Raw genomic sequence first — 116,798 nt, forward strand, 5'->3', positions numbered from 1 at the left:
TTGTGACACAGGTGAACCTGGAGGACATTATGCTAAGGGAAATAAACCAGACACAGAAAGACAAATACTTTATAATCTTGCTTTTATGTGGAATCTAAAAGTCAAACCCATAGAAACAAAGAGTAGAACATTAGTTGCTAGGACCTGAAAAGAGAGGAAAATGGGAAGGTGATGGTCAAATGGTACCAATTTACAGCTGTGCGAGATAAATAAGTTCTGAAGATCTACTATACAACATTGTACATCTAGCTAACAATAATGTATTGTAAACTTAAAATTTACTAAGAAGGTAGTTCTTATGTTAAGTGCTCTTACTACACATACACACAAGTAATGATAATAAAGGGGGCAGGAGGAAATGTTGGGATGTGATGGATATATTTATTTCCTTGATGGTGGTGATGGTTTCGTAAGTGTACACTTTTCTCCAAATTCATCAAGTTGTATACAATAAATATGCACATCCTTTTTTTTTTCAGCTTTATTTGGGTATAATTGACTGGCCTGCAAAGTTTCTGCTGAAAAGTCTGTTCATAATCTTATGGGGGTTCCCTTGTACATAAAAAGTTGCTTTTCTTTTGCTGCTTTTAAGATTCTCTTTTTGGAGAGCACAGGGAGACGACTGGGGTTGGCAGCGTGAACACAGCCTGCAGGGGGCTAGTGCACCACAGGTAGCCCGGAGGGAGTCCAGGGAAAAGTCTGGAGCTGCCGAAGAGGCAAGAGACTTTTTCTTCCCTCTTTGGTTCCTGGTGCTCGAGGAGAGGGGATTAAGAGCGCCGCTTAAAGGAGCTCCAGAGACGTGCGCGAGCCACGGCTATCAGCGTGGACCCCAGTGATGGGCATGAGACTAAGGTCGCCACCAAGAAGCCTGTGTGTGAGCACAGGTCACTCTCCACACCGCCCCTCCCGGGAGCCTGAGCCTGTGCAGCCCACCACTGCCAGGGTCCCGCGATCCAGGGACAACTTCCCCGGGAGAACGCACGGCGTGCCTCAGGCTGGTGCAACGTCACACCGCCTCTGACGCTGCAGGCTCGCTCCGCATCGTGCCCCTCCCTCCCCCTCGACCTGAGTGAGCCAGAGACCCTGAAGCAGCTGCTCCTTTAACCCGTCCTGTCTGAGCTAAGAACAGACGCCCTCAGACGACCTACACACGCAGAGGTGGGGCCAAATCCAAAGCTGAGCCCTGGGAGCTGTGAGAACAAAGAAGAGAAAGGGAAATCTCTCCCAGCAGCCTCAGGAGCAGCGGATTAAACCTCCACAATCAACTTGATGTACCCTGTATCTGTGGAATACCTGAAGAGACAACAAATCATTCCAAATTGAGGAGGTGGACTTTGAGAACAAGATTTATTATTTTTTCCCCTTTTCCTCTTTTTGTAAGTGTGTATGTGTATGCTTCTGTGTGAGATTTTGTCTGTATATCTTTGCTTTCACCATTTGTCCTAGGATTCTATCCAACTTTTTTTTTTTACTTAAAAATTTTTTTATTAATTATTTTTTATTTTAATAACTTTTTTATTTTATCTTACTTTATTTTCTTTTATCTTCTTTCTTTCTTTCTTTCTTTCTTTCTTTCTTTCTTTCTTTCTTTCTTTCTTTCTTTCTTTCTTTCTTTCTTTCTTTCTACTTTTTCTCCCTTTTATTCTGAGCCGTGTGGATGAAAGGCTCTTGAAGCTACAGCCAGGAGTCAGTGCTGTGCCTCTGAGGTGGGAGAGACAACTTCAGGACACTGGTCCACAAGAGACCTCCCAGATCCATGTAATATCAAACAGCAAAAATATCCCAGAGATCTCCATCTCAACACCAACACCCAGCTTCACTCAACGACCAGCAAGCTACAGTACTGAACACCCTATGCCAAACAACTAGCAACACAGGAACACAACCCCACCCATTAGCACAGAGGCTGCCTAAAATCATAATAAGTCCACAGACACCCCCAAACACACCACCAGACATGGACCTGCTCACCAGAAAGACAAGATCCAGCCTCATCCACCAGAACACAGGCACTAGTCCCCTCCACCAGGAAGCCTACACAACCCACTGAACCAAATTTAGCCACTGGGGAACAGACATCAAAAAAAACGGGAACTACAAACCTGCAGCCTGCAAAAAGGAGACCCCAAACACAGTAATATAAGCAAAATGAGAAGACAGAAAAACACACAGCAGATGAAGGAGCAAGATAAAAACCCACCAGACCTAACAAATGAAGAGGAAATAGGCAGTCTACCTGAAAAAGAATTCAGAATAATGATAGTAAAGATGATCCAAAATCTTGGAAATAGAATAGGGAAAATGCAAGAAACATTTACCAAGGACCTAGAAGAACTAAAGATGAAACAAACAATGATGAACAACACAATAAATGAAATGAAAAATACTCTAGATGGGATCAATAGCAGAATAACTGAGGCAGAAGGACGGGTAAGTGACATGGAAGATAAAATAGTGGAAATAACTAATGCAGAGCAGAATAAAGAAAAAAGAATGAAGAGAACTGAGGACAGTCTCAGAGACCTCTGGGACAACATTAAATGCACCAACATTCAAATTATAGGGGTTCCAGAAGAAGAAGAGAAAAAGAAAGGGACTGAGAAAATATTTGAAGAGATTATAGTTGAAAACTTCCTTAATATGGTAAAGGAAATAGTTAATCAAGTCCAGGAAGCACAGAGAGTCCCATACAGGATAAATGCAAGGAGAAACACACCAAGACACATATTAATCAAACTGTCAAAAATTAAATACAAAGAAAACATATTAAAAGCAGCAAGGGAAAAACAACAAATAACACACAAGGGAATCCCCATAAGGTTAACAGCTGATCTTTCAGCAGAAACTCTGCAAGCCAGAAGGGACTGGCAGGACATATATAAAGTGATGAAAGAGAAAAACCTACAACCAAGATTACTCTACCCAGCAAGTCTCATTCAGATTTTTTTTTTTTTTTGCAGTACACAGTCCTCTCACTGTTGTGGCCTCTCCATTGTGGAGCACAGGCTTCAGATGCGCAGGCTCAGTGGTCATGGCTCACGGGCCCAGCTGCTCCAGAGCATGTGGGATCTTCCCAGACCGGGTCACAAACCCATGTCCCCTGCATTGGCAGGCAGACTCTCAGCCACTGTGCCACTAGGGAAGCCCTCTCATTCAGATTTCATGGAGAAATTAAAACCTTGACAGAAAAGCAAAAGCTGAGAGAGGTCAACACCACCAAACCAGCTTTACAACAAATGCTAAAGGAACTTCTCTAGGCAAGAAACAAAACAGAAGGAAAAGACCTACAATAAAAACCCAAAACAATTAAGAAAATGGGAATAGGAACATACATATCGATAATTGCCTTAAATGTAAATGGATTAAATGCTCCCACCAAAAGACACAGACTGGCTGAATGGATACTAAAACAAGACTCATATATATGTTGTCTACAAGAGACCCACTTCAGACCTACAGACACATACAGACTGAAAGTGAGGGGATGGAAAAAGATATTCCATGCAAATGGAAACCAAAAGAAAGCTGGAGTAGCAATTCTCATATCAGACAAAATAGACTTTAAAATAAAGACTATTACAAGAGACAAGAAGGACACTACATAATGATCAAGGGATAAATCCAAGAAGAAGATATAACAATTGTAAATATTTATGCACCCAACATAGGAGCACCTCAATATATAAGGCAATTACTAATAGCCATAAAAGGGGAAATCAACAGTAACACATTCATAGTAGGGGACTTTAACACCCCACTTTCACCAATGGACAGATCATCCAAAATGAAAATGCATAACGAAACACAAGCTTTATACACATCCTGTATATTAAACAGGATGGACTTAATTGATATTTATAGGACATTCCATCCAAAAACAACAGATACACATTTTTCCCAAGTGCTCATGGAATATTCTCCAGGACAGATCATATCTTGGGTCACAAATCAAGCCTTGGTAAATTTAAGAAAATTGAAATTGTATCAGGTATCTTTTCCGACTACAACACTATGAGACTAGATATCAATTACAGGAAAAAATCTGTAAAAAATACAAACACATGGAGACTAAAATATACACTACTTAATAACGAAGTAATCACTGAAGAAAACAAAGAGGAAATAAAGAAATATCTAGAAACAAACGACAATGGAGACATGATGACCCAAAACCTATGGGATGCAGCAAAAGCAGTTCAAAGAGGGAAGTTTATAGCAATACAATCCTACCTTAAGAAACAGGAAACATCTCGAATAAACAACCTAACCTTGCACCTAAAACAATTAGAGAAAGAAGAACAAAAAACCCCCAAAGTTAGCAGAAGAAAAGAAATCATAAAGATCAGATCAGAAATAAATGAAAAAGAAATGAAGGAAATGATAGCAAAGATCAGTAAAAATAAAAGCTTGTTCTTCGAGAAGATAAACAAAATTGATAAACTATTAGCCAGACTCATCAAGAAAAAAAGAGAGAAGACTCAAATCAATAGAATTAGAAAGGAAAAAGGAGAAGTAACAACTGTCACTGCAGAAATACAAAAGATCATGAGAGATTACTACAAGCAGCTCTATGCCAATAAAATGGACAACCTGGAAGAAATGGACAAATTCTTAGAAAAGCACAACCTGCCAAGACTGAACCAGGAAGAAATAGAAAATATGAACAGACCAATCACAAGCACTGAAATTGAAACTGTGATTAAAAATCTTCCAACAAGAGGCTTCCCTGGTGGCACAATGGTTGAGAGTCCGCCTGCCGATGCAGGGGACACGGGTTCGTGTCCCAGCCCAGGATGATCCTGTGTGCCGCGGAGTGGCTGGGCCCATAAGCCATGGCGGCTGAGCCTGCGTGTCCGGAGCCTGTGCTCTGCAATGGGAGAGGTCACAACAGTGAGAGGCTCGCGTACTGCAACAACAACAACAAAAAATCTTCCAACAACAAAAGCCCAGGACCAGATAGCTTCAAAGGCAAATTCTACCCAACATTTAGAGAAGAGCTAACAATTATCCTTCTTAAACTCTTCCAAAAGATAGCAGAGGGAGGAACACTCCCAAATTCATTCTGCGAGGCCACTATCACACTTATACCAAAACCAGACAAAGATGTCACAAAGAAAGAAAACTAGAGGCCAATATCATTGATGAACATAGATGCAAAAATCTTCAACAAAATACTAGCAAACAGAATCTAACAGCACATTAAAAGGATCATACACCATGATCGAGAGGGACTTATTCCAGGAATGCAAGGATTCTTCAGTATATGCAAGTCAATCAATGTGATACACCATATTAACAAATTGAAGGAGAAAAACCATATGGTCATCTCAATAGATGCAGAGAAAATTTCGACAAAATTCATCACCCATTTATGATAAAAAACCCTCCAGAAAGCAGGCATAGAGGGAACTTACCTCAACATAATAAAGGCCATATATGACAAACCCACAGCCAACATCATCCTCAATGGTGAACAACTGAAAGAATTTCCACTAAGATCAGGAACAAGACAAGGTTGCCCACTCTCACCACTGTTATTCAACATAGTTCTAGAAGTTTTAGCCACAGCAATCAGAGAAGAAAAGGAAATAAATGGAATCCAAATCAGAAAAGAGGAAGTAAACCTGTCACTGTTTGCAGATGACATGATACTATACATAGAGAATCCTAAAGATGCTGCTAGAAAACTACTAGAGCTAATCAATGAATTTGGTAAAGTAGCAGGATACAAAATTAATGCACAGAAATCTCTGGCATTCCTATACACTAATGATGAAAAATCTGAAAGTGAAATCAAGAAAACACTCCCATTTACCACTGCAACAAAAAGAATAAAATATCTAGGAATAAACCTACCTAAGGAGACAAAAGTCCTGTATGCAGAAAATTATAAGACACTGATGAAAGAAATTAAAGATGATACAAAGAGATGGAGAGATATACCATGTTCTTGGATTGGAAGAATCAACATTGTGAAAATGACTCTACTACCCAAAGCAATCTACAGATTCAATGCAATCCCTATCAAACTACCACTGGCATTTTTCACACAACTAGAACAAAAAATTTCACAATTTATATGGAAACACAAAAGACCCCAAATAGCCAAAGCAATCTTGAGAACGAAAAACGGAGCTGGAGGAATCAGGCTCCCAGACTTCAGACTATACTACAAAGCTACAGCAATCAAGACAGTATTGTACTGGCACAAAAACAGAAAGATAGATCAATAGAACAGGATAGAAAGCCCAGAGAAAAACCCATGCACATATGGTCACCTTATCTTTGATAAAGGAAGCAGGAATATACAGTGGAGAAAGGACAGCCTCTTCAATAAGTGGTGCTGGGAAAACTGGACAGGTACATGTAAAAGTATGAGATTAGAACACTCCCTAACACCATACACAAAAATAAGCTCAAAATGGATTAAAGACCTAAATGTAAGGCCAGACACTCTCAAACTCTTAGAGGAAAACATAGAACACTCTATGACATAAATCACAGCAAGATCCTTTTTGACCCACCTCCTAGAGAAATGGAAATAAAAACAAAAATAAACAAATGGGACCTCATGAAACTTCAAAGCTTTTGCACAGCAAAGGAAGCCATAAACAAGACCAAAAGACAGCTGTCAGAATGGGAGAAAATATTTGCAAATGGAGCAACTGACAAAGGATTAATCTCCAAAATTTACAAGCAGCTCATGCAGCTCAATAACAGAAAAACGAACAATCCAATCCAAAAATGGGCAGAACACCTAAATAGACATTTCTCTAAAGAAGATATACAGATTGTCAACAAACACATGAAAGAATGCTCAACATCATTAATCATTAGAGAAATGCAACTCAAAACTACAGTGAGATATTATCTCACACCAGTCAGAATGGCCATCATCAAAAAATCTAGAAACAATAAATGATGGAGAGGGTGTGGAGAAAAGGGAACCCTCTTGCACTGCTGGTGGGAATGTAAATTGGTACAGCCACTATGGAGAACAGTATGGAGGTTCCTTAAAAAACTAAAATTAGAACTACCATACGACCCAGCAATCCCATTACTGGGCATATATCCTGAGAAAACCATAATTCAAAAAGAGTCATGTACCAAAATATTCATTGCAGTTCTATTTACAATAGCCAGAAGTTGGAAACAACCTATGTGTCCATCATTGGATGAATGGATAAAGAAGATGTGGCACATATATACAATGGAATATTACTCAGCCATAAAAAGAAATGAAATTGAGTTATTTGTAGTGAGGTGGATATACCTAGAGTCTGTCATACAGAGTGAAGTAAGTCAGAAAGAGAAAGACAAATACCATATGCTAACACATATATATGGAATCTAAGGGGGAAAAAATGTCATGAAGAACCTAGGGGTGAGACAGGAATAAAAACACAGACCTACTACAGAATCGACTTGAGGATATGGGGAGGGGGAAGGGTAAGCTGTGACAAAGTGAGAGAGTGGCATGGACATATATACACTACCAAATGTAAAATAGATGTTAGTGGGAAGCAGCCACATAGCACAGGGTGATAGCTCGGTGTTTTGTGAGCACCTAGAGGGGTGGGATAGGGAGGCTGGGAGGGAGGGAGATGCAAGAGGGAAGAGATATGGGAACATATGTATATGTATAACTGATTCACTTTGCTATAAAGCAGAAACTAACACACCATTGTAAAGCAATTATACTCCAATAAAGGTGTAAAAAAAAAAGAAGAAGACTCTCTTTTTTTCTTAACTTTAACAATTCAATTAGAATGTCTGGGTGGAGCCTCTTTCGTTCATTTTTTATGGAAGTTTCTGAGCTTCCTGGATCTGGATGTCTGTTTCTTTTCCCATGTTTAGGATAGCTTTCAGCCATTATTTCTTTAAATAAACTGCCCCTTTCTTTCTCTCTCTTCTCCTTCTCGGACCCTTAAAATATGTATATATATAATTGTCCTCTTGCTGTTATCCCATAAGTTCCTTAAGCACTCTTCACTCTTTTTTCACCCTTTATTTTCTTTTTGCTTCTCTCATTGAATGAATTCCACTGCCCTGTCCTTGAGTTTGCTGATCTTCTCCTTCACTTGATCTTGTCTGCTGTTGGACCCTTCTATTGAATTTTTTTAGTTCAATTACTGTATTCTTCAGCTTTGTGACTTTTGTTTGATACTTTCTCATATTTTCTATCTCTTTGTTGAAATTCTCACTTTGTTCATATATTGTTCTTCTGACCTCTATGAGCATCTTTATGACCTTATTTTGAATTCCCTATCAGTTAAATCACGTATCTCCATTTCATTAAGATCTATTTCTAGAAATTTTCATGTACTTTTGTTTGGAACATATTCCTATTTCTTCATTTTCCTTGATTTTTGTGCTAGTTTTTGCACATTAGTTAAAATAGCCATCTTTCACAGTTTTGACAGAGTAGTCTTTTGGAGGAGATTGGACTTGCCAATCAGCTGAGCCCAACCCCTGTCCAGACTGCCTTCTTTGTTCTTAGTATCTCCCAATAGTTTAAGGTGTGCCAAGACATGTCCATGTCCCAACAGGTAGGATTGCAGTCAGCACCCAGATGCAGGCTGATTAGAAACCAGACTCCCTGGAACTAACCGGGAAAGTCTGTAGTTAAGCCCTTTCCAAGGACAAACTGAGAGATGGGTGGTTTTGCCTGCTTCTTCTATGCTGAGCCCAGGTATATAGCTGTCAGGGGCCGGTGGGGGGGATCGCTCCCATACCTTTCTAGAACTGTTTCTTTGTTTCCTATAGTCCTGTGAGATTCATGAATGTAAGCCCTATTGGCTTTAGAGCCAACTGATCTGGAAACTTGTCCCTCGAATGGTAGCCACAGATGCTGGGGTGCCAGATGTGTGTACTAGCTCCTTCTAGAGAGATACTAGAAACTTGGACTTATTGTTGGAGACAGCCAGAAGGAGAATGCAGAGGAAGTGTCTGCCAGCTTCTCTGGTCTCCAGGGAGGTCACAGCCAGGTCCTAGACACATGTTAAATTTAGAAGCCAGACTCTCAGACCGCAGCTTATACAGTATGCAGTTAGACCCCTTTCAGAGAAAGCCTGGGAGATGGGCTGCTTCATCTGCACTGAGTCTTGGGGGAATAACCATGGTGACTGCTAGTGTGCCCATCACTGCTTCTTTGTTTGCTATAGACTGTGGGTCTTGTGGATGCACACCCCATTTGTTTTCAGAGTTCAGTGTTTTGGGGGCTCAGCCTCAGGTCAGAGTCTTGAAAGTTGGGCACCACATGTGTGGTCCAAACCCTCTGCTCCTCAAGGAGAACCTGGGAGTTGGGGGTTCCCCCCAGATTGTATGGCTCTGTACTGAGTGGGGTCTATGACAAGAGTGTATCTCAGCCTTTCCTAATTCATTTCACTGTGAATATTTTCTTGTTTATCCAATGTGTAGGAATCACTCAGCTAGTTTTTGAATTTCTTTCAAAAGGAATTGCTCCCTGTGTAGCTGTGCATTTTGTACATCCAAGTGGAGAAGGGAAGTTAGGAGCCTCTTGTCTCACCATCTTACTCAATTCCATGTACAGCTTTTTACTTGACAATCATCTCTCAATAAAGTGATATTTTTCTAAAGTATATGTAGGACTATGAAATATATAAAGGCAGATGAGGAAAGGAGTGTGACCGGTATATGTGGGATGAATTACACGTGGGAGAGAAATATTAGAATAGTCAGAAACATTGAGTTTTAAAGGTGTTCTGACAAAATTATAATTCTAGATTTTGAGTATTAATAATCAACTTTCTTTCCCCTCATTAATTTTATGGTAGGAGCATTTGTCTTTTAAAGCCATTAAAATTATCTCATTGGTGTATAGGAAACTTTTTTATTATATAAGGGGGAGAAAATGAGAGATAGAGGCAGTGGTGGAGGATTCATATGTTTAGCTCATTTCAAGGCCACCATAAAAAATGAGAGACATAGGTGGACTCATTTCTGCATTCTTCCCCTATTCAATTCTCAGGCTTGAATGTTACAAAAAATTGATCCGTCTTAGAGAATGATGCTAAATTTCCTTAAGCAATGCAGAATCAGTTCCCTAGGATCAGACTCTGAGATGGATATTAACAAAGAGTAGGTTTATTAGGGAATGCTCTTGGAATCCAAAACTGTGGAAGAGAAGGAAGGAATCAAGACTGGATGGAGGGAGAAGTCAAGCCATTATGTGTCTTCAATGGAAGGCTCAGTCAACATTTCAGGGCATTCTTATGATGCAAATTGTGATGAGAGGGCCAAACCTTTCTACTGTCCATCAGTCATTGGATGCTCCTCTTTTCTCCAGAAAGGGGATAGGACATTGAGGGTTGTGGCTTTCTTTAGCTGAGGCAATCCCTGAAGGAGGCAGACAGCTGAGAGCAATCTTCTGGCAGCACTCTCAAAAGCTGGGAAAATAAATCCTTTATTTTGGAAGGGGAATCTGGGCAGTGCCTCACAGTATCCCTCACAATAAGCTTAGTTTGGTGATGACTGAATTGCAGCTGCTCTTCTAGATGTTTCTGTAACCAAATGAAACAATATGGGCTCCAGAACTTTGTTTCCAAATATTGGTTTGGAATCAATATAAATATTGATTCCAATTTAGTACCTGCTTTCTAATCTACTGAATTGGAATCTCTTGGATGAAGTTCATCAATCTATATTTTTGCAAAGATCCCGAATGCTTATGCTATAGACAATCCATAGGCCTTCATTTTAGAATCATTTGTGGCTCCATAGGCAGTTGTGGCTCTGTAATTCTGGCAAATAGTATATTAATAAAAGTATATGTACAACTTCTGGGTCTTGCCTTTAAAAGGAAGGCACATACATTCCCCTTCTCCCATTCCCCTTTTTTTGCTGATTTGAATGAGGCTGAAATGCTAGGGTCTGAAGGGAACCATCATGAGCTACAGATGGAAAATAAAAGATGCATGTTGAGAATGTCAGAGAAACAAGATAGGAGATACTAGGTGAGTCATACCTGTTCCAGATCACATACCCAGTCTTGTGCATGAGGGAGAAACTTCTGTTTATTTGTGTCACTTATTTTGGGTTTTCTGTAATCAGTTGAATTCCTAATAATACAGAGATGGTGGGCCATCACTTCCAAAGTGAAGGACATGCTGTTGTAAATTGTTCCCCTATACTAGGAGATAGACCCATTAGATTTTGGAAATATAAAACCTATATGGATGTCTTTCTTAAGTCTTTTTACTGGATGACCTAAGAGCTTCTAACTCTAGAGGGACTTTGACCAAATAAACAGCTGTTTGGGTTATCAAGTTTTTGGTGAAAACTGCCTTGATTTTAACTATTACAACTTGTGCTGATCTAATGGTTCTAGAAGAATCTTTAGCAGAAGAACAAAACTTCGGGAAACCAATGACAGGTTTTAATATAATCATAGCAATTGCTTTGGAAGCAAGGCCACATCAGTATCTGGAGTACCTATGCTATTTTCAACAAATACAAGCTTTTTACTGGTATCTAGCAATAACAGGTAACCATGACCAAAGCCCCTAATCCTGGACTGGACATTTTCTTGTCTATATAGCTATGAAGTTAGGTATTCCCAGCAGAAGTCATATATGTAAGATGGGTGCCCCATGACCCATTCAGATCTCAAAGGCAAAAGTCAGATCCATGAAATGGTTTCTTAGTACCTACAATATGATACCACTTATCTGGCTGTCACCTTTGTCTGAATTTATGCCTATTGCTTGGAGGGGAGGACTAGCTTATGACCAGTTGGCACAGGGTGAAAACACTCAAGGCTGGATTACCAAATGACCCCAGTATCAATGAAAAGTAAGCTCTATGTGGTATTATAGTCTATCTCAAGCAATGGCATGGATGACAACTGGAAAGGATATTTCTCATTGGCTATTGTGCTTAGTAGAAGGTTGGCTCAAAGTAAGGATTTACACTGATTTCAGGGAAGTAGCAGATTATTGATAGAAATAACCAAGGACTCAAAAGAAGCAAAATTGGAGGATGACACAAAGAAGATTTAGAGAAATCATTTGGGTCACCAGAATAGATCCAAGTCTGAACATAAGTAAGCATATATTTACCAGAGATTCCTTACCAGAATTTTCATGCAAGAATCAGGTAATAAACAGTATGTGTTAACTATGGTTATCACAGTTTATGGTTGTCAGTAAGTCTTCTTTCTCATCTTGGCCAGTAGTTGCTAAATGAGTGTTGGTTTATAAATTGGCCCCTGTACACAGAGGGCAAGGAAAGACTGAAGAGGCAGACCACTACAGATTGGTAGGTGGTAGGTTTTGATTAACAAAGGAACTTACTTACAAGACTTGTCTTGGGCACCACAAGACAAGTGGATCTCTGCACCCACCTGCCAGAATCTTAAAAGATTATATAGAGGCCTTAATTGAATTCAGTCACATATCCCATTCAGATGGTCTCAGTAACACCTCACTATCTCAAGGCTATGTCCTTGGGGTAGCTGCTAGTGAGGGGAAGGTAAGTAGAACACGCATTCAAAGGACAGGGAAGTGGGTAAGGAGCCTCCAACTGCCTCAGCACATCCACAGATCAACTGGCCGTCACGTACTCTTGATGACCTCCTTCAACAAAGAGGTTCATGAATAAGGTAGAAATTGTGGCAGGGAAGAGGTGATCTATGGGCTCAAGAGCCTAAGTTTCTACCACTAAAGCCAGTATGAATACCACAATGTCAACAATAAAGTGATCTTCTTTTTTGGCCTCATCATGGAGTGCCAGTCAGCCACCTGGTAACAAGTGGACAACTTTGATCCTTTTCAGTTGGGAAGAGATCAGTACTTCTTTTCTCCAATATAACCAATTGTTGATTTGAATTTTCTTTTTGTGTTTAATATGCTTCAGGAAGTACTGCTATCCATAGCTTATTGAATATTTTATTCACTACCATGAAATGATGCACAGCACTCCTTTCAACTGAAAAACATTTGTTTCAAAATGAAAAAAAGGAAAGGAAATAGGTGCATACAGTATCAATGAAATTATCTTGCCTATTATTCATAGATGGTAAACCTTAAAGACTGGCCTATTGAGAACTCCTCTCTAACACCAGCTGAGGGATACTAACTTGTGAGATTGATATGCTGATTGCACTATGTGACATAACAGATGAACTAGAAATCAAGATTTACATTCTCTCCCATTTGTTCAAAGTCCCTGCTAGCCATTTTGTGTCTTTTGTGACTTGAGAACAGCCTTTCTAAGCAGAAAATCCATCTCTGTCATTATATTGTCTGGGATGATCAATTCTGACTACCAAAGGAGAATAGAGTTACTGTCATGCAGTAAAGGCTGAGATGTAGGTGTATAGTTGATTCTGTGTTTAATATTCTCTAAGGTAAAAGGTATGGAACAACTCTTACAACCTCATCCATTTGGATTTTTAAAGGCTCAAATTTGCAATATTTTGCCAAATGACCAACTCGGATATAGACTGAGAGGAAGAAAAACCTGGAACCAGTGACAAGACACGGAGGAAAGCCGAAGGCCTTGGGACCAAATTTAAAAGTACCTGTAATATCCACCTGTATTTAGTTATTATTCACCTTTTGTTGGCAGTTACCAAGATCCTAGTTACCAAGAAACCTAGTTTCTTCACCCACCATTGGACATACAGTGTTTGATGATAGTTAAATGTACCAATAATCCAAGTCATATAAAAAGGTGAGTAGTACAGAAGTGGATTATGATAAATTGGGTTTGGGAAGGGAATAAGAGTGCTAGTAACTATGCATGTTTTGCATATGTAAACAATGTTGTGCAAGACACATTTGGAAATATACGTATAGGAAGAAGGGTATGAGTGTGAGGCAGCAAAGTGTAAAATGTACTGAAGATGACAGTCATGATATTATTGAACCTCAACTTCTTCTAGCTAACTACCTCAATGATATGCAAAATACAAGTAAAAGAGTGAATTGGGGGAGTGACATTAATTTAGTTTTGGTCTTGCTTAATTTGTGGTACCTACAGAATGTCCAGTTAAAGATGTAAATTCAGAGTTCTATTAATGTAGTTCTATCAATGTAATTCAAAGAAGAGTTTGGGGTTGGAGATATAGATTAGAGGTCCTCCATGTATAAACACATCTGCCTATGTTAGTGAAATTGTCTAAGAAGCCTCAGTAAAATGAGAAGAGGAACAGGATACAACTTTGGAGAACTGAGATTTAAAAGACTGGAAAAAGTGAAGGTGTCCACAGAATGTAGAAGTACTAATTTAAAATGATGTCACAGAAACAGCAAGGAAAATGTTTCAAGAAAGGAAGAGTGAAAATGATATCAGATCCTACAGAAAAAAATCATAAGAAGGCCATGGGTGTTCTCAGCAGAGGGAGTTGTCATAGAATGAAAGGGGTGATGAACAAAATTTACATTTTCATAAGTTTAGCTGTGAAGAGAAGGAACAAAACAGGAAAATGGCCTCATCCAGATGAAGAGTAGAAGGTGAGTACACTGGAGAGCCATGATATGACTCAGTTTCTCCTTGACTTCTAGAATTCTCATTGCTACCAAATAAATACATATGTTCCCTAATTGCTTGAAAAGTTGTATTTATTTTTCAGATCCAGTCAATAAAAGAACAAAATGACTCATAATGGCAACTCACATTTTGAGTGACATAAAATGTTTAGTTATTCTCATTATTAAAGTCATTATTTTTGTTCACTTACAAAATAAATACCTGGTCTGTTACAACTGGAAAGGTAATGCTATTTACTATTAACTGACTGTTGAGGTCATAGATTGTTGGCACATGTCTAAGCAGGAACACGTCGTGATGTGCCTGTATCTGTAAGGTATTGTATCGCCATCAGGACAGTCAAGAACAATTTCTCTGAACTCGTAGTTTTCTTCTTGGCAGCAAAGGCATGAATTTTTCAACTGAAATTTATTATAATCATACCTAAAAAAAAAGAAAATTAGGTAATAAATAATTTCAGAATGTCTTCTGAAATAAATTGACATCAATGCTCAAATTCTAATTGTCTAAGTGATTTAGCAAGTCTTCCAACCAACTTATTCTTTCCCTACACCTTGCATTTTCCCCTTTACTGTAAACTTCTGGTATGGATTCATTAAAATTGGTATGTAAGACCAAAAAAAAAAGAAAATGAAAAAAGTCCAAAATGGAGAGATTTACCATTTCATAATTAGAGCATTATGGTGCAAAAAATATAAACAAAACAGTTTTTAAATATACAATTAATATCAAATTATTATTCTCCATATATTAATCTACATGCAAAAGTGTACAAAAGGAAAAATATGTAATATATGTTATGTCTAAAATGTAAGCAACTTTTTAAAAACTCACTTTTTAGCAAGAGTATTTGCTTAAGTAATCTCTGTAATCACTATATGAAAATAAATACATTTGTCATAAATGTATTATGTTTGACTTATTTAGAAAACTACTTCAAAATGAATTAATTACTATTTAAAATGTTTATTTTGATTTGCAGATATTAATATTTTCATTTTAATCAGGTCCTGATCATTAGCTCTCATGTAAACATTTGTCCATGTAATGTTTTAAACGCTTAATTTTCTCCACAGTGTTCCAAAATTAATGCACAGTATACATTCAAGGAGAAACTTACCTGAGAGTCTTTTTGCATTCCCCTGTGCATCTTGCCATCTCAACTTTTTTCTTGCAACCATTGTAGTTAACAGTCACATTCACAGGTGAAGATCTGCAATTAGTTTTACCTAGGATAACAGAGTCAAAAATGAGGTTCAACATTAACAATTGCTAAGTCTCAGTTTTCTTAACCATAAAGTAGAGAATAATAACAACAAATACTTCACAATGTTATTGAAAGGGATTAACTGTCTCAGCATCCAGAACAAGGTACCTCGTTAATACTCAATAAATGTTATTATTATTCTATTATTACTATCATAGGAGAAGAAAGAATAAAAGAAGGAGGAGGAAGGGAAGAAGGTAGAAGGAGGAAGGAAGAAAGAGGGAAGGAAGAAAAGACAGAGAGATGGTTGTTTCTGATATCCATTTTCTCATTGCTGATCATCCTTATGATCTAATACAACAATTTACAACATAACCTACTGATGTTAGGAGAGCAAACTAATTTTTTTCCATGAAAATTAAATTTTCTCCCTTGTAAACATCACTGGTTTTTACCGGGAAGAATGCTGCAACCAACATGCGTGAGAAAATATAATACTTTGTATTAATTGTTTGTGTAATTAATTGTATGCATATGGTTAGATTACCTGTTGTGTTAAAAACACAGGAGACTTTCTATTAATGATCTGCCATTTTGTTTTAAAGAAACACTAAATTTTTGTCAACAGTTTACATTTCCTCCATATGTGGAACTTGATTTTACTTACATGTATAGCAGCAGTTATTTGAATCATAGACTCTGGCTTCCTATAGGGGTATGAGAAAAAGAAACAGGCTGAAAAACCTCTGTATTTTCCTATAAATAATATAACATTGTTAACATATTGAAATAGCATCACAAAGGGGGAAATGGAACAGATAGACCCGCTGATCTCAGATCCAGTCAGCACAGACGGGAGAGTATAGCAATAAAAATGAGACTACTGACACCAAATTTTTTCAACAGTAGTCAGAAAGGGAAAAACAATGTTTAAGTTCTTCTTTAAAATAAAATACCAAAAAATAAAAAGTTACTCCTCCCTATTTGAATTGAAAAAAAATACTTTCACAATAACATTACTACTTGACACTAAGTTTCTCACGGGCAGGATTTTCGTCTTATAAATTATTATACCCTCAAACTTATCAATGTCTCAAAGTAAAAATTCAGTAAATGTTGAAAGCCAACACTGGAGTTCTAAAATAAAACTTTAAACTATATTATCAATTATAGCTTCAGAAAGAAAAAATAGTTAAATTTAAACCTTCCTTAGTAATTTAAACTTAAGCATTCATTAATAAAAAACCCTCACCATATTTTCGGGGGATAAAAATTGTGGCACAAAGAGAGATCTGAACAGTACGCATTTATGTGATTATATTAAAAAAATATGTTCTTTTACAGAAAATGATTAAGCTGAATCCATGAACCTTGAAAAAAACAGTTTTTTGTTTGTTTCAAAAGCAGCAACATGCTTTCTACAGTAACTTACTTCTAGACTAGCACTAGATTAAGTTTTATAGAACCTGAAAATATATATTTGATATGAAAAGTATACTTGGCAATAAAATGTGTATGACATAACTGGAATGGAATCTACAGGAGATGTATAACTATTGTCCAGGCACAAACTTTTCCAAATAAGGAAGAAGACAGGTTGCGTTTATATTTAACATGAGAAGTGAACCTTGTTGTTCACTGCTTAAGAAGATGACTTACTTCTGCACACCAAGTCTGCTTTGGGCAGTCTTGTACCACCGCAACGAAACCTGTGCTGTGGCAGAAGTAGGAGACACATGGGTTGCTGGGGTCACCAAATGAAGCACCAACCTGGGAGGTAGGGAGGGGGACAGAATAAATGAGTATTCATCTTGATTTATTTTTCAGGTTGACAATAAAACCTGTAATTCTTTTTTCAAATTTATAATGTTTAGTGAATTTCCAGAGGCAATTTCAGCCATTAAATTAATATTTAAGAAAAGGTGATTAAAGTCTTCTACTTCCATGAATAAATCAAAGGTCTTCACTGAGAGCACAGAATGTGTCAAGATTCTCAATCCTCAAATTAAGATTCATCTATAGTAGCTCTATTATATTTTTCAAGGATTTTAAAGAAAAGTCCCAAAAGATATTTTCTATCTTTCCTTGTGTTCCTGTGTTTTTAAATCTCTCTAGATTGCTTTATAATTACTTTATGTTTAAAATTCAAACATCAGTTTGGGGAAATTCCATTTATATCAGGCCCTCAAACCACAAGTAAACTTTCTGGTAAACTGAAATTTTATTATTTCAACTCTTTTGCATAAAAATGATTAGAGGTAAAACTTTTCTTTGTTCTTTAAACATAGTCTCATTTTATATTTCAAAACTGTCATAGATTCTCAAGTCAGATAACTTTTGGAAACTAAAATTTAAGAAACCCAGGTAGAAATGTGAGTGTAATAAATGAGTTATATCAAATTAAATTATTATTAAATTATAGGCTCTGTTTTATGTATTTCCTAACATACCACATATTTTATTTTATATTTAGATTGTTGTAATATTTAGTATCACCAGTTCAAATTTATTAATATCAGTTTGAGAATCATCTGGTTTTTATGGCTTTGTGATACTTTTCCTAGAAAGTTAAATTACTTTTCAATATGTCAAATCAATTGTCAAATCCAGCTCTGAATATACTGTGTTGCTATATCCCTATAGTAGAGCTCTAGTCTTTTGGGTTTTCGTATTTGATCTCTGACTGTTCCGCCATCTGATCTTTCTGATTATAATTACAGTTTAACTCTCTTCACTGATTTGAACATTGTATGTCTTCTCCATTTGGTGAGACCCATGGGAAATTTTGTTCAGAAGCTCCATTGCTAGATTAGTGATCAAGTATATTGCCCCCTTTTGAAGCAAGTTATGGTGGATATTGCATTTGACTTTTCTTTTGAAAGGAATATGGGAAAGAAATAAATTCCACTCCACCATTATCTATGATTTTTTCATATTAGCCGAAAGAGCCTGCATTTATTCATAATTATATTAATAAAAGTATTTTAAAGTAGAAATGACCTTACCGCATAGTCAATATTCTTAAATAAACATGTTCTTGGTTCTGAAAAATAAGTACATATTTTACCCTAAGATAAATATTATAATTTTTTATTTACAAAACAGAAATTGTATATGAGATCATATTTACCAACCAATAAGGAAACATTATAATGTTTCTTCCCATAACACCATCATCTCCTTTTAACCTACTGATTACATTCTTAACTGGGTTTCCCCTGTTCCAAAGATAGTAAGCTTTAAGAGGACAAGTATTGATTCTGCTTTATTTATCACACCCATCAAGCATTTGACTCATATTAGTAGCTCAATAAATATCTCTTGAATGTGTGAATAAGTAAACAACTATTCAATTCAAGTAATGTATTATGAATACATACCACAGTACCCGATTTCACAACAGGTATCATTAGCTTTGAACTTTACAAGCCTCTCTTCAGTTTTGCATGTGGGTGGAGAAGGACACTCCTTGGGTTTACAGTCTATGGTCTTTGCATTTGTACAGGTGCATCTGTGGCAATTGGCAGTCCATATGTCTCCAGGCTACAAAAACAAACGAAGTTTAGACTTCTATTTGAATACAGGAATGACAGCAAATTTGGATTAAAGTAGAGACAAACTGTGTACTTACAGACTTCTTTTCTCCCAGTGGACCATGACAAACTGTTAACATGAAATGACAAATGCTAATTAAATTCGGCAAACTATAACAGTCAATTATCTGTAATAACCACCAGGTTGACCAATACTGAATTGGCACTAGTATTTCAGAGATACAGAATTATGAAGGATTGTAAGGTGCTTTAAGGTGGATAAATCACCTCCCCCTACTCTGAGCAAACTGTCTTTAGCAAGCATATATATAGTTCTTATTTTTACAATCCTCAGAAAGGATAATTCTTGACCTCTCCTGTCAGTGGTCAATAAATCTTATGGATACTGTTTTACTTATTGTTTCACTTTCTGACTTCTGTCTCCACAATCCTAAAAGTCACCAAGACCTCATAATTACCAGTCCCAAGCACTCTTTCTCAGCTTTTCAAGTTCCCTACAATAGCTGACATTTTTTTACCTCTCACCTTCTTGGAAACATTCTTCCTTCAGATTGAACACTCTGAAATTCCTGTTAGCAGCACTTCCTCCTCCCTCTCATTTTGTCTCTATTCTTCCCACTGGTACCTTCCTCCATCTTTACAGTATCTACTGTAACATCAAGTGGATGACTCTCAAACTTCTAGCTCCTGTATAAACATCTCTTGTGAGCTACGGACCCAGATCTCCCTTGGCCTAATAAACAGCACCTCGGCAGATTTAAAAGAAACTCAGACACGTGCACAAAATGTGCACAAAATAGATTGAATCATTTTTCCCCTAAAACCAGTTTTTCATCTAAGCTGGCCACCTCCTGTTACGGGCTGAACTATGCTTTCAAATACTTAAGCTTAAAACTTAGAAGTCATCTTGATTATTTCCTTTCCATCATTTGGCATTGAACAAATTGCAAAATCTTGTATCTTTATCCTCACTTGAATCCCTTCCTTTCCTGATTTTACTTGTTACAATACTACTCCAGGACCTTAGTATCTTTTTTTTTTTAACATCTTTACTGGAGTATAATTGCTTTACAATGGTGTGTTAGTTTCTGCTTTATAACAAAGTGAATCAGTTATACATATACATATATCCCCATATCTCTTCCCTCTTGCATCTCCCTCCCCCCCACCCTCCCTATCCCACCACTCTAGGTGGTCACAAAGCACTGAGCTGATCTCCCTGTGCTATGCGACTGCTTCCCACTAGCTCTCTATTTTATGTTTGGTAGTGTATATATGTCCATGCCACTCTCTCACTTTGTCCCAGCTTATCCTTCCCCCACCCCGTATCCTTAAGCAGGATCTTAGTATCTTTGACCTAGCAGAATCTGGCTTTTTTGGGGAAGTCTGACTCAGTCTTCTTTCTGATCCAGTCAATTGTCTGTGTCATAGGTAGAACAGTTTTTCTAAAGCCTACTTTTCATCTCATCATTGCTTCAATTAAGAACTTCTGATACCCCTTACAGTCTTGTAAACTAAATACTTTATTTTAGCATTCTGCCTTCTGAGGTTGCCATAACATGTCTCCAATCTATCATCTCGACCTTGTCTCACTTCTTTCATTTACATACCCTGAAATAGCCTACTTATTGTTCTCAAATTCCAATTCTCTAATGAAATACACGAGAATCCTTCCAAAGTATACAATATATGTAATATGTGTGACACATAACATGTGCTCTCTATATAATACATAGGTCACATATTTCACTGTGAAATTTATTTTCAGCCTTATATGAAAATTACCTATGTTTCTTTGAAAATCTCCCTTCTCCCACTATATCCTAAGATCAGAGAATGATTTTTTTGGTAACTTTTGCCACTTTGTACAAAGCACATCACATTGGCTTGATAATTTTAGAGGAACTCAAAGTCCTCTAAAAGTATTGAACTCTGGTTATGCCTAATTTTTCTTGCTAAAATTCAGTCCTCAATAAAAGCTGGAATTATTTAGCTTCAAAACTACTATCGAGTAGCAATATTTTGATCAAGGTATCATATAGTTACATGAAACACTTTATTTAGTAAACTCTATTTTGACTAAGTGACAAGATGCATTTGTTTGGTTTGGCTTTATTAGTTTGTGTGTGACAAAACAAACTATCACTCACTATTTATTTGGTGAATAAAAGCTAAATTCATACACTTCAAGTTTTCCTATTTTATCACACTTCCATAGCTAGTGACTTTCATTGGCATGACCTCTGAAATTTGATTTACAAGAAAAACCATTAATGTAGGATGATTGATTTTCAAGTGGAGGTAAGCTTACCTGGAGGCGGTGGAAGTGATACTGGACATCCTGTGTAAAAACAGACACCTCATATTAATCTCTAAAGTTACTGGAATAGGTTTGGAATAAATATAGTTTTCTAATCACTGAAAGCACTTGACCACATTGCTAGTTTTACAAACAGACATATTGCCATCAATCTTCCCTTTCTACTCCTCGTGGCATTTGATATTCCACCATTAGAAAGTGTTTCCTTTAGATTTCAAATTTTAATGGGAGGAAAATATGAGAATCAAAAGGCAGAATGAGAATCAAGGTAAACTTCTCTTCAAAATTTCTCAGAAGACAGTTCTGATAAATAGGACAATAAAATGTATAATCAAACAAGGAAAAGGATAACTCAGATATAGAAAAGATATAAGTATTATTAGTTGCCTGGTTTTAATCCTTTAAGAATTTTTATCCTCTTTTTGTCTTACAATATTTTAATCTTGTTCTGTCTCCACTCCCACAAAATGCTTTAAACTGCTTACTATTTTTTGTGAGGCTTCACTTATCACAAAGTTTCATCAACCTAACAATCCACTCCAATTGCAAATTCTATTTCCAAACTGCTAAAATTCAGATTAATATTTTTATTCTCTCTACCAAGCAGAAGGCTGAACTAGAAATAACAGAATATTTGAGAAGAACTTAAAGTTTCTTTATGTTTGAGTAAAAGGACCCCAACAAATAATAGGTACAGAAAAACAGAAAATAAATTAATTAAAGATGTGCAAGTTTGGGGCATAAAATATTTCTCTTTACTAAGGGGACACTAGGCTAATTCTCAATTATAAATGCTTAACAGATTACCAGAAACCAGCAACAGCAGAGAGAAATTGTGTTTAGGCATAAATATAGCAGAAAATTTTCCCTACCCAGAATTCCCAGTTCATTGAAAAAATTTGTAACGGGAGGAATAAGATACAATCTCATACGCTCCACATTGCTATCAGCAATTTTTCTAAGACCTATCTGATCATATCATTCTCTTAACAAAATCTTTAAGGAGACCCCATTTATTGTAAGGATAAAGTCTCATTTAAGTTTGGAAATAAGGTCCTTCATAAACATTCCTTTGCTTACCTATCTAATCTCATTTCTTCCCTGAACCTCATACAAATATTACCAATACCTGGTTGATTCCTGAAGTCACTCATGCTGTCTCAAGTCGCTGTCTTTTTAAGTGCCATTTAACAGGAATTCCCTCCTCACCCTAGCCAATATTGAAATCAATGATCTCTTCCCTAATGCCTTCATTCAACCCTACCAACTAATAAACAGAAATTAACAGTCTCAGTGCACTCCCAGGACCATAATTGCTGTGCATGTGTTTGAGAAGCATTAAATACACTATAACGATAGTATCTGTGTAGATAATAATCTCTTCCAGGCTTCCCTGGTGGCACAGTGGTTAAGAACCTGCCTGCCAATGAAGGGGACAGGGGTTTGAACCCTGGTCTTGGAAGATCCCACATGCTGCAGAGCAGCTAAGCCCATGTGCCACAACTACTGAGACTTCATGCTGCAACTACTGAAGCCCACGCACCTAGAGCCCGTGCTCCGCAACAAGAGAAGCCACGGCAATGAGACGCCCATGCACCACAACACAGAGTAGGCCCTGCTTGCCGCAACTAGAGAAAGCCTGCACTCAGCAACGAAGACCCAAGACAGCCAAAAATAAAAACAAATAAATAAATAAATTTATATTAAAAAAAAAATCTCTTCCCCCCACACACACACAAAATAATAAAATGGCAAGGGCTGCTACAGAGTCTAGCACATGTAAGGTATTAAAGAAGTGTTAGTTGAATAACAAAAAAATCAGTACTTTTCCCATACTGACCTGTTTTATTTTCATTTTCTTGATCTCCTGTTGCTACTACAGTGGTTTCTGTAAAAGGATAATGCTGTCATTTTATTTATTAGATATCATGTACACATATCAAGTTTCTGTGTGTATGCATGCACGCACAAATGATCACACACATTCACGATTAACGAAAGCTTCGTGTGGAAGAGACAATTCATTCCAGTGCATTTGGGTCATTTCATTTTACCTGGGTAGGACACTTTGGGGCTTGTTGTGATTCCATTTGACACTGAGGTGGAGCCTGCGGAGGGAAATATTTAAAATTTCAGGAATGCAATTTCATAATCCCATTCTCAGAGATTTCAAGGTCATAACTAAGTCTTCCAGTGAGGTGTTCTGCTAAAAGCCTAACCCAAAAAAATCCTGGAGGAAAAAACAAATCCCTAGTTGAACTTCAAAGTCATACTCCAAAAGGAAATGTAGGATAATCTTCCTGGCCTTTCTTTGCTGTTTCTTTCCCACCACTCCTCTCCTCCAAACTCAACTCCTCATATATAATCACAGGCACACTGATCATTGAAGGGTCTGTATTGCTAGCATTCATCTGTTTGCATTCCAGTTCCAGAGGTTTCCTTGACTCCTGTGGAAGCAGTGACTGCTAAGAGAGGCACAAACGTGGTGAGTAGAGGGACTAAAAAAGCTAGAGTTTAACTTCAGGTAAGCTGCCCTGTCTTCTAAGATGCCACCAAGCAAAGTTCATTTATTATTATTTGACCTACCTGTGGTAGAAATTACAGGAGCACTGGTTGTTTCAGATGTTTCCTTGGAGGTAACTAAAATGAATAGGGAAAGAGCAGTGAACTTTTTCTGGTCTCAGAAGAGTGTGTCTGAAGACATCTTCACAAAGAATAAGAGTCTCAAAGCACCTGGAGTGTACTAGTACACCTACTAATGCTGGTTCATGCTCCTGCCATTGAAACAGGCCCTAACATAGCAACTCCTGGCTCAAAGAAGAATTGAGTGTTTTCCTATGACCCTGGTAGCCTTATCATTTAAGGGCCCCCTTCTCTTAATGACAAAAACTATTTTCACACTTAACTGTTTTGCTTCCTATATCCTGGTTTCCTGGTTCTCCCATATTAGTTTTTTGGGGAGGGTTGTAGGAGTTGTTTATATATTTTGGATATTAACCCCTTGTCAGTCATATCATTTGTAAATATTGTCTCTTATTCAGGAGGTTGTCTTTTGTTTGTTGATGGTTTCCTTTGCTGTGCAAAAGCTTTTAAATTTAATTAGGTCTCATTTGTTTATTTTTTTTATTGCTGTGTAGTTGCTTCACAATATTATTTTAGTTTATACTGTACAGCAAAGTGAATCAGCTATATGTGTATATATATATATCCCCCTCTTTTCTGGATTTCCTTCTCATTTAGGTCACCACAGAGCATTGAGTAGAGTTCCCTGTGCTATACAGTAAGTTCTCATTAGTTATCTATTTTATACATAGTATCAATAGTGTATATATGTCAACCCCAATCTCCCAGTTCATCCCACCACCACCCCTTTCCCCTTGGTATCCATACTTTTGTTCTCTACACCTGTGTGTCTATTTCTGCTTTGTAAATAAGATCATCTATACCGATTTTTTCAGATTCCACATATATGCGATAATATACGACACTTGTTTTTCTCTTTTTGACTCTTTCATGGTCCATCTATGTCTCTACAAATGACCCAATTTTGTTCCTTTTTATGGCTGAGTAATATTCCATTGTATATATGTACCACATCTTTATTCATTCATCTGTCGATGGACACTTAGGTTGTTTCCATGTCCTGGCTATTGTAAATAGTGCTGCAGTGAACATTGGGGTGCGTGAGTCTTTTTGAATTATGGTTTTCTCTGGGTATACGCCCAGTAGTGGGATTGCTGGGTCATATGGTAGTTCTATTTTTAGCTTTTTAAGCAACCTCCATACTGTTCTCCATAGTGGCTGTATCAATTTGCATTCCCACCAACAATGCGTGAGGGTTCCCTTTTCTCCACACCATCCCGAGCATTTATTGTTTGTAGATTTTTTGATGATGGCCATTCTGACCAAGATGGTGGGGGAATAGGAGGATGGAGAGTTCATCTCTCTCCACAAATGCATCAATAGTATATCTACAGATGGAACAATTCTCACAGAACACCAGCTGAACACTAGCAGAAGACCTTGGACACCGGAAAGGACAAGAAAGATCCCCGCATAACAGGGTAGGATGAAAGAAAGAAGGGAAAAAGAAAAGGAGAGGAAGCAGGATGGGATCTGTGCCCCTGGTGGGGAGCTGAAGCACAGGAGAGGCTCCCACATCTGGGGAAGACCCCTCACTGACAGGGAAATCAGTTGGGACAGAAAGGGAGCATCTGAGGCTGTTGAAGGAGGGTGTGTGGCAGACAGGACACAGTGACACCTACACAGACAGTCCGCACCATAACCCTGCATGGCCCAATCTGGGACGTGTGTCTGACAGTGCACATGGGGGCTGAGAGCTGAACGTGGGGATTGGAGAGCAAACCTGGGGGGAGGACTGCTGTTGGCTGCAAGGAGACAGCCTGAGGGGATAGGAGGGAGGTAATTTGTAACCGGGAATGCTTCTGGAGAAAATCATTTGCCTATTTTTGTTTTTATTTCCTTTGCTTTTGGAGACAGATCCAAAAAAATATTGCTATGATTTATGTCAAAGAGTGTTCTGCCTATGTTCTCTTATAGGAATTTTATGGTTTTAGGTCTTACATTTAGGTCTTTAATCTATTAGAACTACCATATGGCCCCACAATTCTGCTCCTGGATATATATTCAAACAAAATAAAAACACAAATTCAAAAAGATACATGCACCCTAATGTACAAAGCAGTACTATTTACAATAGCCAACATAGGGAAGCAACCCAAGTGTCCATCAACAGATGAATGGATAAAGAAGATGTAGTAAGTATATATGTGTGCATGCGTATATAATGGAATATTACTCTGCCATAAAAAAGAATGAAATTCTGCCATTTGCAACAATGTGAATGGACCTAGAGAGTATTATGCTTAGTGAAATGTCATACAAAGACAGAAACTGTATGTTATCACTTACATGTGGAACCTAAAAAATAAAACAAACAAATGTATATAGCAAAATAGAAACAAACTCACAGATATAGAGAACAAACTAGTGGATACTAGTGGGGAGAGAGAAGAAGGAAAGGGCAAGATAGAGGTAGGGATTAAGAGATACAAACTACTGTATATAATATAGGTAAACAACAAGTATATATTATACTTTCAGGGAATATAGTCATTATTTTGTAATAATTTTAAATGGAGTATAATCTATGAAAATATTGAAGCACTATGCTGTATACCTGAAACTAATATAATATTGTAAATCAACTATACTTCAATAAAAACAGAAAAGAAACATAGTGCCCCTATCTCCCTGTCACTGTGGGAAGGTAGGAGCCTAACTTCATTCTATAAGCACCAATTAGCAAACACAGATCACCAAATCACAGAAACCAATCTCTCCCCTAACGCTGTCTAGTACTTTCCCACTAGCTAACCCCAGCACTTAAACACTCTCCCACCTTTTATTTCAGCAAAGTTAAGTTCAAAATCTCAACCTATTGCAATGTTCTTGACTCCTATTTAATAATCTTAAAGTCTTTTTTGCCCATTTAACTCCATTTGGTACAATTTTTCTTTTACAGTTCAAGTTTAATATTCATAGAGATAAATATCCATTTTCTGAAACAATTGGGTGTTAAAGGGAAGAAGAATATTGAACATGTTAACTTCACTCTGTCAGTCATTTCCATTACCTTGGCTGGAACTTTCTGAGACACCAGTAATTTTGCTTGATATCACAGCAGTGCCTGCAAAGTCAAATGAAGGACATTTCACATCAGACATACCTTCTATAGGTAGCCTCAAAGATCAAAAGCAGGAAGAGAAAGTAAATCAGATGAAAGTCTAGGCCAATGCTGCAGCTAGCCCATAGAGCAACTTTATGAAGTAAAAACAAACTAACAGAAAAAAAACCCTCTGGGCAGATGAAACCCCATGGATTTATAACTTGTTGAAGAAATGCTGGCTGGATTTCAGCCTCTACTCCTCCCTTTAGTAGTGTGCCCTTGTGCACTTTTACACACTTTCCTCGGGGCTCTGGTTGGAGCCCAGAAACTCAGAGAAAGAAGACAACCTTAGATGGCTGGAAGAGGACATTCTCTACTGAGATTCTGCCCTATTTCCTGGCCCTTTATCTTTACCTTCAACATTCCCCTAGGTTGAAGCAAAGGCATAGGAGTCAGTAACTGAGAACTCAACAGATATGAACCACTGACACTTACTTTTTTGCATTCCAACTCCAGTGCTAGTTCCTAAGAAAGGCAAAGAAGACTAAAGTCAGGACTGCTGTGTTGATGTTACAACAGTCAGTAAATTCCAGAGAAAGGCTCTTATTTTTCTAGGCTTAGCTACTTAGAGCCACATATTAAATATTTACTTGCCTCTTTTGGAACTTCCAGGAATACCTGTTGTGCCAGAGGCTATCCCAGTGGTACCTGTAGTAAGAGAGAAGGATAAGCCTCACAAAGCCTTTCTCACCCTAAGAAGAGTGTGGTATTGACAAGTGTTCCTGTTTCTCTGAAGCAGTAGAAAACTGTTTAAAATTTTTTCTTGCACAAAATGTTAAGCCTAGCATATTTTCCTGTGCACTTTCTCATAACTGCTTGGTCAAATAAAATATAGGAGGAAAAGTCATGCTCCATAGATCTTATTTCTCTAGATCTAGAATCATCTAGAATCTGATATTAAATGAGAGAATATCTGTCCTCTATTTACATGATTTACTTCTAGTGACTTAACTCCCTGGTTTTCCAGCATCAAAAAAAAAAAAAAAAACAGAAAAAAATTGTCTAAACTTGTGATCAAGGGTTAGGCATCTCAACCAACGCCTTAATTAACAAATTTAGTTGTGTCTATTATAGTGATCTCCATTCACCTTCTTGGCTACTGGTGACTCCTACTGATTCCAGGCTATTGCCTGGCAAAACAAAAGCAGTGAAATTTCAAATAAAGAATGTGCTTAGAGAATTAAATTACATCTATAGTATGTTCTCTAGAAAAAACCAGGGAGCTAATCTAGGCTGGCCTTATGATATGCTATTAAATTAAAAGAAACCATTTTTAAGTCATGCTAATTTTCATTCACAACCTGTATGTAGTAAATTCAAATGAAAAAATCATTGAGAATCCAAAATCTGGCAAAACTCACCTGATGAAATTCCTGCTTCAGTGTTTCCAACATATTCTTTAAAAGTTGTGGCTTCTGTAAGAGCAAAGGAGGAAAAATTGAGAAGCTTGAGGGGTTGAAAATATGAAAATTATATAGCAGTGTATGATCTTCTCCCTATGACCACTTAAAGGAGAATTCCTTTTACTATTTGACTTACCTGTTTTGAAACTTCCAGGTGAGGATGTCCTAGAGCCTGTCCCAGTGATACCTGGGATGGGAGAGAATATAAAGAGGAGGAAATGTGCAGGGATGTCTTTCTTATTAGATGGAGATAATGGTTTAGGACAAATCATGTGTTTCTGTAAAAGAATGCATTCCTTCTCTAAGATTCCTTGTTCCAAAAGGTGAAATAAACATTTTTTTATTGATCTGTTTCATTTCTTGTGGTAAACTCCAGTCTTCTGGGATCCTTCTTTTCTAGAACTAGTATCATGGAGTTGGGTGCCTCTCCCATCTTCACATTTTTAACTTCCCCAACTTCACCCATTTTACTTCTAGTAGATTGGCTCCCTGAAATTATGCTAGTGACTCCTGAAGTTTAAAAAATGGAAAGGATCAAGAATCTTGAAATTTTAATTAATTATTTCAAGACAGTTCTCCCTTTTAATCTCAAAGTTTTATAATTGTAAGGCTAGGCTCTCCGAAAAACAAAATATTAAAAACACATATGTCCCCTGCAAATTCTGGTTGATCCTGTTTGATTTGACATTCTGAATCCCAAAATTAGAAGCAATCTAGTCTCCAGCACTCCAAAACTTTGCCTTATGGATCTGACTTAACCATACTGGCAATTGTTGAGCCCCAACTCCTCCCTTTTTCAGGTCCCTTTGCCTTTGCCCACCTTTGTAGCTCAAGGAATCATGTTTCTGTTTATTTGTCTTCTCTTCTCACTCTATATGCCCATCATAAGGAAACCCACCAGCATCCACAGTTTCAAATATCATTTGTAAGTGAATGACTTGACAAATCTCTATCTCCAATGCAAGCTTCTCTTCTGTGTTCTGGTTGCATTTATCACTCCTGCTGAGCATACTAACTGGACACCTCAGAGCATCTTAAACTCAAACTGTCAACATTTGACCTCACTATATCTTCTATCAGTTATAAATTTTTTCCTTCCTCCTGTATATTCCCAGGTGCGATAGTTGTGCCAGTAGTCACCCTCATGGTAACTGAAATCACAAGAGGAGAGAATCAATTTATGATTCTCTTTTACTAGGGTTTCAAAGTAGTATTTGGTTTAACACAAATTATATCAGAAACTTTCTTGCCTTAAGTGTGGCTTCTATTATGCCATTTTATTACAAATGTATGAAAAAGGCAATTCACACGGGGTAAAATATAGGGCAGTTAACATCCTAACAATTTGTACCCAAAGAGAGATTCAGGTAGAATAGAATTCCCCCTAATATTATTATAGCCAATGTGATATACTTTAAGATGAAGAGAAAAATAATTTTTGACTGTTATTACTCACCTATTTTAATTCTACCCTGGGTGGTTTCACCACTTCCCAAAGAAGTTGTGGCCCCTAAGTGAAACAAAGAAATACTAAATACTGAAGACTCATGTACTCAGAAAAGTTGGGTGGTATCCACTGGGTATGGTAGGGAATGTGTGTTTTTGGGTGCAAGAGTTGAAGGGAGGAGGCTATCTCATTACTGAAGTTCTTTATACTCCCCATTAGGTTATTGCTTTACCTGTGTTAGAGTTTCCAGATGCAACTGTTGTGTCAGAGACTACACTAGTGGTACCTGAAGTAGAAGAGAGAAACAGAGAATCCCAATAGTGATGCATTTAACATCCCGAGAAGAGCATGGCCAACAAGATCTCTGGGACTTGAAAGTAGAAGACTCTTCTTGGGGCTATCCTGTCAAAATGAGGTGCATTCTCCATTTTTAAATTCAAGGCAACAATAAAAACATTGGCTCATGTCCAGGCCTTGATGATTTGCTTCTTAAGATTAAATATCAGCGGTCACTGGGCCTCTCCCATATTTACCTATTTCACTTCCAGGACTTGGCCTCTCAGATGTGCCAGTGGTGGCTCCTAATGACAAGAAATAAAAACAATATTTGTCTAAATGCATTTAATTGTATAAAGTGAATAAATTCATAACATCCAAAATCAAAAATTTAATAGAACTAAACTTCTAGAGTTACTTCCATCATCTCTGCTTCCCTACTTATAATTATATGGACATATAATGCCTCCATCTCACACCCAGGTAATAGCTTGAATGTCAAAAAGGGAATCCTTTCTGGACTTCTCTCTTAAGAATTACAGTATAAGGTTTATCCCAGAAGAAATGATATAATTTTCATAAATACAAGCTTCCTCCTTTTCTTTGGTTATGCTTCCTTCTCTGAAAGTTGTAGCTTCTAAGAATGAAAAGGTAGAGAGTAGTGAAATCTAATAGAAAGTCATAAAAAGGCATCATGTGCTATTGCTCCAGAACTTGCCCCAAGAAAGAAATTATAGCACCTGTTTCCCCATTGATTCACCTGTGTTGGAACTCCAAGGTGAAATGGTACTACCACGATACACTCCAGTAGTACCTGAAAACAAAATTGAATGGTATTTGAGAGATTACTACAAGCAACTATATGCCAATAAAATGGACAACCTGGAAGAAATGGACAAATTCTTAGAAATGAACAACCTTCCAAGACTGAACCAGGAAGAAATAGAAAATATAAACAGAACAATCACAGGCACTAAAATTGAAACTGTGATTAAAAATCTTCCAACAAACAAAAGGCTATAACCAGATGGCTTCACAGGGGAATTCTATCAAACATTGAGAGAAGAGCTAAAACCTATGCTTCTCAAAGTCTTCCAAAATATAGCAGATGGAGGAACACTCCCAAATTCATTCTACGAGGCCACCATCACCCTGATACCAAAACCAGACAAAGATGTCACAAAAAAAGAAAACTACAGGCCAACATCACTGATGAACATAGACACAAAATTCCCCAACAAAATACTAGCAAGCAGAATCCAACAGCACATTAAAATGATCATACACCATGATCAAATGGGGTTTATCCCAGGAATGCAAGGATTCTCCAATATATGCAAATCAATCAATGTGATACACCATATTAACAAATTGAAGGAGAAAAACCATATGGTCATCTCAATACATGCAGAGAAAATTTTGACAAAATTCATCACCCACATATGATAAAAACCCTCCAGAAAGCAGGCATAGAGGGAACTTACCTCAACATAATAAAGCCATATATGACAAACCCACAGCCAACATCATCCTCAATGGCGAACAACTGAAACCATTTCCACTAAGATAAGGAACAAGACAAGTTTGCCCACTCTCACCACTACTATTCAACATAGTTTTGGAGGTTTTAGCCACAGCAATTAGAGAAGAAAAGGTAGTAAATGGAATCCAAATCAGAAAAGAAGAAGTAAAACTGTCACTGTTTGCAGATGATGTGATACTATACATACAGAATCCTAAACATGCTACCAGAAAACTACTAGAGCTAATCAATGAATTTGGTAAAGTAGCAGGATACAAAATTAATGCACAGAAATCTCTTGCATTCCTATACATTAATGATGAAAAATCTGAAAGAGAAATTAAGAAAACACTGCCATTTACCATTGCAACATAAAGAATAAAATACCTAGGAATAAGCCTACCTAAGGAGAAAAAAGACCTGTATGCAGAGAACTATAAGACACTGGTGAAAGAAATTAAAGATGATACAAACAGATGGAGAGATATACCATGTTCTTGGACTGGAAGAATCAACATTGTGAAAAAGACCATACTGCCCAAAACAATCTACAGATACAGTGTAATCCCTATCAAACTACCAATGCGATTTTTCACAGAACTAGAACAAAAAATTGCACAGTTTGTATGAAAACACAAAAGACCGTGAAGAACAAAAGCAATCTTGAGAAAGAAAAATGGAGGTGGAGGAATTAGGCTCCCTGACTTCAGAATATACTACAGTAATCAAAACAGTATGGTACTGGCACAAAAATAAACATATAGATCAATGGAACAGGACAGAAAGCCCAGAGATAAAGGAGTCAAGAATACAGAATTCAGAAACGACAGCCTCTTCAATAAGTGGTGCTGGGAAAACTGGACAACTACATGTAAAAGAATAAAATTGGAACACTGCCTAACACCATGCACAAAAATAAACTCAAAATGGATTAAAGACCTAAATGTAAGGCCAGAAACTATCAAATTCATAGAGGAAAACATAGGCAGAACACTCTATGACATAAATCACAGCAAGATCCTTTTTGACCCACCTCCTAGAGAAATGGAAATAAAAACAAAAATAAACAAATGAGACCTAATAAAACTTCAAAGTTTTTGCACAGCAAAGGAAAGCATAAACAAGACCAAAATACAACCCTCAGAATGGGAGAAAATATTTGCAAATGAAGCAACCGACAAAGGATTAATCTCCAAAATATACAAGCAGCTCATGAAGCTCAATATCAAAAAAAAAAAAAAACAACCCAGTCCAAAATTGGGCAAAATAACTAAATAGACGTTTCTCCAAAGAAGATATACAGATTGCCAACAAACACATGAAATGATGCTCAAAATCACTAATCATTAGAGAAATGCAAATCAAAACTGCAATGAGGTATCACCTCACACCAGTCAAAATGGCCATCATCAAAAAATCTACAAACCATAAATGCTGGAAAGGGTATGGAGAAAAGGGAACCCTCTTGCACTGTTGGTGGGAATGTTAATTTATACAGCCACTATGGAGAACAGTATGGAGGTTCCTGAAAAAACTAAAAATAGAACTACCATACAACCCAGCAATCCCACTACTGGGCATATACCCTGAGAAAACCATAATTCAAAAAGAGTCATGTACAACAATGTTCATTGCAGCTCTATTTACAAGAGCCAGGACATGGAAGCAACCTAAGTGTCCACTGACAGATGATGGATAAAGAAGATGTGGCACATATATACAATGGAATATTACTCAGCCATAAAAAAGAAGTGAAATTGAGTTATTTGTAGTGAAGTGGATGGACCTAGAGTCTTTCATACAGAGTGAAGTAAGTCAGAAAGAAGAAAACATTTGCCATATGCTAACACATATATATGGAATATATAAAGGTTCTGAAGAACCTTGGGGCAGGACAGGAATAAAGATGCAGATGTAGAGAACGGACTTGAGGACATGGGGAGGGGGAAGGGTAATCTGGGGTGAAGTGAGAGAGTGGCATGGACATATATACATTACCAAATGTAAAATAGATAGCTAGTGGGAAGCAGCTGCATAGCACAGGGAGATCAGCTCAGTGCTTTGTGACCACCTAGAGGGGTGGGATAGGGAGGTTGGGAGGGAGACACAAGAGGGAGGGGATATAGGGATATATGTATACATATAGCTGATTCACTTTGTTGTACAGCAGAAACTAACACAACATTGTAAAGCAATTATACTCCAATAAAGATGTTTTTTAAAAAAATTGAATGGTATCATTATGTCAATTTTATTCCTACAATAAGAAGAACGTATTCTAGAATAGAATGGGGAAACTACAGAATTCTTTATTACGTTAAAATGTTGTTTTCAGGGATAGCTTTTTCCAGAGTTTTTAATATTTTTTTCTAATGTAATATTTCATCCCAATAAAAATTTGGTGGGGGGAAGGTGCAATGTTGGGTGGTTGTGGGAGTCTCAATGATAACTATTCCTTTCTCTGGGATCAATGTCAGTGAAACAAATGTAGTTTCCTTTACTTATCTGTTTGAATGCCAGTGACTTCACTACTAGATCCCCCTAGAAGAATGAACAGTGAAGGGTTGATTGCCCATTGAATTTTCATCTGGGTAAAGTATTGATGTTACTGAAATTTTAATGTGCAAGAAAAGTTTAGACATGTGACAAAGAAATCTAGTGAAATAGTGTGGTAGTAGTAACAGAGGAGCATAGCTAAGTGGATGGACCTTGAAGCCAGATGGCCTGAGTTGAAATCTGCTGTTTATTTGCTGTGTGACCTTGCACATTTTAGTTAATATCTCTGAGCCATAGCTTTTCTTATCTGTGAAAACAGTAGTACTTACCTCACAGTTTGGTGTGAGGGAAAAGAAATAATAATAAGTTGTAGAATAGTTCCTGGCACATAGTTAGTGTTCAAAAGAGTTAGCTATTATTGCTATTGTAAGTGAAAAATGGAGAGGTTATGAAGCTTGTGTGCTGACATGTATATATTCCAGTTTCTGTGGTCCCACTGTCTCCAGAGGGTGTACTAGCTTCTAAGAGAGAAGAAAAGTAAAAAAAAAAAAAGTAAGATGAAGAGGATTTAGCATTCTGAGAAAAGTTAAGCATTCAGGAAAGTTAAGCATTCTAAGAAAAAACTTTCTTGATAACAGCACCATGAAAGATACTTTACTAGTAGAGATTTTCCTGTGGAGAATTCTCTCCAGTTGGTTGGCTCACCTGTGTTTGAACTCCTAGGTTCAAGTGTAGTGCCAGAAGCTACCCTTGTGGTACCTGCAACAAAAAGAGAAGTGGTGACTTTTCATCCCATGGGGGACTCTGATCATCTTTTGGGCTTTTTCAAATGCTTGTGAATTATTTGTGTTTTCTTATGCATAGTTTTAATTCCCAAATCAAACAAAGATGCAAATTCCTCAGCATAGGAGACCCCTCTTCTGGAATTTAATGGTAGTAAGATAGGGGTTATTCATGCTCTGCTTTCTTGTTCTTCTGGCCCCCTTCCCACCATAGTCACCTAATGTGTTTCCAGTTTCTTCATTTATTGATACTCCAGTGGTAGCTCCTAAGAGGATGAAAATAGGAAAACTTTTGAATGTAACATAGACAGTTATTGGGATAAGCACTGCACATTTCAGCCACTTTTGTACTCAAGGAAGAATCTAATGAACAGAGGTCAATTTTCTGTGTTCATTGTAGCCTTCTGTTTACCTGAAATAGAACCCTCTGGGACTGTCTTTCCATCATTTAATTTCGTGGTGATACCTAAAATGGCAAATAGAAAAAACTTTCTAGACATTTATCGCTTCTACTTTCATTTGCAGGGATCTACATGTATGAGGCTGGACAACGGAAAGAGAGGGACTTCAAAAATCTGCCCAAATTGATTCAAAATCAAGTAACAAAAGAAAACATTGTTGATCTGAGATGAGAGTTCCTAAAAAGTTCCTCCACAAGAAACTGTCCTGCAAGAAACAAAAAGCACGGTTGACCATTGAACAAGGTGGGGGTTAGGAGTGCCGACTCTCTTCATAGTCAAAAAATCCATGCATAATTTACAGTTGGCCCTCTGTATCCACAGATACTTCATATCCATGATTCCACATCCGTGGATTCAACCAACCACAGACTATGTGGTAACAATAATATTTACTATTGAAAATAATCCACATATAAATAGACCTGTGCAGTTCAAACCCACGTTGTTCAGGGTCAACTGTAATTTATCAACCAAAATTCTCACACACACATACACAATAATTCTCATCTATTTTCCATTCCACTACAGAAGTTCTAATGACTCCAGTGGAAGTTGTGGCTTCTGTAAATAAAAAAAGAAGAAATGGATAAAAGAGGATTTAGGAAGAAGGGAAAATAGGCTATGATGTTCTTATGTGAGAAGATCAGTGTGAAAGACATTTTTGCCACCTTATTTCTAGAAAGGATGCTTTCTTTACAGCTTGTTAGCCTACCGATATTGGAACTTCCAGGTTCAACAGTGGTACCTGAGGCCATACCCTTGGTACCTGAAATGAGAAGGACATGGGATTATCATACAGAATCTTCCACATCGAGGCAATCTGAGTATCAAATCAATGTATAAAAATAAATGTATATTTCCAGGGCTATATCATTCAGTGTTACATTGTGCATGGCAGCTTCCAGAAACACTGTTCACAGAGACCGTTTTGTCCAGATGGCAGACCTGTAAGCACGCCCTTTCACTGGCCTTTCTACTCCTGGATTGAATCACGTGTGTTTTTCTCGTATATCAATTACTTCATTCATTCAACAAATATTTACTGAGCTCTGTTGAATACTAGAGATTCATCACTGAATAAATGAAGACTTTTTACTCAAGAAGCCTATTTTCTAGTCGGCCTACTTAGCAAATATAACACAAAATCTTCAGCTAAAAACAGAGGAAGTTTTTCCACATCTACCTGCTTTACTTTCAGTGACTTGATTGTCTGATGTTCCAGAGAGAGTTACTAATGGTTGAAAGCAGGAAAAAGATTCTGTGTATGTTATGACCTTTAATCATTCATGGAGGCAACCAACCATTAGGCAATTTAGAATTTAAAGCTCAAGATACAAGTCAAATGGGAGGCAAAGTTTTCTAAGTTCATTTTAGTCATCCTTTTACCTGAGACAGAACCTTCTTGGACAGTGTTGACTCCTACAGTAATGCCTGTAATATCCAGTGGGTTAGTCTTCCAGGGAATTACTACTCCTACTGCCCTCTTCAGAAATCCACACCACAGTGCCAGGCGTGGGAAAAGGCTGGTCCAGAAACCAGCTGGGGGTTGTGAATCAACAGTATTTTAGGCCCTGCATATTGGCTGGAGGGCCTGCCCTTCCTGTACAATCTCTCTGATCCAGAGGCAAACTCATGATGGTTCTCAACAGCAATGCTAACATCTGGGAATCCTAGTTCTCACTAATTTCATCACAATGACTCTGAGGCTTTCTAAGGAAGTTTTAGACTCTGGAAAAAAGAAATAAGGAAAGTGGAAAGTATGTTTGGGGATACATATTTCTCCCTGAGGTTAGACAAGGGATGATTGCCTTTGTATCTATTCCATTACCAGTGCTGGAACTTCCAGATGTAATAGCTGGGCTGGAGACTACACCACTGGTACCTGAAATCACAAAGGAAAAGGGATTATGTGTCATTTCCTTTACGTTCAAAGAAGAGCTAAGAAGAAAATCATTATGTTTCTTTTCAGTCATTGAGGTCCTATTCTAGGATTCCTCACATATCTTTCCACAAGTACATTTCTTTCGGAAAAAAATTAAGTAAAACTATATTTTCACAATAGAAGTCCTCTTATTCTGAGTATTGGTAAATACCAGGGAGATATTTATATTTTCTCATGTTCACCTGTTTGACTCTCAGAGACCTGGCTCCCTGGTAGAGCAGTCTGAAGAGAAGACAAGACAAAGAGATTGAGTGAGAGACAGAGAGAGATTTAGAGAGAGAGAGAGAGAGAGAGAGAGAGAGAGTATTCTGCTGTATATGAATTCAGGGATTTGGGACAATATTAACACTCTGGAATTTGGAAGCTCAGACAAAGATTTCCATAGGGCAGAAATCACTCTGCACTCTGTATTATTTCAGCTAGAAGGAATTGACAAAAAAAAGAGAATTCTTTTTGGATTCTGGCTAATATGCTGGTGATATTTGTAATACCAATGGAGAAATCCCATCCCTTCTTTAGACTTGAAGCAGTGAAGCTCAATTCTGTATTTAATGGATTTTCAAAAAGATTTTATCTCTAATAGCAAACCTATTTTGACTCACTTGCAGTGTCCCTAAATTACACACAAACTTTCTCAAGGAAAGCCTAGAGAGTCCTAAAACTGATGGCCTCAAATCACAGGCTCTTTGTTTTCACCTGTTTGAGCTCCAGTTCTAGTCTCTTCTGTGGAAATTGTGGCCCCTGAGGGAAGAAATAGGATAATGATGAAGTCTGGGAATTTGGAATACTGGGAAGAGATATTGGAGTATTTTTTATTATAGAAGCCCTAAAAGTGAGATCATGACATCTGAGATTAAATATGGGGAATTTCCTTCTTGCTAACCTACCTGTGTTAGAAATTTCAGATGCAATGGTTGTTCCAGACAATTCTCCAGTGATACCTAAAATGCAAAAAGTAAATGTTGCAGTACAGCATTTCCTCCTCAGTTCATCTTGGAATCATCAGTGTGGCCCTAAAGCAGTGGTATCCTTTTCTGAAGACTGTCTATGAAAAAAATGGAAAATAAACAATTTTACAGCATTTCATTTCTCAAGTCAGCTTTGGATGGATGTGTTGCACCTGGGGTTCCCTTTTACTATGTAGTAAGAGGAAGCAGCAGTAAAAATCACCCTTACCTGTTTTACTTCCAGGGACATATCCACCTGGTGTGCCAGAGGTGCCTAAGTGAGGGAATAAAGTATGGTTTAATCTTTGTAAGAAAGAATCTTTGATATAACTTGGAACATTTTGATAATCAGTTGCCTTCATGAACTTTTCCATTGAGGGGAGATAGAAAATAAATAATAAACATCATGCATAAGTATGGGAGAGGTGATAGACAGCAGGCTATGGCAGGAAGGCAAGCTGGGTAAGAAGGATTGGAAGTACTGGGGGAAGGGGTTGGGATATATGCAATATGTATGCATACCTTTTTACAGGAAAAAAAAATCTTTGTAAACCAGAACACTGAGGATAGCTTGATTGAGACATCTGTGGTCTTGGAATTCCCAGGAAGAATAATTACCCGGGTTCATATGGTACAGTATTGTTGAAGAAGAGGACTGTCATGGAGAGGATGTACAACTAGTTGACCCTAAAGCTAGACCCAGGCAATCAGTGACACCTCGCCCCATTCCCTGGCCTTGGAACTTACGTTCTGACCACAGTTCCCATAGTGGGAGTCATTTTCAAGGATGCAGCCTGGAGAGAGCAATGTGTCATTGAAACCTTCAGGATGGTATATGTGACTGAACCCAGTTAAGGCCTCTACATAAACTTTTAAGATTCTGGCAGGCAGATGCAGAGATCTACTTGTCTTATGGCTGCCCAACACAAGCTTTGCATGTAAGTTCTCTTGTTTGTTAAACCTGCTACCCACCAACATGGAGTGGTTTGCCTCTTTCTTCAGTCTCACCTTGCCCTTTGTGGATGGAGTCAAGTTTCAGATTTCACCCAGGAAGCTCCTGAGTTTTTGAACCAACAAATATGGCAAGTCCTTCCATCATACTCCTTACCATTCATTTGCTCATTGAAGTGATCCAAATAAAGAAATAATGAGAACCTAGGCCTTGGACTGAAAAACTCACCTCCTGGTAGTCCTCCTTGGGAGGTCTCACTGCCTCTTGTGGAACTTGTGGCTTCTGAGAGAAGAAAAGAAGAAAGGAGTAAAGATTTGGGGTGTGGACAGGACATTCTGGGCTTCCACAGTCTATATCTCCTGAAAGTCCACGTTTAGGACTCCTGACCTGTGTTGGCACTTCCAGGTCCCAGAGTTTTGCCAGAGATGCTCTCAATTGTGCCTGAAATAAAAAAAAGAAAAAAAAAAAGGCTGTGGTCAACTTGTTGCACATCATGAAATGGGCATAGGCTTTTAAAAAAAACTGTTTCTCCCATATACCAGTGAATCTATATTTCTCTGGACTTCTTAGTTTCAAGAGATCCTCCAGGTATTTCCTTCAAAACATATCATTCCCTTCTCAAATTTATGGAGAAAGTCCTCCAACACTGAGACCCCCTTTTAAGGTCTAGTTAAAGGAAGATAGATTTGAGGGCAAATCACCTGTATAACTATCAGGAATGGGCCCCGTGATGCCCTGATGAAGGCTCGTTAGAACACAAGCAAGAAAAGTTGAAGTGTCTGAACTGAATTTATTGACGTCAAATATTGAACATCTGCTAAAATTTTGCCCAATATGCTGAATATGGAAATTCAAAGAGTTTTGATATATTTCAGACAAGACTTTTTATTAGGAAGACATTAGAAAGTACAAGTAGTGACTCAGCAGTGCTCACCCATGATTATTCCAACTCTTGATGTTCTACTTTCTTCTACAGAAGTTGTGGCCTCTGAGAGAGGGGAAAACAAAAGAGAGATGATTAGAAACCATGCAAGGACCATGGAAAATATGTGGTAGTTCTCCTACACAGGATAGCACTGGAGTAAACTCATCATAGCTGGATCCATGGAAGATTTCCTGCCATTTTGTCGACTCACCTGTGTTGGAACTGCCAAGGGCAACAGTTGTGCCAGGAATTACCTCAGTGGTGCCTGAAACACAAAGGGTCTAAAGTCATCACAGTGACTTGTGTTTGTCTCCTAAAGACCTGCCTCTAGAAGAAATGTGCTATATCAAAGGGTCCTTTCACTGCTTCCTGATGAGGTGAGAGTCATAAACCTTTTCTATGACAAATGCCATTAAAAAAGCAATCAAAATGTTCCCAAGTTGAGGCAACTTTCTCAGACAACCCATTTATTCCAAGACAGGAAAACAAGGTGGTTTTTTCCCAGGTTCACCTGTCACACTCCCAGTTGCTTGACCTCCTGGTACTGCAGTGCTATCTACTGTGGGCCAAAAACCAGAAGAATATTTGAATGCGCCAAGGAAAATACTGAATATCATTATTGATTATTTGAGCAAGAAAACCTTTATATAGATAGGCCTGTTCACATTGCTTTCTCTTCTTCCTAGGTGTGTAATATTCCTTGGTCCCCCTGATGTGTATGCCATCCCAAGGAGAAACCCCTCACACGGATTACACACCAGCCCATCTTTAGAAAGTTACATCTGTGAGGCTAGATGCTAGTATTGAAAGTTCTTCCATAACATGTTAAATCTAAGAAAATCCTAAAAGCCAATGAAAACTACTCTGCAGGAGATCACAACTCCCAACAGGCAAACCTATGGAGAATCATAATTCATGCTAAACCCCAAACTATGAGCAACCCATTTGTACCAGGTCTGAGTCCAGTTCCAGGTGTGCCACTGCCTCCTATTAATCTTGTGGCCTCTGAGGAAATAAAGTGATGAATGATGAGTTCTGAGGATTTGGAATATTAAGAAAAGAATGATGCTGATATTTTATCAGAACAGGTCTACTAACTATATTATGAGGTTAATTAGCAAGATTTCCTTCTTGTTAACCTACCTGTGTGGGAACTTCCAGATATGGTTGTCTTAGAGAATTCTCCTGAAGTACCTAAAGTGAGAAAAATAAAGGGATCAACACAGCATTAACTCCCCAGTGAATACTGAAGTAGCTATGCAGCCTTGAATCACTAGAGACCTGTCCTGCAGATCTTTGATTCTGTAGGAAATGAACCATCAATTACTCCCACAGTTTCCTTTCCTGACCCACCTATTGATCATTATTGTTATTAGAGTTCCCTTTCCATAGAGTCACTGAAAGTGAAAGGAGACCTTATGTCACCCTCACCTGTTTCACTTCCAGACCCTGGGCTCCCTAGAGTGGTGATAGAGCTGCCTGAAGGAGGAAAAAGGCAGATGAAGGGTTCGTCTTTCTAAGTTTACTCATCAATTACTTGAGCTAATTTGATATTCAGATATTTAAAATAGATCTCCTTGACTCTAATATTCTGATAAGGTTAACTTATTTAGTCCATCTTACCTGACATGGAACTCTGTGAACTGCTGCTGGCTCCAGGTAAAACCATGGTGATACCTATTAAAGCAAATAGAGTGAAGCCTCAAAATAAGTATACATTTCATCATTCCACTAGTATGTATTAATCATCTCTTCTGTGCAATATTGTTTTAGGCCCTTGCATATATCAGCAAGCAGAATATTCAAAGATCCCTACCCTAATGCAAGTTACATTCTAGCAACTGGAGACCAACAGTGAACAATAAACATAATAAATAGGTCGATGTGATAGATGTAAGTGTTATGAGAACATGGTAAACCATATAAAAGGATTGGGGACTTGGTAGGCAGGGGCTGGCTAGCAGTCACCCTCATTCATGCCATTCAACAACTAGCTCGGCAAGCCCATGCCTCTGGAAATCCAGATGGAGATATCTGAGGTCATGGAATTCTTAGGCAGACCCAGGTTTGTGACTCTGGCATATTGTGTTCCCAGAGGAAATTCAGGCCCCTTTCCTTTGCCCACTTTCAAACTAATGTGTTCACTGTATTCCCACAAACAGAGATTTGATGAAAGTCCCAAAGCCTCAGATTAAAAGAGCTCACCTCCTGGAAGTTCTGGTTGGGTGGTCCCACTTCTTCTCGTGGAAATGGTGACCTCTGACAGAGAAAAGAAAGAAAGGAGTAAAGACTAGGGTGTGGGAAAGTACACACTGTGCTTTTGTCAGAATATATCACCCAAGGTGCCACTGTCCAGATACCTGTGTTGTAACTTCCAGGTTCCAGAGTTTTTCCAGAGACTCTACCTGTAGTACCTAAAACAAGAAAGGGTCAGTGGTCACTAGCTCAATTGCTGTTCACCACGTGATTTAAATAGGAATCTAAAGTCTCCGTGCAATAGCAAACTATAACCCTGAGACTTTTAGTACAAGTAAGTGATCCATATATGTCCCTTGTAACATGTCTTTCTACAATTTTACTGAGAAAGTGCTCAACTATCAGGTCCCTTTTTTTGGAGGGGAGATAGGAAATTTCTCTCTACATTACCAGTTTATCTATCCTAGTTTGACTTCACAATAGTCTAGTGAAGGCACTTATAAGCTCAGGAAATAAGGAAACTGTCTTGTCTTGTTTTTCTGAATTTGCTCAATATAACATATATAAACAGTGCAGATATATTTTCATAAGATTGTTTTTGTGAAGGTATCATAAAGTTCAGGTATTAGCTTAGCAGGGCTCACCTTTGGCTATTCCAACTCTGGTTGTTTCACTTTCTCCTTCTGTGGGAGAGAAGGAGGAAAGAGTTAACTGGAGAATATTTAAGGATCATGGAAAGGATATGGCAGGAGGTCTGCAAAAGATAGTAACAGAGGAGACATCTAATTTGTGGGAGGACTGTGGAAGGTTATATGTCACCTTGTTGACTCACCTGTGTTGAAATTGCCAGGGGCAACAGTTGTGCCAGGGACTACCTCAGTGGTGCCTGAAACACAAAATGAAATGTAGTCACCATGGTGCTCATGTTTCTTCCCTAAAAGCATGCTTCTAGAAAGAACCTAGGTATATCTTCATAGTATCCAACTGGACTGCTCACTGACTCTTCTCTGTTGATGAGCTCTGTGTAGTTTTTCATTAACCATTTTATTACCAAAGCAATAATAGTGACAATGTTCTCAACCAGAAATACACTTCCTGGCATTCTACATCGAGGAAACAGGGTGGGTTTCTCCCACCCTCTCCTGTCTTACTCCCTATGACTTGGCTTTCTGATGCTACATTGGTTTCAAAACAGAAACTATGAGTGTGCTGAGAACTTGAGACACTGGGAAAATACTGTGCTCTTCATCACTTCCTTGTGAAAAGCATACATCTACGTGGGACAGACATGTTTCCTAGGTTCCTGTAACTCTTCTCAGTTTCTCAGGAATACAAAGTTTTCTCACTCTTCCCTTGTCAAAGCTTATGATATATGTAAATCCACAGGAGAAGTGTTTCATAACAATTACTACAATCCCAACTTCAGGATTACAGCTACGACTTTAGACTGTTATTAGCAACTTTTCAGAAAAAAAATTCAAAACTGAAAAATAATTAATTTGCCTAAAATGCAGTATTGGTAGAGTAAATATGAACTGTTCTCCAGAAATTCTCTCTAGGATATCCTGTGTCATAATTAGTGATAATAACAAGACAGGAGCTGCTCCTTCTCACCTGTCTGGAATCCAATTCCAGCAGTACCAGTATCTTCTCTGGATGTTGTAGCCTCTGAGGTAGAAAATAGGAGAACAGTAAATTCTGGGCATTTGGGATATGGGGAAGAGGCATTTAGTATTATTTTTTCACAGCAGCCCTACAAAAAGCTTCATGTCCTGAGTGCCTATAGTGGTGTTCTTCTTATTATTTCAGCCTTACCTGTGTTGGAAATGCCTGTCTTAAAGGATCTCTCAGGTTTCTGGTAGTAGGTAATGAGTGACAACAGAGTGATGCATATTGAATGGTCCCCATTCCACAAAGGTAGAATCTAGTGGATCAGGTGGGCAAGTATCAAAATCAAACACCTTATCAGATAAGGACCAGAAAGGGATTTTATACCAGTGAACAAAATAAGAAAAAAATGTCTGTCCTCATGGAGGTTATACTCAAATGTAAATGTTAAAAGAATGCAGAGGGGGAACAATTAAGAAAAAGTGGAACATTCTAAAAAATAAATTTCTTTTGCATATCTTTTAAAACTGTTAAATTTAAAAGAGACACCAGGATGCAATAAAAGCTAAAAAATTTAATGGAAATGATAGGTGACAAATAATATGCTGAGAAATATGGAACTGCCTTTTTATTTAATAAAGAGTGTATTTCTAGAGTCATTTTTGTTTATTTGATTGATTCTGTAAGTTTGTACACAACCAGTGCAGAATTTAACAATTATATATAAGATTCAATGTCTTTGGTATGATTCAAGAAGGTATAAAAATAGAAAAAGCAAGAGCCCTATGCTACCAAAATCTAATTTGAAGTTTATGTTTTATTAATCTGATAAATTAAGACTTCTACTATCATATTTTTGATTCTAGTTACTGTAACACCATTTTTTTTCAAATCCACATTTATAATGTGACATTTTTTCATCTGTTACTTCAGGCTGCTTAAATGGCACTAAATTTAAAAATACAAATATATTTATAAATGTACATTTTTATTTAACTCAATTCATACAGATTAATTTGTATTAGGTTAAAATTTGAGAGGAATATAACAGTCCCTTAGATATTTTTCAGTGTTCAAGTAGAAAAATTAGAAATATTATTTCAAGGCACATTGTGAAAAAGCATAATTTTGTCATTTTAATATCAACTTACCTACAACAGGTTCTGGTGGAATTGCATTATCGGAGCCTAATAAAGAAAAATTAAATTCATGTTTCAATTAAATAATATATTTGAATTTTATTTTTAAAATTCACCACAATGGGGCTTCTCTGGTGGCGCAGTGGTTGAGAGTCCGCCTGCCAATGCAGGGGACACGGGTTCGTGTCCCGGTCCGGGAAGATCCCACATGCCGCGGAGCGGCTGGGCTCACGAGCCATGTGCTCCACAACAGGAGAGGCCACAACAGTGAGAGGCCCGTGTACCAAAAAAAAAAAAATTCACCACGATGTTTCAAATGCCATGATATATAAATTTTTTTATTAAAAAACAGAAATATATTATTTCCACAAAGGCTCATCTTAGAAATTCTATTCAGGGTGAGAGATCTCTTGGGAGATAAATTGTAAAGTGCTCTTTTAAGAAATCATCTATGAGTTACAAATTATCAAACTAAAAACAAAGGCATTGCCATTTTCCCAAATAAAATGTTTACACATATGTAATTCTTCTTTGGTTCCATTTAAAGACTAAAGTCTTGAACTTGGAAAATGCAAAAAAAAAAAAAAAAAGATAAAATACATACAGTGCCCAGGAGTCACATATTAGTAACTATGGAATTAATTTATAATTATTATGTTCAATATATAATATGAAGCATGGCAATTCATTTAGGTTAGCATAACCATAGATTAAACAGATAATATTATACATTTAGTCTGAATCAAATTATCAAATTAATTATTTTCTAGTGATTAGTTTGTAAAATAATTTTACATAAGGGGAGTTTGTAAGAGTAGTTAGAATAAACATAGGATAAATCTTTACCAGAAAAAGAAAGAATAAGCAAGCTATTCTTTAAATATTGGACAATTTATTCACTAAAACCTAGGTTCTATTAGATAACCTGCAAATTGAGAAATAAAGTTTTTCCCACTATATTCGATATGATTATATTGGGTTGGCCAAAAAGTTCATTCGGGTTTTTCCATATACGATGCTACAGAAAAACCCGAATGAACTTTTTGGCCGACCCAGTGTTACTAGTCTAGAAACTCGATAATATATTATAGGCTTGAATAAATAGTCCATTTATTGTTAAGAAAAAATTGTCTTATAAGTATTTGTGAATTTTATGTCATGTTGTAATAACTGTAAAAAGAAATAAAGAGATAAAATTTTGATTTGCAAAACAATAGTATTATAGTTTTCATAAATGCCTCAAATCTTGTGATTTCAGAATGGCAAAATGCCAAAGTTTCTCAACATATTAAAAATGTTATACTTCTTTTTATTATCTGCTGCTGTAGTTTTTATAGTTAGAAACGGGGAAAATTTAATCTATGTAAATATTAAATGCAAGCTTTTATTAATGGGTCACTAAGGATCATTGTATATTTCCTTACTGAAGGATGCCCTTGTGGTAAAGAGCACACTGTGGAGTCAGTAAACAATGGATAAAAATATTGTCTCCACATGTAAATTGATACAGCCACTATGGGGAACAGTATGGAGGTTCCTTAAAAAACTAAAAATTGGGCTTCCCTCGTGGTGCAGTGGTTGGGAGTCCGCCTGCCGATGCAGGGGACACGGGTTCGTACCCCGGTCTGGGAGGGTCCCGCATGCTGCAGAGCAGCTGCGCCTGTGGGCCATGGCTGCTGAGCCTGCGTGTCTGGAGCCTGGGCTCCACGACGGGAGAGGCCACAGCAGTGAGAGGCCCACGTACAGCAAAAAGAAAAAAAAAAAAAAAACTAAAAATAGAACTACCATATGACCCAGCAATCCCACTACTGGGCATATACCCTGAGAAAACCATAATTCAAAAAGAGTCATGTACCACAATGTTCATTGCAGCTCTATTTACAAGAGCCAGGACATGGAAGCAACCTAAGTGTCCATCAACAGATGAATGGATAAAGAAGATGCGGCATATATATACAATGGAATATTACTCAGCCATAAAAAGAAACAAAATTGAGTTATTTGTAGTGAGGTGGATGGACATAGAGTCTGTCATACAGAATGAAGTAAGTCAGAAAGAGAAAAACAAATACCATATGCTAACACATGTATATGGAATCTAAAAGAAAAAAAAAAGGTTCTGAAGAACCTAGGGGCAGGACAGAATAAAGACACAGAAGTAGAGAATGGACTTGAGGACACAGGGAGGGGGAAGGGTAAGCTGGGATGAAGTGAGAGAGTAACATTGACATATATACACTACCAAATGTAAAATAGCTAGCTAGTGGGAAGCAGCCACATAGCACAGGGAGATCAGCTCGGTGCTTTGTGACCACCTAGAGGAGTGGGATAAGGAGGGTGGGAGGGAGATGCAAGAGGAAGGAGATATGAGGATATATGTATATGTATAGCTGGTTCACTTTGTTATAAAGCAGAAGCTAACACACCATTGTAAAGCAATTATACTCCAATAAAGATGTTAAAAAATATATATTGTCTCCACTATTTGTTTTGCTGTAGAACCTGGACCAAGTTATGTAATATCTTTTCTAAGTTCTTCATGAGTAAAATGAGATAACAATATTTATTTAAATAGTTAAATAACATAATAGATTTTAGGGCATTGTATTATTTAACTGGAATTATTATTAATTATTTTGCCATGTTTAATTAGCCAGTGAGCATGAAAACAAGTCAAAAAATACATCTCACATCTCCTGCTTACTTACCAGTAGTAGTGGATCTTTCTGGTGCAATTGTTGAGCCAGGGGTGGCTCCTAAGGAATGTGAGATTAAAAGAAGAAAGTCATGAGCAATGTTCTTATTTTATTGGGACACTAACTGGACATTTAACAATTTAACTACTTTGAGTCCAGATGTTGCAGTTGCAGTACTGGTCTGAAAACACCTAACAAAATATCCAAGGTCCTCAATACCAGATAATTTGGATCAGATTTTCTGATTTCTAAACTTATAATACACTAATATCCAATAACGGATATTTATGAGATTTATCAAAAAAACTTATGTTGGGTTGTAACTGGGGCCAATAGCTTCCCTTCCCACTCGCCTGATTTTCTGGGTGTAGTTGATCTGGTCATGCTTTCACCCACTTCAGTAGTTTCTCCATATGGTTCTTTAGTTGTGTCTAGTTAAAAGGATAACTGACTATTATCTTCACATGGTTCATTTTGTAAAAATTATAAACTTACTGCCATTTAAGTAAATTTCAAATTTAGATGTTAATAAAAACCTAGAACACCTCTTAATCATTTCTCAAAAAATGTGGTCCTTGCTTAAATTAACTTAAATCATTATTGTAATTTGGGCCTAAGACATGCTCATATTGGACCACCAAAAGAGCACCCTGGTGAGTCTTGCCTGCTTGGTTCCCAGCAGAAGTGGTTCCAAAGCTTGATGCTCCAACTGGGCCTCCACTACCAGCACCTCTGGTAGCTCCTACTGATCTACTGATTCCACCTGGTCACAAAAGAAGTAATAGGGATGAAAACATAACCTTCTTAAGGGGCCTGAGGAATCAATTTAAAACAATAATATTCTACAAAGTTCCCATCTTTGAGTTCTAAATAGTATAATTCTGATAAAGTAATATAGTTCAAAATTAGATCTCTATTAAATTAAAATTATTGTCTAAATATAGCTAACTTGTCTTACCTTCATATGTGGTAACCTCACTTCCTGGCCCCCAAGTTGTCCTCCTGGCCCCTGTGGTTGTAAAAGTTGATGATCCAGTTGTTCCAGATCCTTCAACTGGTGTCCCAGTTGTCCATGATCTTCCAGTTGATGGTCTAGTTGTCTTCGATCCTTCAGCTGATGTATCAATTGTCTCTAATACTCCAGTTGATGATCCAGTTGTCCCTGAACCTACAATAGATGTTTGTGTTTTCCACAGCACTCCAGTTGATGGTCCAGTAGTCCCTAAACTTACAACAGAGATTTTAGTTGTTCTTGTCAATCCATCTGGTGATGCAGTTGTCCCTGATCCTTCACCTGAGGATCCACTTGTTCCTGATTCAACAACAGTGGTCCCTGTTTCTCCAGATGATGATCCAGTTGTCCCTAAACCTACACTGGATGTTATTGTTGTCCTTGTCACTCCAGATGATAGTGCACTTGCCCCTGAACCTATATCAGATGTTCTAGTGGTTATTGTTAGTCCACCTGCTGATCCAGTTGTCCGTGATGCTTCAGCTGATGATCCCCTTGCTCTTGATTCAATAACAGTGGTCCCTCTTTCTCCAGATGGTGGCCCAGTTGTCCCTGAACCTACACCAGATATTATTTTTGTCCCTGTCACTCCAGATGACGGTCCAGTTGTCCCTGAACCTACAACAGATGTCCTAGTGGTTATAGTCAGTCCAGCTGTTGATCCAGTTGTCTCTGATCCTTCAGCTGATGATCCACTTGACCCTGATCCTATAATAGTTACCCCTGTTTCTCCAGATGACGGACTAGCTGTCTCTGAACCTACAACAGATGGTCTACTTGTCCTTGTTACTCCAGGTCTAGTTGTTCCTGAAGCACCAGCTGACAATACAATGGTTGATGAAGTTACATCTCCTGGGCTTGTTGTCCATGATTCTCTAGTTGATGCTTCCATTGTCCCTGAGCCTACGACAGAGAAGCTAGTTGTGGCAGTCAGGCCAAGTGATGATCCAGTTGTCCCTGATGCTCCAGATAATGGTGCAGTTGTCTCTGAACCTACAATGAATGTTCCAGTGGTTCTTGTCATTCCAGGTGTTGATCCACTTGTCTGTGATCCTTCAGCTGATGATCCACTTGCTCCTGATCCTATAACAGTGGTCTCTGTTTCTCCAGATGGTGGTCCTATTGTCCCTGAAACTACACCAGATGTTATTGTTGTCCTTGTCACTTCAGATGATGGTTCAGTTGTCCCTGAAACTACAACAGATGTCCTAGTGGTTATAGTCAGTCCAGCTGTTGATCCAGTTGTCCCTGATCCTTCAACTGCAGGTCTGGTTGTCTCAGATCCTATAACAGATGATCGAGTGGTCTCTGAAACTCCCGCTGTCCTTGTGACTCCAGGTGATGGTACAGTTGTCCCTGAACCTACAGCAGAAATACCACCTGACACTGATTCTCCAGGTGTTGATCCAGTGGTTCCTGTTTTCCCAGTTGATGGTCCAGTTCTCCATAAATCTCCACCTGATGATCCCGTTGTCCCTGACCCTACAACATTTGTTCCAGTTGATGCTGATCCTCCTGGTGATAATACAGGAGTCCTAGTCACCCCAGATAATGGTTCAGCTGTCCCTGAAATTTCAGCATAGATTATAGTTGTTCCTGTAACTCCAGCTAATGAACCAGTTGTTCCAAATCCTTTAATTGATGTTCTAGTTGTCCTTGATCCTCCAGATGATGGTCCAGCTGTCCCTGATACTTCAACTGCTGGTCCTGTTGTTCCTGAACCTACAATAGATGTTCGTGTTTTCCACAGCACTCCAGTTGATGGTCCAGTAGTCCCTAAACTTACAACAGAGATTTTAGTTGTTCTTGTCAATCCATCTGGTGATGCAGTTGTCCCTGATCCTTCACCTGAGGGTCCACTTGTTCCTGATTCAACAACAGTGGTCCCTGTTTCTCCAGATGATGATCCAGTTGTCCCTAAACCTACACTGGATGTTATTGTTGTCCTTGTCACTCCAGATGATAGTGCACTTGTCCCTGAACCTATACCAGATGTTCTAGTGGTTATTGTTAGTCCACCTGCTGATCCAGTTGTCCGTGATGCTTCAGCTGATGATCCCCTTGCTCTTGATTCAATAACAGTGGTCCCTCTTTCTCCAGATGGTGGCCCAGTTGTCCCTGAACTTCCAGCTGATAATCCAGTTGTCCTGGTACCTGCAAAAAAAGTTCCAGTTTTGCCTGATTCTTCAGCTGATGTTTCAGTTGTCGATGATGCTTCAGCTAATGATCCAGTTGTCCCTAAACCTACATCAGGTGATTCAGTTGATACAGATCCTCCAGACGATGATTCAGGGGTCAGTGTTGCTCTAGATGATAGTGTAGTTATACCTGAATTTACAACAGAGATTCTATTGGTTCCTGTCACTCCAGATACTGAACTAGTTGTTCCTGATCTTTCAATTGATGTTCCAGTTGTCTCTGAGGGTCCAGATAATGATTCAATTGTCCCTGAACTTACAATAGAGGTTCTAGTTGTTCCTAACAGTACAACTGTGGATCCAGTTATCCCTGATCCTACAACTGATTGTAAACTTGTCCCTGATCCCATAACAGTCGTCCCTATTTCTCCAGATAATGGTGTAGCTGTCTCTGAACCTACAAAAGATGACCCAGCTGTTCCTGATCCTCCAGGTATTGATCTAGTGGTGACTGATCCTTCAACTGATGGTAAACTAGTTCCTCTTCCTATAACCGTGGTCCTTTTTGCTCCAGATAATGGTGCAGTTGTCTCTGAACTTACACCAGGTGGCCCAGTTGGTGCTGATCCTACAGGCAATGATCCAGGAGTCCCTGATGCTCCAGATGAGGGTACACTGGTTCCTGATCCTATAACAGTGGTACCTGTTGTTGCAGATAATGGTGCACTTGTCTCTGAACCTACAACATATGGTTGACTTGTCCCTGACTCTCCAGGTGTTGAACTAGTGGTGGCTGATGCTTCAACTGATGACAAACTGGTTCTTGACACAATAACAGTTGTCCCTATAGCTCCAGATAATGGTGCAGTTGTCTCTGAACCTACAACAGATGGTCCACTTGTCTCTGATCCTCCAAATATTGATCTAGTGGTCGCTGATCCTTCAACTAATGGTAAACTTGTTACTAATCCTATAACAGTGGTTGCTCTTGCTCCAGATGATGGTGCAGTTTTCTCTGAACTTGAACCAGGTGATCCAGAGGTTGGTGATCCACCAGGTAATGATCCAGGGTTCGCCGATGTTACTGACGAGGGTAAAATGGTCCCTAATCCATAAATAGTAGTCTTTTTTCCTACAGATAATGGTGCAGTTGTCTCTGAACCTACGCCAGGTGGTTCAGGTGCTGCTGATTCTCCAGGCAATGATCTAGGGGTCCCTGATGCTCCAGATGAGGGTAAACTAGTTCCTGATTCTATAACATTAGTCTCTGTTGCTCCAGATAAAGATGCAATTGTCTTTGAACTTACACCACGTGGTCCACTTGTCCTTGATCCTCCATGTACTGATCTAGTGGTCCCTGACCCTTCAACTGATGGTAAACCAGTTCCTGATCCTATAGCAGTGGTCCCTGTTGCTCTAGATAATGGTGCACTTGTGTCTGAACCTACAATATATGGTCCGCTTGTCCCTGACCCTGCATGTATTGAACTACTGGTGGCAGATCTTTCAGCTGATGGCAAGCTGGCTCTTGATGCAATAACAGTGGTCCCTGTTGCTTCAAATAGAGACACAGTTGTCTCTGAACCTACAACTGATAGTCCAGTTCTCCCTGATCCTCCAGGAATTGATCTAGTAGAGGCTGTTCTTTCAAATGATGTTAAACTGTCTCCAGATCCTGTAAGAGTGGTGCCTATTGCTCCAGATTCTGGTCTAAACGTCTCTGAACCTACAACAGCTGGTCCAGTTGCTGCTGATCTTCCAGGTGATATTGCAGGGTTCCCTGATGCTCCAGATGAGGGTAAACTAGTTCCTGATCTTATAACATTACTCCCTGTTGTTCCAGATAATTGCTGAGTTATCTGTGAACTTAAATCAGTCAGTCCACTTGTCCCTGATCCTCCAGGTAGTGATCTAGTGGCCCCTGATCCCTCAACTGATGGTAAACTGGTTCCTGAACCTATAACTGCAGTTCCTTTTGCTCCAGATAATACCGCATCTGTCTCCCAAAAAATAACATGTGATCCAGTTACTGCTGATCTTCCAGGTGATGGTCCAGTGGTCCCTGATGCTCCAGATGAGGGTAAACTTGTTCCTGATCCTAAAGCAGCGGTCTCTGATGCTCCAGAAAATGGTGCCATTGTCTCTGAAACAACACCAGGTGATCCAGTTGCTGATGATCCTCCAGGTGATGATCCAGGGTTCACTGATGCTCCAGATGAGGGTAAACTGCTTGCTGATTCTATAACACTAGACCCTGTTGTTCCAGACAATGACACAGTTATGTCTGAACTTACGCCAGGTTGTCCATTTGTCTGTGATCCTCTAAGTAGTGATCTAGTGGTCCCTGATCCCTCAACTGATGATAAACTGGTTCCTGATCCTATAGTTGCAGCTCCTGTTGCTCCAGATAATGGTTCAGTGGTCTCTGAACCAATACCAGGTGGTCCACTTGTTGCTGATCCTCCAGGAGATGATAAAGGGGTCCCTGACGTTCCAGATGAGTGTAAACCGGTTCCTGGTCTTATAGTGGTAATTCTTGTTTCTCCAGATAATGGTGCAGTTGTCTCTGAACCAAGGCCAGGTGGTCCAGCAGCTGATGACCCTCCAGGTGATGATCCAGGGGTTTCTGATACTCCAGATGAAGGCAAACTGGTTCCTAATTCTATAGCAGTAGCCCCTGCTGCTCCAGATAATAGGGCAGTTGTGTCTGAAACAATACCAGGTGATCCAGTTGCCGATCCTCCAATAGATGATCCAGGTGTCTCTGATGTTCCAGATGAGGAAAAATTGGTTCCTGATCCTATAGGAGCGGTCTCTGTTGCTCCAGAAAATGGTGCTGTTGTCTGCAAACCAATACCAGGTGGTTCACTTGCTGCTGATCCTCCAGTTGACAATCCACATGTCCCTGATGTTCTGGATGAGGTTAAAGTGGTTTCTGATCCTATAACATTAGTCCCTATTGTTCCAGATAATGGCACAGTTATCTCTGAACCTACTCCAGTTGGTCCACTTCTCTCTGATCCTCCAGGTAGTGATCTAGTGATCCCTGATACCTCAACTGATGGTAAACTGGTTGCTGATCCTATAGCTGCAGTTATTGTTTTTCCAGATAATGCTGCAGTTGTCTGTGAACTTACACGAGGTAGTGCATTTGTCCCTGATCCTTGAGGAATTGATCTAGTGGTCCCTGTTTCTTCAGCTGAAAGTAAACTTGTTCCTGCTCCTATAGCAGCAGTCCCTGTTGCTCCAGATAGTGTTGCTGTTGTCTCCAAACCAACACCAGGTGATGAAGTTGCTGCTGATCCTCCAGTTGATGATCGAAGGGTCCCTGATGCTCTAGATACTGGTAAACTGGTTCCTGATCCTGTAACACTAGTCCCTGTTGCTCCAGATAATGGTGCAGTTATCTCTGAACTTACACTAGGTGGTCCACTTGTCCCTGATCCTCCAGGTAGTGATCTAGTGTTCCCTGATCCTTCAACTGATGGTAAACTGGGACCTGATCCTATAGTTGCAGTTCCTCTTGTTCCAGATATTGGTGCAGTTGTCTCTGAACTTACAGCAGGTGGTCCAGTTGTCCCTGATCTTCCTGGTATTGATCTAGTGGTCGCTGATTTTAAAACCGATGTTAAACCTGTTCCTGATCTTATAGCAGCGGTCCCTGTTGCTCCAGATAATGGTGCCGTTGTCTCTGAACCAATTCCATGTGGTCCAGTTGCTGCTGATCCTGCAGGTGATGATCCTGGGGTCCCTGATGCTCCAGATGAGGGTAAACCTGTTCCTGATCCTATAACATTAGTTCCTGTTGTTGCAGATAATGGCACAGATATCTCTGAACTTAGACTAGTTGGTCCACTTGTCCCTGATATTCCAGGTAGTGATCTAGTGGTCCCTGATCTCTCAACTGATGATAAGCTTGTTCCTGATGATATAGCTGCAGTTCCTGTTGTTCCAGATAATGCTGCAGTTGTCTCTGGACCAATACCAGGTGGTCCAGTTGCTGCTGATCCTCCAGGTGATGATCCAGGTTTCCTTGATGCTCCAGGTAAGGGTAAACCCATTCCTGATTCTGTAACTATGTTTCCTGTTGCTCTAGATAATGGTACATTTGTCTCTGAACCTACACCAGATTGTCCTGTTGTTGCTGATCCTCCAGTTGATGGTCCTGGGGTCCAAGATGCTCCAGATGAGGGTGATCTGGTTCCCGATCTTATAACAGTGGTCCTTGTTGCTCCAGATAATGGTGCACTTGTCTCTGAACCTACAACATTTGGTCCAGTTTCTATTGAATTTCTACGTGTTGATCCAGTGATCCCTGATCCTCCAGATGACCATAAACTGGTTCCTTTTCCAATAATAGTAGTTCCTGTTGCTCCAAATAGTGGAGTGGTTGTCTCTGACCCTAAAACAGATGGTCCAATTGACCTAGATTTTCCAGTTGTCCCTGATGTTCTCATTGATGGTTCATATGTTCCTGCCACTGCATCTGATATCTCAGTGGTTCTTGATCCTCTAACCGATCGTTCACTTGTCTTTGAACCTAAAGCTGATGATGCAGTCGCCCCAGAATCACCAGTTGATGGTCCAGTAGCCCCTGATACTCCAATTGATGATCCAGTTGTTCCTGATCCTCCAGTTGATGTTTCAGTAGTCCCTGTCACTCCAGTTGATGGTACTGTTGTCTCTGATTCTTCAGCTGATGATCCAGTAGTCCCTGTAACTCCAATTGATTGCACAGTTGTCCTTGATCCTTCAGTTAATGGTACTGTTTTTCCTGAGACTTCATTTGATCGTTTAGTGGTTGCTGATTCTTCTGTTGATGGTCTAGTTGTCTCTGTCACTCCAGCTGTATAAGAGAGACATGAAGACACATAAATGAAATTACTTTCCAACCAATCAAATTCACAAACAAGAAATGCATCGAAGCACTAAGATGAAGTGAGGTGATATCCAGCATCTGGGGTTCTAATTTTAGACTCCCTGGTTAGCAAATGCCTCTCTGAAAAGATGTCATTAATTTTGAGCTCTGACAAGAAGCAGACAACTATGTGAAACTCTAGGGGAAATATCCTTACAGGCAGTGGGATCAGACAGTGCAAAAGACTGAAATGAGCTGTTTATGCTAGAGAAGCAGAACTAGATGAATGTATATGGATCATGGGAGGTTAGGAGGAGAACACTAGAAGGTGAGGACATGTACATAGGATTGGGCAAGTTATTGTGAATCAGGGGAGGGAAATTGGACATTTTTCTAAATGCAATGGAATATAATGTTATGCCTTGGAGTGATAGATTTACATATATTTAAAAATTTCTCTTTCCACTCTGTAGAGAATGTATGGTAAAGGGTGTATAATAGAAGTTGGAAGACCAGTATGAGGTTATTTCAGGAATCCAAATGATATATAAGTGCCTAGGGCCAGAGTGGTGACAAAGGAGATTGAGAACAGTGGATGGATTCAGGATATGTTCTAGAACTAGCATTAACAGGCCTTGTTTGTATTGGGAAGTGCAAAATTAAAAGAGAGGCATCAAGGAAAACTTTAAGATTTTTTCCTGAGTAAAACGAGTCAGTTATGGTACCATTTAGTGATATGGGAAAGACTGATAGAACAGGTGAGAGTATGAAAGAAAATCAAGAATTCTGTTTAGCTCATGCTAAATCTGCGATTTCTATTAGACATAAATGTGGAAATATCGAGTTATCGATTACTCAATCTAGAGATTACTCAATCTAGAGATCCAGAGAAGCCAAGACTGGGGATATATATTTGGATATCTAAATCTAAAATGTCTTCGAAAGTTTCTTATAGCTGACTTCCTATGGATTATGCAACCATGCCCACTAGGCCTGTCTTGTCTCTGATTACCAGAAGCTTCTTTCTGAGCTCAATTTAAGGGAACTTCCCACCCGCCAAGTCATGCTCTTGCATTTTTCTACAGACTAGTTTGCTATCTACCAGCTAAAACTGTGATTGCCTCTGAAAACTTAACTTTATTCTCATTCATGCAACTTTGAATTAGTATTCTGTTTGAGTTCTTGAAGCAATTAATTCCACCATACCTCATACCCTGTCATTCTTTGACACTGAGTAAAGCCTACATTTCAGTTTCCTCTATCATCTGTGGCATTCTAAAGTCATGCTGGGCTTTGTCTCTTTTATTCTAAACTCTTACTTCTTCCACAGCCTGTTCTCTATCACAATTACTTTTACCCTGTCCTCTGGAATCCACATTCAATGATTTTAAAAATTCTTCTATATGCTTAACTGTTTTACAAAATGCTTCTACTTCCTCCTGGGCTTAACCTAATGGACTTAATTCTGCAACAACCTGTCATAACTCAGAATGCTCCAAATCTTTATCTGAAGAATTCTAAAGGACCAAATGAGGATGGAGGCCTTGGATTTGTAGAGATATGGATCTACACAGTGGTGTACGTGTGTGGATGCAAAGCTCCACTACTTGAGTATAGCAACAAGTAGCCTACTCCCTCCCACATCTCCAGTTCTTCTGGAAGGTGCTCTTTCACATAACCTGTTATTTTTACTTCATTTATAAGAATAAAGCTCTTAATCCTTTACCAGACTGTGAGTTCCTATTCATCTATTTACTTATTCACCAGATATCCACCAGACACTTATCAAGTCAGTCATTCAGGTAAGTACTGGGAATACAGCTGAAAATAAGAAAAGGCAAGTTGACAAGATCTTTCTATACTTTTGACAGAAATTCACCATGTTGGTGGCCTATGTAGTAATGGTGAATAACTGGATGAAGAATCAACAGTGTAGGCCCTGTTTTGGCCTCACAACATACTCATCCTGTGACTGAAGTAAACACATTAATTTTTTCATAAATAAAATGTAAATAATTCTGAATATACTGTCAATTGCTCAGGGCAGTTGTATAATTCAAGTAAGTAAATGTATGTGACAACACTTTGTCCATTTTACACTTAGTGCATTTTTTTCTGCTCATCATTTTTTATTTTTGCTAAAACAGATTAAGGTGACTCACAAATGATATTATACAATGGTTAATGATTGCCTCATATCTTTATTTTTATCCATTAAGTTGTATCAATATATTGGGTAAAAATCAAGGTATAAAAACAGTATTATTTTATTCTACCAATTATATTTCTCAAACACTTTTTTTTGCCTATTTCATGAGAAATATTCATCAATCCTATTTATTTGTTTGTTTTTAGTCTCTATCTTTAGTCCTTCGAAACATGTTAAGTATTATGAAGCACAAACGTTGTTTAGTATGGGTTGAGCTTTGAGCAAGTGAGGTATTGTCATGTCCCATTTGCAAATTCTAGAAAATAAGGCATTTTTAAACCAATGTGTAGAGATTTTAGGGAGCAAATTGTTTTCTGAATTTTTAGACAATTCAGAAGCCAATGTTATTTATTAAATTACTCTCAGAAATTGGGAAAGCTGTTCATCATGGTTCTAGATCACTTTTCTGTTCAATAAAGAACTTATGGAAAAATATATTAATATTTTAAACTACACTTTCTAATATTAATGAACCGTGAAATTTTTCTAATACTAAAGATAGTGGATTTTTGCAAAAGACTGCAAAATGAAAGACTCTAACTTTAAATTTGAATATCCTTGTTAATGCCTGATAACTTTTAATATCCAACAGTCTATTATTCAAGAAAGAAATGAATTTATTGAACTCAAATATTTCTGTAATGGGAAAATTATATTAACAATCAATAAAATGCAAAAATAACTAATATTGTTTTATAATTATTTAGTACTTTCAATCCATATTTATTTTTGCTTGTTGTTGAAGTGATTTTATGTAGTGTAATGCAGATCTTAGATAAAGAAATGGAAATAACTGCATGGGAAATACATCCTAAGAAGTCCCTAACTCAAAGACAACATTTAAGGACCAAACAGAAGATGGTCACTATTACTTTTTTACTTAAATCCACTATGATTGTATCAAGTAACATTCCAGTGATTTCTAAATTGGCCATATAAGAATATCAGATTTTAAATGCCACATTAGTCTTGTTTAGTAATGGAGAACACCTGAACTGTCAGATCACTGTCACACTCTGTGACACTAGTTGTACCACCTGACGTTCCAAGTGTACCTGTTATAAAGGGAAAAAAATGGAAAAGTCTCATTCACAGAATTTCTTAAAATATGAGATAACCGATTCTGATTTAAATTAACTTCCAACTAAAGATTACAGAAGCGTCTACTTTTCCATATCAATAATAATTATTACCCTTTATACATTTCAAAAAAATGTGCTTTGACATACATTTATTCATTATTTCATTTGATCCTCATCACAATGCTACTCAATAGATTGCATTACTCAGTTTTTACAGATAAGAAAACTAAGGTAATAGAGGTTAAATGATTCACTCACTTAATTACATGATATTGATTCTAGGAGTAGTGTTTGCATATGGACACTGCTTGGGCAAGTTGTTTATTTATTTTTCTTTTTTCACATCAGAAATGATTATTGAATGTTTATCAAATGGCTTTTTTAGCCTCTTTGTAGAAAACTACTTGTTTTTATTTCTCTTAGAGCTATTAGTACAATGAACTATTTTAATGATTTTGTAATTTTGAAAAGCTTTCATTGAAAGTTAATAAGAATTATTATTAAACATTATTTTAATACACTTTTGGATTCTAATTTTAGCCACTTGTCTTTTGCTATGCAAACTCTTTAGATGCTCATTTTTTTTTTTTTTGCTTTTTGCTTTTTTATTTCTCTTTTGATAGTTAGAAAGGTGTTTTCTGGTTTTCTGCGGTACGCGGGCCTCTCACCGTTGTGGCCTCTCCCGTTGCACAGCACAGGCTCCGGACGCGCAGGCTCAGCGGCCATGGCTCACGGGCCCAGCCACTCCGCGGCATGTGGGATCCTCCCAGACCGGGGCACGAACCCGTGTCCCCTGCATCAGCAGGTGGACTCTCAACAACTGCGCCACCAGGGAAGCCCAGAAAGGTTATATTTTATAGTGTTTTTTTAATATAATCCCATTAGCATCCTCCCAATTTTCTTTCAGATAGTGTCTATTGGTTGTCCCCTGTGGGCAGCAATAAAATTAACTCATAATCTCTTTTTTCCTTGTTCTCTTTCTCTTCTGTAGTTTCCAATTTAAGTAAATACCATTTTCTTTCTTAATGCTCATGTTTTTACTTGGTCATTTATACTTGGACGTTTTTACTTGGTCAAATATGTAACACTTATCTTCCACCTTTCTTTCAAACTTTGTTATAGTTTTAGAGCTACAGTTAAAAATAGCGTTACAATCTTTTTGCTTGTTTTCAAGGCATCTTTTTGCTGCTTAACACTCCTCCAGTGATTTCATTATGAAGGGCTCATGGCTATCTAATTCCCTGAATTCTTTCATATTCCTATAGCTTTAATACTTGAATTACATTTAGTTAGCTATGAAAACCTTGGCCCACATTCTCTTTCCTTAGGTATCTAAATGCTACTCTACTCTTGTCTAATGTTAACCTGATTTTCTTTCTCTTTTAATAGCTGCCTTTTCCCTCAACATCCAGAACATTTCTTTATCTTTCAAGCTTAACATTTTTCTAAAATAAGCACAGAATTGAATGTTCATGAATGATTCTTCCAGGTAGGTCCTTTCAACGTGTAGATTTGAAATTTTTTTTTATTACAGGAAACTTAATCTGATTTACAATTTTAAATATTAGTTCTATTTCATTGCCTTTTCTTCTCCAGAAACTGCAATTATATATATATATATATATATATATATACACACACACATATATATATACATATATATAATATTTTTGTCTGTTTCCTATAACTATGTCCTACTCTGATCCACTTTACCTTTTTTAAAAGTGTCTGCAATTTTTTTGGGGGGGTGATATTTCCAATTCTACTCTCTAATCCCTTTCCCATACTTTCAGTCATTTATTCTCTGTTGGGTACCTTGTTATTTGGTCTTTACTTTCAAGAAAAATTTTCTTTTTTTTCAATATCTCTCCTTAGTTTTCATCAATTCCAATTTAACATCTTCCTATTATTTATCCGTTTTTACCCTGAGTTTTTTAGTTTATAATTTTGATGTCTCTTTATATCTTCAGTTGTTTATTTTAAGTTTGTGTTAATGTTATGTTTTTCAAACTGAGCAGAACCCAGATGGCTCCCCCAAGTACAAAGGCCCTTCCATGTCCCCTGCCTCTTGTTTGTAGAAAAGCTGAACTCTCCCAGGCCTCCCTGAGTCACAAAAGAACAAGTTCAAGCAGTTAATGATTAGGGAATAGAGTCACAGAATCTTTCAGTGTCCGGTGCACATTCCTGAGTTGTTTTACAGATAACTATGACTGCCACCAGAGGGAAAAAGCTAACTTCATGATGACCAGAATGTACCCATGACATAGGCTGGCCTATGTCAGCCATCTATGGCTAGCACAATTCCAAGAACTGGCCTCAGGAGAATGGGATTAACATTGTTGCTCATAATAATCTATATCTTTGAGGGTATCAAAATAATTATAACTTGCTCTGCCTGCATATGTAAGCAGGCAATTAAAACTTTCAGCAAAGAGATGCTACAGACCCATGTCAACATCTTCCACTCTAAGAATATGGTGTCATATGTCAACATGAAGAAGTTACAGAACATGGACCTTCACCCCTAATCCCAGAGAAATAGAATGATGTCTGACAGTGGGGATTTGTAAGAAGCTCCTTTGCCCCTTTCCTGTTGCCTGTTTCTGTTCCTCTCAAACCTTATAGAAATGAGATCACTCGGCAACATTTAACTTAACTCCTGACTTATGCCCTAATGAATGCACATAATACCTTGCCTAACCTGTTGATTCTTTCCCTAGATTAAAAGCAGTAGGAATGAGGGCTTCCCTGGTGGCGCAGTGGTTGAGAGTCCACCTGCCGATGCAGGGGACATGGGTTCGTGCTCTGGTCAGGGAAGATCCTACATGCTGCAGAGCGGCTGGGCCCATGAGCCTGTGCGTCCGGAGCCTGTGCTCCGCAACAGGAGAGGCCACAAGAGTGAGAGGACCACGTACCACAAAAAAAAAAAAAAAGCAGTAGGAATGAAGAATTCTGTAGTTAAAGAGTGACTAGCTTTCTACCCCCAGACTCCCCCTTAGCAATTCTGCAGGCAGACAATGCAAGCAAGAAAACATCTGAAGAAAGATCATGAGGAGTCAGGCATTCTGCATGCAATGGAGAATGACACAGAACCTAACATTTTGCCTCAACGATTCACTGAGATTCTTTCCCTGTTTTCCCTTTAAAAACTGTCATGGCCAAGTAGAATCTTTGGAATTGGTTCTGGGACATGAGTCCACCTTCTCCTCAGATTGCTGGACTTCTGATTAAAACAACTTTTCCTTTCTACCAACACTTGCCTCTCAATATTGGCTTTCAAGCAGTGAACAGCCAAACCTGAATTTGGTAACATTTTAGTGTTCCTCTGCTTTATGACCAGATTTTTAGAATTTGCTTGCTATTGCTGAAAATTTCTGAAAATGTATACAAAAGAATAGTTTAAAATAGATATTGGAATTTAATTTTTTTCATGCCTTTTTATTTTTGCATTGTGTTTTCCTAAAACAGCAATAGCAGGAGATCCTATGCAGTGAGGGCACAGAGGCTTCTGTGAGGTTCATCAGATTTCTAAGATCAAGGGCTTCCTCTTGTTACATTGAAGGGAAGATTCTTTTATAAGTGGAGCTTTTCCTTTTTCTGTCTTCTAATTTTTAATTATTATACTGTTTTCTTGAGACCCTGAGCATTTTTTTTTCTTTTTCCATTGACATTCATTCTCCAAGGATTCCTTCACCTTCCAATATGCCTCCTTCCCCTTTACAAGCAGTTGCATGCCTTCCCAAGACTGCCAGTTCTCATTCCATGAACTCTCCAATCCTTTCTTTCAAACTCGCATTCACAAATTCTCTGACTTGCCAGATCCCAGATCTCTCAGTGTTCTCTAATCAAGGTGAGGACCTTTCCTTTTGGAGGTGAACCCAGTTGATGCTACCTACATTCTACCACTATTAAAGACCTCTCTATACTTCCCTCTGTTCTGATGCTCTGACCTGAATCTTGATTCCTCTATGAGCCCCAGAGCGCTCTTTTCCAGTCTCGAGATTTTAGTCTTCTCTAAATATTCTAGATATGGGCTCTGTGTTGATATTTCTGGTTGGTGAAAGGAGGTATGTGTAGCTTCTAATGTATGCAGCCACCATTTTCCTCTTTTTTAAAAAAATTTTTTTCACAGGTTCCTTGAGTTTAAATGCTACTCAATCCTAAGAGCATCAGTGCACATTAAGGATCAGATCCTTAGTCCAGATCAGACACTGATGAGGGAGGTGTGGTTGGGAACTGTTAAAAAATCAGGTCCAAACTTGCCTGATTTCCCGGGACTTGTGGCTCCAGTGCCTGGTTCCCCATGGGTGTTGCCACCTCCAGCTCTGGGGATTGCTCCAGGCAATACCCTAGGCAAGGCTTAATTTTATAATGGGAGAAAAAAGCTAGCTAATTAAAATATAAAATTGATCATTTTATGAAGATGGCCTGTGTAAGAACAAATAAAAATTTTGAATAAGAGGTTTAATTCTCTCTATTGAAAATAAGGGAAGAGACTTCCCCTTTCCTTTTCTTAGAGTATTTACTTTAGAATATCTGTAAATGCAAGTTCTTTTCAGTGTCTTTGAAATGTATGTAAATCTTTCAAAAAAACTAAATAAGCCTCTTGTCAGCTTAATGACCCAGAAATGTCTTTCTCAAGGGCTTGAGCACTATCTCTTTGAAATGTAAACATCTAAGAAGACAGTGGTTCTTCCCCCTCCAGATACAAAACTTCCTCCTATCATCAAGATAGAAGTTTATTTTTCTGTTGTATAAAACCAGTTATTAAACAACCAGATGGTCACCCAATTGCCAGGTGAATTTAGAATGAACTATGTGTAATAAATGGTGCTGTCAAGTTCTCTTACTTACGGACTATTTTTCTGGAGAACATGCATGTAGCAGATTGTATTGGCTTGGTGAGATTTCTTTCTGTCTTTATAGATCTTTAGTGAATTGGCTATAATTTGCATCACATTCTGGTTTAATGCTTATTCAATAATAAAACTGTTTTCTTTGTCTTCTACCTTTGTGGACAGGGTCTCTGGGTTGGGAGATTTTGTTTTCAATTCTATTTCCCCAACACCTGAAATATGATTGATGTTTATTCCCCTGAAATTGAATACATCCCTAAAATTTCACTCAGTTTACTTATGTTTTGAGTGTATTTGCTCAAGTTAAAGTGTATAGTTATAGACAAAGAATGTCTCCTGCCATTCCAGTAAACAAAGAATGTTGCCTGCCATCACGCCATCAGCTACTGCGGCCTCCCCCACCAACAGTGCGCCCTCAGGGGAATTCAAGATGGAGAAAAAGAGGATACTGGCCCTACATAGTTAAGATGAACACCTAAGGAATAATTTCAATGAGCCTAGACTCTTGTATCTTCCCATACACAGAAGAGCACTAAAATCATTAACTTGAGATGTCTGATTTTTTTATGATTAGCTGTAATCTTTTGATGTAAGACTACATGTATTGTATTCAGCAAAAATCCTATATATCTTGGCTCCTCCCTTACCTCTTCAGAACAGTTCCTCAGAGCTATCTGAGAGGCTGTATCATGGGCTATAGTCCTCAATAAGGTCCCTAAATAAAACATAACTCACAACTTTTAGGTTGTGTGCTTTTCTTCAGTCAACACAGTCATAGTGTACTGATCATAATGTCATATTCTTTTCAAAATAGAATAATTCTTTTGCCTTTAACCCCAACAAATCAGTTCTCTTACTAGAAGGTCCTCTTGAGTTCCCACTTCAACAATTGTCACTGAACATTTCCTCGATTTAGATTATCTTCTATTGGACATGGTTTTTGCCTTTGTGTGTATATAAATATTCATTTCTCCTGATCAAAAATCAAGTTCTAAGAGAATAAGTATCTTACTCTTCTCCTCTCCTACTTTCTCTAGGGCACCCAGTGTGATGTGGGCACACATCAATAAATAACTCTTGATTTATTTCTGATCTTCATCAGTTTTGACATCACACAAATAATAATAATTAAATTTTCCAGAAAACCTTGCCTCTGACAAAATTTTAAGTAAAGAACTCACATTTCCATTGTCTGGTTTTATTCTGATTATGTTCATTCAGTACCTGCTGCTCCAGAAGTGTTTTCACCAGCAGCTCCAGTGATGGCAGCATTTTCCCCTCCAGTTGTTCCTAATTGAAAAGAACAATGGTTCTCAGTGGACATTGGGGTTGCCAGATATAGCGTATCAAAATAGATGACACCCAGTTACACTTGAATTCTAGATAAACAACAATCACATCCCAATTATTGCATGGGGCATACTTATACCAAAAAAATTTCTTATTTATGTGAAATTCAAATTTAAATGGCATCCTGTGTTTTATCTGGCAACTCTACTCTACGTAGATGGTTGTAATGAAAATGCTCAAACTACCCATATTCATTTGTCCTAAAATTATAACTGTTAAATCCATAGCCATTGCTCAATTCACCTAAATTCCTCATGAGAACTTGGAGTCTCAGCTCCTGATGGAGCACCACCAAAGTGTCCTGGTGACCTGCACCTTGACTCTGAGCTACCAGTTGGGCTGGAACCATGGAAAGGTGGTCTAGCTGTGATGCCACTGCCAGGTCCAGTGGTAGTTCCAACAAATTCTCCTGTTACACCTCATAAACAGTATTGGGAGAGTATATATATTATTATGACAATCCAGTACTGTAGTACTTTTGAAGGGAAGATTTGGAGAAACCAGAAAAAAGACTTCTTGAAAATGTTAATCATGTTTATACTATTCTACATCCTACATCTTTTGTTGGATGGTATGTTATCAACTAATACTAAGTGCAATCAATGGTATTCTGATGAAAGACTGCCCTTTTTGACAAAAGTCGTGGCCTCAGTGAGATCCTCTACTCACCTAACTTACCTTCAGATTGTGTCACTTCACTTCTTGGTGCTCTAGTTGTTTCACCAGCTGATGATCTGGTAGTCTCTTTCAAAATAAACAATATATATCAAATTACATATATATATATATATAAAGATCTTTAGTTAAGCGAACAGAATATGCTGTTCTCTGTTTTCAAAAGACTTGTCACACTTATACATTCCCAGTTCAGTCTTTCCAAAAATTGATCATAAGAACCATCTGGGTTGCTTATTAAATATACAGATACACTAGCCCAGTGATTCTCAGCTCCAGCCTATACATTGGAACCAACTGTAAGGCTTTTAAAAATTACTTATGCCTGGGTCTTTCTACCAGGAGTTCTGATTCAATTACTCTGTAAAAGCCTCTTCAGTATGTATTTTCAAAAATCTTTCTAGTCAATTCTTATTTGTAGCCAAGATTGCAAACCATGACTTTAGCCCCACTTCACATTCACAGCCTCAGAAGTCCAAAGGCAGGAGTCTTAGAATCTGAAACATAACATGCTTTGCTATAAATCACCTCTGAGTTAATGTTAGAGAAACACTGCCATTAATCCCATAAATTCAGGGATAGTGAGGTCATGAATATGTGCATTTACTAGTAACTAATAACTCAGAAGTGCTGGCTACTTCCCTACGGTCAGTAAGAAGATGCCTCAGACTTCCCATTTCAATACCTGCTTGGCCTCCCGGGGTTGTGCCTGGGGTAAGTGAGTCTCCACTTGTGCTCTTGCTTCCATGCGTGGTTGTGAAACCCTCTGATACTCCTGGGGTCCCTGACACAACAGCAGGGAATGAGTATTACTTCCACTGTTGCCGGATTCTACATACCACTCTTCTCTAATGTGACAGAATTGAGGTTTCTCACATAAAAGACAACTTTAAATGATCCCTATGATTTCTGTGACTAGATGGTCTTATACCACATAGAGCTTAATCTTTAGTTCAACCTGCAATATGTTCAGTGCCATTTAACAGGGGTTAAGGAGCACATCCTGAACTGCCTAATTTCCCTGGGCTTATTGCTCCTGTGCTTGGTTTGCTGGGTGTGCCGTCTTCCTCATCTCCTGTTGTTGGTGCAGTAGGACCCCTGTTCCTGCTCATAAAGAATAGCAGTTTGAAAAATAACCTAGACATAAATCAACTCATGTAATCCTATAAAAATCCTCTGAGGCAGGTAATATTACTATTCTCACTTAACAGATATGGTTAAGTGACTTGCTCCAGGTCACCCAGGCAATCTAGACCTAAGTTCATACTCTAACACGTGCTTCTCAGAAGATCTGTGGTAAAAGATCAATTCTGTAAAATTTTCAGTCTTCCATATTGATGCTTTGGAAAAATGCCATGAAAGGAGAGAAATAAAATTTAAAAAAAATAAATCCATACACAACATAAGCTTTTATTCAACAAATATAAAAATTGCTGTGTCAAATTGCCATGTTTCTAAATACTTGTTTTCTGTTTCTGTTCTTATCACTTCATGGACCAGTAACAAACAGTTCTGAATTGCACTCATTGGCAGAGCAAACTTTGAGAAGCCCTGGACTGACTTGTCATTATCACCCAAATAATTCCCATTCAAATTCTAGAAAATATATACTAAATAGTCATCACCCTCAAATTTCAGTCAATTCACTGATCTAGTTGGAATTAAATAGTTTCTTAATTTGTGCTACTGTAGCTTACATCTTTCAACACATTATTTTTTATGCAAACAATATCTTATTCCAAAAAGTTTTTGACAAAGATTTTAAATTGAGAAATTTACTAAGGGAAAATAAATGTAAGAAAAATAAAGTCAGGCCATCGATTAGTTAATAAATGCATAAAGAGAAATTCCATGGAAACACTATAGAAATGGCTTTAATGGTATATAAAGGAGTTTTGATTTATCCTAAAAGCAATCTGAAAAGTTGAAAGATTTTAAGTAGTGGAGTGGTATGATGACAGTTGAGGTTTTGTAAGTTCATTCTGGTGTGCTATCAACTAAAGTGTAAATTGGGAGGGAAGTGGGGAAGGATGGGAAAGTTCTCAACATTGACAAGCATCCATTGCCTAAAGGGCTTGTTAATACACTGTTTGCCTGGCTCCACACTAAGAGCTTCTGATTCTAGGCAGGTAGGCCCCAAAATTCTGTGCTTCTAAAAAGTTTGCAGGAGCTGTGGATGCTGTTGGTCTGGGAACTGCACTTTGAGCATCACTGTATCAGAGGAAAGTGAGCGAGGTGGGTGCATGTAAAGACTAGGTGGAAAATGTTTAACATCTGATCAAAAGCAGAGGCAAATGTGATGCACAGAGGAAATTTAAGAGTTATTTAATATTTAAAGTCACTAACTTGCAGCATAAGGGACAGGGTGAACTCAGGCTTGTTTGTTTTTAATCAAAATCATCTACACTTAAAGAAGTCAATAATATTTTATTCATGAAACCAACAGTAGTTGAAATTTAGTCAGTGATGCACAAGGGCAAGCATACTCTCACTGACTTCTCTTGGATGTTTGCTCTTAGGCACAGCTCGCAGAATTGTGGAGCTATGACAGAGGAGGCTAAGGGTCTGGGTTCTAATCCTGCCTCTGCCAGCTTTGAGAACTTTTATTATTTTCTTCCACCTGGGAAAAAAGACATATATTTCAGCATAATTCAGAAATTTCAGTGTGCCATAGAAATGTCACTAATATTTTGTTAACATATAAATATTAATTTTTGAATTTTTCCCAAAGTCATCCAGATAACATAGTGCTGACACCAGACCCCTGTTATCTAATGAACTCAGAGTACAGTTGTTCTTGACTTGAAAAGGAGGACTGCTTGTGGAAAGAAGCTATGGACTCATTTCTTTGTCTCACCTGCTCTGAAGCCTATGTCACTTGTGCTTCCATCTTCAGCACCTGTGGTTGCACTTACTGATCCTCCAGTTGACCCTGATGAAGGTAAAGAAAAAACAAAGTTTTTTTCTGTTAAAAAGTGCGTGCTGTCAACTCTCAAGGTAATGGGTGTATATGATTATAACATGATATTCAATAATAAAGTAACTTGTGCAAAAACTACGGAGTCTACATTTTAATTACATATAAAGAACATCCAAATCTGATTATATATAAGTCAGATACATTGATTTTGTAAAATATTGCAGTGAGCAGTATTGCCTGAAACCAGCTGCTTAGGAGTGGCTGGTATATTTGTTCTGAACTTAATTTACCTGATATGAGCCCAGGACTGGTGAAGGTGGGGCCCACTGCTCCTGTGGTGCCCACACTTCCAGCTGTGGAGGTGATAGGCACTGGAGTTCTGGTAATACCTGAGAAAAATATAAAGTGAACTTCTCATCTCAAGTTTACTTGGCCTTTAATACCAATGGGTGATTTAACTGTTCAGTCAATTCCTACTATAGAAAAGAGAATCATGAATCCAGTGACTTTCTTCAAAGAGTCCTTAAGATTTTTGTTCCGTTATTACTTTCCTACTAAGATTTTGGTTTAGTTCTTGCCATATTTTTTTTTAACAAAGTCATGTTATCTTTTCCCACAAAAGAACTTGGGAAGAGGTAGGTCTGAAATTGTTGATATAGCAATAAAAAGTATGGACAAGCCTCTACTAACAGGAATATATGAGAATCCACATCTACTTGTCTTCATGGTTTAATTACCAAAACTGATAGATAAAGCATTTCTGTTCTCATTAATTTTGACATCCATAACCATTACAATTTCAGTTGATTTTTCCATTACTTGCAGATGAACATACACACTAAAGTACTTGATGTTATGAATTACTGTGTATCAGATTCTTTGTTGCCAAGACATAAATGATAATAGTTGTCTTTACCAAAATATTGATAGCTCTGTGTATTACAAAGTAGTAATCCACCCTAACAATTTTCAAAGTGACTGTGTCCATTTATTTTTACCTCATGATAAAATTAATAATTTATTTTATTATTTTAACCTCATTTATTTTTCACCTCTCAATAAACTTAATAATTAAAATAAAATCTTGCAATTAATTTCCCAGCTACTGCTAAGTTTTTTGTTTACTTCTAAGAACCATTTAAATTTTTATAAAATCTTTTATAAATGATTAATTTGCCTTTTTTCTTCAATGGATTCTATTTTACTTAATATAAATTTGAAAGATAATCTTAGGGAGTATCTATAACATTTACCATAATAAACAACACATTCAGTATTGCAAGGTTTATTTTTTGCAAAATATCTTATTCCTGAAAAAAGTTAAAAATACATAAAATTGGTTTTAATTAAGGAAGCAGTATACTTGTGATTAATTATTAAAAATACTAAACTCCTCTGCTAAAATTTAAGTTTATTTACATAATGAATTATTCTTTAAAAAATTGTAAGTAGTAATAAATTTGACTTTATTGAGTATTTATTATGTATTACACAAAGCTGCACTATCACATTTACTCAAGTCCTGTAATGTAGATATTATATTTTTCATACTTAAAGAATGAGAAAACTAATCTTCAGAGTGTTTGACAGATTAAAACTAGGGTCATACAGCTAGTAAGTAGAAGAGAAGAGATTCTAGTTCTTATTTATCTGCTTCTGCTTCCCACTACACTCAACTGGCTCTCTGTAATATCCTGGTACAATTATCTTCTTTCTATGATTGATGCAATTTTAGAATAAGCACATTATACAAACAAATAAAATTTATATACAACTTATATAAATTCTGATAAAATTTAACTTTTTGAGACAAGAAAGATGCATTTTAAGATATCAAATTATTATGTAACAGAAACCTACATTTTAATTATATGAATTAGTATCCCATTTAGTCAATGAGCTATTTTTAGTTTTAATAGAAATGTATTAAATAAGTTATAAATTTATTAAACTTATTAAATAAGTTATTATAAATTTTAACACAAGTCCCAATTTGAAATTGGAATCTGCAATTACATGCTACTACTTCAATAACTGATTTAAATTAAATTTAACTTTTTTTTAAATATCAAAACACAAAAGCCTTAAGACTAGAATCTAGAAAACTATGCCCTGGATTTAATCCTCTCTCTGCTACTTATTACCAAGTGACCTTCAACACATGGCTTAACCTTTTGTGCTTCCATTTCCTCATTTGTAAATTGAGAAAAATAATGGTGCCCACTTCATAGAATTCTATACCAAATGAGATAATATGTGTCAAATAATTATAATAATGCTCAGTAAATATTAGCTCTGTGTCAAGATTTGTCAAGCTAAACAGGAAAAAAGCATAATTGAATAATTTTTCTTCTAAAAATAACATACTTATTGCAATGGTTGGCTAAGCATCTCTCAGGGCATTTTAACCCTTTGAAAGCCTTTACTGTATAGAAAATAAAATAGATATATAAGGCATGGAAAAAAACTTAAGCTTTGCATATTGCTTCCTTTAACTTCCTTTAAAGTTTTAAAGTCAAATACATCATAAATCCTCTTCTGAGCACCCAGGCCTTTCTCCTTCTATCTGGCAGGAATGCCTTTGATCCATCCGAGAAGGTCATTTAAATTTATGGAAGAAACTTTAAAATAACTTGTACAAGTTATTGTACAAGTCATTTTCAAGTTATAGGTGAGAAACAAAAACAAAAAAATAACTAATGGCCAGTGAAAAGTACTTGATACAGGGAAGTATTTGATCTATTACTTGATCAAAAGAACTTCACCCAGGGAACAAGATAAGGGAAAAAAGGTGCCCTTCTGCACAGTCTTTTTTTGAAATAAATCTTACCTATTCAAGAATCATAGGTTTTTTTTAAAATACCACATTGATATCTTAAGACAATGCAGAAAATAAAAATAGAAGAGTTTTGGCTAAATTAAATTAACCCATTAATCATATTGGTTCAATTCAAAAGGACAAATATATTATCCAAAATGAAAGTACATTTAGAACATTGAGACTATAAACCAAATTTCTGGGTAAAATGGGTTCTCATGTCTAAGAAAAAAATCCTTCCATCCATCGTAGACAGTTCATGGAGAGGCAACACATGTTCAAAATGATGTGTCTTCCTAGCTATATTATATCTGGAAATATTACATTTCATTTTTCAGTGTCTATTTAAATATTCTTAGTTGAGGCATACTATATTTAGAAAGAAACAAGAAACTTGCTAGTAATGATGACTAAACTCTTATCTTGGGATCCATTTTTCTCATCACTGATCAAGAGAGCTTCACCACTAGAAAGCTAAAAACCAAAGATCATTATGTAGTTATGAATTCATCACAACTTGTCAAATGCTATTCAACTTTTAAATCACTGATGTCAGTAAAAGAGATGGGATATGATTTTCAAGCCTTCACTTTGTGCAAGGCAATTTCTCCACAAAAAGGATCCTTACTTCCTTTAAAAAATGTTATAGATAATCTGATTTGCAAAGCAGAAATAGAGACAGAGAACAAACTTATGGATACCAAGGGGGAAAGGGTAGGGTGGGAGGAATTGGGAGATTGGGATTGACACATATACACAATTGATGCTATGTATAAAATAAACAACTAATGAGAACATACTGTATAGCACAGGGAACTCTACTCAATGCACTGTGGTGACCTAAATGGGAAGGAAATCCAAAAACGGATATATATATATATATATATATATATATATATATATATATATAGCTGATTCATTTTGCTATACAGTAGAAACTAACACAGTGTGGTAAAGTAACTATACTCCAATAAAAATTAAAAAGAAAAAAGGAAAAAAGTGTTCTAAAAGCAAACACTTTAAACTGTTTTATTTTTACTATGGCGTGATGCTTATTGGATGAATTTATAAAACAAGTTTTTTTTTAATTATGTTGATGTACCTTAAAATGAATTGCTTTATTCTTACATGAAAAATGAAGATCAATAGAACATTAAACTTGGCTTTTTTAAGAGCTTCAAAATAAGACTATCAATAAACATACTCATCCTTCTGAGAGTCTACTGATTGCCATCCTCACTTTAAGTAGATTCTTATGATACTTCAGTCACCAGCAAATGGACATGTTATCTCTTATGACTGTTAAAATTCAAAAATGTCACATTTAATTCTCAACATTTTATACCCAGTCCAGGAAACTATAGCACATGTTGAAGTATAAAATTTATGGTTGGTGTGGTTCCAGAGGGGGGACCTTCAAGATGGCAGAGGAGTAAGACGTGGATATCACCTTCCTCCCCACAAATACATCAGAAATACATCTACATGTGGAACAACTCCTACAGAACACCTACTGAATGCTGGCAGAAGACCTCAGACTTCCCAAAAGGCAAGAAAATCCCCACATACCGGGGTAGGGCAAAAGAAAAAAGCAGAGACAAAAGAATAGGGATGGGACCTGTACCTCAGGGAAGGAGCTGTGAAGAAGGAAAAGTTTCCACACACTAGGAAGTCCCTTCACTGGTGGAAACGGGGGCTGGGCAGGGAGAAAGCTTTGGAGCCATGGGGGAGAGTGCAGCAACAGGGGTACAGAGGGCAAAGAGGAGAGATTCCCTCACAGAGGATCGGTGCTGACTAGCACTCACCAGACTGAAAGGCTTGCCTGCTCACCCGCCAGGGTGGGTGGGCACTGGGAGCTGAGGCTTGGACTTCAGAGGTCAGATCCCAGGGAGAGCACTGGGGTTGGCTGCGTGAAGACCGCCTGAGGGGGCTAGTGCACCACAGCTAGCTGGGAGGGAGTCCAGAAAAAAATCTGGACCTGTCTAAGAGCCAAGAGACCATTGTTTTGGGGTGCACAGGAGAGGGGACTCCTTCCCCATCTGCCCACAGAAGGTAGAGCACCGCCTAAATGAACTCCAGAGAAGGGTATGAGCTGTGTCTATCAGCTCGGACCCCAGAGACAGTCAGGAAACACTAAGGCTGCTGCTGTAGCCACCAAGAATCCTGTGTGCAAGCACAGGTCACTATCCACACCACCCACCGCCCCCCTAGGAGCCCATGCAACCTGCTACTGCCAGGGTCCCATGACCCAGGGACAACTTCCTCAGGAGAACACATGGCATCCCTCAGGCTGTTACAACATCACATCAGTCTCTGCCACTGCAGGCTCACCCCACATTCTAGTTATGACTACTCTACCCCTCACTCCCCCTGGCCTGAGTGAGCAAGATCCCCCTACTCAGCCACTGTTTAACCCCCTCTTGTCTGGGCAGGGAACAGATGCCTGAGGGTGAACTACTTGCAGAGGTGGGGCCAAAACCAAAGCTGAACCCCAGGAGCTGTGTGAAAAAAGAAGAGAAAGGGAAATTTCTCTGTGCAGCCTCAGGAGCAGCGGATTAAATCCCCACAATCAAATTGATTTACCCGGCATCTGTGGAATACCTAAATAGACAATGAATCATCCCAAAATTGAAGCAGTGGACTTTGAGAGCAATTGTAGACTTGGGGTTTGCTGTCTGTGACTGATTTGTTTCTGATTTTTATGTTTATCTTAGCTTTTAGCACTTGTTATCATTAGTGGATTTGTTTATTGGTTTGGTTGTTTTATTCTTTTTTTTTTCATTTATTATTTTTTATTTTAATAATTAAAAATTTTTTTTCTTTCTTTTTTCTCCCTTTTCTCTTAGGCCTGGTGGCTTACAGGGTCTTGGTGCTCTGGCCTGGTGTCAGGCCTGAGCCTCTGAGGTGGGAGACACGAGTTCAGGACATTGGACCACCAGAGACCTCCCGGACCCATGTAATATCAGTTGGTGAGAGTTCTCCCAGAGATCTCCCTCTCAACACTAAGAACCAGCTCCACCCAATGGCAAGCAAAGTCCAGTGCTGGATGCCCCATGCAAAACAATTAGCAAGACAGGAGCACAACCCCACCCATTAGCAGAGAGGTTGCCTAAATTCATACTAAGTTCACAGACACCAAAAAACACACCACCGGATGTGGCCCTGCTCTCCAGAAAGACAAGATCCAGCCCCACCCACCAGAACACAGGCACCAATCCCCTCCACAAGGAAGCCTACACAAGACACTGAACAAACCTCACTCACTGGGGCAGACAGCAAAAATAATGGGAACTATGAGCCTGCAGCCTGCAAAAAGACCCCAAACACAGTCAGTTAAGTAAAATGAGAAGACAGAGAAACACACAGTCAATGAAGGAACAAGGGAAAAACACACCAGACCAAACAAATGAAGAGGAAATAGGCAGTCTACCTGGAAAAGAATTCGGAATAGTGATAGTAAAGATGATCCAAAATCTTGGAAATAGAATGCAGAAAAAACAAGAAATGTTTAACAAGGACCTAGAAGAACTAAAGAGTAAACAAACAATGATGAACAACAAAATAAAGGAAAATAAAAATTCTCTAGAAGGAATCAATAGCAGAATAACGGAAGCAGAAGAACGGATAAATGACCTGGAAGATAAAATAGTGGAAATAACTATCACAAAGCAAAATAAAGAAAAAAGAATGAAAAGAATGAAGGACAGTCTCAGAGACCTCTGGGATAACATTAAACGCACCAACATTCGAATTATAGGGGTCCCAGGAGAAGAAGAGAAAAAGAAAGGGATGAGAAAATATTTGAAAAAATTATAGTTGAAAACTTCCTTAACCTGGGAAAGGAAATAGTCAATCAATTCCAGGAAGCACAGAGAGTCCCATACAGGATAAATCCAAGGAGAAACACATCAAGACACATATTAAACAAACTATCAAAAATTAAATACAAAGAAAAAATATTAAAAGCAGCAAGGGAAAAGCAACAAATAACATACAAGGGAATCCCCATTAGGTTAACAGCTGATCTTTCAGCAGAATCTCTGCAAGCCAGAAGGGAGCAGCAGGACATATTTAAAGGGATGAAAGGGAAAAACCTACAACAAAGATTACTCTACTGAGCAAGGATCTCATTCAGATTCGACAGAGAAATTAAAAAGTTTACAGACAAGAAAATTTAAGAGAATTCAGCACCACCAAACCAACTTTACAAATGCTAAAGGAACTTCTCTAGGTAGGAAATACAAGAGAAAGAAAAAAACCTACAAAAACAAACCCAAAACAATTAAGAAAATGGTAACAGGAACATAAATATCGATAATTACCTTAAATATAAATAGATTAAATGCTCCAACCAAAAAACATAGACTGGCTGAATGGATAAAAAAACAACACCCACATATATGCCGTCTACAAGAGACCCACTCAGACCTAGGGACACATATAGACTGAAACTGAGGGGATGGAAAAACATATTCCATGAAAAAGGAAATCAAAAGAAATCTGCAGTAGCAATTCTCATATCAGACAAAATAGACTTTAAAATAAAGTCTATTACAAGAGACAAAGAAGGACATATCTATTGATCAGGGATCAGTCCAAGAAGAAGATATAACAATTGTAAATATTTATGCACCCAACATAGGAGCACCTCAATACATAAGGCAAATGCTAACTACCATGAAAGGGGAAATCAACAGTAAAACAATCACAGTAGGGAACTTTAACACCCCACTTTCATCAATGGACAGCTCATCCAAATTGAAAATAAATAAGAAAACATAAGCTTTAAATGACACATTAGACAAGATGGACTTAATTGATATTTATAGGACGGTCCATCCCAAAACAACAGTATACACTTTCTTCTCAACTGCTCATGGAACATTCTCCAGGATAGATCATAACTTGGGTCACAAATCAAGCCTTGGTAAATTTAAGAAAATTGAAATCATATCAAGTATCTTTTCTGACCACAATGCTATGAGACTAGATATCAATTACAGGAAAATAACTGTAAAAAATACAAATGTATGGAGGCTAAACAATATACTACTAAATAACCAAGAGATCACTGAAGAAATCAAAGAGGAAATCAAAAAATACCTAGAAATAAATGACAATGAAAACATGGCGACCCAAAACCTATGGGATGCAGCAAAAGCAGTTCTAACAGGGAAGTTTATAGCAATACAATCCTACCTCAAGAAACAAGAAAAATCTCAAATAAACAACCTAACCTTACACCTAAAGCAATTAAAAAAGAGCAACAACAACAACAAAAAAAACCAAATTTAGCAGAAAGAAAGAAATCATAAAGATCATATGAGAAATAAATGAAAAAGAAATGAATGATATGATAGCAAAGATCAATAAAACTAAAAGCTGATTCTTTGAAAAGATAAACAAAATTGATAAACCATTAGCCAGACCCATCAAGAAAAAAATGGAGAAGTTTCAAATCAACAGAATTAGAAATGAAAAAGGAGAGGTAAAAACTGACACTGCAGAAATAAAAAAGATCATGAGACATTACTACAATCAACTATACGCCAATAAAATGGACAACCTTGAAGAAATGGACAAATTCTTAGAAAAGCACAACCTTCCAAGACTGAACCAGGAAGAAGTAGAAAATATAAACAGACCAGTCACAAGAACTGAAATTTAAACTGTGATTAAAAATCTTCCAACAAACAAAAGCCCAACACCAGATGGCTTCACAGGCGAATTCTACCAAACACTTAGAGAAGAGCTAACATCTATCCTCCTCAAAGTCTTCCAAAATATAGCAGAGGGAGGAACACTCCCAAACTCATTCTACAAGGCCACAATCACCCTGATACCAAAACCAGACAAAGATTTCACAAAAAAAAAAGAAAACTACAAGTCAATATCACTGATGAACATAGATGAAAAATCCTCAACAAAATACTAGCAAACAGAATCCAACAGTATATTAAAAGGGTCATACACCATGATCAAGTGGGGTTTATACCAGGAATGCAAGGATTCTTCAATATATGCAAATCAATCAATGTGATACATCATATTAACAAATTGGAGGATAAAAACCATATGATCATCTCAATAGATGCAGAAAAAGCTTTTGACAAAATTCAACACCCATTTAGGATAAAAAAAAATCCTACAGAAAGTAGGCAAAGAGTGAACTTACCTCAACATAATAAAGGTCATATATGACAAACCCACAGCCAACATCATTCTCAATGGTGAAAAACTGAAAACTTTTCCTCTAAGATCAGGAACAAGACAAGGTTGTCCACTCTCTCCATTATTGTTCAACATATTTTGGGAAGTTTTAGGCACAGCAATCAGAGAAGAAAAAGAAATAAAAGAAATCCAAATCAGAAAAGAAGAAGTAACACTGTCACTGTTTGCAGATGATGTGATATTATACATAGAGAATCCTAAAGATGCTACCAGAAAACAACTAGAGCTAATCAATGAATTTGGTAAGGTAGCAGGATACAAAATTAATGCACAGAAATCTCTTGCATTCCTATACACTAACGAAGAAAAATCTGAAAGTGAAATTAAGGAAACACTCCCATTTACCATTGCAACAAAAAGAATAAAATACCTAGGAAAAAACGTACCTAAGGAGAGAAAACATCTATGTGCAGAAAACTATAAGACAGAGATGAAAGAAATTAAAGACAATACAAACAGATAGAGAGATATACCATGTTCTTGGATTGAAAGAATCAATATTGTGAAAAAGACTATACAACCCAAAGCAATGTACAGATTCAATGCAATGCCTATCAAACTACCAGTGACAGTTTTCACAGAACTAGAACAAAAAATTTCACTATTTGTATGGAAACACAAAAGACCCTGAATAGCCAAAGCAATCTTGAATAAGAAAAACAAAGCTGGATGAATCAGGTTCCCTGACTTTAGACTATACTACAAAGCTACAGTAATCAAGACAGTATGGTACTGGCACAAAAACAGAAATAAAGATAAATGGAACAGAATAGAAAGCCCAGAGCTAAACCAACGCCCATATGGTCACCTTATCTTTGATAAAGGAGGCAAGAATATACAATGGAGAAAAGACAGCCTCTTCAATAAATGGTGCTGGGAGAACTGGACAGCTACATGTAAAAGAGTGAAATTAGAACATTTCCTAACACCATACACAAAATTAAACTCAAAATGGATTAAAGACATAAATGTAAGGCAAGATACTATAAAATTCTTAGAGGAAACCCCAGGCAATACACTTTCTGACATCAATTGCAGCAAGATCGTTTTTGACCCACCTCCTAGAGAAATGGAAATAAAAACAATAATAAACAAATGGGACCTAATGAAACTTAAAAGCTTTTGCACAGCAAAGGAAACCATAAACAAGACAAAAAGACAACCTTCAGAATGGGAGAAATATTTGCAAATGAAGCAACTGACAAAGGATTAATCTCCAAAATATACAAACAGCTCATTCAGCTCAATATCAAAAAAAAAAACAAAAAAAAAAAACGAACAACCCAATCCAAAAATGGACAGAAGACTTAATAGACATTTCTCCAAAGAAGATACACAGATTGGCAACAAACACATGAAAGGATGCTCAACATCACTAGTCATTAGAGAAATGCAAATCAAAACTATGATGAGATATCACCTCACACTGGTCAGAATGGCCACCATCAAAAACTCTACAAACAATAAATGCTGGAGAGGGTGTGGAGAAAAGGGAACCCTTCTGCACTGTTGGTGGGAATGTAAATTGATACAGCCACTATGGAGAACAGTATGGAGGTTGCTTAGAAAGCTAAAAATAGAACTACATATGACCCAGCATTCCCACTACTGGGCAATATATCCTGAGAAAACCATAATTCAAAAAGAGTCATGTACCACAATGTTCATTGCAACACTAGTTACAATAGCCAGGACATGGAAGCAACCTAAGTGTCTATCGACAGATGAATGGATAAAGATGATGAGGCACATATATACAATGGAATATTACTCAGCCATAAAAAGAAATGAAATTGGGTTATTTGTATTGAGGTGGATGTACCTAGGGTCTGTCATACAGAGTGAAGTAAGTCAGAAAGAAAAAAAAAAATACCATATGCTAACACAATATATGGAATAAAAAAGAAAAAGGTTCTGATGAACCTAGGGGCAGGGCAGGAATAAAGACGCAGACATAGAGAATAAACTTGAGGACATAGGGAGAGGGAAGGTTAAGCTGGAAAGAAGTGAGAGAGTAGCACTAACATATATATACTACCAGTGCAAAATATATAGCTAGTGGGAAGCAGCCACATAGAACAGGGAGATCAGCTCGGTTCTTTGTGACCACTTAGTGGGGTGGGATAGGGAGGGTGGGAGGAAGATGCAAGAGGGAGGGGCTATGGGGATACATGTATACATATAGCTGATTCACTTTGTTATACAGCAGAAAGTAACACGACATTGTAAAGCAATTATACTCCAATAAAGATGTTTAAATAATAAATTAAATAAAATAGAATTTATGGTTATGCAGTTAATTGAACAAAGATAACCAAGTGGTACTATCTGAGCCCCCAAGTTACAGATTTTTGATGAAACTAAATCAATGATTATTTGAATAATTTCTAAGTTCCTACCTGTTATGTATGATATGGGCATATTCTCAGAAAAGATGTTGTGGAATAGTCGATGAGGAGCTAAACATTAAATCACTAATAATTATTTTAGAATTGAAATTTAAGTAATATACAAAATTTTATGTGCCTCAGTTCATCTGGGAAATAAGCAATTACTAATTTATTCCAGTATCAATATAAAGCTACATGTACATTATCCAAAAATTCTGGAAAGTTACTAATGACTCTATAACTTGATAATCAATGTTTTCTCTATATTAGGATTATTTGACTAAATCTACTTAAAATTTATTTGATTTGCGGCACATTTACAGAATTTTAACATGAAAAAAATAAACTTCTAAAAACTACTTTTTTCTCCTGATTTCAGATTAACGTTGGGGCAAGCCTTAATGATTCACATCTGTGAAATTATAATTTCTGATTTTATAATTTCTTGCTTTCACAAATAAAAAGGAAAAGACAACTCTTTTTTCTCTCTACATCATACCAGAAAATCCCTTTTTCTTCTGATATTTGTAATGCTGGAAAAAATATTTAAGCTCTTTGTATCTCCTCCCCTGTAAAATATGAGGGCACCTGTGTTGTGGAGGATTGTGGAATCAGGGGATTGTTGAGATTTAATGAGAAATTGAATAAAAAGTTCATGATATAATGACTAAAATATAGTAATCACTCATTAATAGTTATTATTTGCTATATATTATAATACAGTACTAAGATGATGCTTTAGTAAAATAATATTATACTAATAGCATGAAAGGTCTGCTGGAATTTCAGTGAAATTAAATAAAACATTAGGATTTGGTAAGGTTAAGCATTAAAAGTCATAAATAATACCAAATGAATTCAGGAAAACATCACCTAGCTAATCTTCCCTATAATTAAACTCTACATTAGATTTATAATTTTTTTAAATGCTATGGTGGAAGCAATTGATGAGATTTTTGTAGTGTTTTAAGATTAATTTTACATCTAAAACCTTATCAGTGGCTAATGATGAAGTAACGAAATCTCTAGGTAATCTACTCATGGCCTTCTGTTTTATGTGAAAAGTTTGCTTGCTACAATACAGAATGTTGACAAAATTAATTGCCAGAATATTATGTTCAAAACTGAATGCTTGGGGAAGAAAAGGCAATAAAAGAAAATATATGTATAAACTGGAAAAAATCAAACCAGTCTTCTTAGTTCTGATTGCCTACTTTTTTTTTTTTTTTTTTTTTTTAACATCTTTATTGGAGTATAATTGCTTTACAATGGTATGTTAGCTTCAGCTTCACAACAAAATGAATCAGTTATATACATACATATATTCCCATATCTCTTCCCGCTTGCATCTCCCTCCCTCCCACCCTCCCTATCCCACCCCTCCAGGCGGTCACAAAGCACCGAGCTGATCTCCCTGTTGCCTACTTTTAATGCAAGATGCAGATATCAGCATCATATTGAAATAGTTATCCAAATTGCTTATGACTCATGCATGACTACACAATTCATCAAATCAACAGTCAAGAATACATTAAATGGCCTCAAGATTCAAAAGTTTTAGTAGCTGAGTGAATGATTTTATTTTAACTGAAAGAGACCTATATAACTGAACCAAATTACTTATCTTAGACACAGAACAAGGCTGAGAATTAGGAATTCAGTCCATTGTTTATGGCTGAGATAATACATAGATAGAATATCATTATGCAGTGTATATTAAACAACTACCGGGATGAAATTTTTACTAAGCCTTCAGAAATAAATTTACAATTATAGAATAAAGAAAAATACTTCTGAAACATGTCAGTTCTTCTAAAATTACATTGAAAGAGCCAGACCTGCTAATGATATTCAACATAAGAGAAAGTTTGATAGAAATTAAACATGTCAGTTGGGCATTTTAATGATATTCCACACTATGATGGTGATAAAGTTACATGTTTGCCCTTTGAATATAAGCAACATGTATTAAGTACCAAATAAATCAGACAACACTAAAAATTACAAAAGTACCGCAAATTAGTCATAATTCTATATCATGATATAAAATCATAATCAAAAAGTAGTCTTGATTTTACACTATCTCTTTGTATTCTAGAGAAGAAATATTAGCTCCAATGAATGAAATGTATGAACTATAAGATTCATCAGTATAAATAATATCTAATCAATAGTATAATCTTCACTAGAAATTCTGTGCCAAAAGAAAAAACCTGAATTAAAATTTGGGACAGGGAAAAGAAGAATCATCCATTCATTCTACAAATATTTATTGAATACTAACTATTATATAGCTTGGGACTAAGTGCAATTGGGAATACAAGGATGGCAAACCATTATCTGTGACTTCAAGGATGTTACCTAGACTTCTTGTGCTGATCATTTTGCAATATATATAAATATCAAATCATTATGTTGAACAACTGAAACTAATAAAATGTTAACATGCCAATTATACCTCAATAAAATATTATGTTTTAAAATATATATGTATATACAGAGACAGACAGATTGGAGAAAGTAATAAATAAGAGGAGAAAGAAAAATAATGTTAATTGAGGGGAATAAAAAGGTATTAAGTATAGGAGAGTGGGTCTGTTGATTCTAATATGTAAAAAACAATTTTAATATATGTAAAAGCCTATATTTGTCAGTTTATAGGCTTGTTGATTCACCTATGGATTATTTCACTGCTTGATGTAGTAATCTCTGGAATGGAAGCTGCTGAATTGGAGAACAAAGGAAAAAAATGTTTCATGTGGAAGGAAAATTATGTTACTGATAACATTTATGGCAATATATAAGATGGATTAACTTGAAATTAATGTTTCAGAGAAATTTGATTAAATAGTACATAGATGTCAAAATGTAAAATTAAAGTTTAAAATCTATAGACCACAAGTAAAAGTCAAAGACTCTTATCAGTTTGTATAACATTTTTTTCCAAAGTTTTCTTCTAAAATGTTAAAAATAAACAAAACAAAAACAGAAAACAAAATCTTCCCTGAGTTTATTTTTGTGTATGGTGTTAGGGAGTGTTTTAATGTCATTCTTTTACATGTAGCTGTTCAGTTTTCCCAGCATCACTTATTGAAGAGACTGTCTTTTCTCCATTGTATATTCTTGCCTCCTTTATCAAAGATAAGGTAACCATATGTGCATGGGTTTATCTCTGGGCTTTCTATCCTGTTCCATTGATCTATATTTCTGTTTTTGTGCCAGTACCATACTGTCTTGATTACTGTAGCTTTGTAGTATAGTCTAAAGTCCAGGAGCCTGATTCATCCAGCTTTGTTTTTCTTATTCAAGATTGCTTTGACTATTCAGGGTCTTTTGTGTTTCCATACAAATTGTGAAATTTTTTGTTCCAGTTCTGTGAAAAATGCTCAAAATGGATTAAAGACCTAAATGTAAGGCCAGACACTATCAAACTCTTAGAGGAAAACACAGGCAAAACACTCTATGACATAAATCACAGCAAGATCCTTTTTGACCCACATCTTAGAGAAATGGAAATAAAAACAAAAATAAACAAATGGGACCTAATGAAACTTAAAAGTTTTGCACAGCAAAGGAAACCATAAACAAGACCAAAAGACAACTCTCAGAATGGGAGAAAATATTTGCAAATGAAGCAACTGACAAAGGATTAATCTCCAAAATATACAAGCAGCTCATGAAGCTCAATATCAAAAAACAAACAGCCCAATTCAAAAATGGGCAGAAGACCTAAATAAACATTTCTCCAAAGAAGATATACAGACTGCCAACAAACACATGAAAGGATGCTCAAAATCACTAATCATTAGAAAAATGCAAATCAAAACTACAATGAGGTATCACCTCACACCGGTCAGAATGGCCATCATCAAAAAATCTACAAACAATAAATGCTGGAGAGGATGTGAAGAAAAGGGAACCCTCTTGCACTGTTGGTGGGAATGTAAATTGATACAGCCACTATGGAGAACAGTATGGAGGTTGCTTAGAAAGCTAAAAATAGAACTACCTTATGACCCAGCAATCCCACTACTGGGCATATATCCTGAGAAAACAATAATTCAAAAAGGGTCATGTACCACAATGTTCATTGCAGCTCTATTTACAATAGCCAAGACATGGAAGCAACCGAAGTGTCCATCAACAGATGAAGGGATAAAGAAGATGTGGCACATATATACAATGGAATATTACTCAGCCATAAAAAGAAATGAAATTGAGTTATTTGTAGTGAGGTGGATGGACCTTGTGTCTGTCATACAGAGTGAAGTAACTCAGAAAGGAAAAACAAATACCGTATGCTAACACATATATATGGAATAAAAAAAAAAAAAAAAAGGTCATGAAGAACCTAGGGGTAAGACGGGAATAAAGATGCAGACCTACTAGAGAATGGAATTGAGGATACGGGGAGGGGGAAGGGTAAGCTGGGACAAAGTGAGAGAGTGGCATGGACATATATACACTACCAAATGTAAAACTTATAGCTAGTGGGAAGCAGCCGCATAACATAGGGAGATCAGCTCTGTGCTTTGTGACCACCTAGAGGGGTGGGATAGGGAGGGTGGGAGGGAGGGAGACACAAGAGGGAATAGATATGGGGATATATGTATGTATATAACTGATTCACTTTGTTATGAAGCAGAAACTAACACACCATTGTAAGGCAATAATACTCCAATAAAGACATTAAAAAAAAAACAAAAATCTTCCCTGAAAAGTGTAACTGCAAAGGTATAATACTGAAAAAGGAAGTTTTGGAATTTTTTTTTAATGCCCTCTTGATTAAGTTGTGGTTGATGATTATGGCTTGCCTGTGCCTGAGCTACTGGTCACCAGTGTAATTGCTGTACAAAGGAGGAGACAAATATTCGGAAATGTATGTTAAAATGGTGTTGAAAGGCAAGATTACGAAGTATTTATTTAGACATGGGTTAGATATCTCTATAATTCAAATAAATAATGAAATGTCAGTTAAATTCATTTACCAGAAGTACTCCTGTACTTCTCTGATCACTGCTTTAATTACAAATGATTCAATTAAAGTTAAAATTCCTTGGTGTCAGTTGAAAAGAAAATATAAATTATTTTCAAAGAATTTAGCATAGAATTTTCTTCTGTAGCCACTTTCTTCCAAATTAGTAATATGTAGAATGTTATTTTTAGGACACATGATCTCTGAATAGGGAAGAGGTTCTTCACCAATATCACAGTTGGGATGTAGACCCTGCTATTTGGCATTTAGAAAATAAATAAATAGAGAATGACAAAATTGAGAAAAGGGCCAAATGCCTGAGTTGCAAATTCACTTTGATGCTTATTTAGAAGCTAAAAAGCAAATAAGCCTTTTTTTTTTACCTGCTTCAGCGCTTAGTATGGAGGTAGCTGTTGTAGTAGAAACTGTTTAGGGAAGAAAATATTTATGGAAATAAATTACTTAAATAATTTTGCTGGAAAATTTAGTTCAAGAAACCAGTTGCCATAAACTTAATAAAAGTTTCTGAAGTTGTATGCAGAGGTTAATTAACAAAACAATCTTTCATTAAATCAATATGAATACCACTGTATACTTACTGTATGCCCGACAAAAATAACTATTTTCTGTTATTACCACTTAACCAAAATCTCACAGGAATTTTATAAGACAGGGCCAAGACAAACCCTGACATGTGATACCTTAGCTTTAGGAAAGTAACCAATGATAACTAAAATAAATAACACTTCACTGATGACCACATACTAAATACGTTACCAAAACCTAAGGTTTCCAATTTACTATACTATCTCTTAATTGACACCACCTCCAAATAATGATCAACAGGAAATAAATTCTATCCCTGAATCATACAAGACAGGAATGTGTAAGTGTACTGTAGCAACTCTAAGTACACTTATATCACCAATGTATTACAAGTTCCAAACCCAAAGTTAAACTGCATTTTGCCCAATACGCTCTTGAATGGACATAACTGAAATACTTGCAACAAATTATAGCTTGCAACAAATACATGAGTTAAGAAAAATAAATTAACTTTTATTTCTATGTTTTCAAGTCATCTCCCAGTATAATCATGATTTCAAAATATTTACTTCACAGGAGATCACATTTACTTCTTTGTCATTCCACTTGTTCCAATTATCATCTAAAAATATCAAGCTTTGGATGATTATATTTAACTAATAAGCATACAATACCTATTGTACGTTCTAATCATATTTCTAACTTAAATCACAGGAGTATAATGAAATAATATTTTGACATATTTTCTAGCAACTGTTAATTTTATTTGTTTGTTTGTTTTCTTTGAGGTACGCGGGCCTCTCACTGTTGTGGCCTCTCCCGTTGCGGAGCACAGGCTCCGAACGCGCAGGCTCAGCAGCCACGGCTCACGGGCCCAGCCGCTCTGCAGCATGTGGGATCTTCCCGGACTGGGGCACGAACCCGTGTCCCCTGCATCAGCAGGCGGACTCTCAACCACTACACCACCAGGGAAGCCCAGTAACTGTTAATTTTAATTTGAAATTTTATATCAGCATATTTACCAGCATATCTTTTGCTGGCACAGATTCATGTGAAACTGTAAATGATTATCCATAAAAAGACATCAGAAATACACATTTAAACCATAATGATGATTTTACCTGTAAATGTTGAATTTGTAGGAGCAGTTTCTGAAATAATCATAAATTACTATTATTGACAGGAATGAAAAATTGTGAAAAAAAATCTAAAACTCAAGTTGCCTATGAGTTATCTGGCCTTTTTTATTTCACTTCTTACAATTTCGAATGCAAAACAGGAGTCATTTATATATTCTTTGGAAGCTTATTGAAATTTCTTTTTAAGATATATGTTGCACATGAGTAATCCTTCAAGTATTGAATTCTATCTATATAATCCTCACCTTCCACTCCATCCCTTTATTAAATTATTTTAGTTGATGTCTCACTCCCTTAATTCCCAGAACCTACAGACAGGCAGGAGTGTGGCAGGAGAATTGCCCCATCTACCAGTGGTTCGAAGTACCTTGACAGCATTGGTTTTGAACTGACTCAATATGAACAAATACCCTGAAACAGAATAGTCTCAATCCACTGAGGAGCAGTCTAAAGCATTAAGTACTTACTCCTCTGCTGTTGATGATATGAAAAGATTGCAAACCCTTTACCTCATCTTTCCTAAATTGATTAGAGTAAAACATAGTGACTCACCACTGCACTCCAACTCTCCTGCGATGCAATAGCTGAAAGTTAAATTATAAACAAAAAATAGTCAAAATAAAAAACAAGAATTAGGTTGAAATTTTTAGCTCCTAATTACATACATCTCCCAAATTTAAAATAACAAATTGTCTAACCGTGAAAATCAAAACAGAACCAAGTAAGAGAACAGTAAATAACTGTTTCCCCAAGAGCATGCTGTGGATTCAAACTGTTTTTTTGTATTTTTCATGTACTGTTTCCTAATCTTTTCACTGAGGAGTTCTTGGGACCTAAAGGAATGTTTGGAGTCAAGCTGTAAAGTTAGTTCTTAGATTTTAAGTTTCAAACATGACTTTTTTTTGATGGCCATGCCGCTCTAGTACAGATCTCCCTTCTTTACTTCCATGTCACTGTCTGAAAGCCTATAAACATGATCTTACATTTATGGAATGAAAACTTTCTTTTTACCCAAAAGTACATAGTGACATTTTCTGTTCTGTCTTATACACTAAGTATAAGATTTAACAAACCATTTGTTGATATGTGGATTTACTGAAAACACAAAATAACCAACATAAGTGATATAAAACTGAACTTAAAGCTGACCTTCCCATTTAGAAATAACAGTTAAAAAATATATTCACTGATTTTTTTCTTAATTGTTTTCTAAATAAAAATGGAAGAAACAGAAATACTGGACAGTTAGAGAATTTACCATATTCTCCCACAGTTATCTTGGATCACTCCACCAGCAGGTATGATGTCATTATAGAAGCAGCTGCACTCAGACAAACTGACGCATTTCATGGTGTTCTCATCCAGGAAGGGAGCACTGTCTGGGCACTTAGCATAACAGCCTGTGTGTAAAAATGACCCGCAGTTCATCTCTATTTGCTGAAACTACATTGTACCTTTGTAAACTTATTTCAATGGTTCCATGAACTGAAGTAGATAATAGCAAAACAACAGCATACTCTTAGTGAAAAATATATAAAATTGAAACAGCCACTATGGAGAACAGTATGGAAGTTCCTTAAAAAACTAAGAATAGAACTACCATACGACCCAGCAATCCCACTACTGGGCATATACCCTGAGAAAACAATAATTCAAAAAGAGTCATGTACCACAAAATTCATTGCAGCTCTATTTACAATAGCCAGGACATGGAAGCAACCTAAGTATCCATTGACTGATGAATGGATAAAGAAGAGTGGCACATATATATAATGGACTATTACTCAGCCATATGAAGAAATGAAATTGAGTTATTTTCAGTGAGGTGGATGGACATAGAGTCTGTCATACAGTGAAGTAAGTCAGAAAGAGAAAAACAAATACCATAAGCTAACACATATATATGGAATCTAAAAAAAAAAAAATGGTTCTGAAGAACCTAGGGGCAGGACAGGAACAAAGACGCAGATAGAGAGAATGGACTTGAGGACACGTGGAGGGTGAAGGGTAAGCTGGGACAAAGTGAGAGAGTGGCATGGACATATATACAGTACCAGTTGTAACATAGATAGCTAGTGGGAAGCAGCTGCATAGCACAGGGAGATAAGTGAGGTGCTATGTGACCACCTAGAGGGGTGGGATAGGAAGGATGGGAGGGAGACACAAGAGGGAGGAGATATGGGGGTATATGTATATGTAGAGCTGATTCACTTTGTTATACAGCAGAAACTAACACACCATTGTAAAGCAATTATACTCCAATAAAGATGTTAAATAAATAAATAAAGATGTTTTGTTAAGAAAAATAAATTGAACAGGATTCAGACCCTCTTGCAATGAATATAAACCTGAGAACTTAGAAATTTTGGCTGATTTAATTTTTTTCTAATATGTTTCCTAAAATATTTTAAATGATTTACTACTTTAATGACAGCACGCTGTTGAACATAATGCAAGACTTGGATAAATATGGGTCTTGAAATGTGAATGCCAATTCTAAATATCTACTTTCACAAGGGTAGACGAAGATAACAGAAATCATAATAAAATGGGCTGAAAATATCCCAAAGCCTGGGATTTAACACAGATGTGACTTTTGGAAAGTTTCTGTATCATCTTGTTTTCTTGTCACTTCATTCTTTTTCTCTAAGATATGTAATGCTAGGAATAAGGTAATTTTTAACTGTGAGATATAGTTAATTGGCCTCCATTCAAGTGAGACTATATTATATGTTGCATTCTGAAACTACATTCTCAACAAACTACCTTGTCTAATAAAATGTATAAAGATTGCCAATGCGATCAGATCGCTATGTTCTCCCTCTCTCTCTCTCTCTCTCTCTCTCCTGTTAAATAGATAATTTATGTCTAGACAAAATATTTCTAATGTAGAAATATTAATATCATAATAAAGATAAACAACTATTCATTAAATTACAAAATGTAAGATACTGAATTGTCAGTATCCTAAAATATTTTCGTTTTAAGGTATCAGTATAATTTGCGCTTCTTCATGGAAATTATTAAAATATGTCTTACCTTCTAAAACTGCAGAAAACTTCTGGCCAATTACTCTATCTTTGCATGTTTTTGCAGTCAGTGTACCACAAGGTTTATAATGCCAGCTGCATTCCCCAGGTGCATTATAATAATCACAGTAGACAGCTATGATTGAATTATATCAAATTACTTGCATTCATTACATGACAATTTTCACCTTTCATTTTCCAAAGCATTTTTATAAGAGTTTTTGAATGAAACTAACAATAAACAGAACTAAAGTATATCATTCTGTCTTAGCAAGTCCCTTTGGCTTTATCTAAATTGCCATATGAGCAAAAACAGCTTACAAAAAAAGGAGGGAAAGCATATAGAATCAAAATAGCACTTTTCTTTGACATCTCACAATAAGATTGGTTTGAGGTGGAAGAGTAAATATTAATTTTCCCATTTTTTAGCTATTTTAGGTCATAGTCTATATTCATGGTTTTAATGTCTAAGCTTAAATGAGAAAAGTAAATCTCCAGGGAAATTAAGCTTCTTTAATATGTAAATAACAGTTCCCAAATGAGGCAACTAAAGATTTCAATATAATATATAACGCTGTACATAATAAACTAAATAAAATGAGGATTCAATTTCAACATTTCTCATTTGACACATTATCTCTTATCATACCTTCCTTTGGAAGGAAATGTGTTGACTAATTTCTACTAAAGTTACCACATTCCACACATAACAAAATTCAGTTTATATTCATTTAACAGTTTATCTTGACTAGAACTCTGTAGAACTTTTCAAGATGATGTGTGAGGACTTCACCCAAAAGTGATATATGAGGTAAATATTTAAGAATATATAACTATACCAAGATAGGTAAACAGTTCATTGTTCAAGTATGAATAAGAAATATTTTCCATCAATATTCAATTTTCCCCTGTGAACAGAAGAACTTTTGAAACTAAAAAAGTTGAATTTGATGTACTGTGCCAGGTGCTATACTTTTTAAAATAGGTATTTTTTTTCCAATCATAAACAAACATTAACATGTGTTTAAACCTGTCTATGCCCAAGAATATGTATTTTATAGAAAATATGAGGAGAAGAATGGTTGTCTAACAAAACAATTCTGTCTGATTACGTTTTAAAGAACAACAACATATGGACTTACGACAGAGATCTGGTTTCCTCCATGTAACACATACTCCAACCGCACTGCATGCTTCTGCGTACATCGCCACAGCTGTGCAGAATCCCAGGTACTTCCCCTCCATGTCACATGCACAAGCTTCTTCAACACATGCATCATAGTACGTACTGGGGTCCACCTAGGAAGACCATGTTAAAGCAAAAATAGAAATGAGATTTTCTTTTCTGATAAACAAGGAAAATAAGAAAACAATGAACAGACTGGGGAAACAATATAACTACACCTGAAAGAGTTAAGCAATCTTGGTTACTCTTTAGCTGTTACTACTAACAAACACTTGTAGCCTTGTCCTTCACAAGGCTAGTTACTCTCTGACTCCTACCCTTTGCACCTGGCATTTCTTCTCCCCTGCACTCCCTTGTAGCACTATTCATTTCAGAAAGAAGGTCACAGGCAATAACTTCAGGGACACCAGACCGGGTTGCTGAGCCACCTGACACCAGCTTTGGCCATGAATTTGCAGAAAAAAAGACATGCAAGACCTTAATTACTTTGAGCCTTATCACCTACCCCAGACCATGAGCCCCAGGCTATATAATCTTTCCCTGTTCCCCAGGGAAGGGGAGCAGAGTTCTTGAGGCACTAGCCTGCTGTGTTTTCCCCTTTGCCAGGCAAAGATTAAAGCCATTTTTCTCACTGCTCCAAAACTCTTGTCTCTGTATTTCTTTTCACCATCGGTGCACAGAAAGCCAAGATTTTTGGCATCAAGCACAGCACCTGAGTACCTGAGAGCAAAACCCGTGCCTGTCATTGCTCTCAGAGCCCCACTACCTTATTGTGGCAGTCTCTGAAGGTGCTGTCCCGGATGATCTCACATTTCCGCACAGCCCAAGCTTTACAGTATGGGTTTGAGTCACATGGGAAGGTTTGAGCTACTGTGTCTGAACATTCTTGACTTGTTTTCCAACTATTTCCAAATTCCAGTGCTCCAGCAGCTACTGATGAGTATCTCGTTGTGAAATCATCCTTAAGATCGCCATTGTTATTTCCACAAAGACCACACACTTTGCCCTATATAGATCAGAAAGGGAACTTTAAAAGTGAGTTATGCTAGAGATATATAGAGAGATAGATAGGTATGGATAGATAGACATATGATAGAGATATTAAGACTGTGTATATTATAAATCTATTTTAAATTCCAAATTTTGAATGGAAACCAGAATCTGTGGATAAGATTCTGCTCCCATTTAATCCAAGATATCCTATATTTCAGTATTGACCAAGATAAATGCCTTAAGAATTTAAAAATAATTATATTCAGTAGCTTCAAATCATACAGGAGTATACTCTTAGGTTCTTAGAATATTTGTTCCAAGGATTACATTAATTCTATCTATACACCAATCAACCACATATGGCTAAACTAGAATGCTTCAGGTTTATTGCATTTATTTTTCACCAAATTCTATCATCTTTGATTACATTTAATACTTCACGTAAGGTTGAATAGATGTGGAACCTTGTTCTATAACAAAGACTACCATTCTCCCACTTTCCACATTTGAATATGTCTCTAATCTTCAGCAGCAAAAATGATTTTGCTTCTATTGTTATTTGCTTCTGTTATATTATTATATATATGAATGTGATATACATACATTCCAGCGTGGATCCAATAACACAGAAATTCTTGTATTTTTGTCCCAAATTATGGTTATTCCACTTAAAATTTTCAAAATCAAGTACAGGCCAACAGTATGAACAGAGTATGATTTTCCACTGAGTTCACATTCCTTACTTTCCGTAGTTTTGACTGCTGTGATTTTACCGTCTTGCAAGACAATATTCTGATCCTATAAATGAAAAGATAGACTTACAAAAACATTAGTTTTATTTGGCGGTGCATAATCTGAGAGAAAAAGAAAGTAAAGAGAAACAGTACTGTACCTGAAGAGCAACTATAATTTTTCTTGAGCATGTAAGCCCATCTTCACAACACGGGACGCTTTCAGTTAAAATACGGAATGTGCCATTTTCACGACCACAATAATCCTTTAAAAATTAAATGTTAATAATAGTTTATTTATATCAGGGACATGGAACTCAATTACAATGTTTGTATCAGACAAACATTTCTTAGACAGTGACCCCTTATAATCAATAAATTACCATATGTTTTGTTATGGAATTTCCAAAAGACAGTGGTGTAACTGTGTTATGGGTCTGTAGCCTTTGCTGAGTCCAAACTAGTTAACTTGTTTTGACTGAGTCCTTTTCCCATTACCTCTATACAAGTTTAGAATTATACCATAGATGTATATATATTTAAATTGTGTAAGTCTTAGATTTATTTCTAGGCTCTGCAAATAGCTAAATAAGATGTGGGGGCTTTTTCCTCAGTGATTTATATGAAATTTGATATTCAATCAAAACTAATGCAAAACAATCCAAACTTCACCCATTACATGTTACTTAGGAAGCAGTTTAGGTGTATGGAACAAGCATGAACTCCAGAATCAGACAGATCTAGGTTGAATATAGTATTTTCTGCTTAGTAATTCATGTTGCTTAACCTCTCTAACCCTCAATTTCTTCATCTCCATCATAGGAATAATAATATAAGCCTTTTATATTTTAAATGATTGAATGTAATAAAATATATAAATTCGCTTTGCAAAAAGCACTCAAGAAAATGTAACTGTTATTGCTAATAGTGCTGTTGTTAAAATAATGACACCTAACATTTATTGAGCATTTAGTATGTGTGCCAATATTTTCTCTACTTTGGTTTCAAGTAGGGGCTATTTCCATCCCCATTTTATAGCTGAGGAAACTGAGACACAGAGAGATTAAGGAATGTGCCCAAAGTAAGTCATACATCTGAGAAATGGCAGAGCCAGGAGTGAAATCTAGGTCTACTGCCTCCAGACTCATTTTTACATTATGTTACATTTTACTGCCTTTGAGAAACATATAAGGGGCCATTTTTTTTAATTTCACATTTTGAGAATAAAATACTCCAGAGTTCATCTACAAATAAATAATAAGTAAAGAAAAATTGTGATAAAATACACTTGCAATTACCTCAATAAATGAATACTGGCAGAGACCATCAAAGCTGTAACTTTTTCCATCAAAAGATCTAACATGACCTTCCCCATAGATATGGCAGGTGGTTTGACATTCATTTTGTGTACAGTTCCAAGATCCTTTTATGCAAGTACTAAAAGAGAGCAATGATACAGTGTGGTAATTATATTACGTCAAGATTCATATACTCATATTGTTTTTGTAAAAAACACAAAACAATGTTTCATATTGGTTTAAATTTTGCAGTTTCTTCATTATCAGATGTTCATCGTACATAATGCTATGTAAAATTTCTATTTTAAAGATAGCTTTTTTTCTAACTACATTTGACCATTATTTTTCAAAATATCCCAGAGTATGACTTCTTTCTCATAAAAATCAGAGCAGATTGTCCACTTTCAAATATCCAAAACAAATAAAGTAGTAATCTTTTATTATGCACCATTTGTTGCAGCCAACCGAGGTGACACTTCCTTGGTCATACTCTTGTCCACCAAAAGAACATGGGCAGTCATCAGGGAAGACACAGTTCCCTTTAGAATTTCGAACCATTCCTACAGGACAGTAGCATCCACGCTTGCAAGGCAAGTTCTCCTACAGAAATAAATATAAAATATACACCATGGGGCACTAGTCTAAATACATCACATTATCAGTTTTAATTGACAATGCAGAAATATACCAAATATACATTTAGAGTCAACATTTGACAAATCAAAATGACACACAGAAAATAATGTGACCTTCTAATTACTTTTCATTGATGTTTTAATTTCCTTCTTCACTGAAACAAAAGTTTTAAAAAACTAAACTCTAATGTCATGTTACTTACTTCAAAATTAGGTATGTTCCGAGTGCTACAGGTACTGTCAACTCTTCTCTGTGCCTTAGGATTCCTACAGTCAACATATTCAGCCCCTCTAGAACAATTCTCTGTGGAACAAGGGAAGCTGTTAATCAAGGGCCCCTTGATCTGCTTATTTTAACCAAAGTAGATATCTTAAGCATCATGATTTCAAAACTTACGTAGTGTTAAATCAATGGGAGTCTGGCAAAGAAGAATTCCATCTCGACATATGCTGGAAATAAAAGAAAATGATACTTTTTTTTTTTTAGGCTGTGCCGTGCAGCATGAGGAATCTTATTTCCCCAACCAGGGATCGAACCTGTGCCCCCTGCATTGAGAGAACAGAGTCTTAACCACTGGACCGTCAAGGAAGTCCTGGAAATGATGCGTTTAAATAAAATTCCAATGACAGCTTCTTAATACACTGTTACAGCAACTTTAACCTCTCATTCATAAACTACCTGTTTTATCACAAATAATAAGACCAATGAGACACAGTCCCCCAGAAGATGCATAAAATGTACCAAATTATAAGATATAATCCTGTATGTATTATAGAAATGTACAAGCAAGGTTCTTACGGACATACAGAAAACTTCATGGAAAAGATGGCTTGATCTTGATGGATGAGTAAGATTCAACAGATATTGCTGATAAGATGTAAAATGTGACAACGGAAAGAACAAGGTACGTTCCAATGACTTGTTTGATAGAAGGCAGGATACATTACAGGGAGAAGTACTGGAAGTAAGTTACGGCCAGATTTCAGTTAGTCTCACATGCAAGTTTGTTTCTATTCTTTTTTTTTTTTTTTTTCGCTGTACACGGGCCTCTCACTGTTGTGGCCTATCCCGTTGCGGAGCACAGGCTCCGGACACGCAGGCTCAGCAGCCATGGCTCACGGGCCCAGCTACTCTGCGGCATGTGGGATCTTCCCGGACCGGGGCACGAACCCGTGTCCCCTGCATCGGCAAGTGGACTCTCAACCACTGCACCACCAGGGAAGCCCTGTTTCTATTCTTTAAGCAACTGTCACCATAACAAAAGTGTTTGAGCAGCTAAGTGACACAGTCAGAATAGTGCTATAGATTTGATATTCTATCGGTAGTACAAGAAACTTAGAGACAGAGAGAGAAAGGGCAAAGAACAGCCAAGTTAGCTCTCACAGTAGTGCCAATAAGAGGTCTTAGAGGTCTGAAACAGGATAATGATGAAGGCAACCATAATTTGGAGGTGCTGGCCTAAGTTTTATTAAAAAGGTAATGTACGGATTCCCCAGCATCTACAGGGAATGTATCATTACCAAACCCCAACCAAATGTTTTACATATTTGATGGTAAAGAGTTGATAAACATCCTTTCCTTTAAAATGACCAAGAAAAATTATTCATTGCTAAGTGATATCTTTATGGAACTAAAGAAAAGAGAGAAGGTGCATCCAAAGTTTTTTTGGAACAACTGCTTCAATTTTGCAGTTATGTTTTTAAGAATTGCTATTTATGTGTATCGAATTAGAAATGTGGATAGACTACTTTGCCCAGACTGCAGAAATCACAACCTTCTTATCCATTACAAAAAGGTACAATTCTTCAGCCCCTCCTACTTCCCAGGAACAAAGTTCAAACTCTTGAGTATGCCCTGGTCACTGCCTTCTTTTCCAGCGTAATCCTGTGCAGCAACAACCTGCATGTGCAATACTTTTTCAAACATTTCCTACATCAGTTCATTCTGTTTACTCCACTAGAAGTCACTCTTCACAACCCAATTTTGTCTGGAAGATTCATCCCTTAGGAAAACTGAAATGCTGGTCTCCTCTGAGAAGTTTTTTATCTCCTGCAGTAGCAACTGGCCCTTTTTGGTACCATATGATAGTATACAAACCTCCTTGCAATATCTGAGTCCAAGACAATGCTCACTCATCTTTGTAACTCCAGGGCTCAGCACAAAGCATGGCACACAGTAGATATTTATTGAATAACTCTTTGTTGAATGACAAATGCTTAGAGACAACTAGGAAACATTGAATATAAAATCATTTTGCATTGTCTGTATGTAGTAGCTTCTAGAATATTTTTTCTACTGTCATTTAAAACCAAACAAGAGTGGGATAAATCAGCGATGGCCATTACGGTGTAGTGAACACTCCAGGTAAAAGAGGTAATATCAAACTTTAATAAGAAATACAAAATTTTAAATATGATAGGTCTAAAGAAGACTTCATACTAGCAAAAGACTATTTCTCTGAAAAGCACAGTCCCTTGATTTCAAAGTCATAACAAGTATATTTGTAATTTCCATACCATTTATTGTCATCAATATGGATGAGTTTGCCTGGTTGTATGACCTCGTCATTTATGTAGCAGTCACACTGAGATTTTGGAACACACTTTCCTTCATTAGTCTGGTACATTCCATCAGGGCAAGTGCATCCATCAACTAGAACATCTTCCATATCGCAGCTCCTATCTCTCTCTGACAATGATCGGCAGGAACTATTGCAGGTTTTAACATTGTACCTGAAAACTAGGCCACTTGGACAAGATTGATCTGTTGGTATAGGGAAAAATAATCAACATGTAAATAACCAGGAAAATTAATAATCTTACCTCAAGTTGATGTTTATAGGTATTATAGTGAATTAATCATAATTGAGATTATGAATAATAGAGGAAAAGGTACCTGTCCTTTTTTCATTCTTTTTTTCTGTCATTATTGAGACACTACTGTAATGTTTACACATTCTGCTGAGAATAAAGCCCATGAACAAGATAGGCAGTACACTGCTCTCCTGTAGCTTATTTTCCTGGGGAAAGGACAATTGTGCTACATGCTAAAAAAGCAAGATAGGAAGCTCTAAGTGTGTACAGCTGGGAACCTGCACTTAGTGAAAGGAGGGGGTAGATGGACAGCATGAAGACAGCCTGGAGAAAGGTAATTCTATGTCTGGTAATTCTATGTCTAAATTACAAGAGAGGGAAATTCTTTCAAAAAGAAAGTAGAAGAATAGAAACTATAAGCCCAGAGACAAGTAGCCTTTAGAACTTGCACGACCCTTGTAAGCAGCTTGGTCTTTAGTCTAAAAGCAATGAATTGCCATTGACTTGTTTTAGACTGGAATGTCACATGATCAGGTTAGTTTTATTTGGTTTTACTTTAAAGATTATACTGATTTCTCTGCAGAAATTGGATTAGAGGGGACCAAGACTGGATATTAAAGGAGGTTATTGCAATCACCCAGAAGTAAAAGTGACAGCTTTTGAACTAGGTTGGTGGCAAAAGAGATGGAAAGATATGAATATATTTGAAAGAAATTTTGGAGGTGAACTTGGCAGACCTTACTGATTAACTGGATATTGGCTATGCAGTATTAAGATTTATCTATAGAGATGTGTTTCTACAAAAGTTTTTCTTTTTTGTAAACAAAGTACTTCTCTGAAGTCGTATTTGAATAGTGCAATAAACATTTTTTTTCCATTAAATGAAGGATTTATCAGCTTTCTAATAAGAATTTTTTTCACTTTTTCTTTACTGAGTACAGTTGATTTACAATATTGTATTAGTTTCAGTGTACAACACAGTGCTTCAAAATTTTTATAGATTATACTCTACTTTATATTTATCACAAAATATTTGATGCATTTCCTGTGCCATACAATATATACCTGTAGCTTATTTATTTTATACATAGTAAATTTGTACCTCTTAATCCTCTACCCCTATATTTTCCCTCCCCTTTCTCCACTGGTAACCACTAGTTTGTTCTCTATATCTGTGAGTCTATTTCTTTTTTGTTATATTCACTAGTTTGTTTTATTTTTCAGATTCCACATAAAAGTGATAACATACAGGGCTTCCCTGGTGGCACAGTGGTTGAGAGTCCGCCTGCCGATGCAGGGGACACGGGTTCGTGCCCTGGTCCGGGAAGATCCCACATGCCACGGAGCGGCTGGGCCCGTGGGCCATGGCCACTGAGCCTGCACGTCCAGAGCCTGTGCTCCGCAACGGGATAGGCCACAACAGTGAGAGGCCCGCATACCGCCAAAAAAAAAAAAAAAAAAGTGATAACATACAGTATTTTTCCTTCTCTTTCTGACTTTAGTGTAATAAATATTTTAAAACAAAATAAGATTTTTTTTCTGGCCACGTGGCAAGAGGGATCTTTGTTCCCTGACCAAGGATCCAGCCTGTGCCTCCTGCAATGGAAGTGCAGAGTCTTAACCACTGGACTGCCAGAGAAGTCCCCAAAGTAAGATTTTGTAAACATAGTAGTTGAGCCCTTCGCTTACTAATTTATTTTTTCAAAACAAGTTATTAATATTTGACTATGAGTTAAAAATGCATGTCAGAACATTATTTATATTTCAGCATACAAAAGTTGAACAGAAACATATATTTATATATAAATGCATATATATTCTGTTCTTGTTAAAATATGAATGTATTTAGTCAAGATAGAAGAAATAAACCAAGAAGTAAATATGCAAGGATTGCAAAAAACATATTTTTTGAACAAACATAAAATCATCTTTGAAAGAACAAAGTACAGACTTGTAAATACACATGCTTAAAGTACACCTAGACACACACACTCACACACAACTGCTGTAAAATTGAGAAGAAAGTAGAGTTATCTAAAGCCTCTGCTTACCACAAAGCCCAGCCCTCCATCCTATCATGTAAGTTTCCTTCTCAGCACATGCTTTCACATAGTTGCCTAAAATCGTGCACAGGCAGTCTTGACTATTTTCACAAGTACAAGTATATTTTTTGCATTCCTTTAAAATAAGAAACAAATTTATATTACATTATGAAAATATTCAGAACAGGAAAACTGTGTATAACAAATCAGTTCATAACCACTCCTCTTCCCTGAAAAACGTATGTCCTTGAAACTTTTGGAATTACTTCTTTTCAAAAATATACAAAATAGCAAATCAATTATTAAATGAGTTTTCCAAGAACTTAGAAAAGACAGAAAGAGAAACTTATTCAAGACTTTTCTCATTTCGGGTTATTTTCCAGTACCTCTTTTTGTTTTGAGTTGGTATATCTAACAATTGAATAAATTAGTATAATCCAATGTTAAATTTAAACATATATCTTAATCTACTGACAATGGCTGCTCTTTGAACATTTTTAATATCTCATGCTTCTTTTAATATTATCAAAATATTTCTCAAAAAAAGCTGTTAATATCAGACCTTCACATACCTCTTGATATGGTTTAGGGTCCACAACTGAATGGCAGGAAGCAAAAGGCCCACTCAAATCAAGAAGAATTCCACAGTGCCTTTCAGCAAACCTTTCTGGAAGAAAATTGATGAACCACATATTAGATCAAAAATGTCATAATTTTTTGATTAAAAGAGAACGTGTAAATTTTTAACTTTTGTCTTTATTAAAACAATTGTGTTTTTAAAGTGTTTTGCTATAATTTGTTATCACTGTATACAAAAATAGCATGATATAATCAGAAACTATTTAAACTTAGAGGCAAATCTTTATTAGCTTTGGACTTTTATATTAAATCAGTTAACATTTTCTAAAGGGCAGTTTCTATATAAAAATGTGAATAAGGGAACCAGAGTATTTATTTACATACCTTTTAATTTAAAATACATATTTATGTCAAATTATGAAATGTTAGTACTGTCACCCAAGTAGGTCAGATCAGTGTTTCTGAAGGTCATACATTAGGACAACCAATATAAATAATTCAGATATGCTAATTTTATTTTTAACTGCTTAATTGATATTTGGTTGGTTTATAAATAACTAGTCTCAGATTAAATTAACAGAAGAGAAAATTCACAAAAATAGCATCTGAGTAGAAAATGTTTTGCTCAGTGATCTGCAGATTCTTAAAGATGATGACCATGACTAGGACAAACATTACTAAAATTTTTTTTAACTATTTGTTGATTTGCCTTTAAAAGTTACTGTCACCAGGAAGCAATAAAGGAAGATGACTGAACCTATTTAAAGGACATTGAGGCCAATTATGAGGCCAAACTTGCAACCAGGTTTCACTGCTTTTTGTAAACATTATTAACATCTTATTAAAGTATAGTTTAATTTTCTGTATTTTATTTTATTAAGTTATATATAAAACACTGAAAATTGAGTCATTTACATATCTCTCAAAATTGTTAACATATAGTCTGCTTAACATAAATTGGCTTGGTTTCTATGAGATATATATGTTTTTTACCTATGCTCATTTTTTCATTGCAACACCACAAAACAAAATAACAACAATTAAAACCGTGAAATATGTATTACCATGTTGATGTTAATGCATTTACCAGCTCATCTTTTAAATCAAAACAAATAGATGAAATTTTCAAAAGGAATCGCTTTAGTAATTTTTAAATATTATTAAAAACTGATCAGACATTTGTTTCAAATATGCAGATTAATTTAGAAATAACTAATTAACATATCATCATAATACATCTTAACTTACCTTCCATTGCATTCCATTACTTATGAAAGAAGCAACATAAAGTGAAGTATGTATTAAAATCAGCAATACTAGGGGAACAATCAGAGAAAGACTTGGACTCAAAACACTTGGATTACACCTTATTAAGAACACACTATCTAAACTCCATTATCACCATCTACATTAATGGAGATAATAACCTCATCTATGTCCTTCATGAATATTTGTGGAAATAAATTGAACTAATAGGTATGAAAGTATTTGGTAAGCTAAAACATGAGCTGAATCATACAAGTGTACAGTTTTCCCATTAAGATCTATATTTGGGGTTTGGCATACATGATGGCAATGGTTAGACCTGGATCTAACTATAGCTGCATCATTAAGTGTCTCAGCAGTTACGGTGAGTCTTGCTATTCAAAGAAATGATGACTTCTACAACTAAATAAAATAGGAATACTAATAAACTAAGTGATAGGTAAAGTCTCCTCTAACCCTATTATTCTATAACCATGGAGAAAACTGTATAAGGAGGAAAAGAGTAAGTACAGAAAAAGACAGCTGTGTCTTTTCCTCCCTGCATTCCCCAATGAGACATGTTTTCTAAGAGTGTCATCAACCAGCCCGATTGTTTCTCCACTGTTCCCTCTAAAACTGGGACAGTACAACAAATGCTAGCTGAAACCAGGATTATCTGGTAGTCTCATATTATTACCAGAATAAGTTTATAATTCCAGTACCAAATATCTAATTACGGAGTTTGATGTTCAATTAACATTACCTTTTTCTATACTGACGCATGAAGCAGTGTTTCCTTTGGGACAAGGCATCATTTCCCAAGAATTAGCAAATGCCTGAGATGTCTTCTCTAATATATTCTGACTTGACATGAAATCATCCTCTGCTCTGTTGTTGTAGGAACCACAGAGTCCTGTATAGAGCACAGAACAAATTTTAGCATTTTCTCATCTTCTTTCTGGATTCATATTCAGTTCTTTGCTCAAATCAAAACATGTATAAGCCACCTGAGAGTATTGTCTTTCTTATCTGGACCCTTCTGACCCATGAGTTACATTTTTTTTCTGTGTATAAATGTCACCTTCTTAAGCAAAAGTATATTGCAAACATTTAGACGGTTTTAAATGAGTAACTGTAGGATTTGCCATCATTTCTTTGTTTTGTTTGATATTTGGACAGTATGTAAGAGCTGATTTCTATAACAGAAAAACTCATTAAAAGAAATGTAATCTACGAGCAGAAAGACAAGTTATAATAGCTTGTATTTGAAACTTGATTTTCAAAAGATTTATATGTATAATATTTTCATTTATTCTTCTACAAGTCAAAGCTTTAGTAATATATATTAGCAAAATGAAATAACAAAAATTATCAAATCTCACTTAATAAATCCTTAATTTAAAAACCTTAAAAATTTTAAATTGTTGAAAACCATTAGGAAATAGATTTTGTAATAAATAAAGCTGTCCTCACTGTATGTTAGAATTATTTTACTGCAATATGGAAGGAAAGATTAAGTAAAAATGCCTTATGGTCTAATGTCATTAATTGAGACAACTGAAAATTACACTAGATGGTTACAAGAGCACCTTGGAAATAAAAACATATCTAGACGACTTACCTACGGTGTCTGTGAATTGGTTGGGTGGCATGGAAACATATAATTGCATCACAGGAACAATTTGTATTTGCAGTTTTCCATGAAAGTATGTTTCTGCTTGAAGGTATGAGGAAGATGCATTGGAGATCTGTATTTTTTCTGTTAAAGTAATAATTTATATTAATGGCAACAATTGACATATTAAACAGTTTTTGATTTCTTAAAATGCTTTTATACTTGAATAGATTTTAAAAAGCAGAAACATTTAATATCCTTAAAGATTGAATAAATTAATGCATTTTATATTTATTTTAAAATGTTATTATTAAACTTACCTGAATAATAATAACCTTGATTTCTAATCTTGTCATTTGTGACTGTTCCATCTCTATTGAATATGTATTTTTCAACTGGAACAAACTAATATTTAAAACACATTGTTAGTTCATATTAATTTACAATATTAATTCATTTTAGTGTAATATATGAACCTGAAATTTTTTTCCATAAACGTTTAATTGTAATGGATTAATTTATAAATATCTAAAATATAAATCATTTTTAAAGCATTTCTTTTTTTTTTTTTTTTTTTGCGGTACGTGGGCCTCTCACTGCTGTGGCCTCTCCCATTGCAGAGCACAGGCTCCGGACGCACAGGCTCAGCGAGCCCGCTCCGCGGCACGTGGGATCCTCCCGGACCGGGGCACGAACCAATGTCCCCTGCATCAGCAAGCGGACTCTCAACCACTGCGCCACCAGGGAAGCCCTAAAGCATTTCTTATATCAATTCTTTGAGGAGGATTATAAAGGACTTTTCATCCCTGATTTATAGATGAGGAAACCAAGACCCAAGAAGGTAACTTGGATTTCCAAAGGTCGAACCACTTGTAAGTACCAAAGATCAAGCTAGGTGACCTCCCCCCCATATAGGTCATCTCCACTTAAAATGATAATTCCAAATACATGAAATTCTAAACAAATATAAATGTCTTCTTAAATGGGCCATAGATTTTAATAATCGAATAAGCACATAAGGCTGACCTGTAATTAGCACATTAGTTATGTGTCTACGTTAATTTTGATATACTTAAGGATCCTTGGAACTATCCAGCTCTTCCAGAGACTTTACCAATCTTATTTATGCTTTTAATTTACACAGTAAAACCTCTCTTTTACAACCTGAAAATTCTGAATTTGTGGAGTAACTGATTCGATTTTGCTTTAGGAATCTGATTACTTACCGAATTCAAGAGGAGTGTAACACTATTTAAGCACGTTCCTGACTGACCACTTGGACATGGACGAAGCTCAACACTAATAGACCAATCTTTATCCTGTTAAAAAATACATTTCATGTAAATGTTTATTAAAATTCCATTGAATATATGCTATTACTATGTGATTCATTCACAATGCATGTTTGCATTTCAAATATGCAAAAGGCTTACATCTTATCATTCTGCTCTGAAACTAGAAACCTAGTTCAGTCAATGGCACGGTCTAGTATTGGCCAAAAGCTTTACAGATGGTTCAAGTTTCTTGCATCTAAGACTATCTAAGTAGTCTATAACTGGTGGATTTTCATAACATTATTTTTTTTTTCTTTTAGCTTTACTTTTTGTCTTCTCCAAAGGAATTGTGCTGCATTATTGAGACTAATAGGACTTAGAGGGAACATAGCTTGTTTATTCTCTGGAAAAATCCATGATGTCAACTTAAATCCAATGAGAGGTATTTAATTTGTCAACCCATAATAAAAGTCATGCCAAACATTGACTTCCAGTTTTCATTTCAAGATCTAGGAATCTCTAATCTATAAGAAGCAAATATTCTATATATTTTGACATATTTCCCTCTCACTTTGCCCATCCCCTATTCTCATGGATTATGTGAGGAGTATTACAAAAAAGGAAAGAAGATTTGGAAAACTGGCTTTTGATAGCAGCAACTACATTTTTCAGATTACTGGTCATTGACCCACATCTCTCACTTCAGGAGTCACAAATTCTGCTCATCTTTGTTTCTGACCAGGAAGATTCAGTAAAATTTCCTGTTCTCATGCTAGCTAAAGGTACAAGCTACGAAATAGAATCCCACTTTTATTGAACTTTGGATTACTTAAAATTTTAATATTGAAAAGAGTTTAAATGTAAGGATAACCTCTATCATACTGTTATATTATAAAAACTAAAAATAAATGTAAAAGAATAATGATGAAAGAGGAAGATCCTTTATGGAATGTAAAAGATAGTTTCATTTGAGGCACTAATGAACACATGCAAAGAAAAGTAGAAAAAGGAAAACTTTTCCCGGTGTATTTAGAAAATTATTAGTAATGAAGGAGATTTTGATTGTTTTTGTTTATCAAGAATTTCTAAGGAGCACAGGTAATAATCATTGTCAATGTCAATATGTGACCGAAAGCAGATACTGAAATACATAACCAATGATTGAAAGGATGTTTGTTATTTTTAATAGTAAATAAAGATGAAGATTGTGTTTTAAAATGGCTGAGAAATAGTTTGATGTATCAGTTTTCTCAGGTGTTGTAGACTGTTACGTACATGGATGGCCAAAAAGTGACAGTTTCCATGATGATTGTATTTAACACCATCAAAGGTGGTAATCAAACTTCCTTCCACCTTACATCTTCCAGGACATAGCATTTTAGTGCAAGACCACTTTGCTTCTTGGCATGTGCTGTTAAAATGCAATGGTTATGTTAAAGGTCATCAATTGTGTTTTCTCTATGGTGAAAATAAATAACACAACATTAAAAAATCATAACTTAAACTACGACACCTAGTTAAGTTTTCTTACACCATTTTCATTCCCCACCCAACATCTCAGCTTTGATAAAATGTCTCATTGACCATGGTATCCTGGTATTTTAAAAGACTCTAATTCCATTGACCAAAATAATAACTTCTGCCTGCATTAAACATATAAAAACTTGTAAACTGGATTTCAGGAGTTTGTTTAAATGGAACACATTTCACTATTAGTATTAAAACACCTGTTACATGCCACATTATAGACCTGCACTGTCCAATATAGTATAGAGACATAGCTACTGATTATGTGAAATGCGGCTTGTCAGTCCAGATTGAAATCTGCTGTAAATGTAAAATACACACAGACTTCTAAGACTTAATATGAAAAAAGATTGTAAAATCTCTCAACATTTTATACTAATTTCATGTCGAAATGATAATATTTTGGATATGTAAAGTACATGATTATAATTAGTTCCACTTGTTTCTTTTTGCTTTTTAAAATGGATCAACTAAAAGTGTTAAATTATATATGTAGGTCGTATTTGTGGCTCACATTATATTTCTCTTGGACAGCACAGTTCTACACATTCAATAAATCATAGCTCTTGTTATTCATAATTATTATTAATATATTATTACCAGACTAACAGAACATTGGCTATTTATTGAGAAAATATTACAGTATTAATAATATATTAGTTTTCATTTAGTCAATTTATTTCCTCACAAGGACACAGTACATTCTAGAAAGTCCTCTGAAGTCCAGCAGATATGTGGAGTTTCAGAAAAAAGGCATAATGAGGAACAGGGAAATCTGTCTGGTCAGAATATTGTTCCTGAACGCAAAAGGAAGAATCAAGCTATTCAACTAAAAGAGAAATAATCTACACTAACGTTTGGCATATTAAAATCCTATCTGGAGGTTTGGAGAGCACTGGTTTAATGGAATACAATTAGCAAAGTTTATATTTTTGTTATTGCTGTTGCCTCTTCTTCCCTTTCTCCCCCTCACCCCATTCCTTTCCAGCCTTACCCAAAATTTGCAAAGCAACTTTATTTTCCTTATGTAATGTAGTAATGTGGATAAGCTTTACACCAATACTTCTTGTGGCCAAGGTGACAGAAAGTACCAATAAAATGTCAAAAATATAGAATCTAAAAAAAAAAATCCTATCTGGATTAAATGTATCTTCACCAATGTAGCCTCATATAAAAATTATTTGAAAAGTGTTGGGTTGTTTCTAATTGTATATTTTTAAATATTCTTGGAAATTAGCATATTGTTTCATTATTGTAACCATACTTTTGTATTATGCTTTGCTCTGTTTTGCAACCACCAATCGGTTTACTATTCAAAACACTATTTTAGTTAGTAAAAAAACATTGTCTTTTAAAGATACAAAGAAAGCTCATATATTTTACATAAAACACAAAGCTTTCCTCAAAAATTGAAAGACAGAATATCAACACAGAAAATGCCAGAAGGTTGCTTTTTTTTTCTGAAAAGTTTATTTTACATGTGGATTTAGGGAATTACTTCAAATTACATTAAAATATTAGTATTATGTCACTATCAATAAAATGTAGACCAAAAGCACACACACATACCACTGAGAACCACAAGAACCTTCACGGATTTCTCCTGACTGATACACTTTTCCATTAGATTCACAGGGACAGTCAGCCTTCAACACGCATCTCCCTTTCTCTCCAATATCATCCAATAGATAACCTAGAGTACATTATATAAAGTTAATCTTGAAACTATATAAACATCAGTAAATTCTCAAGCAGTGTGTTGCAAAATCACTTTTGAGGTTGTTCTTTCAAGTGTAAACATGCACTTAAAATGATAATTTCTATTTAAGAAATTTGAGAACTGGCAAGAGTATAGACAATTTTCGGAGCCACAGAGCAGTCCTTTTGAGCCTAATACAGAGCTAGCAAATCATCTGTGTAGTACCATGGCCCTCAGGTATTGTAGAGACAGAAATGCACATTAACTTTAAAAGTCTCTCTACCCCTCCCCTGCAGTATGCTAGAAGGATGGATTATAAATAGGTAATAATTTATTCATTAAATATCTTGTTAGAAGCAAGATCCCACTATAACTGAGTCACTTCATTTTCAATTGTTTTAGTGTAAATAGTATTACCTTCTGGGCAGGTGCAGCCACTCACACATTCAATGCCTTGAAAAGGAGCCACATTAGAACAAGTTGCAGGATTTGAGGGACCACATTCTTTGTAGATATGTTTTTCTGGGCATCTAGGTTTTTCTGGAGAAATATAGAAATATGTATACATGGAAAATAAATGTGATAAATACATAATATTCTAATGTGAATCTTTTCAAATGGGATTCTTTGAGTCTACTTTTCAAGATATGTCAGTTTTTAAAGATATTCAGTACTAAATTATGCCAATTTCCTATGCATTATTTTATGATACAATATTTAATTTGGAGGAAATGTATATTATATAGTATCATTTTACCTTACTTTGAAATTGATATTCTATTTGTATTTTAACTTATAAAGACTGAACTAAGTATAAATGAAAAGTATATTCATATTTGTATGAAACTCATTTAGGTTTTCTAATTTTCTGAAAAAAATAATTACTCATCAACATACTTTTGATAACTTTTTCAGTTATTTTTTACAGAGTTTTTACAGAATTTCACAGAATTATTCATTTTTCCCAGTGACTTTTACTGATTATAAAGTTCCAAATTAAGATCTTAACACAAAGCACTTGTAGCAAGTAACCCCACAAAATGGACCTCAGTTTCCTCACAGGTACGTGTCAGAGACAAGATTATGGTCTCTGAGGTTTCTTCCAGGGCTTAAGCATTTGAGAAGACTACTTTGAAACACATCCCAACTTTAAGTGCTATAGAAGCTTCCTGATTTGGAATCTACAATATATTTGAAACCTACCACAAACCACATCGGGATCGTCTCTCCAGGATACATAGGTGCCGGGACCATCTGATGAACAGAGGCGGGACAATTCTGCATAAGTGTCACAGGTGGATTTTTTGTCTCTACTTTGGCAGTACTCATCAATGCAGATCATTTTGTAGTTGTTGGATAAAGTGCCAACCTTTCCACATTTCTCAAAGTAGGTTCCAATAATTTTGTTACAGTGCTAGGAAATAAAGCATGAAGTTTTAAGAAAACATAGGAAAAATGAAGAATCAAATGAGTATTTTGGGAAAGATAAATTCAGAAATTTATTTTGCATAATACCCTGTAGCTTTGACAGGAAAATTCTTGAACACTGGTTGAAATGGGGAGTTTTGAATCATTACATTTGGTACAGTGACTCCTAAAAGAAAACTTCACCTCTGATACTTTTGATTGCTATATAAGGACTTCAAAATTTGTTGTACCGAAACTCATCCAAAATTTCTCTAAAAGTGACATGAAGTTTAGAACTTGAGAAAATGAAAGGGGTGAGAAAAGGAAAGGTTGTCAATGTCAGAGATTGGGATGGTGAATGATGGATACCACAATACACAGAGGGATATTGACCCTTTAACTGTCAATCTGCTTATATTTGATGAGCAAAAAAATAAAATGGACTGATTCTGTGCTTTCTTGGTGGCGGCCATGTGAGTCTGCTCTGGAAACAACATATCTGTTCTCATGTTGTTTAAGGAAGTAAAGACATATTGTCAAGCACAAAAAGTTCAAATTTCAAAATATTTTAATTACCACATAGCTTTTTGCTATCTTAACTATGTTTGTTTTCAGAGAAATATAAAAGCTACTAGCAAGCAAATAACACAGTTTGCACCAATTAAGCCCCAGGACAACTGATAACATTCTCCAAGTGAGGTATAAAATTAAGTGAAATGAACTCTTCAAAGATTTTTTTTTAATGTACTATTCTTTGTGTATATTTCTCACTAGATTACAGGTTTCTTTGGAGCAAGAAATAGAACTTTATAATCTCTAGGCTTAACACAATGTCTTGTACATAGTAAGTTCTTACTAAATACACATTGGCTTTAATATAAATTTGTATACTCATTCAACTAACATTTTTGAGCAACCAGGCATAAGTTCTCACACACTGTGCAACTACCACAACAGTAAAACCTAATCTTTGTTATCACAGAGCTCATAATCTCTTAGGAAACATGTGAGAAAAACATGAGGAATTTTTATAAATCATAAGTACCAATGAGTGACATAGGGTAACAGAGGAAAGAGAAAGCAATTCTAACTGCAAAACTCAAGGAGCATTTCACAAGGAAGATAGCAGATGACCTTAGTTTGCTTTGCTAAAAGATGACAAGATGGTTATAAATACAATACCCATTGTCAATTAAAACACAAGTCTCTTCTACCTATACTATTCATACATACCTTGGTCTTGAGAGTTTTGTTCTAGATTGAAATAAGAATATGTGAAAATTCCTTCAGTCATCAAATGAGTGCAATCTACCAAATTCAACATTAAGAGTTTCTGCAAGTGCAGAAAATTCAGAATAAATGATGACTATTTTCAAGTGGTGTAGTCAAAAATATTATCTGTAACTTTTTCAGAAAGAAAGTAAAGTACACTGGAGATGACAATTCAGACTGGCTATCTGGGGCGAAAGTAAGGGAGTGAGAGCAGAAAGTAGTTCTTAGGAATGCACTACAGGGATTTCTAAACTGTAAGAGTCAAGTCAGTCCTTATTAAGAAATAATCATGGAGAGGTGAAGCATGTCAGTTTACAGACCAACTAAAACACTGTTCAAAGGAAATTAGAATTGTTACACTCATATATAGTAAATATCATTTTAAAAAAAACACTTATTTTAGCATCTACAGCTAAACTAAAGCAGAGAAACAGACCACAGGGACATTGGAGAGGAAGCAATGGCAAAATTCTAATAAGGTCTGAGTGTTAGAAAAGGATGTTGGCTATCCAAATTGAAACCAAAGGGAATATTGTTGAAATCTGTTATTAAATGAAATATATATTTCTTACATGCACTCCATCTTCACAAACTTGATAGCTTTTGGTAACAGCTTTGGGACAATTACCAGGAATTTTACTATTGTCAATGTGCTCATTAATATCTTCTCCTTGAAAAGAAAGCAATGTTAACTTCAAGATATTCATTATATATATATAAATATATATATATATATACACACACATTATTTTCAAGATAAATATGGACTTGACAATATAAATATATTTTTTTATTTTAACAATTTCTCATTCTATAGACAAATGCAAATTGTTAATTGTTAGATTTATCTAAATATGAAAAATTACTTTATAATTTCCTTTTGGGAGGCAATTTTCTTAGACAAAATGCATTGAAATCTTACCTGGAATGCTGTTGAAGTCACCACAAAGACCACAAGTTGGATACTGCTTGTGAAGAGTGAGCTTTAAAAAAGATTACGTGTATGTTTATAAAATATTGAAAATATCTCAAGACAAAGTTTAACCAAACCAAAAGACAGGCCCTCTTCATGTTCAATTTTACCTAAGCTGGTTACTTAGGAATGTATTACAGGGACTTTTCTAAAGGATTTAGATTTAGAATTTGGCAAGATCCTGACTTCACTTTTACTAACTGTGTCTTTGGGTAGATTATTTAACTTTTATTAGCCTGAATTTCCTGAGTTCCATCATCTGTAAAATAAGATTAATAACCATATTTTAAATATTAGATAATCCTTAGTACAGTGCCTGATACATAGAGATTTCTCAATAAATCTTAGCTCTTATTTTCCTTATATTATATTATTTTATAACTGAAAGTAAAGAACAAAAAGCACAAACTATAAGAAGATCATAGATGGACTTACTGAGAGTTTATTATTTTCATCCCACATTAAAGACAGGATTCCTCTACGGCTATTCAGAACATTATGTTCTCCGTATTTCTTAATGTGAATCATCTTATTGTCATATGGTATCTGTACACTGAAAAGTATAAAATACAAGTACATATAAAAGGTGTAAGAACAGTATTATTACATCATGTTTTTTTCTGGTAATTCATGTTTCTATATTTAGTATCATAAATATAATACTGCTAATAAATAGTAAAGTTTTTTTTTCTGATCATTTCAGAAGAGACACAATGGCTTTCATCTGATTTTGGAAAGACTTGTAAGGAACAATGAATAAATCTTTGAGGCTTTGGAGAAATGAACAAGAAGAAACTGGTCCATTATAAGAATAAAATGATTAAATAATTTGAAATGTTCACAAGCAGAATATCATGCCTCACTTTATCCTGAAAAATATTCAAATATGTCATCCCTTCCAAATATAAATTGCTACTTCTCAAAACAATGGCCTAAGTTTTAATGTATTGTAAAAGCTCAAATTTTTATTTAGCATTAAGCATGCAAATGAAAATTGAAATATTCTATTAACAGTTTTGTTGAATATGCATGTTGCCCCAAATCTAGATATTCAAAATAGTCAAACAACAGAACTACTCTTTTTTTCCCAGCTTGTGATAGGAATAAATATAATATCTTATAATCCCACATATAGCAAAGTCTTATACATTTTACAAGAACTTATTATAAATATCAATATGAGCACCAAAATAGGAAAAGAGTACTATCTCTCCCCTAATAAACCTTTTATTTTCTTTTTGCTCAGGTTACTTCAAGTGATTCTATAGCCTTTATTCAAAACACTGTGACATTTACCTTTCTCCATTAACTAAAATGATATTGCCAACAATAGAGATGACATTACTGTCTACTATAACTGTTATTTTTTCAATCTCACTATCATTGTTTCGTTTGATCTCAATATTGAATTCTCCTCCAGATTCAACACAGTGACGGCAGAAACTATACGTGCATGAAGACTCAAAGGAAAAGACACGGCCGTTGAAAGCTTTATATGCTCCTTTGCCCCAAGTAGAAACTTCACCTACAAAATATTTAGGGTAGAATATTCATTATTATTTAGAACAATTAATGTAGCTTCTAGTTTCAGTTTTTTAAGTGTTTATGTACCAAGAAAAAAAAATCACTGAAAGGTACTATTCTCACATCCACCTTAAGTCTGTATTTTTCTTTCTTATGTACTGCAAAATGTGCTAAAAGTAATATCTGAGTACTTGCAAATACCCAAAGTTGGCTAAAACAAAAAAAGTAAAACATCTTGTTTCCCAGTGGAAAAGGGAAATTGTCTCTACTATGGGAAGGGATATATGGAGGGAAGCTGTGGTCTGTTTGCTCATTTGTTTTGCTTTTTGTAGAGCTAGCTTTTCTAATGTTGTCTGAGTGGGTTATCATTAATATTAAATAAGTATAAAGAATTATATTATTTCTCTCTATACATATATGTGTATGTACATATGTTATGTGTGTGTATATACGTTATGTGTATGTGTGGTGGGTGTCTGTGTCTGTGTGTGTGTATAAAACAGATAGACGATGGAAAAATTTTTTAAACCAGTTTCAAATTTTCGATACTTTGAAACCTCATTAGGTACTGGTTGTCTTCGTCATATAAATATGGATATAAATCAGAGTCATTTTTACTTACCAATAGTTGTGTTTGTTTCTGAGTATTTGGGGGTTGCTTCTGGAATATGGGTTCCTTTTCCTATTCAACACAATACATAGATTACTTAAATTACAAATATATATTGACTTTAAATATACAGGATATTTGGTCTTCTACATGGGAATTTAAAAGTTGGTATTGAAGGCCATCAGTGGGTTTTTTTTAATCCTAAATATATAATTTGATTTTGTGACAGCTATGATTTGTCAAAGTCATATGTATGATTATCTTTGAAGCCCATATTTTTTCTTGTAGCAATCAGCCACAATATGTTCAGAAATCATTGACAGTTTATTCATTTTGGGTCATGTACAATTAATAACATATGCTGCATTCCTTACAGAACTATATTTTCAACTTCAAAAATAGAATATTTGTAGTCTATTTTTATTGGAAAATGCTACCCAAACAAGCCCAAGATAGATTTTATTAAATCAGCCTACTGTATAATACTAATAACTCAATCATCTATATACAAAAATAATCAGTTCTCCTGATCAAAGGGAAAAATTCATAACCTTGAAGATTTGTTTCCCATTATCATTTATTTCCAATGCATGGACCCTTTTATGCAACCAAGTAAACACATGAAGTCTTAGAGCAAGGTTTAAAAGCAAGCAGAATAGAATAGTAACAACAATTTTAAAAAGTGAACATTTTGATAGAATTTTAAAATATTTTTCACAATGCCATTTATGTATATCTTGAGGCCACTTCTCTTTGCCCAGGTTGAGTGATAATAGATTAAATTCTTAATTTATTTATAAAATCATTCTTTAAATACTATATCTAAAATGATAAAGGGGAAGTTGTATTGTTTTATTTAGGTTCTATTAAGATATAATTTAATCTTTCTTATTCAAAAAATTGTTTCAAGTATCCAATTGGTCATCTAAATTTTAGTACTGGAAGAGGAGAAGCACTTAGATGTTCAATGCTACATGAGAAACTCATAATAATCAAGCCCTAGCAAATCAATAATCAACAGAACATCTTACATATACATTATAAACACTGAACATTAAAAATCAAACTACCTGGAGTGCTGAGTAGTCCAGAAGTACTGTAGTCAGATGAGCTTGTGACACCTATTTAATACAAAATGATTAGGCTGTTTATGTGTATAATTTTATCTGGTAAAATATGAAAAAAATATTTTTAGATCTGATGTATAAACCATAGATCCAAGTTCAGCAATGGTATGCTAGCAGACTTAAAACCACGTGAAGCTATATAAGAAAAAAATATTATCAACTCAACAACCCGCTGGAGTAACAAAATTATAAGTCTCACTACTAAATGAACTGACACCAAATTACTTTATTCCAGATAAAGTGCCTTAAAACTTGTTCAGGGAAAGAGAAAAGGGTTGTGTAGACAGGACTCCAAGTCTGATATTTCAATTTCAACCAAACTTACTCCCACTTTGAATTGTTTTACACTTGGGAAACCTAGGTACCATTTCAAGATGGCAACTGAATAAAGGATTCTGCATTCACAGAAACTGGAAGTATTAAAACTATTAATCTAGATAAACTGAGATGTTCAATCTCAAGATGTCTGATATCAAGAGACATTAATGTCTCTGTCCCTTAGGAACAGAGACTGAGAGGATATCTGAACTACTGGCTTCAGAGCCAAAGTCTTTATGTCTACCCCTAACAGATGTACTGCCACTCATTCTATCCCCTCCAAGTTCATTGATTCCAAATCCCTGTTGACCAAAAGCCCCTAATTTGGATTCTAAGTTTCCAGAGCTATCACCAAAAAAGGTATTACCATTTCTCAAATTGGTGTCACCTGCAGAATATAAAATGACTCTCACAGAGTATATTGAAAATATATTATGATTCAGAAATTTGTATGCACAAATATGAGATATCAATACCTAGATCATTGGAAATGGATCCTTCAGATCTAATCACTCAATTTCCTTCAACTGTTTTGCTACTAAAGTCACCATCACCAAGTGAACTCAAACCAGAAGCTCCAAAACCAAATACAGCATTGCCCTTCCCTGCTCCAAGTTCCTAACTAAAGACCCCGTTCCAACGGATGAAAAAAAATCAAGATGTTCTTAAAATTCAATCTTTAATAATTAGTTTGTTGTGAAATGTTATTTAGAGAAAAGTGTTTCCACTACTTAGTTAATTTAATTAACTTAAAATTTGCCAGAATGAGTCTTTATTGGAATACCTGAGCTACTGACATCAGATCCAAGGCCTTTAAATCCAGCCCCAACAGATGCACTGCCACTCATTCTATCCCCTCCAAGTTCATTGATTCCAAATCCCTGTTGACCAAAAGCCCCTAAACTGGATTCCAAATTTCCAGAGCTATCACCAACAAAATTATTCCCAATTCTCAGACTGGTGTCACCTGAAGAATATAAAATGATCATCACAGAGCCTACTGAAAACATTCTATGATTCAGAAGTTTGTATACACAAAAATGAGATATCAATACCTAGATCATTGGAAATGGATCCTTCAGATCTAATCACTCAATTTCCTTCAACTGTTCTGGTACTAAAGCTGCTGTCACCAAATGAACTCAAACCAGAAGCTCTAAAACCAAATGCAGCATTGCCCCTTCTAGCTCCAAGTTCCCAGCCAAAACACCCTGTTCCAACTGATGAAAAAATCAAGATGTTATTAAAAATTAATCTTTTTTAACTAATTAATTTGTTGTTAAATGTAAAGAGAAGTATTTTAACTAATTAGTTAATTTAATTAATTTAAATTTTTTCTGGAATGAGTCTTAGTTGGAATACCTAAGCTACAGGCATCTAAAACCTATGGATTCACCCCCAGCAGATCCTCTACTGCTAATTTCACTCCAATCAACTCTGCTGACTTCCAATCCCTTTTGACCAGATGTCCCCAAAACAAATGCTAAATTTCCAGAGGCACTGCTACTAAATCCAGCCCCTCTGCCTATGTTGGTGCCTATGTTCAGCTGTCTACTGAAAATAAA

At 36.3% G+C, this 116,798-nt stretch overlaps 1 protein-coding gene across 1 annotated transcript; it reads right to left on the reverse strand.

Annotated features, from left to right (window-relative positions):
- Positions 1-14,721: 14,721 nt before the first annotated feature.
- On the reverse strand, positions 14,722-112,116 carry MUC19 (mucin 19, oligomeric). Its single transcript, XM_060167060.1, has 74 exons — positions 112,090-112,116; positions 111,604-111,664; positions 111,254-111,351; positions 109,206-109,416; positions 108,420-108,542; positions 107,873-107,996; positions 106,052-106,187; positions 104,729-104,821; positions 103,823-103,907; positions 103,509-103,646; positions 102,651-102,800; positions 100,636-100,730; positions 100,073-100,199; positions 97,725-97,971; positions 95,605-95,657; positions 95,411-95,511; positions 95,021-95,172; positions 94,573-94,711; positions 93,436-93,540; positions 93,147-93,341; positions 92,317-92,556; positions 91,507-91,663; positions 90,375-90,500; positions 88,594-88,735; positions 87,888-87,919; positions 87,318-87,347; positions 86,034-86,075; positions 85,490-85,522; positions 83,367-83,399; positions 69,527-69,625; positions 69,174-69,248; positions 67,002-67,100; positions 65,516-65,581; positions 49,095-56,132; positions 48,801-48,899; positions 48,149-48,196; positions 45,453-45,488; positions 44,308-44,361; positions 43,526-43,579; positions 42,858-42,911; positions 42,703-42,756; positions 42,121-42,174; positions 41,641-41,691; positions 40,709-40,762; positions 39,960-40,013; positions 39,801-39,854; positions 38,850-38,894; positions 38,561-38,614; positions 37,560-37,613; positions 36,444-36,497; positions 35,683-35,736; positions 35,489-35,536; positions 35,194-35,247; positions 31,231-31,284; positions 30,728-30,775; positions 30,427-30,480; positions 30,204-30,257; positions 29,839-29,898; positions 29,210-29,257; positions 28,884-28,934; positions 28,433-28,474; positions 27,252-27,305; positions 24,182-24,235; positions 24,010-24,057; positions 23,650-23,706; positions 23,436-23,483; positions 21,587-21,616; positions 19,353-19,384; positions 19,102-19,264; positions 18,727-18,764; positions 17,377-17,491; positions 16,389-16,424; positions 15,635-15,743; positions 14,722-14,937 (listed from the first exon to the last, which is right to left on the reverse strand). The coding sequence occupies exons 1-74, from the start codon at positions 112,114-112,116 to the stop codon at positions 14,754-14,756; spliced, it is 13,080 nt and encodes a 4,359-aa protein (XP_060023043.1). The 3' UTR covers positions 14,722-14,753.
- Positions 112,117-116,798: the final 4,682 nt, after the last annotated feature.

This window comes from Lagenorhynchus albirostris, chromosome 11, assembly GCF_949774975.1.
Source record: "Lagenorhynchus albirostris chromosome 11, mLagAlb1.1, whole genome shotgun sequence".
Taxonomy (NCBI): Eukaryota; Metazoa; Chordata; class Mammalia; order Artiodactyla; family Delphinidae; genus Lagenorhynchus; species Lagenorhynchus albirostris.

Excerpts from the sequence above, each read along its gene's own strand:
- MUC19 (XM_060167060.1), bottom strand. The coding sequence starts at position 112,116 with ATGTGGGATGAAAATAATAAACTCTCA. Across the intron at positions 109,417-111,253 it reads TTTGTGAAGATGGAGTGCAT|CACTGTAACAAAATTATTGG; the intron begins GTAAGAAATATA and ends TTTATTTCCTAG. Across the intron at positions 29,899-30,203 it reads CCAGGGTAGAATTAAAATAG|TTACCATGAGGGTGACTACT; the intron begins GTGAGTAATAAC and ends TTGTGATTTCAG.